The following is a 144,179-nucleotide window of genomic DNA, read 5'->3' on the forward strand; positions in this document are numbered from 1 at the left end:
TACAGATCATTAGTAATACACATACAACACACATCATACATAATACACATACAACCCATACACATCATTAGTAATACACATGCAACACACATCATACATAATACACATATAACTCATACACATCATTAGTAATACACATACAACACACATCATATGTAATACACATACAACCCATACACATCATACGTAATACACATAGAACACACATCATACATTATACACATATAACCCATACACATAATGAGTAGTACACGTACAACACACATCATACATGATACACATATAACCCATACACATAATACATACAACACACCTCATACATAATCCACATATAACCCACATTAGACACCATATACAGTACTGTACATGCAATACACACATCATAACCACATACAACACATTCATCACACATAATAAAAATACAATACAGAATGCACACATCATACTTAATAAAGACACAACACACACAATACACACATAACACATAATAAACATACAACACACAATATGCACATAATAGATAACAAGCATACAACACACACGATTCATACATAGTAAACATGCAACACATATAACCCATACACATCATACGTAATACACATACAACACACATCACACATAATACACATATAACCCATACACATCACAAATAATAAATGTACAACACACATCATACATAAACCACATACAACCCATACACATCATACATAATACATATTCAAAAACACGACATACATAATCCACATACAACCCACATTAGACACCATATACAGTACTGTACATGCAATACACACATCATAATCACATACACATACAACACATTCATCACACATAATAAAAATGCAACAGAATGCACACATCATACATAATAAAGACACAACACACACAATACACACATCACACATAATAAACATACAACACACAATATGCGCATACATAATAGATAACAAGCATACAATACATACATCATACATAGTAAACATGCAACACATATAACCCATACACATCACAAATAATACATGTACAACACACATCATACACATACAACCCATACACATCATACATAATACATATTCAACACACAACATACATAATCCACATACAACCCATATTAGACACCATATACAGTACTGTACATGCAATACACACATCATAATCACATACAACACATTCAGCACACATAATAAAAATACAATACAGAATGCACACATCATACATAATAAACATACAACACACACAATACACATGTCACACATAATAAACATACAACACACAATATGCAAATAATAGATAACAAGCATACAACACACACAATATATACATCATACATAGTAAACATGCAATACCCAATATACATATAATATATAACAAGATTATAAGACATACAATACACACATCTTACATAAACATACAACACACACACATATAACAAACATACAATACATAAACAACAAACAAATACGCATAAAAAACATTCATTATACATAACAAACAATCATACAACACATGAACAACAGAAACATCCTACAAAATAAACATACAACACACATATAACAAACATACAATACATAAACAACAAACACATTCTACCAAATATGCATACAAAACATAATTATACATAGCAAAAATACAACACATGAACAACACAAACGTCCTATAAAATACACATACAATACATTTATTATACATAACAAACATGCAATACACACACAATGCATAAGAACACAAAATACATATAAAACACACACTAACATGAGCCCATGAATTAATGAAATGAATGGTTTGTTGCATAAATAGCAATTCCCTAATAACGTCATTTCTGCAATTACTCCATTGGGAATATTCAGATCATTTCGGTCGAGGTTTAATAAGCAGCAGAATTTTTTGACGAGTTTTTTTACGCGGAAACCGCGGCAAAATACTAGTAAAAAACGGCCCTAAAATGCCTCCCATTGATTTCAATGGGAGGCGAGGGCAGTTTTCTCCCGCGAGCGCTAAGGGTATGTTCACACGTAGTCAACAAAAACGTCTGAAAATCCAGAGCTGTTTTCAAGGGAAAACAGACCCTGCTTTTCAGACGTTTTTTTACCAACTCGCATTTTTTGCGGCGTTGTTTGCGCCGTTTTCGTGGCGTTTTTTACGTCCGTTTTTGGAGCTGTTTTCATTGGAGTCTATGAGAAAACAGCTCCAAAAACGTCCAAAGAAGTGTCCTGCACTTCTTTTGACGAGGCTGTATTTTTACGCGTCGTCGTTTGACAGCTGTCAAACGACGACGCGTAAATAACAGGTCGTCTGCACAGTACGTCGGCAAACCCATTCGAATGAATGGGCAGATGTTTGCCGACGTATTGGAGCCGTATTTTCAGGCGTAAAACGAGGCATAATACGCCTCGTATACGTCTGAAATTTGGCCGTGTGAACATACCCTAAAACTGCCTCGCGGGAAAAAGAAGCGACATGCCCTATCTCCGGGCGTTTACGCCTCGGACCTCCCATTGACTTCAATGGGAGGCAGAGAAAGCGTATTTTGCGGTGTTTTATGCCCGCGGTGCTCAATGGCCGCGGGCGAAAAACGCAGCGAAAATCGGCGTGCAGGGAGAGGAAAATCTGCCTCAAACTTACAAACTGAATTTTGAGGCAGAAATTCCTCCTGCAAAAAACTCTGTGTGAACATAGCCTTACGTCTGAAATTCAGGAGTTGTTTTCTCCTGAACGCGTTTGCGTGTGAACATACCCTAAGGGAACCCTCTTATCTGCAGATCCATTCCACATGTTGCTATAAAGGGTTATTCCCATCATAAATGTGTTAGATGGGAATACCCCTTTAAGAGTAACAATACGATTAATGTTGGGTGGTGTTATGATGTCACTGTATAATCGCTCATTTTCCGTCTGAAGTAGCGCAATTTGCTAACACGCGTTTTCCATGTGAAGAGACGCCGACACAACACGTTTCACTCCTCTCTGTTTATTTTCATGTACAACAAGAACTTCTTATCAGCATTTCTCATCGGTGTTTATGAAAATGACAGCAGTCACCTGCCCAGCGGCGGATATAGACGCCGCCTGCCGCACCAGCTCCGCTCACAGTTATATCACTTTTTCACTGGGAGCCATGGAATTTTTGTTAACCCTTTAAGAGCTTCTAAGGAACTCTTGTCTAAGAAGAGGCGACTTCTACTACTAAATTAGTAAATACTTTGCTTTAAATTTTTTTGTACTGATTTATAATATAACATGATGTTTTATTCTCCATTCACATTCAAAGATAACTTTAGTATTCTGCTGGTTTTCCTGTTACCAGAGGGAAATGTAATGCGGGGGCTCCGACGTCAGTTACGTAGTTAGATCTAATCTGTATTTAACACCATGGTCTAGATAAAGCAGTTTTGGATTCAGCTTTGGATGTGAATAGAGAAGAAAATGAAAACATGGGGGGAGGAAATTATGTATACGTTAAAAGTTGAGGTATGATGTAAACTAGGTAAACATGGTCGGATTTTAGCTCGCAGAACAACAACTGAGACAAGAAAACCACGTAGAAGGAGACGGAAAATACTTCATATCACAAAAGAAGATTTTAGCATTCTGCTGGATTATCTCCATGTGGGGGACATGACCATTCAGTTTTCTTAAAGGATTTGAAGACTGGTATTGGTAAGCCATCTTCACACTTGCTAACTGGACTGCAAACTGGGTGGAGTTTATGCTAATTTGCATTAAAATGGGCGTTTCTGTGCACATTTGTGGGTGTTACCCTACTTAAAGGGGTATTCCCATTTTAGACATTTATGGGATATCCACAGAATATGTCATAAATGTCTGATAGATGCGGGTCCCAGCCTATCTCGAGAAAGGGGGTCCTGCTCAGTGGAGAGGTGGCCGGGATTACAGAAACAGCCCCTATGAACCCATCCTTGAGATAGGTGCGCGTCGCAGAACTGGGACCCCGTATTTATCAGACATGTATAGGATATCATGTGAATATGCTGTAAATGTCTAAGATAGGAATACCCCTTAAACAGGGTGGGGCTTCAAATATAATTTCCAGTCTGTGACCACCTGACCTAATATCAGTCTATACATCGGGAAGATCTTTCTCTTGTGCTCGTTATCGCCCTCTGCTGATGATCCATTTTGCTCGATCTGCCAAGAGGAGCGGGAGAAGGGAAGTGACAACTGCCCTGAAAACAGTTCTGACTACTGCAGCACTAGGTACTAGAATACTGCCACCTATGGAAAAAAATATGGATCTGGACAGATAAGAGAATTTATATATCTGACTGCAAATACTCTAGAACGGTAAATTCAAACCCGTGGCTCTCGAGCTGTTGTGGAACTATAACTCCCAGCAGGCTAGTTTCATAGCAGCTGGTTAGCTACACGTTGGAAACTAGTTCTCTATGAGGTCCTACTAAGTGCAGATAAATAAAACCAACACTATTATAATAAAATTGCTCCTTGTATTCGGGAGTAGCTCCTTGGTGGCGGGTCGGATAGGCCTCGAGCTGACCTGAGATCACTGTATTGCAGGGGACTCCCAATTTACGTCTTGCACTGCTTATAATAATAATATAATATGTCTTTTTTTTTTTTTACCTCATGTATAAGACGACGTGTGCCCTTACAAGGTAGCGGGAGGCTCACGGTCCAGACAAGTTTATGTACAGCTTGTCAGCTTCCTGTTATCAATGCCGTCTGTCCTTGGACAGCCTAGACTGAAATATGTAATTTAGCGCCATACAGTTTGTCTCTCTCCCCCCTGTATCCTTGGTATTAACTCTGCTACCCCCCTTTAATGTCCTGCCAGCCTCAGACAGCACGACTATGACAAATGGCAAAAAATACCCCCTTAAAGAACAACTTGTACCAAGGAAGAAACTGTTCACAGTAAAGCAGTGCTTCGTTTTTCCCCAATAAAAGTTTATTACAATTTTTACATTGCATTTGTTTGGATTGGTATATATGGAATAGGCAAGAATTGGGTAGATGGCAGCACTCGGTTTATACTGCGAACCACCATTGGTGCCAACCAGAGCAAAGAAATAACATAACGGAGGTAAAGAATGTAACATTAGATCAAATTTTAAAAAAAAACGATAAGAAAGGCTGCTATAGAGGAGGCTGAGAGTATTTTGGGCCTCTGGGCAATAATGGCTGTGGACCCTTTGACTTCTATAGTTATAATACACTTGAATCGGGTAAGATAAACACTCTGGGCAAAACTGATTCAATGTGTTAGGTCTAGAGTTGGGCCCAAGTGGGTGGTGCATGACACAGGTTTTCTCTCTTTGGTATTTTTTTAATACTTGTGTCATGCTCCACCCCCTCCGGCAAGACTCTAGGTATAGCAAAGTGCATCAGTGCTTGGAGTGTTCCTCTAACACATAGAATTTATCTCTTAGCATTTGACTCTGGGGTTGTAGATTCATTCTAAACATAGGCCCCAAAGTTGTAGAAATCCAATCCTTGTTGCCCAAGCCCTGTATCTAAAAATCTTGGTCAAGGCAGAGTGCCCCCTGCACAAGTAGCTGTATTTCTCGTTCCTTACAAACACTGATAAAAGAAGCTCATGAAATACCAAGGTGTGCATCACCAGTACCCAACCAACGATGCAAGGTACTGGTAGTAGTTCATGGGTGATGTAGCAGATGGAGGTAATTATTTCTCCTTTAGCAATAGATTCCTTGTCTTTGCCATTGTCTATGGAGTATACACATTAGGTAAGGGCTAAGAAATAGTAATTAAAGCAATACTCCAGGTAAAACTGATACACTGTGTAATGCTTAATGCAGGGCCTGAAGGGGCGGGGCATGACGTCTCTATTTAGTGTTTCTTCAATTCCTCAGGCCCTGCACAATGTATACCTGGAGTGTTCCTTTAATTATCGTGCAGCTAAGAAATATCTTTTGTCTATGTCTGGCCATACACATGAGATAGATATTGGCCAATACACCATAAAAATAGGCATATCTCCAGTTGAAAAACTGCCCCGCGGCAATCGCGAAGAAAACTCCAATCCTGCCGTATAACCCTTGAGATGATGCGATCAATATTGATCGTGGCATCACAAGGGAGGAGGGGTCTAATTTTTCCCCTTATCGACAGCAGGTTTAAGAGCAACCCTGGGTCTAACAAAGACCCCTAGGCTGTCCTGAGCTAATCTCTGTAAGGGAATATAGGAGGGGTGCCCTAACGGCTGCCTGTGGATTTTATATACACAGGCAGTAATATATTATTATTCCAATGCATCATAATAAATAAAAGTAAAAAAACACGATTATTATTTGTTTTAAAAACTGTTTTTATTAAATAAAAGTCATAAAAAAATATACATATTAGGTAACCCCGTAACCAATACAACCTGTAAAATAATATGAAAACATAATTTAGGGTGTTCTTAGAACACAACAAATAGTTTTTTTGCAATTCCACATAAAAAAAATACATATAAACTAAAGGCAACATATTTATGTACTAAAAAATGATCTTAAAAAAAAAGCAAGAACTCACACAGCAACTGCAGCACAAAAAAAAAACAAAACATAAAAATATGCTTCGTCATGAAGACACGAAATTAGCCGTGTACTTAAGGGGTTAATATAGGTAAGAAGTTTAGTGAATAACTTTAAATACATGACGCCAAGAAAAAATAAATTGCTGTTTATAAGAGGTGCTCATGGGGTACTGTGGATATCACCCCCCTCCCCACCACTCATCATATAAACCAGAGCCGGGACGGAGCGATCCTTTATCCGAGTCCGCCTCTCCATAATAGCGCTATATTTTCTAGTGAAAACTTTAAACACAGAAAACACAGAGCAGGTATGTTATGACATTTGCTAAAATGAATACTTCAGTAAATCCTTGTGCTCGGTCGAAGACGGAGAGAACATAAATAAGGGGATGTTAAGAAAGTTCCTCCAAATACAATGAGTCATGAAATTATCTCTAAGTGCCGGGGGCTTTATCACTTTATTTTGCATGGCGAGGCCTTTATTGACCTTTTTCGAAAAGCAGCAGTGACGCATACACATCCAGATTGAAATTCGGGTCGGATTTTGCAAAGACGTACAAAGCTCTGCTTCTATCAGACCCTCCATCGCAATTCCTGTCAATTTTGACAAGAAGAATAAATGACAGACACCATAACGGAACCTGATGGACCCCATTTAAGTCAATGGGGCCCGTTGTGTCCCATTGGTATCCATCGTACAACACAGATATGAACAGATCCTTAAAAAAAATTAAAAATGTTGTCTTATAAGGAAATTGTTAAAGTAGTTGGATATTGTTTCATTTGAATTTAGGAAGGAATTTGTTGTATTGCAAATTCTATTACTAGAATGTTCTCCAAGAGCAGTGTTACCCCCTGCGGCCCTCGTTTCCGTCATAGTAGGACTAGCAACAGGTGGTGACTGTTCAAGGTCCTGGAGTCTACACAGAATTGGAAAAGTTGCAGGGAGTTTAGCAGGACCCAAAGTGGGTGTGGTTTATTGATATTGAGGGCGTGGCTTTGTCTGGGGAGTGTTTTGGGTGTAGCGTCACTGAGTGTGGTTGGCGCGTGGCAGCATGTGTGAAGTGCATGAGCGGCACATGTTTGGCATGTGTGCATGCCCACATACACACTTCTATCACAGGGGTCCTTCGCTATTAGTGTCTGCCCCTGTTCAAGACTTGGCACATCTGCCACCTCTATTCATATGACCGAACCTCTCCTTCTGATGCAAGTTTATTGCATATAGTATATGCATTGGTTTAGACGGGGTATAGTTGAAAAGTTCTGGTTCCTTCTCAATGTGTTTAGCCCTGTTAGTTAAAATTAGTTAAAAAAATTAACAAAAAAATCCTACTGTTTTGTGTATACAGTTCATATACAGATCTATGTGTCTCCATGGTTACAGACTACAAACACTGTGTTTAGTCTGATTCTGCCGTCACGAGCCCTTTTACATGAGCCAATTATTGGGCAAACGAGCGTTCACAGAATGATCTTTCCTAATGATTGCCAGGGCAACGATCAGCCGCTGTCGCAGCACATCTCCCTTGTGAAAGGAGCAAACGAGCAAACTGTCTCATTGATCGGCGCTGGTTTACACTAAACCTGTCGGGCCGTGTAGTAGGACCTTTACTCCGCTTCCTCAGTTTCCTATTCTTACTGACCTACAAACAGTAGAAGGTTCCTTAAAGAGACTCTGTCCCCACATTATAAGTGCCCTATATCCTTCATAAGGAGATCGGCGCTATAATGTAGGTGACAGTAATGCTTTTAAATTTAGAAAAACAATCTATTTTTACCAGGTTATTAGCAATTTTAGCTTTATGCTAATTAGTTTCTTAATGCCCAAGTGGGCGTGTTTTTACTTTAGACCAAGTGGGCGTTGTACAGAGGAGTGTATGATGCTGACCAATCATTGACCAATCAGCGTCATACACTTCTCTCCATTCATTTCCTTCGCGCATAGTGACACTGCGTTGATCAGTATGTGCTGTCTTATACTAACACATTAACGTTACTGAAGTGTTTAGACAGTGAATAGACATTCCACGGGATGTCTATTCACAATCTCTGCACTTCGCTAACGTTTGTGTGGGACTTACAGCAGAGCAAGCGTAATCTCGCTGTAACCTGTCATTTACAGCGTGATCTTGCAAGATTACGCTTCCTTTGCTGTAACTAACACAGACAGAGTAACGAAGTGCAGAGATTGTGAATAGACATCCCGTCCTGGCTGGAAGGAATGTCTATTCACTGTCTAAACACTTCAGTAACGTTAATGTGTCAGTATAAGACAGCACATAGTGATCTAGCAGGATCCCTATGCGCTGCCTAAATGAATGGAGAGAAGTGCATGACGCTGATTGGTCACTGATTGGTCAGCCTCATACACTCCTCTGTACAACGCCCACTTGGTCAATAGTAAAACACGCCCACTTGGGCAATAAGAAATTCATTAGCATAAAGCTAAAATCGCTCCTAACGTGGTAAAATTAGATCGTTTTTCTAAATGAAAAGCATTACTGTCACCTACATTATAGCGCCGATCACATTATGTAGGAGATAGGACACTTATAATGTGGTGACAGAGACTCTTTAATGTGGAATCTCTTCTGTAATCGGTTTTGTTGTAAGATAGCCCAATCAGTTTATAGACTTGTCATATCTATGGAGACATTAGGCAAAAAAAATCATGTACCCAACAGTAATCTAATTAAATCGGACTAAAAGCAGTCATGCTGGTGAAAATGGTGAGAAATATGCGGTCATACATTAAACAGAACCCCTGAAAAGGCTCAATATTCCATCAGCCACCTGTTAAAATTTCCCCTAAGAACATGAACTTTTGATTTAGCTGAACTCCAGAGGCAGGGGAGACGAGCGGCAGCCAAACAACTAAGGCGCCACATTTTTTATTTTTTTTTGGGGTGGGGTTGGCTGAAGATGTAAAACAAAAACAAGTTGTCCGATCTTCCAATAATATCAAATGTCGATGGTCAATCAAGGGTCCACACAGGACCGGTATTAGGTTTGATGATGCCCGGTACAGAACCTTCCCTTGATTTAATCCACCCCCCTATATGGTGTATCATATAGTGTCCAAATAATACACTCATACAGTGCCCAAATACCATAGTCATAAGGTGTCCAAGTAATACTGCCAGACAATAAACTAGGGAATGAAGATGAAGCCTGTACAGCCACCTTTCCACAGGTTCGGGCATCAAGTGTGGGATTGAGGGTGCGAGCTTCAGGTGCCCAAATAATCAGGGTCAGTGGCTCTTCCTCCAGTAACAGGAGATGTACCCTATGTAACCACACAGGTCGCATGCCCCTAAGAGCAGCATTGGGTCCACATAAGGAGGGTTCTCTTTCTTGATCTATAGATGAAACCATCCATCCCCATGTCCCAGACATAAGGAAAACTCATGAAAAGTCACCCTCCTGCTCCTGACCATTGCCCCTTACCCCCACAGCTACATTAATACATCAATAAATTCTCCCCCAGAATTCCTGGATCCAATGCCAGGGCCACAATTTTTGGGGGCATTAATGAAAACTTAATTGAAAGGCATGGAGATCCACCGTTGTCCATTGTTGCTACGCTGATGCACCAACGCATTTGGGCGCTGCCGCATAGCAAACAATGCAGCTGAAAATTAATCGGTCTTTACATTTTGTATTCTTTATTATATTTTATACTAAAACTTAACCTGAAAATAACCCCGAGAAATGATGAAAAGCTTTCAAAAATATCATCCTTCCAATGTTGAATATCACAGACTCATTAACTTACTTAATTTACATGAAAGAATGAGAAAAACATCAAAGGTTACAGGCTGAAAAAGTTCCTGCTGCGATTTCCCTGTGACATACACAATACCTTTAAGGTATCTGATTTATTTTGTAGGACTGGAGGGCCGGGCTTGGCCGAGTCTGGCACCACGTGTGGTCATATGGTGGTTATTGTACTGGATAACACTTACTATATATATATAAAACGGCTGAGTAAGATTTCCCCGAATACGCAGAATAAATGCCAGTGTGTGCAAAACAGAAAAGGATTACCTGATATTAGAGACTATGATTACGGGGAGTTTTTAGGTTTGGCACCACATAAACCATCTGTACTAATGATGTCTAATAACCAACAATCGAAAAATAAAATGACCACTAAACCCATAATGCAAGATGATGATAAGAAAAAACATTTGATTTGTCAGACCCATTTTTGGGATAAATGGGGGTTCCAGCGGTTAAATCCTCGCCCAGATCAGACATTTATGGCATATCATATTTATATGTCTTTAGTAGGTAAATCCTTAAAGGGGTTTTTCGGGTCTTTAATGTTGATCACATATCTTAAAGATAGGTCATCAATATTAAATTGGTGGAGAACCCCTACCGATCTGATATTGTTGACCTATTTTAAGGATAGGTCATCAATATCAAAGTCATAAATAAAAACTTTAAACTTTTTTACGAGATGTGGAGGACATAGACGTAACTATAATAACCATGGCAGACTATATGGATGACCAGGGAACATAGTCATTTTAAGTCGCATTGGACTGGCTCACCAGTGGTAGCGATGCCACATTCAATAGTATCTGCGTCCTAAGGACGCAGATACTATTGAACACTGTAGCAGATCAGGGAGGTATCTTCCTGCTCTGCTATTCTACTAGGTCAGTGGTTTCGAACCGGGGTTCCGCGGCACCGTGTGGACCTTCCAGGGGTGCCGTGACACTCCTCTAAACCACGACCGTGCTTTCTGTCCTTCTCCTCACAGCGCGAAATGCATGTGAGGTGGAGGAGGAGATTTTTTTGCAGCCTCTGTAGATGGCACCTCCACCCCACCTTCCTGTACATAGCTCCACTGTGCCTGGGGATTCCGCTCCTGGATGGAGCACTTGATGTCTCTGTCCATATATAGACAGTGACATCAGAGCAACTCCTGAAGCGGAATCCCAATCCACAGTGTTGCTGGTGCGGTGATTCGGCTCCATCAGAAGCCACTGACGTCACTGTCCATAAATGGAGAGAGACGTCAGGGGCTTCTCCTGGAGTGGTATCCCCAATCACAGCATCGGCAACGCTGTGGACGTGGATTCCGCTTCAGGAGTTGCCCCTGATGTCACTGTCCATATATGGACAGAGACATCAAGCGCTCCGACCAGGAGCGGAATCCCCGGCCACAGGGGGATTCCGCTCCTTCAGGGAGCTACAGTGGCGCTATCTACAGGAAGGGGTCAGGGTGCTATCTACAAGGGTGCTGTGTGGCACTACCTACACAGGGGCTGTGTGGCACTACCTACACAGGGGCTGTGTGGCACTACCTACACGGGGGCTGTGTGGCACTACCTACAAGGAGGCTGTGTGGCACTACCTACATGAGGGGGTGTGGCACTATCTACAGGGGGGTGTGGAACTACCAACAAGGGGGATGTGTGGCACTACCTACATGGGGGGGGTGTGGCACTATCTAAAGGGAGGGTGTGGCACTACCTACAAGGGGGCTGTGTGGCACTACCTACAAGGGGCTGTCTGGCACTGCCTACAAGGGGGTGGTGGGGGATTTTGGCAATGCCTACAGGGAGGCTGTATGTACTGTGTGTGTGGCACTTAGGGGGCATAATACTGTGTGGGCACAATTAGAGGACAAAATACTATGTCCTTGAAGTGGTTATAATATATTGTTAAATATTATTATACTGTATGGGGGCGCTAAAGGGGCATTATACTGTGTGGGGGCATTATATACGGCATTATACTATTTGGGGGCATTATACTTTTTCTGGGGCATTTTTTTATGATGGGGCAGGGGTGCCGAAACCTAATTTCGCACGGGGCACCATCTATCCTAAGGCCGGCCCTGAATGCAATAATAGGCAATCATGGGCCATTATGCCCAAATAATCATGCAATGGTAAATGAAGGCGACATCTGTGAGTGTACAAAGCAGACTGGTGTGATAAGACCAGGCAGGATAAGACGATGAGACCTCCGCTCCACTTCTGAGTCATTATTTGTATGGTCCAGTAATTTCTTACATGTTTAAACATTCCCTAATCCTACATAGTGAACAGACCCCCATACTTTAACTATTAATGCCTCTGGTTTATAGACGGGGGTCTGGAAGATTTCACTGCAAAACTTCACATACTACATCGTGGTGACAAAGTCATTGCTGGCGAGGGAGCTGTCGCGCTGGTCTCTGTACAGAATGATGAGGTCACGTTAAGATATCAATAGTAATGTTTTACTGTAATGATTTACACAGAGGAACGAAACCGCAGCTCTGATCATGAACTATGCTCAGAGATATTGTCATTGCCCTTTCCCTTGTGAAAGGGGATCGTAATGGTGGCGCCGCCACCTCCAAATGGGAGATTGTTTTTGGAAGCCCAAGTGTGAAGTGATAAAAGTGCACTAGGACGCAGTCTCAAGCCCACTCCAAAATGAGAAAGGACGTCTAGTGTTTCCTAACCCACAAAGCGAGAGGATCACAGACCAAGAATCTCCACTAGCGAAGCTTAGAGAGTCCTTCTGTGACCTGGTGTCTTCCTAGGCTTCTACCCAAGGGTGCTAGAAATGATTGTTAGGGTGAGTTCACACGTGGCGTAATTGCTGCAGATTTCCGGAATGGATTTCGTTATGTAAAATCCACAGCATAATACAGTAGCAGCAAAGTGGATGAGATTTGAACAATTCCGCAGAAAAAAATCACAACTCAGAAAAAAAATATATATCTTTTCCTTACCCAGAATTTTGTGCTTTTTCATCCTAGTGGGACTCCTGGGATGATGTTTCATCCCATGTGACCGCTGCAGCCAATAACAATCTGCAGTGGTCACATGGGATAAAACGTCATCCCAGGCGGCCGGGCTGCAGTACTTCAGTGGGTATGTGCGTTTTCGAGGTTTTTTTTATGTGCAGTTTTCTACAGCACACATTCCAGCCGAAAAAACAGCACCCCAATTTGGCGCGGTTTTTCGGCAGGAATTCTCTGCGGAGCCCAGGGCGAATACGCTGTGTGCTTTTCCATAGCGTATCCACCCTGTGTGAACATAGCCTTAGGGGGGTTAAGGGTTGCAAGGGGCTGAGGGAGCTAGTAGTCACACACATATCCCCTAGCATGTTAGGAGGATGTCCCATAAGGGCACTACGCCAAGCAAACAATGTACAAAGTGAATAAACAAAAAAAAAAAAAAGAATAATCCAGCGAGTTACGGCTTGTCCGCCTGACTAGAAATATAACTATTCGTCTGATTTCTGCCTATCCAGAAGGGGGCAGTGTCCTCAGAAGGGAGAAAGCGAAGCGCGTGCAAAGAGCCATATTATAACCAGTGGGATGTCACCCCCAGCGATTTTAGGCACCTGTCGGTCACCGCTCTTAAATGACTGAGCCCTTGATCTGGTGGTGACTGGGCACATTTATGCACTGGCATTTACCAGACCCATTGGAACCATGTGCTTATACCCACTCATTAGCAATAGTCTGCCATACCACTGGTAAGAACAGATACTACACGTGATCTTAGCCGAAAGACTGAAAAGCAAATTTAGGATGGCAAAGAAGGAGCGACAGGTGGTGAGGACAAGGTGCCATAACAAGAGCACGTAATGGTCATACCCACAAGACAATGCCCTTAGTAGTGCCCACAGGGTCAGCTCCACGGTAGGGTCATACTCATAGGAATGTCTATTGTGCCTATTATTTATATTATTATGGTTTAGTGCAGGGTTGGAAGACAAAGCTGCTAAAATGCTGCGGGATGGGTTTACGTGGCAGGTCTGCCATGTTGGTCCTCCTATTAAGAAAAGGCTTAATAGGGGGACGCCAAAAGCACAACACACTGGAATCCATAAATATCGCAGTGTATTACACCAACAATTGCATGTTCAGGTCATAAGACTAAAAAAAATTTAAAAAAAAAGATTCTTAAAAACTTGATTTAATGTGTACCTTTACTTTAAAAAAACTTTGGACATGTCAGAAGTTTTGATCGGTGGGATCCGAGCACTGAGACCCCCACCGATCACTAAAACGAAGCGGCAGAAGTGCTCGGGTGAGCGCTGTGCCGTTTTGTTTTTGATCGGCTTTCCTCGGAAACCGAGCAATTGGTGTACGGGCTGATAGATTTTCTATTGAGTCCGTACACCGCTCGTTCGGCTTTCTGACATAAACCGATCAGAAATGAAGCGGCTCAGCGCTCACCCGATAGATAACATGTCAAAAGTTTTTTGAAGGTATGTAAAAAAAAATATTAAAAGTTCAAAGAACTTCCCTTCTCCCATTTTTTCCGTAAAATAATGTAAACAATAAAATAAACATAATGGGTATCGCCGCGTCTGTAACGATCTGAACGATTGTAATATCACGTTATTTACCCGCAGGGTAAAGATGCCAAGATTGGCAAATATAATGGAAGAAAAAGTGATCAAAATCTCATCTACACCCCCAAAATGGTGCGAATAAAAACTACGGCTCGCCCCGCAAAAATTATGCCCTCACACAATTAACGAAGAAATAAAAAAGTTATGACTCTCAAAATATGGCGACAACAAATTGTTTTTATGTTGTAACATAAAAAAATAAAATAAAAAAAACATTAAAAAAAAAGAGATCATTTTGGTATTATCATGTTCGTATTGACCCGCAGAATAAAGTAAAAACGATCATTTTTACTGCACGGTAAACGTAAAAAAAAATGTAGGAATTTATGTGTTTTGTTTTTTTTCATTCCACCCACATCATTTTTTTAAAGTTTTCAGTACATTACACGGTACAATAAATGGCGCCAAACAACAAAAAAATAAGCCCTCGTAGGACTATGTAGAAATGATCTCCAGCCTGTGACTCTCCAGCTGTTGCAAAACTACAACTCCCAGCATGCCCTGATGCCATTTTAGTATCTTTATTTCTTCATAACTTGCATCTCTCGCACAGTTGGGACATTTTCAAGGACTTTCATCAGACCTTGGTTTTTTGTTACACACAGCCCCTGCTTAAACCAGACGTATTTTATTCCCTGCTCATTCAGCTGCACAGAGGGGGTTAACCTGAGGCAAGGAAGGGGTTAACTCCCCGCACGAATCCCCCAGGAGTAGACACACGTTCTGTGGGATGCAGTGACGTCATTCAAAGGGGGCGTGTTTGATAGTAGAACAGAGGCGCGTTTCATATTTGCATAGAGGCGTGGTTATTCGATGTAGCCACGCCCAGCGCGCTGGAGCTGCTGTCAGAGGGGAGGAGAAGCTGAGTGGCCGGCACACTGCTCGTGTACAGCGGGAGGATAGGAGCTGTGCACCCGGAGCTGTGTGCTCCCCCGGGCTCTGAAGCTATTAGAGCAGCAGGTAGGTGCTGGATACACTGCATGGAGCTGATCACCCTGCTGGACTATAGTGTGGCCCCTGAGGACCCCTCTGCTGGACACTGCATGGTCTATATCGCTTGCAATTGAATTGTTTGCAGATCGCAGCCCGGTTGTACAGATGTGTGTAGCCACCGGGATAAGGGGTGCGATCTGCAAGATGTCATCTCTGAGGCTGAATGTGCCATTGGCAGTGGAGATACATAGTAGTCACAGGGCTACTGTGCGCTGGAGTTTGTAGCCTGGACTAGTTGTGCTGCGTGGTCAGGGGGTGCAATGCCATTGATCGCAGCCCGCCACATCATCTACTAGATGCATTGTAGCAAAGCATGGACCCTGATGTATTTGGGGGTGTCCTATGTAATGAGGACCCCTTTGTGGGGAGAGTTGCTGTGAGCTGCAGAGTTGTCCAAATTGTCACCTGCGTGGAAAAAAAGGTGAAACTGTAAATCTCGTGCAGTGAAGTTTGTAGCTTTTTCTGCTGCGGTGCAGGACTGTGCTGGCATGTGTAGCTGTCACCTCTCAGGACTGGACTCACGATCTCTCTATAGCCGTGATCTCAACTACAACCCACAACATGCTCTGTGGCTGTCAGGACAAGTTAGGAGTTGTAGTTTCGCAACAGCTGGGGACTGACAGGTCAGGGACTATTGCCCTGTGGCTCGTTTTGTGTCTTGTAATATGTAGATCTAGGGACATGGCATGCTCTGGGCACAAAGGTTATATATAGATCTAGGGGCATGGCATGCTATAGGCACACAGGTTATATATAGATCTAGGGGCATGGCATGCTATGGGCACACAGGTTATATATAGATCTAGGGTCATGGCATGCACTGGGCACACAGGTTGTTTATATCTAGGGACATGGCATGCTCTGGGCATATAGGTAATATGTATATCATGGCATGCTCTGGGCACACAGGTAATATATAGATCTAGGGGCATGGCATGCTATGGGCACACAGGTTGTATGTATATCTAGGGGCATGGTCTGGGCACACAGGTAATATATAGATCTAGGGGCATGGCATAGTCTGGGCACACAGGTAATATATAGATCTAGGGGCATGGCATAGTCTGGGCACACAGGTAATATATAGATCTAGGGGCATGGCATGGTCTGGGCACACAGGTAAAATAGATCAATCTGAATATTTGTTCTCTCAGACCCACCAGCATCCTTGCCCACTATACTTGTAATGATCTTAGTGGGCACTGATAACATTCTATTTACATGTACCCACTGGGTGTAGTGTTTTTTGGCCGCGTGGTTTGTGTAGGCGAGTGCCCCCCGGTCTAGCGGCACGTCTATACATTCATTGTGTATTTCCTGTGGTTACAATGTTTCTATGTACGAGATGTAGAAATCACTGGGCAATGAGGCATTACAGAAATGTGCTGCTCCGCAGGTCGGCTCCCTTGTCGGGTGGCACACCCCGTGAGCTTCATTAATGGAAAACCTCTGTGCGGTTTACAGGATAACCAGCCCAACTATTGACCCCTGGAGTAATGGATATGTAGACCAGGACATGGCAGAGATGGGCACCTGGTTCTATAGGATGGCCATATATACAATGGGGTCTGGCGCTATGACCTCTATACGTGCCGGGCTAACTTTTTTTTTTTCCTTTTTTTCTCTAGTTCGTTGCTTCCCTGGTCAAGGAGACCAGTGCCAGGATTACAGTGCTGTGCCCAGCGGAGCAAAGTATGCGACCGGAGGATGCCTGAGGCTGGAGGGGGCTGCAGGTTATCCCCGTGCCAAGGGATACTAGTGGGAATGATCACCGTGTGGTGCACACTCTGCTTTTTCCTGGTCACGGTGAGCGGAGTGCCAGCTGCCAGGCTTCCAGTTGCACAGCCCGAAGAGGACAAACCGGAGCGAAAACCAGCAGGTAAGGATACGGATCCACCCTTGGTTTCGCAAACATGAACATGTTTGCTCGCCCAGGATGGAGTAAACGCTTTCAGCCTTTGAATGGGCAGAGCGGGGCGGGCAGAGCGGAGTTGTCACCCATGCTGCCTATACATTCAACCGGTACCCCTTGAGCTTCTCATGAGAATTGCAGAATTTGCATGTTGTCCCTGACTTGCACTATAGAAGGTCGGCAGGGGGGACATTGTGCCAGGACCCTAATTAATCACCGGGTTAGTTGACTTGCAGATTAACTCCTTTGGTGCTGCAGGGCTATCTTGCATTCCATGTCGCGTTGTTTGTTTATTGCGAGGTGCCTAATGTGTGTACAGCGCTGTAGCAGACTGTTGCACGCTAAGGGGTTAATGGATGGAGATCTTGATGGTGTTATGGCTGTAATCAGCCAGGTATGAATGAGTTAATGGGGTCAGATTAACACCTACAGTACCTTGTCATAGGACAGGCAGGTAAGCAATTTGTAGCTAGATTTATGTCGATGTAGCAGAGCCGGATTGGTTGCATGACATTTTCGAAGCGAGAGTGCTTGTGTATTCTGATCGTTTTAAGTGAATGAGTAGAAGGCGTTCCACCAATAAGACCTGATCATAGATTTGAGTATTCAGAATGTAGAATGTTTACATGCAGTCCTATGTAAAAGCAGATATAAGACATGGTCCTAGATTTCCGAGTATACAGAATGTCGTTTCTTTACCGGCATTCCTATGCAAAACCACAAATAGGACATGATGAAACATTTCGGAGTATACAGAATGTCATAGGTTTACGTGCAGTCCTATGTAAAACTAGAAACTAGGCCTGGTCATAGATTAGAGTATATAGAATGTAGTATCTTGATGTGCAGTCCTGTGTAAAGCCAGAAATCAGACATGGTCTTAATTTTTTTTAGTATACAGAAGTTAGTAGGTTTTCTTGCAGTCCTATGTAAAACCACAGATAAGACATGGTGATAACTCTGTGCAGAAAATGTACCAGCAGTTCTATGTAAAGATAAGATATGATGATGACTCTTGGTATAAAGAAATAGCAATAGGGTGACTTGTAGTCCTATGTAAAATCACAAATAACCGTTGTTGATCTCTCGTTTTATGTAGAATTTGTTTATGCAGTTTTAAGTAGAAACCCAGATTACACTTGTGCCGATCGACAAACTCCGCTCTGCTACATCTTCATATGTTCGTGTGTATACACCTATAATGCTGCTGTCATTTGCTTGTAAAGATGTGAGACGAGATGGGGGTCTCCCTGAAAAGTTTTTGTTTATGAATTAGAGGTTGATTTTGTTGTGGTCGTTCCTGCTGTGCGTGTGTAGTGATAATGAATTTGCAATGTGTTGCTGCGCTGTCTGTATATCTTATATGTAATGTACACGTATCATGCGGTTTATTTGTATTACTTCATCATTGCTGTTACTTCATTGATGTTTCTGTTCTTGGGATGAATTCTACTTGTCAGTTTACTTTTCTTTATAAAGCAAAATCTAGATGGAAATGAGCTGAGTGACTGAGCAACGCAGGGGCCCCGTGTGGCCCTACAAAGCCGACCATTATTATTTCTTATTTTTTATTATTATTTATTATGGTCGCATTCCCCATTACTGGCAAGTCAGAGGACTGTCCCGGACTGTTGATATTGCTACTACTGATCTTTCTAGTATCAGACGTGACTATTTAATTAGCGATTTGACTCCAATCTGTTCATAATGGGTCCTCAGCACTTCATTAGCCGGACCCCAGTAGTGGTACTGCCCCTCCGCCGCCCAAAATGGGGTTTATATTGTGGTAGCATCTATATAAAGCTGTAGGATAAATAACTGACTCTGCTGCGTCTTGCCCATCTCTGCTCTGCTGCGTCTTGCCCCTCTCTGCTCTGCTGCGTCTTGCCCCTCTCTGCTCTGCGGCGTCTTGCCCCTCTCTGCTCTGCGGCGTCTTGCCCCTCTCTGCTCTGCGGCGTCTTGCCCCTCTCTGCTCTGCGGCGTCTTGCCCCTCTCTGCTCTGCGGCGTCTTGCCCCTCTCTGCTCTGCGGCATCTGACCAACGCTCGTTTGTTAAAGAGACATACACTTCAGTATTTGTGTAATGATGTGAATGTCAGATTTTAGCGTTTAATCAGTAATGACCCAGAACAAATTTGCTTTGGTCACATTGTAACCTGAACATAACGATACAAACAGGAACGCGATTATCGTTCGCCGTCCTATTTACACACATGTAAACCTTTGCTCTGCTGCGCCTGGCTCAGCTCTGCTACATCTCTATATCCACTCTTTCATGGAAATGCGCTGCTTTATTGTGACCGGGGATGGCATATGTGTCTGTCCTTCCCCCGAACACAGGACCTGCAGACTGAATCCCACCTTTGTGTGTGATACATTGTGTGGAGGGGATGACAGGCAGAGCTGTCATGGGGTAACCTAGCTCTATTGTCTGCGAGCGAAAGTAATCCTGCCGGAATCAACGTGAGAAAAGAGTAATTACTGTCGAGCGAGCTGAACGCTTAACCCAGAATATTCTACCGCCCCCCACCATTTTTAATAACCTTTATTTTTATTCCATATGATGTTTCGTGTCGCGCTGAGCTCCACCACCGTCCTCCCCTTTGTCTCCTATTGTATTTTGAGCCTCCTCTCCATGCTCAATTGCTCCAGAGAAAATCTTTTTGTCTTTTCACAATGGTTCTTACATTTTACTGAAAAGATCAGGACTGCAACTCCCAACATTCCCGTCATGTACAGATGTGTTGCGTGCTGGGAGTTTTAGTGCCACAGCTTTTTGGATTGATGCATGATCATATTTCAAGAAGTTACTTGTGATGAATAGCGCCCCCTAGGAATTAAAGTCTATGGTAGTGGTCCTTAACCTGTGTGACAAAACTACAACCCCCAGCATGCCCTGATAGACTGCAGCACTGCAACTCCAAACAACCGGTCTAGGGGTACGTGAGCAGAACTAAAAATGGCTAATTGGTAGCTTAACCCATTTACTCACCATTTTCAAGCTCTCTGCTTGATGTCAGTGAATGGAAACATGCTCATTGTATTTAATGGTGGTAAACCGTGATCCTGCAAAACTGACACAGGTGCACAGCCCATTCAGAGCAGCGATTCCGAAGCATAAATTGACATGCTGTGGATTAAAATGATGCACCGCAACGTGGCGAATTGCCGCTCGATTTTACCAGTAAAACGGTGGTATTACCGGAAGACTCATGCGACCATTCGCTACCGCATGTGGGTGTGGTTTTGGTCCCTTCCATATTCCGCTCCATGTGTTCTTTTGTAACTAGCTGGTTTAACTGTGTCAGTATGGCAAAATCATGACCGGTTTTAAACCTCAATAGTGGTTTCATTCACTGACAGCAAGCAGAGAACTTGAAGATTTTAAGGAATTGAATGTATTCGAAATCTGCAGAATTTTCCATTATACAAATATTAAGATTGTTTCCCATAAAACAGGAAAACCTCTTTAATAAATACCTATAGGAACATTTTTCCTGTTCGGAGCTGAATCCTGTCTGTGTTCTTGACCAAGCCCGGAACATTCTATAGAAATAAGAACATTCACTGATCCGGGAACACATGACATCCTTGTAAACATGCAACACACGGCCACGCTGCTAGGTGTCTGGTTAATGAGGGCGCCGCTTATCTTTCCTATACTCTCTACATCACCCGGAGCTGTAGCACCGCAGCTGGTTAATGAAGGGTTAACACACCGCCGAGCTCTACGGTAGAAATAGTGATTTAAGTGCTGCCGAATTCCAGGGAGATGGATTGCGTTCACTTTTTTTTTTCTCTTTCTTGTAATAAATTGGTGTTGCTACGTGATGTAGCAGAGCTGCGCGCTGCACAGATTGTGTTTATATCTACCCGGCGCAGGTGCTGGAGCGTTCAGTGTTTTTATACATTAGGTGGTGAAGGGTTTTATGCACTAGATGAGATTTCGCTGTGAAATTTACAGCTGCCAATTTTATCCTTTAATTTTATATCGATCGATACTCCATTATTATAGATCAGCAGGTGGATCCGCCCAATTCGCAATCAGTCCGCCATGTGCCGGTACTGGGAAAATCTATTTGGTGGGATTCTGCCGCAAATTGATTTGCCTATTATATACTCTTCACTCTCCGTTATCCTTTGCGTGTTTCCACAATTTAGAAGTATGCTATAAGGTCGCGTCTCATTAGCGCCCTACTGGTTAATTTATCCGTTATGTAAGTGCGGACTTGTCCCACACTGTGGGACATTTCAAGCCCCGCCCCCATTTTGACCGTAAACATTTTTTGCATAAACTCCATCCTTTTGGGGTCGATTTGTGCGACCGTCCTGTAAAAAAAAAAAAAACAGGGACTGTTGGCATCTATGTAAGCGCAGGTCATTTGGGTTATATGGATATCATGTCAATGGGGACCGGTGACATCACATCTCAAAGATAATTTCCAAAAAAGTTCTATCTGTTCCATGTAATTAGTCCGGTCAATGCCTTGGGCTTAAAGGAACACCCTGGTCAAACTGATACTGTTATTCTTCATGTGGGACCTGAGGGGGCGGGGCATGACACGGATTCAAAGCACACCAAGGCGAATCCCTGTATAATGCACCACCCCCTTAGGCCCGGCATTAGTTATCGACCAGAGTGTTTCTTTAAGCATTGCTCCATACATCTTAATAGTAATCTGGCCCACAACGTGGACAATAGAGGGGGGGGGGGGTCGGAAATCACTGGCGCCACTTATCTCAAACCAGTAAAAATATAACCTTGTTCGCCGTGACAAATCTCATTACATTATCCGTCGACCCCCAGTAGACGTAAAATTTTTGTCTAATTTTGTCGGGATCTTCTAGAAATCTACAGTCCATCGCTCAAAGGAACGGTTTACACGTCCGTCTATAGACCCGCTGCAGACCACACAAGCAGTGCCAGTGTTACCCACCTCTCCTACTCATTGGTGCCTATTTCCTGTCATGTTCTATGGAGAGCAGCAGAATCCTGGTATACGCAGGTGGAGTAGACCTGTAGAGCGTACAGTGAGGAGACTCTAGAAGAACTTTCCTACATAACTCCGTCTTCTCCCCCTCCCCCTTCATGTAAGTCTTACGCTATGAAAGGAAACTCTCTTAGTGAAATGGTCCGTGTGTTATTAGCTCATTAGTGGCGCTTGTTGTTCAGTAGGTTTTACGTTAACGGCCTAAGCTCTTATTTTCCATAAAAGCGGCTTGGAAGGATTTTTTTTTTTTTTCCCCCAAGTGAGCTAATTCTCCACACGGGGCGGCGAGCGAGGTAACAGCTAGTGCTTTGTGCGAGCGTCGCGCTGCATAAAACCGGCATTGAAGGGCAGGCATTCTGGAGGTATGTGCGTGTTTGCTAATATGAATGCGGCCCATTAGGCTATACAGAGGCGGCGCGCACTCATCCCCGCAGGGAAGGTGCTCCTCATGGTAAGGGGAAGGCAGATGGTGGGGTTATTATTGAATACAATGCAAGTCAAAAACACTGAGGGCCTCATCGGGACTTTTTTTTAAATTTTATTTTTCTACCTCTTTCCTCAGAACAATGTTATTTTTTGCGTTTGTTTTTTTTTTTTTTTTTTTTTTTTAAATGAATGAAATCAAAGTTGCAGGAGGGTATTTGAATGTGTAATCCGCTCATTGGCTATGACCGGTATGATTAGCGAGGTCAGAAAACTCTTTTTACTGCCTCGAGATCGTGGTCACTCTATTCAGAATGGAATAAATAGGGGAGGGAGGGGATGGCGTGGACCCCCCCCCCCCCCCCCCCCCCCGTGCCAATTTGCATTGGGAGTCACGTAACTGGACGTGAATGGAGGTTAAATGCAGGGACTTGTATTTAAGGAGTGGTTGACCAATCAGATCGCTTCTCTTAGCACGAATGAGAGCTGGATTCTGATTGGCTGCTTTGTGTGACCGTTCCACTTACTGTCCACAATTGGAGGCTAATAATATCATTGGTGCACATTATATATATATCTATCTTGTTATTTGGAACTGAAGTGAAACAAAAAAGAACACGGCGCCAAACTTGCGGTATCAATATATAATGCGCGGAGAAAAAACAATATATGCTCACCTCCAAGGTTGTGAATTACCGGCATGTAATTCGTAGTAGAGAAGCTGCTGCCAATCCCAACGCAAACTCCCAAGGGGTTGCCAAAATAGTAGAAAATACAGGAAGAAAAAACGGGATACACGGCGCTGCTTAATAAGATAGGTTTAATGACTATAATTGCTACGCGTTTCGATACCGGACCGGCATCTTCATCATGCCTGATGAAGATGCCGGTCCGGTATCGAAACGCGTAGCAATTATCGTCATTAAACCTATCTTATTAAGCAGCGCCGTGTATCCCGTTTTTTCTTCCTGTATTTTGTTATTTGGAAAGCCAGGATCGCCCCAATAGTTGGTCTAATCCGTAGCGCTGGGCCAAACTTTTTGGGCCATTTCTATTGAGATCTATAAAAGTTCATATCACTAATTTAGTCAATGTCTGCAGGATTTCGTTCTTCCTTGCGATACAGGTAAAGGCTTATTCACACGAACGTAGAATAAGTGTGAAGGGTCCGTTGAAGAATAGAACGTGTCCTGTTTTTTTCCGTTTTCACGGATCCCTCCATAGACTCTAGTCTATGGGGATCCGTGAAAACAGGACCCACACGGGTGAAACCCAAAACGTCCGAGTTTCCCCACGTTCGTGTGAATAAGCCCTAAATCTGTATGTCTGTGGTGACCGTTCCTTTACGGCCCACTAGGGGGAGCCTAGGAGCTTACTGCATATTGTTTTGTTGTTGAATTTAATGTATAGACAGTATGCAGTAAGCTTCTCGGCTCCCTCTAGTGGCGCCTGCAGGCAGCCAGAATATTATTCCTATGTCTGCTCAGGGGATTTGGAGCTCTGTAGCTCATGGCTCTCTGACCACTATAAAGCGCTATTAAGAAATAATTTAGCACAGAATTTTGGACCAAAATCCAACACTGTGTCAAAAGGTGGACAATAATTTTAAGGAAGATCGACCTTTAAACAAACAAACAAAAAGAAAAACAAAGCAAAAAGAAAATTCTGCTCCATATAGCTTAGTCTAGTAATTCACCATTTACACCACCAACGTTTCTAGAGACTTAAGGTGACAATGCCACCACAGGGCACAGGAGGCGCTCTGGTGACATCGAAACTGAAGAATCCCTACTACAATCAAGGGAAATATTAAAAACGTTTTTGGGCATTGTCCTTTAAATGGTCCTGTTTTGCTCATGCATGATAGTGTCCATCTCTGTAAACCTAGTACTGGACGATCTGATGATAAAACGAGTATGATGTCGCGCTCGTTGGCTGTTTTTTATTTTTCGATGTTTTATGGTCTTAATATTATCCCATAATCTTGTGTTCTTGGAAAGTAAATACCTAGAGAACATTTGTACGAGCTGCATCAGACCGATTCCCGTAGCGCCGGTCCCTGTGGAGTAGTTTGAATCGCTCCTTGCGTTATTGGAAAAACCCAACATATTAGAAATATATAATACATTTTTTTGTAATGGATGATGTCACCATTAGTGTATGTTCACACGCACAATTAAAAATGGCTGAAAATTACGGAGTTTTTTTCAAGGGAACTAAATGCCGTTTTCCCCATTGAAATCAATGGGGAGATATTTGGAGGCGTTCAGCTTCCGTATTTTCAGCCCTTTTATCGGGGCGTTTTACGGTCCTGAAAATAAGCCGTGTGAACATACTCACATCCTATAAGATGCCTGGTGTAAGATCGCCTAAATCGCAGGCTCAGAGCCAGTCCTAAGGAGATGTATGTGAGATAAAGTAGTCCTCATAGGGGCAGGGATTTCTCTAGGTTACCTCTCATTAAGGAGGATCTGTCACCTCTACTGACATGTCTATTTTAGTAAATACTTGTATTCTTCCTGAAATAACAATTCTGGAATGTTTTCTTACAACTTTGAGTTGTACCGTTCCTCTGTTGTTCCTCTTTAAAATGTATGAACAATTGACAACTGGTCTTTACCATTTCCGTTGTGAAAGGGCGTGTCTCTACAGTCTCACTCCGTCAGCACTGATTGGATATTGTCAGCCTGTGTAGGGACGCACCCAGTTGTCAATTTATTCATACATTTCTAGGAGGAATAACAGAGGAACGGCACATGTAGAGTTCTAAATAAAAAATCCTAAATTGTTATTTCATGGCAAATACAATTATTTATTAAAACACATTTTAGTATCGTGACGGGTCCTCTTTAAGCCCTCCCTAGCTTGGTATGGCTGATAACGGGGAACAATAGATTACATTCCACTGTACAGCTAACCAGACATTTCTACTGCAGCAGCTGTCGTTACAAAGGTTTGCATGTAAAGAGTTTAATAGTCTTTAATTCAGCCCTTGGCTTGCTGTCCTATGGTCTATTTTGCAGTAAAGGCCTCACCCAGCGGTTCACAAATGCCCGTTTTGTGTTCAATAGTCCCAAATAGGGATAGCATCGTAGTCCAGAAAATGACTGGCTAGGGATTGGGATTGTTCAGTCCCTTGTTGCTAGTAGGGTTCTCCAACAAAAACCCAAACACAGAGTGTCCTGTTGCTGGGCATCCCACTGATCATCTGTAAACAATGGGGGAAACTGGTCAAAAGTGTTTAATTTCTCTGCAGCACCCCCACAGGGAAAATAAAGTATTACGCTGTACTCCTTGAAATCAATAGGCTGTCAATGTAAGGCATGCACGTGTTGGCTCCTCCAGAACGAGACATACTCTTTGTAGCCACTCTCTGCTCTGGCTAGCCAATAAGGATCCGTAGAAGAGACCGCCCCCCCCCCCCTCCATTAACAAAGAAATTCCTAATGTATTTTAAAATGTTTTTTCTAAACTAGATAACCCCTATAAGAGAGGGTCATGACCCATGAAAATATGTTTCTCTTTTTTTATTTATGGTTTAACTCCTAACCATTAAAGATTCCAAAAATGTCAAAAACACTGGCACCAGCATACCTAGAATGAAAAGAGTCATTGAAATATACTGTTTAAAGGGGAACTGTACCCATTACTGAAAATGCCAGGGATGGGTGGAGAAAGATCAGTAAATCAACAATGTTACAATGTAGAAGCTCTGCAGCTCCCTCCTTCTCACCCTGCGGGTTGTCACTCTGTAGAGGAAAGGAGCATGACAACTTGCTACCTTTTTATGATCGGGCCACATCTAAACAATCTATTCATACTTGTGGAAAATTATTATTTTGACCCAACTCCTCTGCAAGTGCATTGTGCAGATGGTGACTTTGCAAGTGGGCATCTCCGCACCTGTCTAGTGTTTCTACCGCAGCTGGATTCCCCCCCCCCCCCCCGAAAGCCAAATAAACTTTTTACATGTTGGATCCAGCGTGCACTGTGTCGTAAATCACCAGGGCGTAATATGAAGGTTGTTCTGAGTTATTACACGTTTGTGCCGATAGTAAATATGCGGCTCGCTGACTTCAGCGTGTTCGCCCAGGGAATATGAGGAGTGCCCTCGCCTTAGTACCCGCTGCCGACCCTCCTTATGAGGATTAACCAGCCCTGTGAGATATGTCGGTGACAGTCTGTATGCCACCGTGTCTACTGCCCAGTAAGCGCTATTAATGCCAGCAAACAACCGTAAAGAGCTCTTCTGTCCGGTTGTCTGTGCTATGACTCATTTTTATGGGAAGCGGCAACGCTTTATGGGAAAAGTGTCCTGGTTTCATGGGCACCTCCTCAAAAAAATAAAAACATAAAAATCTGCTACCCTGACAACTGGTTTTTAAATTTCATATATATAGGAGGAATTGTTATAAAAGTCATAGTTGCTATCAATGGAGCCCTGTATAATTGGAATGAAGAATGCCCATCAAACCGCTCCCTGAAGTGCCAGTCAGGGGCTGGTAAAGGCACTTAGAATCTCATAGGGTGGTTTCAACTACAATATAAACCCTCTTGGCAGGGGAAAATCTGAGTGGTTAAACCGTGTCTGATGTCCTGGTAGATAAGACGTCTTATGCTCTTCATGTAGATGTTTCGACCAGGTGGTGAATCGGCCTCCGCCACCCGCACCAGGTGGTGAACCGGCCTCCGCCACCCGCACCAGGTGGTGAACTGGCCTCCGCCACCCGCCTAATATAGTATACAAACAATATAAGAAGCTCTGCCAAGGGTCAATAGTTGTGGTGGCGGTGACCAGTGTAGAACTCCCCTCTCCAAATGCATTGTTGGTAAACAGGACGGTAAAGAATTGGCGAAAGAGCGCAGAGGAGGAAACCAACATCGAGCCCTTCTGTCCTGAGGGGCAAAACCAGGCACCATAGTGATGGGCCGTTTTGATCTATGCTATGGAGCCACCTGTTTTGTTACTCGTTGGCAATATTGTATTTCAACCTTTCACCAGAGATAAGCGGCGCCAAACTTTTTTAGCAGCTACTTTTCTCTCTCCTTTTTTTTTTTTTTTTTTTTTTCATCTACTATTTTTGATGAAAATGTAAATGGACACATCATGCTTAGGAAAAATAGCTGGTAAGTTATTTCACCCCGAGGTAAGAAACTTTCAGTAAGCGTCTTGTGAAATACCTCACCAAAGTTTCTCACGGGCATGTTTAAAAAGAATTACAAAGTTTTTACTTCTTGTCCGTTTTGTTGTGATATGTCCTTGAGCGTTATCTTCTGTTTGAGCCAGTAATTGCTTCTAAGAAGATAATTGTCTTTAAAAGACTTTTCTTTCCCGGTAAAATGTATGGAAAAATCTTGTAGAGTTATCGGTGACCCCGGTGATTGGTGGGACCTTGTTGATAGCCTTCCCATTCTTCTGCCAGTGAGGGATACTTGGTTCACATGAAGGGGGGCACATAGTTTTGCAGTGCATTTTATGAAACGGCTTGCTCTTTTTTTTTTTTTTTTTTTTCTTTTTCATTTTTCTAGGTGAGGGGAGGATACAGTGTATATACAGGGGCGGATACGGTATATACAGTGTGCGAGGATTAGATCAGAGGCAGATGTGTTTAGTAGTACACAGTGCCACTTAGCACCACTTTGAGGAGTTGCAATCAAAAACCAATCGTTTTACAATTGTAACTTTTTTTAATGTGTATACATTTTGCAAATTTCTAATTTTTTGTGTATTTTTTTTTCATAGTTTTACAAATTTTAGATTTTCTTTGTATAGAATTCTACAATTTTAACTTTTTGCTTGTCATTTTTTAACCTATATAACCTATACTATAAAATAAAACTTGAAATAAATCGGGAAATTTTTTTGCCATTTTTGTAAATTTAAAAGTAACTTTTTTTTTTTAAATCTGATTTTGCATGTGAAAAGCGTGTTGTACTTGTAGGATTACGATTTATTACTTGGGGTACATAATTGTGTCTTGTATGAAATTCAATAGGGAGCATGCCCTCCCTATTTTCATAAATTTGCTCCAATTTTCACTTGGCTTGCACATGTATTTAATATCTCTATATGGAAGTTTTTTTTAAGTTATCGACTTCTGTTTATATTGTTTTGGCCTCCATGTCTCCTTTTTACATTATTTTTGTTGAAAGGGTCCCCAAAATAACCTGAGAACGGTTGCCCTTCTTTCTGGGACCACCAGAGATCAGCTGTAATCTGCAGGTAAACTTTCAGAAAGTGTTTTATTTCCTTGCAGTGCCTCCACAGGAAAAATTGAGTATTACACGCCGTCCATTAAAATCAATGATCTGACCATGTTTTGCACTGACATGTTGGGTCCTCCAGAGAGACTTTTTTATTTTTTTTTTTTATTTTTTTTCTCCCCCTCTACTCTGGCTAATAGATGGAGGACCCAAATCAGAATTCCTTAATAGGGTATTGGAAAATCGGTTTTCTAAAGCAGACAACCCCTTTACTTTATCGATTTAGGTGTCTGTGCTTTGAAGGCAACTTCTATTCTTGGCTGTAATTACAGAAAGAGCCTCTTGGCTGGTTATCGTCAAGATTAATTGGTACCGTTTTATCTGGGGGTCCTGAAGTATACCGGCTAAAAGTCGGAAAGATCATGAATTCTTGAAGTGTCCATGTGAAAGTCTAGACTTGAAGAGCACCAGGGACCCTATGTAGGTATCTCCAGCTGATAAGAACTCGAGAGACACTTCTGTCTCTGATAATCCCGCTGAAGTTGCTGGGGCAGCTAAGTGTCATGTTGTTCACACCGAAAAACAAATGTATTAGTAGAAGAGTCGGCCTGGATGTCATCACTATGGTAACAGGCGAAATCCATCAGGTAAAATGTTTTCGATCTGGTTAGAGTGACTCTTTACTTCAGGAATAGTAACACAACTGGAGTTCTATTGTGCGATAGTCATGCTTATTCCATGTATTTCACTCTTGTAGTTCCTACACCAACCACTAGGGGCACTAGTGTTCTATTGGTGATGTTTACTACCTATTAACATACATTTGGAGTTAAAGGAACACTCCAGAAAAAACTGAGGTAGATTTACCAATGTTTTTACGCTGGTTAAGTCTCTAGTTCAGATCCATGAGCAGTCTTACAGTGGTTATAAAAGCGCAGAAAGGCGATCGCATGTCGCTAGTGGTAAAGCGGTTCTGTCACATCTCCTGACATGGCTGTTTTAGTAAATACTTGTGTTTTCTGTGAAATTACAGTTCTGGAGCATCTATTCTAAGAACTCAATGTTGTGCCATTCCTCTGTTATTCCTCCTGGAAATGTATCGATGACTGGGCAACTGGGTGTTACCATTTTTCTTGTTAAAGGGGCGTGTCTCTACATAGGCTGAAACTGTGAACACTGATTGGACAGTATCAGATAGTTTAGGGACACACCTCCATCCAGTAACACCAAGTTGTCCATTTATTCAAACATTTCTAGGAGGAATAACCGAGGAACAGTACAATGCAGAATTCTAAGAAAAGATGCTCCAGGATTGTGTTAGTATGGGAAATACAAGTATTTACTAAAACAGACATGTCAGAAATGTGAACGGTTCTTTTTAAAGGAGCACTCATGGCAAAACTGATACTATGCTATACCCAGGCCAGGTCCAGAGGGGGCGGTGGGTGACACAAGGATTTAAAGAAAGAAGCCGCTTTCAGGCGTGGTTAATACTGGTGGTTAATACTTGTGTTTTACGTCCGTGTTCCGGAACTCCCGCAGCTCTGGCGGTATATCGCTCGAACTCCTGTTCTGATGAAGGGAGGACCAAGTGTTGTGTCAGTAATATGGGCGCAAAAAAAGCACCCGTATTTTGCACGTCAAATGAAAAAATAAAACCAGAACCCCCGAGTCACGCACCTTACCTCCAAACCCCGCACCAGTCCGTTACGCTATTCTGGTATTCCCATTGAATAAATGTTTACTGAATCCACGGACACAGCACACGTGAAAGAGCAGCCCCACAGACCCCCGTCTCCTGTGCGTGGCCCCTCTACATTTTTGTATCCCCCATATTTCTGCAGTTGAACTGGGGCAAATACCAAAAACAATGAAGCATTCTACACATAGAAGCTGACACTCCGTGCCGACATAACATCTGAATTGATCTTTGACACCTTTCACTCCAGGACGAGGTAATTGGAACATAATTGACGTGAAAAGCAAAATTTCCCTTCACATTCCATTTCTAAAAATAAACGTCTTAAACTGGTAAAATTTGGAGCAGATTTTGCCGTCATTCTGACTATGATTTGTGACTGCAAAGAAAAGTGTCAGTTTAAAGGCGTGTTGTCTGTACAGACTGATGGCGATATCGTCAGACTATACCATCGATGCTCCGTTGGGGGGGGGGTCTCAGTGAATGGCATACATATCTACATTGATGTGAGGTTATATTCCCCCTCCCTTTCTCCTACTACTGTCTGTGTCAGTCTTCACTGACAACTGGAATTCTATTTATGAACTAGGAAGCTCCGAATGATCAGTGTTCTATAATGGACCTGATTATCCGTAGTTACTTTCCATTAGGACCCCAGAAATCGCATCTCTCTATTTTTTTATTTTTTTTTTTCGTTTTTCCCACCTGGTCATGTATAAATCATAAATCTAGTCCGATCCTATACTCTGCCTAGTGATCTGTGCCGCAAAGTTAATTAATTTCCATTTAATTAAATGTTCACTTTGTCACGCACGATGGGCGTTCAGCTCATGAAAGTGAAAATGTTGTTCTAGATTTATAGTCGTTCTATTATGAAAGCCTGTCCTGTTCTTTGGATTGTGTTTCTGATCCGTGATCTGTGTCCTGATCGTCTATCGCGTTCACTTGTAGCTGCCACAGCGGTTTTACCTGCAGAACCGTGCGGCTATTAATAAATTTGAAAACCGCGCTGATTTACAGTAAGCTGAGCTGTGGCTGATACAAAAAATTTGCCTGACCGTAGGAAATGTTTATAAAATAACCAATACTCGCCTGTTAAATCTCCTGTCGATTCTGCGATGAGGTTTTGGTGGTCCCCGCCGGTCTTCGTTTACTTAGCTGCAGCGATGACGTGCCATACATTCACAGACCAATGAATGGCCGCAGCACTAACGTGGATTTGCGTGATGCCATCGCTGCAGGACAGGTAAACAAAGACCGCCATAGACCACCAGAGCAGCAAGGGATTTAGCAGGTGAGTAATCCTTTTATTTTATTCAACTGTCAGGCTTCGTATTTAAGCTCCCAGAAACCAGTTTAAGGGCCACTAAACATAATGGAGCAACTTATAAATGTGTAGCAGCATTATAACTGATAACAGGGAGCAATAGCCTGCGTTCAACTGTACGACGAAAATAGGTAAGATGTTTAGGTGTGGTGTTCCTTTAAGAATGACTTCGCGTCATGAGAGTTAGGCTGTGTTCACATGTTGCGGACAAAGGGAGACCGCAACTTGACCTGGTTTCAAATTGTGTGCAACTAAAAGCACTTTGGTGGTAATGAGCGCGGGATTTGCTGCGATATCACTGCCTTAACAATCTGCTTTAGTTACACTCCGTCTGAGAATCGCGGTCACAACGTGTGAACACAGCCTTAACAAATCAAATTTGAGATAGTCCACTTTTTTTTTTCTTTTTTTTTAAAGGGGAAATCTAGCTAAAAGCATCCTCAAGCATTGACCTTCTTCCAAATTTAAAGGGAAGAATTTTTGTTTAGCCGGTTTTCGTTTTTTTTTTATATTCTATTAGAAAGCAGAAAACCCTTTTTTTTTTTTTTTTTTTTTTTTTTAAAGCTCTCAGAATTTGACCACCAACTTTCAAGACTCCAGAATGGTAAAACATCCCCATGCCTCCCAGTAGTCCAGTATTTTCATGGGGACTGTCCCACAAGCCGGGATGAGAAAGGGGTAGGGCTTATTCAGATTTATGTAAAATAGTTTTTTCTGCGCCATGTTGGGTGAGGCTTAAAATTATTTGGGACGTAAATGCTGTGCGGTATGCAACCCCCACTACTATGTTGCATCCTACGGCTCCATGCACACGACTGTATTTTTCATCTATCCGTAAATACGGTTATGCAATCATTTATAGTCATCCGTAAATATCCGCATTTACGGAAGGGTGTCCGTAAATACGGTAAGTAGTGCATCTGTATTTACGGTTCCAAAAAAAAAAAAAGGGAGGAATCTTGGGTAATCCCCCTGGCATTGCAGCAACACTTACGTAATTACGGATGCACATTCGTACCCGTCCGTATTTACGGAAGCGCCCATAGACTTCTATGGAGAGTCTGTACCGTAATTACGGACAAAAAAAGGACATGTTCTAGCATTTCTACGGCTCGGACACCCATCAGTAAAAATACTGATAGGTGTCCGTAGCCCATAGAAATGAATGGGTTTGTAATTACGGATGAAAAATACGCTCGCGTGCATGGGGCCTAACTAGGCAGATCTTATAAGCGCCTAATAAATACAGATTTTATGGCATTCTATTAGCCCAGAAATCACGCCTCGCTGCAGAACACTGCGCATATTTAGCTCTAACAACATCTGGGGCCGTTGGGTAACTGTAGATTGAGTCACTGATTGACTTATCTCTGGTTCGTCAAGTAAGATGAGCCCTCGACAGTCAACCATTGCGGGATTTTGCATAATGCTCATTGAGACGTGAAAACGGAGACGACAAAACAAGTGTAGAACCTTGGCGATGGCGGCAATAAAAGCGCCCCTCCTGTGGGCACACTACTCGCTAATCCTATGACATGCAGCTCTTCAGATCTGTAATGTGCTCTATACAAAATCCATTTATGCCGAAGCTCCTTACATCACAGGAAATATTGGATGTGTCTGCGCTCACTGGCCTTTAATCTTGGGATTACCCAAAGGCTCAGAGAAGTAGTCCCATATCCCATCAATGATAGCCCCACTCCAGATGCTGCTCTTCATTCACCATTGATTTACTCTCCATATTGCGGAGAGGATGCACTTTCCTGGGAATAGATGACACTGTTAAGAATGGGGAAATTACCTTTGCATTATCTTGTCTAGAACAGATGTTCTCTGCTGCTTGTTCCACTACCATAGACCACTACCGCCAAAAAAAGATTTGGGTTAATAGTTACTGTAGTCGTCTTGATGGTTATTGTATTCCTACAGTGGGTTTACGCTATCTTCTTTATCAAAAATGTCAGTCTGATTCGCCATATTGGGTTTTCCTCCTTTCAATCACCATTTATGCAGCGATCTCATAATGATCGGATCAGACAATCCGATGATTAGATTGGATCTAATCGTAATTGGCCATTTACGCATGGAAAATCATAACGTGTGAACCGAAGCTTACTCAAGTATTCAATGGCGATACTGCAATAAAATATAATGCAGGACCACCCAAATCTTTGGACCCTCACCCATTTTCAAGAAGTTGTGAAAACCGGAATTTTTTTTAATGTTTGCCTGGAATGTTTTCACTGATGATTTTTGCCATGGTATGTTTTGGGAACCCTAAGGACATTGAATTTATGGGACAACTTTCCTGCCGGCCCTGCTCTCTCATACTTTCCCACACTGCACGTGTGATAAAAATAAATTATATAAAGGGGTTCTCCTGTTAGAAGGGTCCTTTGACAACAAGTCGGTCATCTGGACCCCAGAGATCAGCTGTAATCTGTAGGGGAAACCTGGCCGTAAGTATTCAGTTTCCCTGCAGCACCACCACAGGGAAAATTAAGCATTACACAATGCTCGTTCAGATCAATGGGTTGTCTGTGTAATGCAGGACAGGTCCTCCAGAGCGAGAGACTCCCTTTGTAACCGCTCTCCACTCTGACCTGGGGACTCCCTCAATCAACTCCAAGTTTCGAAATAGGGTATATTAAAATTGGGTTTTCTAAACTGGACAACCCCTTTAATACTCTGTCGCAGCTCTGTGGAGAATAGTGGTCATCTGTACTTGTAATATATAAGGTGGTCAACCTGGTTTTTCACAAGAGCATTTAGCTTGAGTGTGGTCATCACTGGTAAACTCATGGTGGTTCCGGATAGCGTCTAAGACAATGAAGGTAAAACCTTGAGTTATGGAGGCCTCAATGGTATGGGAATCTGGTTGGTATCTGATTTTCACTATGATTAGGGCAGGAATCTGCTATGAAAGAATGGAGGTCAGCGTTTCCAGTTGTGACACCTTCCAACATGACTAATGGCGAACGATTGTGTTTCCTTCTCTGAGTTCTTGGCACAGTAGATGTGCCCTTTTTTTTTTTTTATTGTCGTTGGTTAAGGTGGCCATATGTAACGGCCATGGCCGCGGATCATCGTTCCTACTCACCCCTTGACGGCTGCGGCCATGACTCTGTGCTGGCCGGCATCTCCTTCCTAGGAGACATCAGCACTCCCTTCTTCATTGGGTCCCATAGGGTGCGCGCGCTGCCTTAAAGGGCCAGTGCATGCACGGGAAAATAGTCTCTAATTAGCCCATAATCCCCCTGGACTATAAAAGGGGCCCTGCCCTTTCACTCATTGTCTGAGCATTGTTGTGTTTACCCATGTTAGTCTTAGCAAATGGTCCCTTTAGTGTTATCCTGTTCCCGTGCTATATTTGTTCCTGTGCCTTCGTATTGGAGTCGGGTTGTGCCACCTGTCCCACCTGCTGATATACACCAGGTCTGGTGTCTGCAAGTTCATCTATGCCAAGCATCCATTACTGTCTGGAATATTAAAGGTACTCTTGTACTAGGACTGTTGTTTGGCCAGCTGCTACTCCGCTACAGCAGTGTGGCCTAGTGGGTCCAAAAAAAACACTGATCGTGACACCATAGACGTGATGGTTGTTGACTGAATGATGATTTTGCCTGAGAGAAACTAAGGATCAGACAAAAGTTGGTCCCAGTTGGGTTGTCTCGATATGAGATTGTTGGTGGATCTAGTATATCTCAAGTATCCCCACTAAAAATCTGTTTGCCAGCTTTAGACTCAACCTGTTTTATGGTGACCCTTCGGGTTAAGGTAAATTTGGCTTTCACCTCTGCCCTTCAGTGAAAATATTCCAGTTTACATTGAGAACTGGTTTATGAGATTCCCAGTACTTGTCGTTTCAGTAGCTGAAGCCTTCTCCGTGTAGCCAAAAGCTGCTCTGGAGTCGTACAGAATCGTATCTGCCAAGGAGCTGAGCCAATGGCGATCGCCAGGAACCCATCAAAAGGGCAACAAATGAATGGAATTAAACATTCTTCTGCTGTCTGAGAAGACGTTTATTTCTTGATTCTGCTTTTTTGACAAACTGATGTTTTTTTAATTGAGAATTTAACGGACTTCATTTTTCTTGGCAATTAATGAGAAGAAAATCAGACTGTCAAAGAGTTAACGTTCGTAAGTGTACTTAATAGTATCTCGCTTGTCTATAATTCACTGTAATTAAGACAAATTGCAACCACAACGTGTGAGAAATGTTGAATGTGACCTGTGAAGTGGCCTGAGTCGCACATGTCGCTATGTGTGGAATTTCCCCCTTAGGAAAATCACCTACATTTTGACACCTATGTTGTGTATTTCAAAAATTAATAAATTCTCATCTCTTTTATTGCAATGTTCAGTGCTATGAACTTTCTTTTCTTGCATACTGAATTCTTTTCATGAGAAAATTACAGATCTTTGGCTGCAATCTGTGCCTTAATTTTTGGAACTTTTAAGTTCTATTCTTACACCCCAAACAAGGCAATTTTTGAAATTGTGGTACGTGTAGGTAGATCTGCATGAGTGGTTTACCCATCTTCTGGCCAGTGCCTGCTCCATTTTTGTAGTTCGAGGAAGGTTTTCTTGCCCCTGAAAAAAAAAAGCGCAAATTTTTGTACAATTTGCGTTTTTTGTGTTTTCTATACAACCCCCGCCTTGACGCTCATCCCTTCCTAGTACATTGTTGGTTTGCTATCTGTCCCCTGAATCCTCTCTTGTGGTCTCCTGGGTCTGGAGTCTGATTCTGTCCTGTTGCCATTTTGATTCCATTTTATGATTCTTCGACTTCGTACCTATGTACCGGCTCAATGGTTTATGAGATCCCTCTTGCCACTGATGTACCCAAGCTGGGTCCAAGTGGTACATGTACCTGCACTATGAGTCCTGTGGCCAAAGGCAAGTGTTCCCAAAGTGCTAAATAACCATATAGTCAAAAAGAAAAACTCAACAGATCATATCCAAAAATTGTTCAGCCAACTTTTTGGCACTTCACACAATTATCAGGTTCCTTGTCTATAATGCTGGAATTTATAGAATGAAATCGTTCCACCCTCCGACACCATTCTTTATTTTCACATGAAAGGGATTGGTGCTCATTGTCGAGATCCTCCAATATGGTCTCAATTTTTGGAACCTCATGTCCTCTCAGGTTTACGTGACCTAATTGTGTCTTGAAATTTTGCCCACAATAAATGATGAATCACCAGGGATTATATTCCGAAATTGCTTGTGCCTTCAAAAGTGAGCGCATATCCCGTAAATTTTGGCCATTCCCATTTTAGTCCAAGGTGTGTGGGGAATGGGAGATTTATACATTTATTGTATAGTTTATTTTTCTTCTGCTAGATAAAAAATACTAAATGGTGGTTTTTTTTGTTTTAGCTTTTTGAGTATATTTCAGGGCGCTACCAGGGAATAATTTTCAGTTTGAAACTAGGACGCTCGTAGTTGGAATGACAATTAATTCACGCTGAATATAGGCCCAGTCGGGGGTCCGGTATGAATAGATTCAGAACTCCTACACAACATTAACTGTGTAGAGGCCGCACTTCCGCTTTTAATTAGCCGCCCTGCATCATTTAGCTCATTGTGCGAGTTGTAGGCCTTTGTCCCGGGCCGATATCTGAGATTCTGCCGTTTTCTTCTGTGACAGGGCTGTTCTTTTCTTACTACTACTTTATTTAGATGTCGAGGCTTTTCCAGGATACTTGGGATTAAGCCTATTATTGTGGGGTATTTGGAGCCAGCTGCCTGCATCCAGTAAAGATTAGGTAGCGCTCCGTAAAAGTGCAAACATTCAGATGGAGCCCGGGTTTTGATTCTACATTGCCATGAATTGAAGGAGATAGAAAGGTTACAAGGCCATTTCCTGTTGTCACGTGAACAAGAACTTTTTAACAAAAAATAAAAAGTTTTGAAATGAATGCCCGCCAGCGTTTGAATTCCGAAAAACAAAAGCAGAACAAATCCCCCCCCCCCCTCTTTTTTTTTTTTCTTTTACATGAGATGGATAATCTGTCAGTAAATAGCGAGGGTCTCTACATTACATTACCTTCAATCCTGTTTTTTGTTTTTCTTTTTTAATGAACTCTTATTAAGAGGCATGGGTTTTATCTATCAAAACCAAAAAAGGCATGTTCAAAAAATAAAAAAAATTACAAGCCTAAGGGCTGAGACCCACATCGTGCTACCTGATTGACCCTGTAGGGTGGCACACAAAGCCCTTACAGGTCTGTATTTCAGGCCACCATATAGTCCATCTGTGGTATCACAAAGTCCATGAGAACAAACCTTTGTGTGCCACCCCATGTAATTAGAGGAACAATATGGGCCTATAGCAGTTCTGCGATGCCCTCATAGACCTTCAAGGGGTTGTATATACTCTTGGGACTTGTTTGGCTAATAGAGATGTACCCTCTTGCTAGAGACAGCCCTCTATTCTCTAAATGGGAATTGTCAAAAACTAGATTGGACTTGATCATGAGATTGAGTTGATTTTCCTGGCTGGTACTATGGTATCATGTGATAAGCGGCTGAGTTGTAGCCGCTCATCCCTCCTTCCCCTATTGAATTTTTTTTCAACCAATTGAAAAGGAGGATTTTGAACGGGTGGAACACCTAGTCGCATAATGTGAAGCCCCTGGGCCTCATCCAAAATGAGCAACATCACCCCCCCCCCCCCAACCTACCATGTCTCCAAGACCGTATAAGGGGGCTTTAGCTGTGTATCCGAGGTAATATAAGGGGGCTGTGTTCGTGTTTGAGACACTATAAGGGGGCCGTGGCCTTCTTTGAGTACCACGTATTTTCTGGAATTACTCTTACAGATACAAATCAGGATTTGCGCTTCATACTGTCCGCTGAGCGGCTCTGAACAGAGACAGATTTATAGTCCCGTTAAGTAACATCTGTTTTTCTATCTTCTCCTGCGATGTCCTGCTCCACACAACACATATCAGGTTTTCTAATGAAATGAAATCACTCCGACATGGGATGCTGATTGTTTAGCAGCTTTATAAGTGCCGCAATTTATGTTCACATTACAAGCTTTTATTATTGTGTCCGTAGCTGGGCCGTGTTCACACACAGCTGGTATTGTGGTGATTTTTCCACTGTTCTGTTGTACTGGAGGTTAGAGAATAGGAATTTTTTGGACTCTTTTTGAAAAAAAATATTTCACCTGCGAACAAAGGACTCCGCTTCACCATTTAATACATGGTCGCCCATTCATTTGAATGGGCACCATGTAATACCACATTTTTTCTGTAGTGGCCACTGCAGAAGAAATGTACAACTGCCTTTCCCCGGACACCAACGACTGATTGCCGGGAGTTACAACTCCCTGGAGCTGCAGCGATCATCTGGTCGTAAGCTGGTCCTCCGATGTGGTTCTCAAGAAGGCTTTTTATCTTGAGAACTACTCGAGAACTTGACAGCTATTTTTAGGGGAATGATCTTTACTCTGGTCTGTTAAAATAACAGGTCTGGATAAATATCTTGATCAAACTGGCCTGTTAGCCCGAAACTTGAAAACCTTTTTAGTTTAGCATCTGTATCTGATAAGGATTTTAAGACTGGGTCCTTAAGTCGCTTCCGTTATGAGGACCGTTCTATCCGGTTTGTCTGTCTTTGAACAGAGGCCTGCACATTTGTCTTCATTTGCTTCTTAGATCTTAGAAATCGAAGAATACATTGGGCTTATATGCAGTTCTAAATGCGGCTAGTAGTTTTTTCCACTTCAGGACCTGTAAATATATTAATTTGGATGCCACGGGGCTGTAGTGAAGAAAGGTTGTTCATGCGCTTGACTCCTTTCCTCTGTTCAGAAAAATTTGGATGGAGTCTTCCGCTTATAAAATGTTCTTTTTATCGCCTAATAAAGCCTCTTCCTTCTCAGCAATTTGGGCCTTGATAAGAAAGAATAAAATAAAAAAAATCCTATTTTGCTTCATCTCTTTTGGAATTGGGATAATGCTCGTCTCCTCTCTGCTCCTATTCTACTGGTGGCCATAGGCAGACCAATAATAGTCTGGAACTTCCATCGACGAGTGCTTGTACCAAGTCGTGATTGGCTCAGATTGATTTGCCTTCAATTTAAAATGTCAGCCATGCTTAAAAAAATTAAAATAAATTCTGTTTTACAAATTATTAAAGGCTATGGAAACCTCGTAGCAGGATTTATTTATATATTTTTTTCCCATGAAATCTATGTTTTTGGTGATTAGAGACTTGTATTAAAAATTTGTATTTTGTTTTTCCGATACAGCTTCCATGTATCCTCTATAAATAGAAGCTGTATCGTTCGCTATCAGTTGGATCTGTCAGTGAAGTGAACTGACGGCTTGGCTGAGAGCGGGTTTGTGTGTCTCCGAACACACAGGATTACAATAATCTGGATCACAAGTTGATCAATTTAGATGTGATCGATATTATTGTGATCCTGTTGATCAGCTTAGATGTGGTAGATATTATTGTGATCCTGTGTGAGACGCACAGTACCTGCTTTCAGGCGAGCCGTCCGTTCACTTCACTGATGGATTTGGCTGATGCCGAACAATACAGCTTCTATGTATAGAGGATACATAGAAGCTGTATCGGAAAAACGAAAGAGAATTTTTAATAAGTCATATGAAAAAACTGTTTTAATCACCTAAAACATAGATTGAATTTAAAAAAATGCCTAAAAATGTGTAGAGCCTCTAAGATCGGTAGAATTTAACCGTAATCTGATTCCAATTTGGGCAATGCCCCTATGTAATCTTAATTTTGACTACATTTGGAAGAATTTTGAGTTTAAAATTTGCTTCACTGTATGTATGGGACAAATATATTTCAGTACATATTGGAACATTTTGATGTGATTTCAAATAATTCATTTATTTCATAGGAATCGGATAAGAATATTTTGGCCAGAGTTTAAGCTAAGCTTTCCTTCACCCGAGCAAAGCCTCAGTTATCTGCCCTATTTCTAAATACCAAGTCCAAGGTAGATCGGCACCCCCAACTATAACCCTAGTTACGGTAGCCACTTTATAGGCATTAAAGCGGGTCTGCCATGTTGGAACACTGACTCGTGCCTGTGGACTTGACCCAACTGAAGCAAATCTCTGACGTAAGATGGACCTCTGGCGCCGAAATATCCAGACCCCTGTCTGTATATGTAAGTCTGGGACTTCCGGAGTTACTTTTTTTTTCCCCATATATGTTCTATTAGTACAGATCAATATAAAAACTTTAATTGGCCAGTTAAAAACAAATATTAATAATCAAAATTAAAATCCTTTTTAATTAGTCATTCGATGGTCAAAAAAAAAGTCCTGCAAAAGACTTGAGTAGAGAAGCAGTTATGAGACTCCTGAATCTAAGTGATACCCTATCCCTAACAGATGACGGCGACATTATATCAACTTTTCTATGAACATCCGTTAATCCAGAATATTTGATAATGGCGAAGACAAAAATTTATTTTATCAGATTAATGGAATTTTTCTGTAGATTGCTGGGTTTAGATTGTCAGTGTATGTAGCGAATGTCTTTCCGGGCAAACTTTTTGGTTTGACTGACTACGTACGTGTGCGTTTTTTCCTTTGGCGGATCGAACTCCTGATTGTCTTTATAGTTTAGGCTATTAATGATGGAATACGACATTTCTATTTCCATGCGTTGATCTCTTAGAGGGCCGTGTTCATGAATGAGCTGCCGGTGTCCTTGTAGACAGCTGTCTGTACAGCTCTTGCTGAGCCTCCTTTGTGGCAGGAGCCAATCTTCCAGTCACCCCTTCTTTGTGAAGACCGTGCCACGAGTGGTCCTTATCATCTCGGCTTAAAAAAAAAAAAAAAAAGACCATGCTCACCAAGGCATGTCTTGTTTTATCAACAACCACTTAAGCCTCTTCCCGCCTTCATGCATGCGGAGTCTGGCTCTACACCAGGGCACGGCTCACCCAGAGAATACCCGCTTGCTAATTGGCAGAAGAAAAAGCCTTCGGGGTCAGTCATCTAGAACATGTTTAACTATTTGCTAAGGCAGAGAGCTATAGGAACCATAGTGTTTTACATGGCTGTCAGTGCATTATATATATATATATATATATATATATATATATATATATATATATATGTGTGTGTTCCTAATTTAACCAAAGGCCAAATATTTAGGCCCAAACGTTCGATATGTATTTGGCCTCGTCACCAGAATGACCTGGTCTAAAAAAAATTTTTAAAACATGACAAATTTGCTGCTCAGGGTTTTTTGTTTTTTTTTGTGGTTTTTTTTTTCCCCCCCAAACTCTTGCCCAGCTGTTACTCCACCTGCCTGTGCTTGACCCTCAGTACCCAGAGGTAATAAGGAGACAGAAGGGGCCATTAGTGAAAATCCCTTCAATATCTTATAGCCTAAAGGTTTAATTCTGTATGTATGCAAAGTAAACCTAAAAGTAAAAACGATCTCCCATAAAAGGTTTGTAATAATCTCACTAGACTGAGCCTAAAATAGAGTAGTATAAATGTATTTTTCCAATTTATTTTTTTTAATATTTTTTTTTCTTAGATCTTTTCTACCCCATTATTTTGTTGTTTTTTTTTTTAAGATCATATTAGTATAATTTTTATTTGTTTTTTTTTTTTTTTGAGTGAAAAGAAAAGTGGACATTTAGCAGCAAGAAACTGTTTATCACTTGTGTAATTATTCTGACAAGACGGATCCTGAGGGGTGTTATGCTGACAGGCCTTTTGGGCAGATTTGCAGTGCAAAGAAATGTCTAAATATCATGTCCTGACAGAAGCCTTTGACAGGGAGCAGAAGCGGAGTATAAATCTAGTCGAGCATTTTACAGCTTGGTGTTTATTTTCAGCTTTCAAATTGGTTTAGAGCCCATTCTAATGGCAGGGTCAGCGATTCAACTAAAATAAGCCTCCCCTGCCAAGTGCAAAAAAACATGAAAAATTAGGTGTAATTGTTTCTTCACTTTTTTTTTATTTTTTTTTCTCTTTTGGTGACCAAGTAATTTTAAACTTTTTGTATATGTGTGGGTTGTTGTTTCTTGTAAATAGAGGCTTTTTTAAAAATTTTATTTTGCATTAGCAATAACTTGAAAGGACTTGCCCCCTCTACTAAGAAAGTTAATTAAAACTAAGCATGCGTTTTGATTGATCCCTTGAAGCCGCTTACTTGCCAATTTCTAGTTAAGCTGACAGGCATGTGGTACTCGGCCTGTAGGCATTTCAGAGTCCCAGCAACCTAATGTAAGACTTTACTAGGAATTTATGAGACTAATATTGTCATATTCCAGGGTTTCTGCACCTGTATATATTCTTGTATTATCACCTTATTAGAATGGGGCTTAGCTGCAATACCAGATACAGCCAGTAAACAAGAGTGGAGCTATTATTTTGGGGGGAGGGGGGGAATTAAACTTTTTTTTTTTTCAATTACCTACCACCCCTTTTAAAGCACTGAACATGCCATCCACAACTCGCAAATTGGTTCAATCTACATTTGTGGCCCCATTTGCCTCCTCATCCTATATGGTAGGGCTGGGCAACTATGACCTAAATCAAAATCCCAATTAATTGAACATGTAACCTTGATTCTGATTATTTAGCCAACACCCCTTGTTCATGCCACACCCGTTATTTGCATGCTACTCCATTAAATTCATATGTATCCCCGGAGCCTGCTGTATGCTACAGTATATAATATACCCCCGGACACTGCCTCCACACAGTATATTGCCCCCATAGTGCTCCCCACACAGTATAATGCTCCTATATCTGCCCTCCACACAGTATAATGCCCCTATATCTGCCCTCCACACAGTATAATGCCCCAATATTTGCCCTCCACAGATTGTAATGCCCCCATAGCTGTCCCCACAGAGTATAATGCCCCTCATAGCTGCCCTCCACACAGAATAATGCCCCCATAACTGCCCTCCACACAGTACAATGCCTCCATAGCTGCCTCTACATAGTACAATGCCCCTATAACTAACTGACTTCCAGACAGTATGATGCCCCTATAGCGTCTCTCACACATTATAATGCCCCGATAACTTCCCCATTTATGCACTCAACACCGTATAAAGTCCCCCATGCTGTATAATGCCCCCACAGCTGCCCCCAATAGTGCCAGATGAAAATAATATACATACTCCCCTAACCCCGTTTCAAAGACCAGTGAAGGAGATCCCTCTGGTCTGTGCGGCACGCTACATAGAGGCGCGATGACATCACTGCCTCGCATCCAGCAATACATAGTGAATGGTAGAGCAGGGACCTTACGGTCTCCTTCTCTGATATTTGATTGAACTGTATCTGCGTTCTGAAGATGCAGATACAGTTTAAAACGGGGAAAAATAATTGATAAAACCAATATTCGCAAAGATGACGTTGATGAATTGCGCTAAATTTCGAATTTAGATTATTTTTCAATTAATTGCCCATCCCTACTATATGGCATTAATTACTTTTCGGTTGGTAGTTGTATTTTAATGTTGCTTTTTTTTTGCTTTCAGACTACCTCACAGGAGAATTGGGCCCTCTTGATGAACTAATGTTTGGTGTTGGAGAGACCATTGAGTTGTCATGCAGCGTGGAGAGCCCTTCTATGTCTATCTTATGGCTAAAAGACGGGATTGCGATTCGGGAAAACAACCGAACACACTCAAGACAGAACCTACTGAAGATCACAAATGTCTCGTATGATGATTCGGGGATTTATAGCTGTACTTTATTGCGTTCTACTGAGATTCTACGGAACTTTACTATCAGAGTAGCTGGTAAGTTTTTGACATTTTGTATAATTAAAGAATTAAGTGTTCTGCCCGTTGTTTCAGTTGGCCATCAACTTTGAGCACAATTTATTGCTTTCCATCTAACTAATAGATCTTGCCCCAGAAAGCCATATTTTACAGTGAAGCTCCGACTCGGAGCCAATTTTGAATATAATATATATATTCGAATAGGGCTTCTGAGAAATTCTAAGGAGACTAGAGGCGCCATTCCGATTAAAAAGAAAAGACCTATAAAAATGGATAAAGAAAAAAAAACTTACTGATGTGTCCGTCCGTTTCCGAGGCATTTCCCTTTTCCTAGACCCCCAAGTGGTCAAATCGTTAACGTAAAAAGGGAAACCGGTCTTTTGCAATATCAAGGTCTTGTGATGGTCAGAAGCCCTTATCATAGGTCACAAAATCAGCCACGTAAGGCCAGAATTGTTTTATGTACGTATTTCAATGGTTCTTTAGCCCCCATTACCTAAATGCAAAAATTTTGAGCCACCACGAAGACCAAAGAGGGGCAATAAGGAATTAATTATCAACACGTAATTAGAAAGTAATTACCAGAGCATGCAATTAATTATTAAAACCAGCTGGGTCAGCTGTAGATCAACACTATCTTTGCTTTGTGGAAAGCGACTCCACAGCCTGACCAGAATTTTTAACATCTACAAGGGGTTAGGCAGCAGGACGTCTAGTTCACTAGAAGCCACCAGCTGACCTGCTGGCGTTGTCTCAGATCTAGGGGGCGTGGGGGGTCTTTAGGGTTGGAATTGCTGTCTCTGTGCAGGATTAAGAGGTAAAAGGAAAAAGAAAATTGCAGACCTCACCTTCTCTTTTTGTTTTTTTTTTTGTTTTTTTTCCTGCCACCATATACATCTGCTTTTAATCACCTATATGAAATTCCAAAAGACATTTGGAGGTCACATCAATTAAATAGTCAAAAGAGCATTTTGGACTTTTAGAGGATCCCCCTCCCTAAATCCATCACCTACTCTTCTGTATTAAAAGAGTAACAGGAGAAGAGTCCGAAGAACTCCAGAGGTCCTCAAATGTGTTTTTGTCTATAAAATTGCATTAAAATGCTTTAAAGATCAAGGGGGCAAGTTGGGGGCTGAAACTGGGCAGCTGGTGGTATTTTTGAATAGAAAACAGCTGCGTGTCCAGGGAGGTGATAAAATGTTTTGATAGTGGGGAAAGTAATAATGGAGACGTTTTAAAGGATCAAATCTCTTATTCTCTGGGCTCCAAAGTGGTATCGGGGGTAAGGGGCCAAAGGCTCAGACATAAAATGTTTGTTTTTAGTTTCTTTATCCCAAACCCAACAATTTCTTCTTTTTATTTTCAGGAATTTACACGAAATTTCTGGTTAAAACTATAAAATAAACAATTTAAATAGTTTATTTATTTGGTGCCGGCTTCTTTTAAAGGAATGTCCTACAATTTTTGCGTAATATGATTTTTTGTTTCTTTTAATAGCTCTCGGAGTGATTTGGGGTTTCGTCACATATGTCCAGAGGTCGGGCACAATTCTTTTCTGCTTTTTATATAAAAATTGGAGGGAAACTGAAGGCATAACCGATTCTATTTTCAGTGTGCGGAGTTATGCCCTTTTTTTTTTTTGGGGTTTATTTTACCCCAAAAAGAGTCCAACATAATGCCCGGATGTGTTTAATAGCAGTCGGCCCTGCCTTAAGCAACATAACCACCTTATATTCCTCCCTGGTTTTAGATTTTAGCGTGGACATACTCCAATGTTTTTTGTTAACATATTTTTGGATTTCTTTTATTAGCATTGTGACTTTGGATTTGGTTTTTGTATTTTGCATTCTTTTGCACAGCACTTTGCACTTTCATGCGTTTACTGCTTGTGTGTTTTATTCTACCGTTTCACGTATCCGTACCACCTTTTGTGTATGTGTTTGGGGGCGGTTACGGGGCCCGCCTCACCTTGGTGGACTCTTTGTGATATGATTTTTAAGTGTTTCTATGCCTGGACTGATTATTTTCAGGTTGAGTGCCCGTTTTGTTTCTGAATGTCCAATTTCTTTCTACATTTTTGTTCTGATGCATTATAGGCATCTATTTGGGTACTCCCTCATTTGAGGGTATTGCATTTAGGGGGATGCCCACTAAATCATGTAGACCTGATATCTGTCACCGAGAAATACTTTTTTTAATTGGGACTATTTTCTAATTTCGTATAATGGAGTGGTGGGGGTTGCCAGAGGATCCCTATTCACCTATCCGATACATACAGTGTGGGTTTCCTTTGAGCGCCCTAGTTGGGACTTGTAAACAGCTGTTCACTAGTGTTATGGTATTGTATTGTATTATGTTGTTGTAATTTATAGGTTAGTGCCATTAGATTCCCTGTTTTATAGAACTCCGTCTTGATAGATTCTCTTGAAGGCAAATCCGAGGACCCGGGTGTCAACGGGCCTAGAAAATTCCTGTGGGTACCTAAACTTGTTCGGTGGCAACTAAAAAAAAAAAAAAAAAACTACCTCTGAGACTACACTATTGCTTTCGGCAAAACGATGGATCCGGTGCACAAAAGAGACAAACGGAAACCACGGGCACCGGCTCCGTCACCATTGAAATCAATGGTGATGGAAACGGAAACCTCTGGTTTCCGTCGGTATCAGTTTGTCTGCTCAGGGTCCCGTTCTGACGGAAACCTCAGACGGTACGTCAGGACGGGACCCCAACGTAGATGTGAACAGAGCCTTATCTGTATAACGGATAACTGTTTCCTGTGGTTAACTGGCAGAGGAGTTTTGTAATCTTATTGTACACTTTAAATCTTTTTGGCCCTGTGTGACTAATGAATGTGTTTTTCCTTTTTTTTTTTTTTTTTTTTCTTAATAGTCAAATATATGGTCACTGCAAAGATAAAGGGATTCTCAAATAGAAAAATATGACCTGCGTTTACTTTATAGTGTCTAAAATTGTTCTCGTTTTCATGCCAGAGCTCTGCAGTACCAATTATACATTATGTAATAGGCATGAGAAGTAATTCGAAGTGGAAAAATTCACACTGTATTCCCTCCGGCAGTAAACTGGAATTGCTAACGGGCATTGTTGAGAATTCTGCCTTATTTCTTTTATAGAGATATCAGAATATTTTAGTGGGCTACATTGTGTTAACTGAGACATCCTTGTACTTTGATATTCTAACCAAGTCCCATCCGTTTTGTTTTAATAACTTTTCAAAAAATTGATTTATGTTTTTTATCTCTTTTTAAAGCGTGTCTTTGCTTATCTTTGCGGCAGGATTCTTCTTCCATCACTGTGTGCTAAGTTTTGCTCCTGTGTCAGCCAACCGTAATACTCCTGACCCCTGCTTCCTCTTGCAGTTTTGGTCCAGGAAGTAGCTAAGATATAGTAGCCATTTTTAAGAAGTATGGAGAAAACATTTAGTCACAAAGTCACCCAATCTCATAGAAATACATAGTCCCTGCTCTGGCCTCTCCCTGAATACACAAACATGATCCCAAAAGACAATAGTATAGACAAGATATACAATGGAAGGGGGTTGAAAACAATGTAGTAGTGTAAACACTCAAAACAATAGTGTTTTAATCCATTATCCTGAGAATAGTCTTTTAGAATAATGACTGTGGCTACATCTACCTTTTTTTTTTTTTTTTATAATTTTCTCAACAAACGCCCAAGTTGTTATAGATGTGGAAACACAACTTCCAAAAAGACCGCAAAAAAACAATAACCGTGCTTAAGTCGGCCGGCAGGGAGTTGCTGCTATGTTTGCACGCTGCATTATCTGGACTGGTAAATTGATGATAACCTTCAAGGAGATTGATATTTTTATAAACCCTCTCGACAACTTTTTGAGAAAAATTTCAAAACTTTTTTGCTTTCGTACTCAGAAGTCTCCTCCTAAAATGTATCTGATAAAACAAAAGCCAGCTTGAAGGCCATGTTTAAGGTGACCTATGCATGTTTTAATTCCCTTCTCTCTTTTCTCACAGACATGCCATCTTCTGGCGATGATGAAGATGATGATGATGAAGAAGAAGCGGAGGAAAGAGGTTTATATATATATATTTTTAAAAACGTTTCCCTTTTTTTTTTTTTTTTTTAGAATTCTTAATAAAAATACAAAACTTTTCAGCCGACGTGGCCTTCACAGGTGTTGTCACCCACCTTTCCCAGATTTTTGTACTGCAAGCCTACCTAGTTATGTAACATTATGAGGGTGGGGTAGGTGTGCTGTGCACCTAGCCATTTTTTTCATTAGGGCTGATTATTTTGAGGGGTAGGCTGTATGTGTATGTGTTCCTTTAAAAATTCTTGATCTGTGATATCATTTAGTGAAGATCCATATACTGAGAACCCCACCGATGTACAGAACTTTTTTGGGACAGATTATGATATATTTGGGGATAGTTTGAGAATTCCTTTATGAACTGTAAAAAAAAAAAATATATCTTTTTTTTCGGAGCATTTATTAAATGTCTGTGTGTGACTAAACTCTTACATAACGTACCTTTTGTATATGGTTTTTAACGGCACAATTCCGACTTTGAGCATGCCGAATGTCGGCTGATGCGACGACATTGGATTTTCTACCTGTATTTGCAGACTTGTGGTGGTTTGGCTGGAAATCTCATACAAATCATACGCAGATGTTGTAATGTATGCGGCTTTTAAAGCAAAATATTTCTTCTCCCAGCCCCTGAGATCCACCGGCACCGATCCATGTACAATATCATCTGTGTGTAATTTAAGTTATTCCCACAACAAGACGTAGCTCGTGGGTTCAGCAGATGAAAATTGTATTGCGGTGCTTTATGAGATGTTTCCTTGTTAAAGCAGGAAATGTATGTGGAGGTGATCACATTGTTCAATTCTATTTTATATACGGATCACGATATCAAAAACAGATTAGCGGACTTACCCTAAAAATAAAAATGTTACTGGCGGTCATTAAAGGTGAATATAGACATAAAAAATGGGTTTTAAAGTTACAGTAGCCTTTAGTCAAAGACCATATAGATCACTCCAGGAGCCAGATGTTTTTGTTTTTTTTCTTCAAAAACATCTGTTAGGACAAAATTTTAATAACCCAGTGAACCTCCATGGTCTTTGAATGGTACAGAGGAGATGAAATGCAGTCAAAATATGTAAAGGGGGTTATCCGACGATATCCACAGGATATCCAAGTGTTTGATCACTGGAGGTCCCACTGATCAAGAAAATGGGCTTCCCGAATCCCCTTAAGCCCCTTCTTTCTCGATGGGAATGCTGTAGATAGCCGAGATTAGCGCTTTGGCAGATCCATAAAGAATGACTGAAAGGCAGCGTGCATACGTGACTGCCGCTCCAGTCAAACAGGGGACTCGAGCCCCATTCTCTTGATCAGTGGGGGGCCCCCAGCGATCAAACACTTCTACCTATGCTGTACACCCTTCAGCTATCTTATAACCCCTTTTAATGCAGCTTATCTTTAAAGAAACCATGGTACTGGCTAGGAAAATATACGAAAAGGGATCAGCATTCCCATAGACATTAATGTACAGTTACTGGACCCCAACAAAAATTTCATGGGATCAATCGAAAAAAAAAATCTATTTATGGGAAGCAGAACGGTGACAAAGTGGTATCAAATAGGTAGGAAAACCACAGAACGGATAGGGTTAAGCATAAGGTTTGACTGGCAGTGATCCGTCAAGGCATTCTGCGTATTTTTTAGCAGTAAATCGGTTTATAATTGCACATTTATCTCGTAAAGCGTTTCTTACTCGATATTACTATTAAAACAAAATCAGGCACGGATCTCTGGTAGCAACTCTTATTCCAGCACGTCTCTTTCGAGGAGAGGCAGCCAGCAATTGTGGCTTGGATGGTGCCAGTCCTTGCCATCAGTGATGGCGTGTGGTTTTTGGAGAACCGATCATTTGCTAAGAACCTCCTGATCCGACACAATTGAACATTTTCTGTAGCAGTAACCAAAAGAATTCCGTGGGCTGCCTCTTACACTGGTCCCTCTTGTCTTACTCGGTGAATTTACTGACAGATTTTTTTACCTGAAATATAAAGCAGACGCTCGGTGTAAGGTGAAACATTGTTATGGGTCAGCATTTTTTAGAAATTTATATATATTTTTTTCTTTTTGGAAATATTTTAAAATAGTTGTGTTTTTGGAACATTTTGTCTAGTAAAGTCCTTGGTCAGGGCTTCTTAATGTTGTATGCTCTTCGGCAATGGAGCATTCTTGCTTTTCTGGTCACTGGCTTCTTAAATGGGTTTGCCCAACATTTTTAAACTACATTTCTAAAAATGTTATTCAGTTGTAGAAGTTTTCAAAAACATTGCTGCTTTCTTTCAGAAAACGTGCCCCATTTGTCCATAGGCTGTGTCTGGTATTGCATCTCAGCCCCTGTGAAGTAAAAGGAGCTAACCTGCAATACCACACACAGCCAATGGACAAGAGTGGCGCTGTTTCTTCAAGAATGTAGCCAAATTTCTTACATTTTATACAATCCCCTTTAAGTTGATTTTGTATAGAAGTCGTTGTCAACTGCCTAAAACTGTGGTCCTTGCCCATAGCAACAACTTAAATCGATACAAAAGTAGTTTTGTTTTTTTTTCTCTTCCATGTTGTGTACATTTAGAAACTGGCATTGGAACGTTTTTCTAGTCTTGCAGGTTACGATGAGGTGGTCTTGGAAGCCGTAGTCCTACACGGAGTCTATTTGGGTGCTGTCTGTTTTGGAATGGCACCAGTTTATATGAAAATTCCTAGGCACTTGAAGCTGGGTTTGTTCTTCGTGACGGGAAAGGGACGGTCTGCTTTTATAAGTCGAAGCTTCTGCCAGAATTGGTTACGGCCAAATGCTTGGAACGTAGGAGCAGTCTGCTGGAAGATGCTCTTGTTTTACAACCCGGGGTGATGACACAAGAAGCTTTTCTGGATACCTATCTGCTATCTGGTTTGTTCACCTCAGCTGTTTGTAGTAATTTATTGAAGAGGATTTGGTGTTCCTGAACGAGTGTAAAAAAAATTTGGAAAAAAATTCTAAAAATATATTTTTATCTGATGCTTTTATCGCATTAGTCACGATGCCCAGTTGATCTCGCGACATAATCTCCCGCTCTCACACACGAACTAGGGCCAACTAACCTACTGTATATTAATAGGAGGCCACTTCACCGAGCTGTACGTTTTTGGGTTATGAGGAAAACAAGAGTACCCATAGAAAACCCATGCGATCACTGGGAAAACATTAACACACCAAGCAGGTGGTCCTAAATTTGAGCCCTCTATACCACAATCTGGCTACTGCATCTAATCACCCCATTCCCAACATTTTTGGCCAAAGGTCATGTGGGCATTTACCCCTCATAACATCCTAAAAATAGAAGGAAAAAAAAACCCTATCTGGTGATATGGCATCTTGAGTTGTGATCTAAAATTCAGAATTTTGCTCCATTCCATGAATGTTACAAAATCCTTCAGTCATTGAGTGTTTTAATATTTAATCACAAAAATATTTTTAGTGTTTTTTGTTTTTTTTTTTAATGCTATTTTCTTTCAGTTTAAATTTTGTGTGATTACTTGTAGTAAATAACAAGTGGAGCTTTTTCCCTATTTGCGTAGAAACTATAATATGTCATTTTGCAGCCTTTTATAATAAAATTTTGTTTAACCAAACCCCCAAAAAGAAAAATAAATCTTTAATATATTCCGAAGCTGAATTGCAGAAGTAATTTTCCATTACGGAGGACTGTAGGTCAGTAGTTCGAGTGATTGATAACATGTATTTAGTGTCACAGCAGAAAAAAATATCTCCTCTCTTCCAGCAGTGTGTGAATAATATGTTTTTCTGCGGTAATATTGTCTTCTCTTAAAGGTATATTACGTCTCCGTTTATAAAAATAAAATCTATATATTGGAAACCCCTGAAGTGATTTACGGCTGATTTCACATTGAACTGGAGCCCAGAATCCTCATCGGTTACAGTTTGTCTTGATATAGACTTAACTTTTCAAAAGTTTCAGATTACAGATTAAAATTTATGCCCTTTTTCAAAAGTCTATAAAACTTTGTTTCCAGTGAGGAGACACAGAATTTAGTGGTGATTTGGTTGTTGGAAAGCAGTTTGGAGAGTCTGATCAGTCATTTTAAGTGCAGTAACTCTGCTATATGAGACAGATGTCTTGTCTCTAAATTATTTCCAGACGGACTAAATTAAAACTGATTTCCCCCCTAAAACCCGAAATAAATGTGAAAAAATTAATCCGAGTCTTCTTCTTCACTCAAGGTCTTAGAAATCCTTAGTTAACATGGCCAACCTTATTTTCTGGCAATAAAAAAAATAGTCACCTGGAGTGTACAGCTGAGCAACCCTCGAATGACGACAACCAATCTAGCCGTAGTAGCCACACATTATGCCGCACTGGTTTTCCAGACACCTGAAAGGCAAATCCATTGAGGCGTTCTGTGAGATAGTTTTTTTTTTTTTTTTACTTTTGGTATTAATTTTCTAATGGAAAGATTGGACCCTCTATACGTGCTGATGTGTATCCGTGAGACCATCGCCTGCTTAGAGATGGCCTTAGTTATAGAAAGACTTGCACCATTCATCAATTTGTGCCAAGTAAATGACCGCAACCAGTCACATTGTCCTTTTCAAGTAAAGGTCGAAGGATTATTTTTTGTTTTTCTTCCCCATTGTCTGATTGGGCAACTCTATATCGTTACATAAGTCTTTATAAGACGTTAGAAGAACATTTGCTCCCCCATCCCCAAAAAATTCCAACAAGGTTCTTGGCTTCCATGGTCCTACAAACTTTAATTTTAGTTTTTTTGTTTTTTTTTTTGTTTCGTTTCAGCCAATGAAAAGTGCTCATGTACATGTTGCCAAAAGGTGGTTTGTTTTAAAGTCCATGAACGTCTTGTCCAGCTTAATTTTTTTGCACCTAGTTGCCCATTGCGCATTATGTATGGCTTGTTTGTGCTATAATATCATTCAATAGTCAGCAGGAACAATCAAAATTGGCCCTCAGGCCTTCTTTTATACAACATCTGAGTCTTTGACCGTAGGCATTTAAGGAAAATCTAAAGGTTTGTGGAAGGCCTTTTGTTGTTCTGACACCTTTAGAACATATTGGATTGGATTGTCCATAGAAGTCCGCCATTAACTTCACAAACCTTTATTCTCCTCCGACCGAAGACCAAGAATAGTCCATAGTCACCGTAGGCCTGTAGATAAAAATACAACATGATGGTCAATTTCTTTGTAAGATATCTATTGGGGGTTGGTCTTGGGAACGGTTGTTTCTATAATCAACTTATGGTTGGCCCAAACTGCTGAAATTGTATGTTCCAGTAAGTTTTTGTAAGTTTTTCTGTTTATAGCTCCAATTAATTGTATAAAATATGTTCCACCTAGAGTCCCAAATCCAAGACACCTTATTTTACTCAAAAGCTGTGGTTTCTGTATTTTTCAGTTGGCATCGACCTCAACAGGTCTTGCATCGTACGTTTCTGGAACATATGAAAACCACCTGTTCACTGTTGACTGCACTAATAGTGGATTCTAGTCAACCAAAGCATTAAAACTGTAATTGATTCTTATTGTATCTGCCAAATTCTGATGGGCTTAACATGTAATTACATTGTGCTTCCCAAAGTCCTCGGCAAACAGCTTCTAATACCTCTAAAACAACAAAGGTTTATCTGTGCACTAGGTGGACACTTTATTTTTTGGCATTTTTTAGTCAGTTGAGTTGTATTAAACAGCATTTCCCCTAAATATTTGCTCTTCCCTGTGTTTTTCCTATATATATATAATATATATATATATATCACTTACAAATAATAATTTCACCTAATTATGCAGCAATACAGAAGCGGATTCTAGGAACGGTGGGTGACAAAGGAATATAGGCAAGTAATGGCTGAAAGGATATTTATATGGTGTGATAAGAGGTGAAAACTCAATGATTTACTGCCAATTTTATAATTTTATTTTGGCATATTTTTATTTTTTTTTTATAATTTTTTTGAGAAAATTTTTAGTTTGTTTTAAAAAGAAAAAGCTGTTTAATATTGCTTATAACAAGGTACATCTAGATTCTCGAGCCCTAACCTCTATTTGCCCACCCACCGTGCAATAGATAATGTAGCGGTGTCCAGGGGCCATAGGCTAATCCCAGACCTGCTTTCAGCGCCCTCCTCTGTGATTTTCATAGATGAAGTTAAGGAACTGGAGTCCGTGCGATTCAAGTACAAAGAAAATCATTACTGTCATTCTGCAGAGCGGTGTTTGTCTCACGTGGACAGATTTGGCAATGTTCCTTGGCGTTGACAGACAATTACTTTCTAAATGTAGCAGTGAAATTGTAAAAAGTTAGCAATGGTTCAGCAGGGACCCACTTTTGGCCTGTCGCTGCTTGTCTGGATCGCTGGGGGGAAAAAAACGGGCTGCTCTGCCAAAGCATCTGCTTATTAGCATTGGCATTATTCGGGTTTATTTTCAGATAGATGTGAGCGTAAGGTAGCCAGAAAATTGCGGATCATTTCCGCTACTGCCGTAAGCTGTCATTTTATCTGATAGTCTTTGTTGTAAACCATAGTGGTTTATTTTATTTTTTTGGGGAATGCATTTTTTCCCCCTTTCCCATGAGAAAATAATTGTGAAAAAAAATAAAGTGAATGCATATACTGTAGATAGTGTTTTTGTAATTGTATTTATTTGTTTACTAGGTATATGTAATATGTATGTGATGGGTAGAAAATGGTGACCTCTTCAGTAACTGGTGCACCTGTCCTGAACCCCCTCCGTCTCTACCCTACCGGTCTCTGTATGTACGATTTACTACTGGGTCTAAAAAGTGCCAAATTTTAGCTCCATCTTGATTTTTGCACCTCACTAGGCACTTTTTAAAAGTGTTCCTAAAAGGTGTGACCTAGCAAGAAAGGGGCGTGGCTTAACATCCACTAATGTGCGCCAAAATTGGCGCAATGTATTTAAAAATGGGACAAGAAAGAGGAAAGGCCCTTTTACACTGGCCAGTTATCGGGCAAACAAGCGTTCACAGAACAGGACAACGATGAGCCAATCGATTGCTGATCGAGCTCGTTCATCGGCTGATTGCATAGTTTTAGATGCCGAAAATATTATCGTTGTCGGCAGCACATCTCCGTGTGTAAACGGGGAGACGCGCTGCCGACATGATGGAAATGTATGGGGACGAGCGATCCGTGCAACGAGCGCTTGTCCCTATACTAGCTCATTGTGAAAGGAGCAAATGAGCGCCGATCATCGTGCTGCCTTGTTACATAGTACGGTTAAAAAAGACACATGTCCGTCAAGTCCAACCAAGGGATGGGGGAAGGGAAAAATCTTGTTCATCACTCGTTTACATCGCCCACGTCGGGCTGTGTAATATCACCTTAAGCTTGTGCCGTCGTCAGATCGCAGTAGTAAATTTGGGCCATTTTGTAGATTTTTATTTTTTTATTTTTTTTTGTCTGTGTGCGATTTGCCTGCAAAAATATTTTGCACAGCACCCATAAGTCTGCGGCAATATTGTACCTCCGAGTTTCATAGAGGCATGTAAAGGGGTTATTAGTTGGATTCACACATAGCGTGGTCCTTCGGATGCCTAATAACGAGGGTTCCAGGGTCATAAAGTGCCTACAGCTTCATAGTATTGAGCCATAGGGACTCTACAGACTCCTTGAGCCCTTACATACAACATATGACGCCACCCATGTAAATTAATATAGAGGTAAAATACTTACTACACGTGAAGCCGCTTTTCTTGGATCCATTGTGCCCTTAAATATTTAACGCGTGGTCGCTGATAGTTACTGGCTTGCAAAAATGTATGTATTTTAAACATTTTCTCTCTTGTGTTACCAAATGATGAGCAGTTTTCATACTCTCCGGGAGATGTTTTTACATTTTTTAAATTACCTCACCACAGGGGAGCGCTATTTTTTATTCTTAGGCATAAACAATGCAATTAGTCATGGGCTAAGGCTTGATGGTCATCATGCGTCTATCCAAGGATCTAATAGGACCGTAATGTACTAAAGAATTTATGCCCCCTTGAGCTTACGAGGCCCATATGTCAAGGGGTAAAATTCCTCCGGATATTTGGATTTGGAGTTTTCTGGGGTAATTTCTGCCATGGCGCTCACAACGCGCTTCTTGGTTTCCGAGCAATAGTGGACGTGGCAGCATGCCCATGCACTGGATTTGGACTAAATTTCTGTTGCTATAAACTAAACTACGCCCTCTTTAAACCATAGTCAGGTGCGTTATAACCTGTACGTGAACCATGCATAGTAGTATTGTAGTGGGTATTATGTTATTACAGATAGGGCCCATGGAAACCGTTCTTCTCCTGGATGTAAACAACTGATTTATGTACCGTGAAGTCCACAGTGGCAGATCTGCAAAATGAGATTTCCCACTCCATTATCGATATTGGTAGACTGGTCTTCTTTGGCAATCTCTTTAGCCATCACCTACATCCAAGGTCGGACTGGTCCACCATACCAGAAGATGACCTGTTTTGTACAATGACCACATAATTTAGGATGTAATTAAGTGGACATGTATCTTCTGTGTCCATTCAGGGTGGACCTCAAAATATATTTCAGCTGGTGGACCCAAAGAACCCAACTCCGACACTGCCTATGTCAGTCTCCCATGTCCTATGGTCCCGGCTTGCAGTAAGCCTGGATTCTCTATCCCCTCTTGATTGTATGCTTGGATGTACATGGATGACGGTGCCTTAGGTTTAAGTCAATATTACGCATTGTTCTTGCGAAACTCCAATATTTATCATCTTGCGTTGCTATCGATCTGAAAATTGAGCTGCCTTGTGCCAATATTGTCCTTAGGCGTTGACTTTGTCAATGCTACACTGTAAATAAAAAGGAATGATAAGCTGAATGGGTTGTGTCATTTCTGTGCTGTAGTCAAAGTGTATACATACCGTAGGTGAGGTCAATATTTGTACCATTTACATACACTCGGCTCTATTATATAAAAAAATTTTTCATTGACTTTCGTTATTTTTTTGTTCTATTCTTTTTTGCCTTGGAAGAGCGTAGCTTTTTACTCACTGCGTCACCATTTAGATGAGAGCACCTTTCTGATGCCATATCGAAGCTGATCTTATAACTCCTATTCCACCCATCAAATGGCCCCGAAGGTGCCAATTGGGGTTCAGTGGAACTTACCGATCTCTACCGCATACAAGCATAACTAGTAATTTTTCTAATGAACCGGGGTACAAGACTTGTCACTTGACTCTTCTTCGCTCTGCTGAATGTCTGAGGGTTCACAGATGGCAAGCAGCATATATGCCAAGATATGTTTCAACGCACTGAGGGTTTTTTTTAGTGGGCACCATTGCACTCACAAGTTCAGTATTATTGGGTCATCTGTAAGATAGTCCAAATTTCAAGGCACCTATCCTGTTGACTAAATTTCTTGTAGCATTTCCAAAGAAGCCCCTGACGCCTGCCAAACCAAGTGAGGCAGCCAGAGGTCACCATATCCAGGTATAGATTCAATGGACAGGTGGCTGTACTTTATCCATTCTGTAGGAGCTAAACCCCTTTTTAAAAAAGGATTGTCCAGGATTAGAAAAACATGGCTGCCTTCTTCCAGAAACAGCGCCATGCCTGTCCATGGGTTGTGTCTGGTATTGCAGTTCAGCTCCATAGAAGGGAATGGGACTGAGCTGCAATACCACAAACAACATGTGGACGGGTGTGGCACTGTTTTTGGAAGATTACAAATAAGATATCAAACCTAAAGATATACCCCCCAATAGAGAGAATATTGAAATTGTTTCCATTATTGGAGATATTAAAATCTATTTTTAAATAAAAACAACATGCATGCTATCTCTGGTAAACCTGAAATAATCCATTCATATATTCTTTAATAGAACCTCCATACTGGACACAACCGGAAAAAATGGAGAAAAAGCTTCTTGCGGTACCAGCTGCTAGCACTGTCCGATTCCGCTGTGCCGCCGCAGGCAAACCTCATCCTTCCATCTACTGGCTGAAAAATGGCAAAGAATTCAGGGGGGAACATCGAATAGGCGGAATCAAGGTAAATATATCTGTACAGATTGCTTCATTGCTGCTAACTACGTTAATTTTCTCATTTTCATGATCTGCATATAGAATAATATCATCGTTTGCAATATGCAAATACCATGTTCACGCATTGATATCCGAGTGGCGCTTGTCTCCAGGTGGCTTCCTCAATTTCTTATGGTTTTAATGGGCTATAAATATCCCATGTAGAAGTATGGTTTTCAAAATCTACTGCTATCAATGCTCCATTTTTTGATAGTTCCCACAGATATCCTTCCCTTTCAACCCACCAAAACTCTCCTTAACTTCACCTACTCGTACCAAAGTCCCACCAACGTTTTTTGTATATAGTCTCTGTCCACTTTGAGGACATTTGTAATAGTCTTCTGCCCTAACATGGTAGTAGCATCATATCACTTCCCAGCCTTTTGGCTAAGATCAAGTGTAGTACTTGCTCAAGCTGAGGTTAGTAATCATCCGTTCCGGTGGAAGATGGCCATCGTAGGGGGATGACAGGGCAGGGGACCACAACAGTCATCGCTCTGCTGTACGCATTTGGTTTAAAGGTACCATTTGTAGGTGACCAGGCGACCGCCGGATCGAGGTCAGGAGGTTGGGTAGTTTGGAAGCCCGAGTTGCTATGTGCCCCAGGGCTGGTGACAAAGGGGTGCCCTAACTCACTGGGGGTGGGATCCCACTGAGTGAAGGCACATTTGCACGCACTCACACTTCTGAGCACACACCTTTATTCTCCCGGCCTTCTGGCTGGGAGATGAGGAATTTTTATACCTGGTGGATGTCCAGGCTGTATCACAGCGCACATCCACTTATTTAATTTTGTTTTTCACTGTGTTTGTCACAGAATTTTTGGATGCGGCGCCCTTTTGGGACCATTCCAAGGTCTAGGGGGAAAATGTGTGGCCTTCTGGTTCCTTTTTCCCCGGCAACCCGGCCTCCCTTCGTAGGGGAGGTGCAACCAGATACATTCTTCAAGCTTGGATACTGGTGGAAGCTTTGGAGTGTTGTTGGGTCTCCGTAATCTTCGGCAAGGGGGGGATCGTTGATCCTCTAGGCCTATGGTTTGGAGGGTCGGGGAATGGTTATGCAGGGCCTCTCTCTTTTAAGAGAAGGGCTGCGATAGACTGCATCCTTGTGCTCTTTTTGTGTGGCACTCCTGCACTTTTTATGCATTTGAGTGAGGAAAGCACGGCTCGGGCTTATTGAAAGAAAAGAAAAGAAGGTAGTAGCATCATATACATAAAGGGTCAAGTAGTGCGTATTCCAGCACACATTTTGAATTTCCGGAGCGAAGATGACCATACCTGGCACCGGTTTTTGGCCTAATCCAATGATCGGTTGTTATTCTGGACATGTGCCTTGTAGGTAACAATTACTTGATATTACTCCGATAGTTATTCAGACACCTTGGAAGATATACCTGATCCTTCCCTTTTCTCTTAGAAGCTGTCAAATCATAGGTGGTCAGATGTCACCACCTTTACTCTAATTTGCTATTTACGTGCTCCACCTTTATTTGATACTAAGGCAATGTCTTAATTGGTAGTTTGGTCACTAGTTTTATCTGTTACATTTTAGGACTATTGAAAGAAGTATTTCCACTTGGAAACACACTTTTCCCAAAATGCACCCAGGACCTGCGATCAACTTTATTGATGCTATAAAAATAAAAGACCCAATAGCCGGGAAAAGATTTTTATTGTGGCGCTGGAAGCCCAAGCCTAAAGACGGTCCTACTGGAAGGGTCTTCTTGCCCGTATCACTTGTTGGCAGAATTCAAGGTGGCACTGTTTGGCAGCATTATGTAGGCATTGAGTGACCATATTGTGGCGCTTTATTATAGGTGTATTTTAAGCCGTTCAGTATATCACAGCACAAAGCACTTTGGGACAGATTTACTAATTCTGACTGTGTAAACTTAGACCAGGCAGTCAGAAGATACTTTTCTCTTCCTTATACCACCACTTGGTTGGCTTTGTTTTACACCAGTTTTTTTTTTTTTTGTGCCAAAAATGTGGAACATATTTTAAGCCACGCCCCCTGTGCACTAAGGCACGCCTCCTGTTCTAGAGACTTTGAAAAATGCCTAGTTAGGTTCAAACCTCTTATAGCGGTTGTCGCTTTGATAGAAGTCCACTAGACATTGTAGCTTCTAGTAGAATACAAGCCCCACTGGGGTCTATTAGCTGATTTTATATTTTTTGTAAATTAAAAATTCAGACCGTTCACCGATGCTTTTTATGTAATTTTGTTCTTTAGCACTACATTTTGGTCACACAATGTGCACATTTTATCCGGACTTAAGCTGCTATAATTTTTTTGAATGCCAAAAATCCGTTCACATGTTCCCTCTGTAGGTGACTGTAGATGGGAAAACTGGCTAACCTGGAATGTTCAGGTCAAAGTCTGGCCACATGACACACGTGATAACCAAAGTAGCTAGATTGTATCCCGAGCCAGTAGACTTCACGTAATCCCTTGTGTACACATGAAGTGCAACTGAGAAATGCGTTACAACAAAAGGAGCAAGATGGAATAAAAAAAACTAGAACATTATAATAAGCCGCACTGATAAATAATATGGGTTATCGGAATAGTTTTTGACTTTCTTCCATGGATTCATTCTCATCTTATGCTATCTGTTTATATGCAGTTGCCAGAGATGTCCACTGAAACAGCGGCACTTTGGTCCATAGGCTGTCTTTTTGGTATTGCAGCTTACCCCCAAGTGAATAAAGCTGGTCTGCAATACCGCATACAGCCTATGGATAAGAGTGGTGCTGTTTCTGGAATCCACTTAAAAAGTCTAAATTTTTTTTTTTTAAACCGTGCACTTTTAAAAAAAAAAAAAAAAATGTTTTTGTTTTATTGAATAATTTTTATTTTTTTTTCAATTTGCAATTTTACAAAATTTTGTTCCTCTCGTCTAATCCGGCTAGTCCAAAATTGACCAGTTATCTACAAACAACCTTTAGGATTTAGTTTTGCTTGCTATGAGCAGACTCTCTCTTGCTCTGTCAGAGATATGTATGGCAGCCATCATGGTCACAGAGGGTCTGACCTCGGGTTGTGACCTGTGCTCTGACCGGGGGAATAAGTGACAGTGGTTATAGAAATGTTTTCGGTTTGCGTCTTGAAAGCCAAAGGAATGTAGAAACAAAGCCCCCTGTGACAAAGCCGAGAGTGAAAGGGATCTGGAGGATAAGCAGTTCAGCCGTGTCTGTTATCTCCTGGTCACAAATCCTCAGACCGAGCATTAACTGACTTATCGGATCTCACTAATTGGTAAAATTTACCAAGTTCACAAAAATCAGCCATTTAAAGGAACACTAAACCTAAAGTCACCAGTATATAAAAGTAAAACCTGCAAATAAGTCATATTTGTATGTGAATGTCCTCCGAACTGGAGATATGGGAGATAACGTAGTGATCAAGGGGAAAGGGAATTTTTGGGATTTCCTATCGGCCATCTCTTTGAAGGACGCAACCGTTCAATCTTTCCACAGCCTGACATGGCAGATAACGGAGTAATTCATTTTATTCAACTTCACAGAAAATGTAATTCGGTTTAATGTCCTTTTAATATTTAAAGTAGTTTTGTCTTTTGGATGATCCCGTTTTGTTAGAGGTGTTCCTCACCACAAATCGGACAGCTGGGGGTCAGAACAGTAGAACACCTTTTGATCAGCTGTAATCTGTGAGGGTGCCTAGCCATAAGTATTCGGTTTCCCTGCAGCACCACCACAGGCGAAATAAAGCATTACATGGTACCCATTTAAATCAATAGGCAATCTGTTTAATGCCAGGACAAGCAGGATCTTTAGAGTTAGAGATGCTCTTGTTAGCTATTCTCTGATGGAGATCCTGAATGAGGGATCTTACCCCTCTATTAATTCAAAAAGTCCTAATAGGGTATTTCAAATGGGTTTTCTAAATCCGATTCCCTCTCTTAATACTGCGATGGGTGTCATAATCTTGACAAGTGTAACCCAAATTGAACGTGTGCGCTTAGCTACACTAGTCAATACTAACTTCATCATAAAGATCACCTCTAATCTTCAGATATTTTCCATAGGTTAGTAGAGTATAGACATAAGAAGGTGACAACCACATTTCTGAGCCACGAAAGGTGTTAAGAGCAGTTGTCCATTCCTTTCCCCCTATCTCAGCAGCTCATTAAAAATGTCTTGGTAGAGGGCGACAGTGAGCACAGGAGAAAGCTCCTCCCATTCTATAAAATACATGCTTCTTCCTGTAGCAGAATGAGTGACCTTTGGAATAATAATGGAAAAAAAAAACAACTTTTTAATGACTTAACTACTTAATTTTCGGATTTCAACTGCGTCATTCGTGTTCACGTCAATTGTCCTTTAAATACATGGAAAGTGCTACAGTAATGCATATGAGAGTACTTTTCCTGCAACATTCATCTCTACAGGGTCTTCCATATAATAGACAAATGTGTATTTTGCAGGAGAGACCACAGCCCTTTCAGCCTCTGCCCCCCACTCCAGTCTGAATTTTTGGGACGTCCGTCAAACTGCTTCACTAGCTGTATGGTGATGGGCTCCAGACGCAAGCCCCCTGCCTGATGCAATCTTTATTTTGGGGAGAAAAGTGTGAAATCTGAGCACTGGTGCCTGACCCTTTTACACACAAACACGTTGTCTCCACCAAAAGGCGGAATGTTCTCGACTAGTATGTAGTTGTATACGATATGTGTGTGTATAATACACGTCAATGCAAATTTTCCCTTGACCTCTCAGAAAAATTATATATACACATCATATTTTGATGTCGGAACTTGACGTTTATACACAGAGAAGTGGCGCTCCTCCTTGTTTGAGACTTCTTCATGTTCTTTTTAGCTGTTTCTATGTTTTCTCGGTTTAAAATATGCTGGTGACAACCACAATTGACACCGTTGTTAATAACTGCCTGCCTCTCATATACCATTAACCTGTTAGAGCCTCGTGTGTGGTGTAATTGCTCTGACTTTTCATGAACCAGGAAGATCAGGATGAACAGTGCAATAGATTTTATTTAGATGGGGTGGGGGCGTACTGCAATGCATGGAATAGCGGTTGAAGGACACAGAAAAAGTGCATTTTAATAAATGTATAGCCTTCAGCTATTCAGGTTAATAACCATGGAGTAGCCGTTTTCCCCTCGAAATGTAAAGGTTTTTATCTTGGGTTGGTCGATGTAGATGACAAATTTGGCCACAGTTGCCATGTGGTAGCCATCTCCTAGCAATGTTGCACTCCTTCGTAATGAATGGCGTCATGGTCACTGTAACCAGAATCAATTGACTGGTTGCCGCCGCCACATGACGGCATCATCACCATCATGTAAGTTTCGTGCTAGAAGTCTGGGGTAGGGGCAACAGTCAGTCAAAAAGCGTTTTTACAGTTGACCATTATTATGAATGCATTCTAATATCACATTTCCTATTCAACTTTTGCGTTTCATAATATAAAAATAAACTACAGACAAAAAAAAATTAAACCCCCCCCCCCTCCTCGAGTATGTGATCACCTCGAATAAGTATTCTCCTCAAGAATTTCATATGGCTATATCAGAGATTTTACAAAGCGCTTTAATATTTAAATCCTCATTGGAATCTCTCTATTATGGGAAGTCTGCGTACACTAAATGACCCTAAAAAAAGAAGGGGTGGATTATCTTTTACCAGAATCCTCTGTGTAGTCTTTACTCCGCCACGAATACAGATTGTGCCGAAAACTGTCTCCATGGAGAGACCCGGGGACAGAGAAAAATAAACTCTGGAGAATTCCAGCTATACACTGACTCACGGAAAAATTCTGAGTTTTGTGATGTCTGTGCTGGTTAGTAAGGGCTTGGAGATATCTCTGCTTTGGACTTTTTTCATCTCCAAACTCTTCAAAACTGCAGGGCCGGAGCAGAGTGCAATAGACTTTCTGTTGACCCAGCCGTCAATGTCGAGAGGTGGTCATAAATACTGTGATAGATTTTACAATTTTTTTTTTTTCACTGATGCTCAGATGTATGTGTGAGGTAGCTCTGCTTGATAAATTCTGGCATGAGATGTTGTTTAAAGAGCCAACCTGTTTTATTGCAGCATGGAGGCTCAGTGGTTACCACTATTGCCTAGGGGTTCTGGGTTTCCTCCCAAAAACATAGGGGATTTACATTGTGAGCTCCAATGGGGACAGCGAGTGAGGACAATCTCTGTAAAGCACTATGGGATAAAGTTTGTGACCATTTAATTACTGGCAACGTCTCACAAGAGGTCCACCAAGAGTCTGTATCTGCTAACAAGTAACCCATGTCTATGGTCCCCAACAATCTGTCCAGGACAACCAAAAACAAAGTGTTACGGTTATCCCTGGTCTTTATGTAGACCTAGTCTAAATCCCTGGATCAGTGAAGCTGCCTGTAGATGTGCAGCCATATCTTCATTCAACCAACAGCTATCCGCCTTGACTAAAACACCATGAATGTTCAATAATGTCTTTGGCCAGCTGTATCCAGGTTGACCATTACAACATCCATTGGCATAGGGCTCAATAGTTTTGCTAACCTAACCTTTGTTATTCTATTTCTCTAAAGCTCCGCCACCAGCAATGGAGCCTGGTCATGGAGAGCGTGGTCCCATCTGATAAAGGCAACTATACTTGTGTGGTTGAGAACAAATATGGAACCATTCGACAGACCTTTCAGTTGGATGTTCTTGGTAAGTGTAGAGCCTCAAGATTTCCAAAACGTTGCTGTTCTTCCTGTATTGTGTTCTCCTCAATCTGTACCATTATTCATAATGAGCCATGGACTCTTCATACATATGTATGAGTTTTACTAAGAAGTCTTTGTGTGACCCTTGTCTTGAAGAACTTCTGTATACGTGTACTGACCATACAATACCCAGTTTGTTTGTTGTGCTGTTTATGTACTTTTTGCTAAGGTTGGAGAAGGAAATTGTGTTTTTGGCAAGTATATAATAGATACCCAATAGCAGTACCAGGCCAGCAGGGCATAGCTAAGTTGTTGGCAGCAGACTTGGACCAGCACACAGGTTCTTTAGAGATGTTTGTACATGGCTTTAACAAGTCACAATGTCTCCTCTGAAGAACAGGGTTTGAAGGTCTCCAACCCTCACGTATAACAACTTTGAGAGGCTTTCATGTAGGTCCAATGAAAGGTGAAGAGACCTGCCAAAAGTATTGGCCAAACTACATTACAAATCTTGTTTTGTTGTTTTTTGTTTCTTAGTTTTTTTTATTGAGTGGGAGAACTGTGTTTTGTTGTAAATGAAGGAGGAAAATGCCGTTACTTCTTGGTGCTGTATACACTGACCATTTTAATGGTCGCTTTTTTTGTTTTTATAGAACGATCTTCTCACCGACCCATACTTCAGGCAGGGTTACCAGCCAACAAGTCGGTTGTAGTTGGGAGCGATGTGGAATTTCACTGCAAGGTTTACAGCGATGCTCAGCCTCACATTCAATGGCTAAAGCATATAGAAATTAATGGCAGCAAATATGGACAGGACGGAGATCCTTACGTCTCAATTCTGAAGGTAAGCCTTAGAACACATTGCGTTACATTGTTTTACCCTTTTGTGCCCTTTAAGTGGCTAGTCAGGGGGCATAAGATAGGAGTCCCATCCAACTCCTTAGAATTCTTTATATTAGTTAGAAGTCAAGGAAGTGTATCTTATGACCACTGTTGGTCTGCTACAAAAAAAATTGAGCGGACTCACCGGGTAAAAAGTGCATGCATGAAAATCTAGATTATATCCCCTTACTTAGCAGTGGGCAATTAGTGGTCACAGTTGTGCCCTTTTAGTCCAGCATTACTAGATCTTCTATAATCTGCCTTAATGTAATGTGACCTATACAAATATCTGGTTCCCTTAAAACCTATTCAAAGTCATATGATCTGTGTTGGTGGGCCATGCCAAATTTTTTTTTTTAATGGGATCCGCCAATAAGTCTTGACGGCTGTCACAGTATCCCAATCTCTGCAGTTGGAGAGTAGATAAATCAGACAGATTAAAGTTTATTGGCCGTTCTGAACTTAATTTCTAATCGAGTTTTTCCAACAAAAGACCTTTATGGCATGTACATAGACTTGGCTGTTTCCATAACTCCCAAAAGCGATATGAAAAGCCATCCCTCCAGTCAGTCTCCACTTTGATGTGGTGGCAGTCGGCCACCTCAACCGGGGTTCAGGAGACTTCTGTTCTTCTGGTAGGTGAAGGTCCTATCACTGGAACACCTACCTCTTAGACATGGCCACACCAAATGTCATTATATTATGATAGTGCTGTTTCTTGTTTTTGGATTTTGCTACTTATTTTAGATTGGGGTCCCTTTCACCCTTTTTTCACCCTTTTTATGGGGTGCAGTTACTATATAGGTTACGCATTGGTTATAAAATTCTAAAACGTGTACTTGATGCAGTGGATAATGTAGAACTAGAGCGAATCTACATGGTATTTACTGTTTTAATTAACTCCTTCAGTCAATTTTGCCAGGCTCGGTCAAGAGCTATTGTGGGTCTAACTGGGGTGAAAAATACATATTTCCGAAGGCTCTGCCAGATTAAATTGACTAAACAGAAAAATCATTCAAGTTTAGCTATTTCTTTCTAAAACACAACTGAGTCATTGACTGTCATGACAGTCGGGGTGGGAGGATAAACGTAGCTCTCATCTCACTCAACCATGACATTATGTTAATTCTGTGCAGTAACTTGACTGTAAAATAATGACATTTGCCTACTCTCCCACAAAAAGTTTGTCATTACTTGTCTAAATATAAGTATTTTTATCCTCTTCGTTTTACAGTTAGTTTTTTTTCTTTTTGAATTTTAAGTCCTTATTTTTCGCTTACTCGTTTTTGTGTTTTTTTATACTCTGTTCATATTGGCACTATTTGATCACACGGTATTTTAGTGCATCACATTGCGTTATGGGCATCGGATTTCCTATCTGATACGACACATATAGCAGTTGTACAATCCAATCTGCTGTGAAAAACATTGATCAAAAAGTTGCACCAAGAACAGAACAGATTGCATTTCAGTAAAACCAACTAAAACCATTATTTTGTTGTCATAGAGATGTGAATTCTACCAAAAAAAAATCAATTTTGCCCACTGGTTACTCTGTTCATTTAAAAAAAAGTTGTTAAAAAAAAAATAGCGGCAGAATCATTGGTCAGGTTAAGGAAAACCAATGGATGCCCTTATTAAAGAAATGTGTTTTTTGTTTCTTTGGGGTTGGGGGTTTCCTAGAAAAGGCGCCACTCTAGTACTGTAGTTTAGCCTTATTCATTTCCAGTCCAGACACAACCTTTGGACTGGTGTGACGCGGTTTCTGGTGGGGAGGATCAGACCTTTTTTTTGTAATCCTTAACAACCCCTTTAACTGGAGAAGACTAGCAGTTAATTGAAATTGTCCATAATTCAAGTGAAGAATATTTCCTCCCTGGGGTTCTGTTTTCCCTTCCTCTGCATCAACAAATCTGTCATAGCTAAAGAGTTATATTTTTAACTTTTCAGATCTTTGTTTTCATCCATTCCATACATGGAATCATTTTGTTGCTGAGTTTACTTTCTTTCAGTGTTGCCATAGATAACCTCTTTTACCTTCTCCAACTTCCGCATTAACATGTATAACAGACCCCTCTGGTACCAATTATTTTACTGAAAACAAGGGATCAGAAGGGCAAAAATTCATCCATCTAGTCTATATTTCCCCCTGATGGGAGACTATGGGGACCGTTGGGCTGTCCACATAGACACTAGATTGTTGCTGAATCTTGAAATCAAGGGATCCGCCAACAAAATGTAATTACCGCATCTATCCAAAGAACAGGTGATAAATGGTTGATTGGTTTGGGTCTGACCAGTGGAACCCTCACTGATTATTAGAATCGGAGACGCCAGACCCCCCCCCCCTCCCCACCAGCACTTCCATATTGAGAAGGAGTTTTTATGGAGTGGCTGGCCATTTCTGTACAGTCCGTAGAGTTCTATGGAGCACACCAACCGCCAATTCATACAAGTCCCCTTAACCACGAACATGCTGGACTGGGGTCCCCCGTTCTAGTGATTCAGCAGTCAGAACACCACCGATCTAACATTTTATCACCTATCCCATGGTTAGGTGATAAATGTTAATGGCTGATACAACCCTTTAAGCGTAGAGTTAGATGATGGCGTCTGCATGCAACTGTTGCACCCCAATACAAGTGAAAAGAATTTGATCATCGTTTCCTTTGACTTAGAACATTGCTGCCTTGGAAAGCATGCTGAGGGTTGTAGTTAAACAGCAGCTACCAAGAGTAACCAATGAGCAAAATATGGTTTGGCTAAATATGAATAGACCATTGGCTGGGTTGTAGTCCAACATTACGGCATTTCTTTCATGATGATTGATCGAGGTTTAAAGCCATATTCTAAAGTTTGAGTGTTTGCTGTTCCTGCAGACATGGATAAGCAATAATTCAGAAGCTGATGTTGTCTTAAATCTGTACAATGTGACAGAAAAAGATGAAGGAGAATATTTATGTAGAGCCAACAATTTCATCGGCATAGCCGAAGCAACATTTTGGCTCAACATTTACGAACCAAGAGCAGGTAAAACCATAGACTCTGTCCCAAGGTTTTGAATGCGCTTACAAGCGGAAAAGAAAATGTCCTGAATATTCTTGGGTCTTTGGTTACTGTTGCTGAATGATTTGGTGTTTCCACCACCATTGGTGCTTCCATTCCTTCAAAATCAAGAGATTGCAATGAAAAAGAAACCCACAACCAGCTGCCATTTAGACATGGTTAGTCACCAGATATCTGTCTATCACCATAAAGGTCCAGCCTATCAATATTACTAGAACTTCACGGAGGTTGGCTGGTCTTCATGATGTCCATGCCTAAGATACAATATTTATACCAGAGTGGACCTACTCTTAAAATTGATGTCCTCGTCCTTTTTTAAAGTATGTCCATCATCTAAATATCTGTTCCCTGAGACTATTTCATTCTCAAATCAGCAGAAGACCATGATTAACCATTACAATCCCCATGGACATGAACTCTGAGATTATACATCCAGTAGTACTAGTGAACCTCAAAAACATTTAATGTAGAAGAACCATTGCTTACGCTGTGTTGTGGGTCAACTTTTCAGATCTCATTCACTTGCATGCCACGTTAATGGGACAGATCTTAGATAGCCTGGTGAAGGGTTCTGGTCTCTTTTTCTCCTACAGGTGATAAGGTTCTTTTGGGTTACTTTCCCAATTTTCAGCGTCCTGCTGGGATTCTGGCTTCCTTGCATTTGTTTTTATTGGTGTTGTTATTGTTTTTTTTTCCTCCCGTTTCCTCTGTGTCCTGTTCTGGTTTTTAGTTTTATTTCTTCCATTCTTTTTTTAGCCTACGGGTGTATACTCCTCGGATAAGGATATTGAGGTTCTCGTTTTGCGCAATGTGTCTTTTGAGGATGCTGGGGAGTATACCTGTCTGGCTGGGAATTCTATTGGCTATTCACATCACACTGCTTGGCTGACCGTTCTACCAGGTATTCCCTCTCGCTTCTTTTCGGTGATTCTTTCCATGTTCCCAAGAAATGCCAAACAAGGTTCCAGAACTTGGATGTCTAATCGTTACTGGACCGGTTTATATAAATTACATTTTTATTAGTCTGATTTATCATTTTACCCTTGTGGGTTAATGTCGATGGGAAAAAAAATAGCTGCCTATTGCATTGAGTTTTTTGAATTTTATTACCATTGGGTGAAGATGAGTTTAATTAAAACCTAATCGTGTTACCCATGGAAACATTTTTATTTTTCCATGGACAAAAACAGTTTTTGTCTTTATATATGTCCCATTTTGTGTCTAGTTTGGCATTTCTGTACATATATCTTACCTGTTTGACCTTTGATGATGTAAGTATGTCAAATTATCTCTTATTTGTAAATCATGGTGTTGGGTACCAGTACCCTTTGTTTTTGTGTCACATATGCTACAGCATGCTTCTGCTCTCATTTCACGGATTTTGTATATTTAGAAGAATCAGTCAAGTGTTTTAAATGTTTTACTATGTGTTAAGAAATCTCTTGTGCAGTTATATAAAGTTAGAGGTATTCTTAAGGTTAAAGGAGGACCCTGAGCAAAACTGATATTGTTATGCCTAGCGCCTGGCCTGAGGGGGCAGGTGAATGACACAGGGAGTCTCCCATTGGTGATCTTTGAATCCATGTATCCTGCACCGCCCCCTCGGACCCTTCACTAGGCATAATATTTGATTTGGTGTCATATGGGGATTACTGTCCCTGTTCAATATTTATATCTAGTCAGCACAACTGATCCAGTCCCTTGTTATGACCATTGGACTTCAAACCCAATATTTTTCCTTCTTGTACAGCCTTGAGACTGCAAATGTGCATCTTGGAATATGAAGCATTGACGCCATGACTCCGCATGATTAAAAGGGTTTTGACGGACTTTAATATGGATTGTTGGGTGTACAACTACTGGCATCTCCAGCGATCATTTTAGTGAAAGGACTGCTGCGCTCAAGTTTGTGGCTGTGCCTGGTACTGCAGCTCAGTCCCATTCGAGCTCCACTCAGGTGGTCAACTGGAGTACCAGGAAAGTTGGACCCCCACTTGTTAAATATTTATGGCCTATGGTAAGGATAGGCCATCCGTAATAAAGTCCTGGAAAACCCCCATAATATATCCCAAACCGTCCTGGTTTTAAAACCTCAAAATTCTGCTATTTACAGTATGCAGACCAGGTCCAACTTAATCTGCTACCCCATCTAAGTCAAATTGAGAATTTCCCAACCCATAATTACTTTTATAAGACTCCTCTGCCCACCTTGTTTTTCTATGACTTTCTAAGGTCTAAAATATATATATTTTTTTCATCCCTATAGAACCAGTTGTTAAAGTAGAAGCAACTTCCTCCAACTCTGTCAGTGTCCTAATTGTGGTGACTGCAACCATTGTCTTCTTCTTGGTGGTCATTATCATCATTGTCACATACCGGATGAGGAACACGTCCAAGAAGGCAATGAACACACCAACTGTGCAAAAGGTCTCCAAGTTTCCACTCAAACGACAGGTAACAGAAAGTAGATACAAGATTACTAGCCATGTTCTTCCCACTATCTTCTCACCTTGCCCTGTTTAATTTTTGCCCTGGCTTCTGGCCAGTGGTGGTGTATTTTTAAATCCAGTAAACACACAGCCCCCTACCTCCAATATATAAAATGTCTATTCTAAGCATTTCCCATTTTAAATAGCAAAATAATCCTCATCACCTCCAAGAAATTAATAGTTTATATGACCTATCAATACAGTTATTAAACCATTGCGCATGTGTAGAAGTCTCTCCATGAAGGAAAGACCTACATCGTAGATGAGTGACCATGTCTCTCCAGCTATTTTAGCCATGCTAGTTACACGTGTTTTTTGTTTTTTATTTGTTTTATTTCTTACCCTATGTTGGGTTCATTATAGATATATGTTCACTAAAGGTTCTACAATCTTTTATTCTGTGCCGTGCATGACGAGAGCTCATGAGCTTGTTGGTCTACTTATATTGTTTAGATCTATGACTGGGGTACTCTAGTTTCCGTATGAATAATTTTCTATGCAAGTATCGAAAGCATGGTGTAACCTTTCTTCCCACCGTTTCCTTTACTTTTCTTTCTTTCTCCTACCTAATAATGTAGGTGTCTTTGGGGATACCGGATTTCCTACTGTCATCTGTTGCCTTCTCTGTGTCACATGTGAATCACATGATCAAAACTGATGCCTCACTAACACTGACAATTGGTGAAATTTTGTCCACTCTTGAACCCCTGTAATGGACAAAGACAATTTTTTTTTATTCATAGAAAAAATAAGTATTGCATTCAAAGAAATTTTCCAATTAGGAAAACAAGAAGTTCTGAGGCAGAATATCATATAAACCCTAAAAGAAGGCAGTGTACATATGGCTAGCTTTAAAAAAAAACGTTCCAGGAGATAATACCTTGCCAGTACAACCTTTCCCCTTCCACCACGAGCAGCAATGGGGGTAAAATTCATGATCTCCCCCATTGCAGATGACAGGGGAAAGAAGGGACAGGCATGTTGGATTACAATTCCATTCTTTTGTTTGTATGGAGATAAGCCACTGCTAGACTAGTCTGGCAACGGCTTTACTCCCTATTGAGAACGCATGCACGGTCTGCCGAGCGTGCATGTGTGTGGGGGAGTCGGGAGGAATCGCTGTCTGAATTTTAGTGCCAGCCTTTAGCATCTTTTTTTCCAAGCTGAACTAATCAAACACTTGGAATGTTGCCTCTTACTAATAAAAAGTCCAATAATTCACTCTAAGGCTTCCTTTCAAGTAATTGTACAGTTACAGCTCAATGCCAGGAGGGCTCTGTCAGTTCAATGGATAATTCTGATGCAGTGCTCTCTTCAAATTCTGGAATTTCTCTCCAAAAAATATTGTATATCCGTGTTACATTGAAGATTTGGCTTTCTATATCATATTTTCTCTTAAGTATCACATTTCCCTTGAGTGCTTCAATCATGAAGTTCTTTATATTTACTTTCATGTGGTATTTTTAACATGACTGTCTTCTTTCTCCTCTTTGCTAGTGCATGATACAGAACTCTGAACTGCATGTATTTGTAAAGGGTTTTGATCTTTTACCCGTACAGTGAATGAGATGAAAGAGCAATGTAATGTTTTATTAGCTCAGATACCCCCAGAACAGAGCTGGAGAGCATATGTTGCAATGTGTTTGTTGCCTTGCCGGTAACCTTGGAGGTGCGCAATTCCCCGAACATGCTGTGGTGCTCATTATAATGATAGTAATGACATTTAAATGTATTCCCAGCCAGAGAAAAAAAATGGTGATGAGTTTATCCAATTTACATTTTGATAGCAATGAAATGCCTGAAAAATCGACGAACTTAAACCCCTTCCTGCCCAACAGAGACCACATTAGATGTCTTCATATTTCTCCTTTTTTCTTACTTCTCCTTTTTCTTGTTAATGTTTCTTTTTCATGAGCCCAACAGTTGGCAATAATACACTTTTTTTGATTTGCTTTATTTAAGCAGGTGTCTCTGGAGTCTAATTCTTCCATGAATTCCAACACCCCGCTGGTGAGAATTACCCACTTGTCTTCCACTGACGGTACAATGTTGGCCAATGTTTCAGAGCTTGGATTGCCAGCTGACCCCAAGTGGGAATTATCAAGATCTAGGTGAGTTCTGTTTTTTTGTCGTGAATATTCAGGAGTAAGATATGACTTTATCAAATCCACTTTAAATATTTGTCTTTCTTTCTCTAGGTTGACACTAGGAAAACCATTGGGTGAAGGATGCTTTGGTCAAGTCGTCATGGCTGAAGCTATCGGTATTGATAAGGATAAACCAAACAAATCCATAAATGTAGCTGTAAAAATGTTGAAAGGTAATTGAAAGACATTTTTATGATCTCAAGTTTTGTAATCCCTCTTTTTTTTTCTTTTTGCCCCATTGCACATCACCACAGAAATGGTCAACTGTGGGATTGAACGTTCTGTAGAGGTTCTCCAGAACATTGTCGTTAATTCTTTGACAATTTCTTTATCCCAGTCCATTCTGCAGCCATGCAGATCACCAAATATCTTACGATAAATACTGTAATGTGGCCATGGCTCTTTACTCCATATTTACTCCATGTCTTCAATATAATGTGCTCTCTTGCCTGGTTTGTAGATGATGCCACTGATAAAGACCTCTCAGACCTGGTGTCTGAAATGGAAATGATGAAGATGATTGGAAAGCATAAAAATATCATCAATCTCCTGGGTGCCTGCACACAAGATGGTACGTTTCTCTAGATTACTTGGAAGAATATATGTGATAAGCATGGGTTAACTTAAAATGTTTGACTTATTTTTGTATTTTCGATTTTTGGTAAGTAAAATTATTTTCACCTTCAGATGATCTGTCGGGGGAAATTAGATATTTAGTTATCATTTTATATCATGGTAATGTCTCAAGAGAAAGCCATGACCTTTTTAGAAAGGTCGAATTGCATATTCTGTGGAGTTATCAAATCGACCCAGCCGCCAAATGACGTCACCGGCTCTAGGATATACCATCAAAAGGGTTCTCTAGAATCTAGGACCTGTAGTTAATGGATCACGGCTAACTTCTTAACATACTCTATTAAAATTCGTGAATCCAAGGGGTGAGGTTTATCTTTTGATACAAGAGGCTTACCTATGGATGGGATACATGGATATATCCCCTTTATAAAGTAGGCTTATCAACCCCTTTAACTTTACCTGATCCCAGTGACTAGAAATGCTTCTATAGCTAAATCCACTGAACCAAAAAGTTCCAAAAATCAACCATTCAGAGTTCCTTATCAATCAATAGAAAAAGCAATGAACCTTCCCGTGGCATTGGCGTCTTCCTGTACTACCAGTGTGGCTGCCTGAACTTCTTAGAAGCACTTTGCTCTGCTTTTCGATAAATGATGCGTAATAAAATACATTCTGTACTACAAAAATAACATCAGTAATAAATTACCTTATCCGAGCAGCAGCCGCTTCATGATGAGGTACAGGCTTTAGGAAAAATGTGGCAGAACATGGATTTCAGTGCCAAAGAGCAAGTAATGTTGAAGTGAGTAGACAATAGTAATGGGCAAAAAATATGTCATCACCCCCCCCCCTTCCCCCTCCTCCAGGAAACCAAATAATCAGGAACATCTCAAACGGGGTGATATCGGAGTAGATGGACTCAGTAGTAGTTTGCTTGCACATATTGTAACCAAATATGAAACCATTTGGAACAAGTGTGGCACTTAAAGAGGATCTGTCACTAGTTTATTAATTCCCTATCTCCTAACTAATCTAATAGGCGCTATGATGCTGATCACTACAGTGTGATTTTTTTTTTTTTTTTCAAAAACATTTATTATTTGCAAAGTTCTGTGCTTTTTTTTTTTTTTTATATATATGCTAATTTGGTTATACTTGCCAAATGGGAGGTGACTTTTTTTTTTATTTTTTTTTTATTTTTTTCCACCCCACTCTGGGTGGTATAATGCTGATTGGACAACGTCATACAGAAAACACCGTGTAATCCTATAGTATACAGCTTCCATTCCTGACTGTGTTTTCAGCTGGTGATCGCTCTGGTTGCTAGAACTGCGATCCTGGTGCCTTATGAAAGATTAGAATCTCCTCTTTCATATTCCACCAGAACCACTGTTCTAGGTTGTCCACAGCTGGAGATATGGCTTTTTTTAAGTGATCCCCTTTCCCTCCAGCCTCAGTCTCTCACACTGTGTGAAGCAGCTTCATGCTGATAGGACGGCGTCAGAGGCTATGAGCAGGCTCCACCCCAGGAGAATCGCTGCTGTTACCTCCCACTTGTCTAGTATAGCCTCATTTGCATATTTAGAAAAAAAGCTCATAACTTTTAAAATAATAAATGTTTTGGGACACTATTTTCACTAGCATTATCAGTGTGACAACGCCTATTAGATTAAAGGGGTTTTCTCATAAAGGACATTTATGACATATCCACAGGATGTCAAATAGATGAGAGTCCTACCTCTGGGACTCGCATCTATCTTTAGAACGGGGCCCCATAAACCCTGCTCTAGTTTTTTGTGCTCACGCTAACTCCCGGCCACTTGCTGATTACATGGTTGGGAGTTACGGAAACCGCGTAGTTCGCTGAGCTACACGGTTTCCATAACTCTCATAGAACTGAATAGTAGTTACGGAAACCGCGTAGCTCACATGCGACGCTTCTTCCGTAAGTGCCACTCACTACTATGGGGGTTACGGAAACTGCGTAGATCAGCGAACTACGTGGTTTCCGTAACTTCCGACCATGTAATCAGCAAGTGGCCGGGAGTCAGCGTGAGCACAAAAAGCTAGAGCAGGGATTAGGGTGCCCTGTTGTAGAGATAGGTGGGACCTTCATCTATCTAATATTTATGACATATCCTGTGGATATGTCCTAAATGTCCTTCATGGGAAAATCAGATTAGGCATTACTAAACTAGTGACAGATCCTCTTTTTAAAGGGGTTCTCCGCTTTGGATAATCCCTGTTTGTCTTGACAATAAAATGATCATAAAGTGTCTGCTGGATTACCAGCGATCAGCTGTAATCTGTCGGGAAACCTGGAGTAAGTGTTCAATTTCCCTGCAGAGCCACCACAGGGGAAATTATGTATTACATGGGGCCCATAGAAATCAACGGGTTGTCTGTGTAATGTAGGACCGGAAGGGTCCTCCAGAGCGCGAGAGATGCTATTTGTAACTGCTCTCTGTTTTGGCCAAGAGAGGAGGATCCTGAACAGAGAAACTCCCTCTAACTCTGAATTCCCTAATGGGGTATATAAAACTGGGTTTTCTAAATCAGACAACATATATCCATTCTCTGCTCCAAGTTTTCCTGTTGGTACGCAGATCGCACGCAACTAACTGTGTTCCTATTTGTTTACCCCTTGTTCTGATTATTTTATGTCTTGAAAACGCATCATTTCATGCTACCTATTGAAAGAGCCTAAAACAAGCCTGTGTAACCTAGAAAAGGAGTCTCTTATACAGCAGATACCATTTCCTTTGACCACTTAGTACATGTACCGAATTGATTTTGTTTTCGAGGTGCCTAGCAATCGTCTGGTTCCTGACAATGGTCTCAAATGGGTTGTCATCATGACAAGCACTTTATATGCTGAAGCCAACCCAGCTGTGTAGTACCACCTATATAGTATTGTATTATATGCCAGCCTTTCAAATACAGCACCTTTCTGCTTTTGGCTAACAGAGGGTAGTCCCAAATGGACTATGCATATTTATAAAATCCTATAGATTGGTATTTGGTTTATAGATCCTGCCGGGATTCTATAAACTTTACCGGATGGATAGGTTATTCATGAGCTGCAAGATTGGTAATGTGTTTTTTTCCTTTTTATTCTTTATTGTAGGTCCTCTCTACGTCTTGGTGGAGTATGCATCCAAAGGGAATCTAAGGGAGTATTTAAGGGCTCGTCGTCCTCCTGGGATGGACTATTCATTTGATACATGCAAGATTCCAGCTGAGCAGCTCACTTTCAAGGATTTGGTTTCCTGTGCTTACCAGGTCGCCCGCGGCATGGAATACCTAGCGTCTCAAAAAGTGAGTTTAAAATAAATATATATATATAATGTGTGTTGTAGTAGGTTGAACTGAAGTCCCATGTAAAAACATTGACACAACATCATGCCTGATGGAAACCATCAACGGAAACCGAACGCTCATGTGAACAGGCCCTTAGTTTAATATTTTTTTTTCGAAAACAAATTTTGCTCATTTTTGTTTTTTTCTTGTGTTTTTGATTTATATATTTTTTGGTTTGGTTTGTCCACCTTGAGGTAGAGGGGGGAGGGTTTGCGGATGTAGCAGTGAGGAGTGTCACCCGAGATCAGGCATGTTGTGTCAATGTTTTTACATAGGACTTCAGTGCAACCTGCTACATTATCACAATACACAAAAAAAAGTTGCAGCCCTAAAGAACTAAATAACAAACCCCTCTCTGCTACATCTGTACCTTGCACTGGCCTCTGCTTCCGTGAAATAATCCATTCTTTTCTTCATATCATTGTCTCTCTGGGGCATCTAAGTTATATTAAGCGCTTGTCATCCACACCCCTGTTAGTTAATGAAGGGATCACTCTCACTCCAGCGCTCGCCATACACAAACAATGGGCAATGTTTTGCATGTGCAGCTGAATCATTCTAATAATGAAAGCGAACGGTACGGTGGGATGTCAGCAGTTCATTCATCTCTAAAACGCTCCCCTGATGATCCTGCTGATAAACAGACCCCCCAACAATAGTCTCGTATAGTCCGCACGGTGTCCCTGGCCGGGGCTGATGCAGTATGAAGAGGGGGGGGGGGTGTTCCATTATCTTTGTCCTCCGCCGGGGTACACAGCAGGGACAGAATGAAAGCCTGGGACATCTTTCGCTTACACATTCTGTCGGTGGCTTTGTATATCAGAACTCTGCAGCACCAGATGCTTCAGGCAACGCTCATTGTGCAGGGTGTCAATACTGGATGACTTCTACCTTAACCTACATCATAGCGAACTTTAAAGACCCTGTTCACACTGAGTTTTTTGCAGGCAGAAAATTCTGCCTCAAAATTCAGTTCGGAATTATGAGGCAGATTTTGATCTGCCTTCATGCCTTTTGTCGTGTTTTTTTAGGCGTTTTTCGCTCGCGCCCATTGAGCGCCGCGGGCAAAAACGCAGCGAAATACGCTTTCTTCCTCCCAGTGATGTCAAAGGGGGGTCAGAGGCGTAAACGCCCGAAGATAGGGAAAAAAACATTTTTGGGCACGTTTTCCGACGCGGTTTCCACGTGTAAAAAAAACGTGTAAGAAAACTCAGTGTGAACTGACCCTAAAAGTAACGGGTTTCTAGATTATTATTTTTTTTTCTCTAACACTTTTGAGGGTCTTTCGGGAACAACATTTTTACTTTTGAAATGCACTGTGAGATTGTAGGGATCGGGATGTGGTTACTCAGTATTCTTATCTAAAAGAAGCACATCTACAGATGTAGCAGAGCTGAGATTTGTCATTTAACACGATTTATGGCTATCCAGTGAGGGGACAGAGTGTTGTCCGCTGTACATTAAAGGTCAAGGCCACTTACTAACCCCCTTGAGCCATAACAAATTTGGGTAACCGATAATGGAGAGTGCTCAAAGGCACCACGGGATTTGAAGGACCCTCATTCTGTGATAGGTGGGTGTCCCAGCAGTGGAATCCTCGCCCATCAGACTTCCTAAAGATTATACCATAAATGTGTAGTACACCTTTAAGGTGGGTTACAAGGGACTATGAAACTGGACCCACACCTTTTAGCAAGTGACCTTAGGGCAGTACACTTCAGGTGTGATTTATGGGTTTACATAGGACTGCAGTTAAACCTACCAAGTAATCTTAACTAGGTGAGTTCTCATAATGCACTGGCAGAGTAGAGATGAATTTGTCACTTAACATAATTTGCACTGTTTGGCTCTACACATTCTTCCATATGAATAGGGCACGTACATAAGATCCATGTGGATGTATCTAGAGTCTCTGACAAATTCACTCCACCATTACAGCAGTATAGAAGCCCTGTAATATTTCATTACTAAACTGCGCCATCTAGAGGTTAAAAAAACAAGCTTCAGCATTTTCTACTGTAGCTGTTTTTTGGATACTTAATCAATGGTTTCCAACCTGTGGCTCTCCAGTTGTTGGTGAACTACTAGTCTCAGCGTGCCATGATAGCCGCAGGTTGGGCAAGATTTGGGTTGTGTTGGGGAGAAATACTTATTATCCCATATTTTCTGACATATTCGAGTATTTCTGATTGATGACCTGATTCTTACATTCAGGCCTCCTCTTTGTTGGCGTTAATGAGACTTGAGTTTTTGTGTGGTTGATTATATATAATTAAATTGAAGGGTGTGTATACTTTTGCAACCATAATTTTTAAGTTCCCAAATGCTGCTAAAATGAAAATAATGAAGGACCCTTGAAAATAGACCTGATAAAGTATCCTACGGCTTTGTGTATACAGCTACTATGCAAATCTATGTGTCTCCATAACTACAGGCTAAAAACAAACCCTGCATAGCCTGGTCCTGCGCTCATGTCCTCCCCCCCCACTCCCACTTTACACCGGTAAGGAGGGCACTGATGTAATGGGGTAAATCATGACTGCAGGATCAGACTACACTGGGTTTGTTAGTAGTCTGTAACCATGGATACACATAGGAGCTGTATACACAAAACGGTGGGAGATCTTCAATCAAGACTATTTTCAAAGTTGCTTAATCTTTTATTTTATGTGCATTGGGAAAATAAAAACATTGGTTGCAAAGTACACATACCCCCAGATTTCAGGATGTATATGGTAACAAGATACTCCACATTTATCTAAACGGAGTTGATTATTTTAGCACAGAATTTTTTAAAATTCGTCCCTTTTTTTTTTTACATTTATTTTTTATTTTTTTTCAAACTTTGCAGTGTATTCACCGAGACCTTGCAGCCAGAAATGTTCTAGTTACCGATGATAATGTGATGAAAATTGCAGATTTTGGCTTAGCCAGAGACATTCACAACATAGACTACTACAAAAAGACCACAAATGTGAGTGACCTGCTATATTTGTTTTTGCCCTAGTGTGTCTGCATGCATGTGACCACCAGTGATCGGGAAATTAGATTGTAAGCTCTATAGGTCAGTGACCGTGGAAATGAATATACATTCTGTGTACGGAGCTGCCGATGTTGGCACTGCATAGGCAAAAAAGCTACTTTAAAGGGGTATTCCCATCTTCTAATGTTATGACCTATCACCAGGATGCGCCATAACATTATTGATCGTCGGGGGTCCGATCTCTGGGGCCGCCGATAATCCCGAGATTGAAGTTGATGATGCTTTTTTCTTGCTCCGTTAAAGTGAATGGATGGAGGGAAGCAGGAAAAAACTGTAATAATGAAGGGCCACTACTTAAGGATGGCTTGGGGCCCTGGCAGTTGAACCCCTTCCCCCACCTAGCCATATTCCATCAGTTCTAGTAGGGGGAATTTCATATTGGTTGTCACCCAGCTTTCCTAGTAGCAGATACAGTAGCATTTTTAACTCTTTGAGTGCTTATATTGGCTGGTGATTTCATATAGGGGGATAATATTGGTGGCGTTTTCGGAAAGGATGACCGGCGGCTTCACGGATAATCCCTGTACAGGATGTTGTGAGGTCTCCACTTTAGCCGGGACACAGCTGTAGTCAGCAGTCACCAGTGAAGGTTTTAAAGAGGGGATTAAGAGGGAATATAGGATGGTGCCAGAGTGGCTGCTCCAATGTGCTGATGGTAGTCTGCTTTTTTTTGTCTCTTCAATTACAGGGTCGGCTGCCTGTGAAATGGATGGCTCCAGAAGCATTGTTCGACCGCGTCTACACTCACCAGAGCGATGTGTAAGGATTAACATTCCCCCTCATGAACGCTAATGTGCTCCAGTCCATTCATATAAGCACATTGCCGAGAAAACAAAGCTGATGTCATGTTTTATTAAAGCGTAGATGCGCCATTGAGCACCTTTAACATTTACGTGCAGAAATAATCTACATTCCGGAGCTGTATTCATAATTCTGCAGGATGCGAAGTGAAAATCTTCCAGCGAAACCTGCTGCTTCAGTATCTGCACAAAGATTACTGTGATACTGATTTATATTCTGGGAGCTGCTGGGATTTCCACCAGAAACGATGCAGTATTGTGTCCATCTATATCTATAATGCAGTTGAGTGAATGCTTTATAGAGATGTATGTCAACAAGCTGTCGACAGATTCTAGTAGCAACCAGCAGAATTTGGAATATAGCTCTGGACGATTAGAAAGGCTCTAACTCCAATGATGTTCAAAGGTCACATTACACTCCAAATTAGTGTGCGGTCCCAAATGTGGACTAGTGCTTGAATTGGGGGCAAATATGTCACTGTTTTGAACCAAATAGCAATGAGATGCTATGGGGGAGAAAAGTGGATCTGTTGCCCATGACAAGCAATTGGCTCCAACCTCTCACAGATCCTTTGAAAGATGTAAGCATCGACCTGATTGATTGCTAGGGGGCAAATACTCTGACTTTCCCTTGTGCCGTTTTTGATACATGTTCCCCTATGTGTTGAAATGAATGACCATCTGCCGAGTAAACTTTTTCAAAGACCTGATTTAAATTTTTGTAAAATCCGTTTAATCCTTTAGAATCAGTCATTTTGTTGCCATAGATACCGCTAATATAGATGCGACTGCTTCTTGCTGATTGAATCAGCGGAAATAACTATGTATCCATGGCAGCCTTAATGGGATGTCTGCTGAATAGTCATAAAGAGAATAGACCATTTTATCGAAATATGAAATGTCACAATTAAAGGAATATTCCAGAAAAACTCAAACTACCAATGTTTGCCTGGTATAATGGAACTCCACTGCCCGGGAGGTCTAGTGCCGCCTATATCCTGACCCGGCGCATAGAGCACTAGTCAAGCGCTGTTCTCCAGATATGGATTAGATAGATAGATAGATAGATAGTCGATCGATAGATAGTCGATCGATAGATAGTCGATCGATAGATAGTCGATCGATAGATAGTCGATCGATAGATAGTCGATCGATAGATAGTCGATCGATAGATAGTCGATCGATAGATAGTCGATCGATAGATAGTCGATCGATAGATAGTCGATCGATAGATAGATAGTCGATAGATAGATAGTCGATAGATAGATAGTCGATAGATAGTCAGTCGATAGATAGTCAGTCGATAGATAGTCAGTCGATAGATAGTCAGTCGATAGATAGTCAGTCGATAGATAGTCAGTCGATAGATAGTCAGTCGATAGATAGTCAGTCGATAGATAGTCAGTCGATAGATAGTCAGTCGATAGATAGTCAGTCGATAGATAGACAGTCGATAGATAGACAGTCGATCGATAGACAGTCGATCGATAGACAGTCGATCGATAGACAGTCGATCGATAGACAGTCGATCGATAGACAGTCGATCGATAGACAGTCGATCGATAGACAGTCGATCGATAGACAGTCGATCGATAGACAGTCGATCGATAGACAGTCGATCGATAGACAGTCGATCGATAGACAGTCGATCGATAGACAGTCGATCGATAGACAGTCGATCGATAGACAGTCGATCGATAGACAGTCGATCGATAGACAGTCGATCGATAGACAGTCGATCGATAGACAGTCGATCGATAGACAGTCGATCGATAGACAGTCGATCGATAGACAGTCGATCGATAGACAGTCGATCGATAGACAGTCGATCGATAGACAGTCGATCGATAGACAGTCGATCGATAGACAGTCGATCGATAGACAGTCGATCGATAGACAGTCGATCGATAGACAGTCGATCGATAGACAGTCGATCGATAGACAGTCGATCGATAGACAGTCGATCGATAGACAGTCGATCGATAGACAGTCGATCGATAGACAGTCGATCGATAGACAGTCGATCGATAGACAGTCGATCGATAGACAGTCGATCGATAGACAGTCGATCGATAGACAGTCGATCGATAGACAGTCGATCGATAGACAGTCGATCGATAGACAGTCGATCGATAGACAGTCGATCGATAGACAGTCGATCGATAGACAGTCGATCGATAGACAGTCGATCGATAGACAGTCGATCGATAGACAGTCGATCGATAGACAGTCGATCGATAGACAGTCGATCGATAGACAGTCGATCGATAGACAGTCGATCGATAGACAGTCGATCGATAGACAGTCGATCGATAGACAGTCGATCGATAGACAGTCGATCGATAGACAGTCGATCGATAGACAGTCGATCGATAGACAGTCGATCGATAGACAGTCGATCGATAGACAGTCGATCGATAGACAGTCGATCGATAGACAGTCGATCGATAGACAGTCGATCGATAGACAGTCGATCGATAGACAGTCGATCGATAGACAGTCGATCGATAGACAGTCGATCGATAGACAGTCGATCGATAGACAGTCGATCGATAGACAGTCGATCGATAGACAGTCGATCGATAGACAGTCGATCGATAGACAGTCGATCGATAGACAGTCGATCGATAGACAGTCGATCGATAGACAGTCGATCGATAGACAGTCGATCGATAGACAGTCGATCGATAGACAGTCGATCGATAGACAGTCGATCGATAGACAGTCGATCGATAGACAGTCGATCGATAGACAGTCGATCGATAGACAGTCGATCGATAGACAGTCGATCGATAGACAGTCGATCGATAGACAGTCGATCGATAGACAGTCGATCGATAGACAGTCGATCGATAGACAGTCGATCGATAGACAGTCGATCGATAGGATAGGTGAAATATTGCAGAATAATAATCAGGGCTGACCCAAGGAGTGTGACCTGTGCATCATTCATGCCTTCTTTAGGGGCACCACAGATGGTCTGGCACCCAAGGCTTGTGACCACCACAAATCTTTATATTAATTGTATAGCAGTAAAATGTAGACATTGTGTAGCACTGTTATTAGATTACTTTCTGTATGGAGGGTTTGTGCACTGTATTTGATCATGGTATAGTGGTATTTGCTTAGGCATTGTGTGTCACTGATATTAGATTACTTTGTGTATGGAAATGTTATTTGGTCACTCTACGTTGGTACTTGAGCACGGTGTGGTGGTAGTTATTAAGGCATTGTGTGGCCCTATTAGATTACTTATGTATGGAGATGTTATTTGTGCACTCTGTTGGTACTTGAGCATGGTATGGCGGTATTATTTGAGCACTATGGCGGTATGTGAGCACGGTGTGGTGACACTTACTTGGCCATTGTGTGACACTATTAGATTACTTTATGTATGGAGATGTTATTTGTGCACTGTATGTTGGTATTTCAGCTCTGTATGGTGGTATTTACTACTTAGGCACTGTACAGTATATTATTTTTGCCGTTTATGGTTGTGGAGGTATTGTGTAGCATTATTTAGGCACTGTGGGCAATTATTTGGCCACCATATGGTCTGTCACTTATAATTGGGCACTGTATGGTTTATTTGTACACTCTAGGACTGTACACCAGCAATAGGTACCACACAGGGCATCATCCGATGTAAGGCCGGTCCCTATAATAATGATCGATGCCCACAACTATGAGTAAAATGTCTACTCAAAAGAGGACTGATGGTCAAGATAATGCTCAGCCCTTCTATACAGAGGGGGAAGCCATTCTATCATTGTATAGTTGCCAGCAGTCTGTATTTTCTTGTGATATATTAAATCGTCTTATCTCAAATTATTTTCTGTCCGCTCTCATACCAGTAGTTATAATCTACAGGTCGGTATCATTCATGCCCGGCAGCGCTCTATTTCAGCATGGCCTGTTTGTGCATGAATAATTTGATTTGTTCCATTCATTGGACTCTTTACAAAGGGGTTTGGGGGTAATGGATGAGCTGTCATTCCTGTGATTAAATACTCGTTTCAGGTTTAGACGTGGTGCCCGGCATATTTTTTTTTCTTTTTCTGCAAATGAGCGGGATCAGCAGAGATCTCCAACTAAACAAGTAAAATGGCCCTGGCAATTAGTTGTACTAGTGTTAGCTGTGCATGGCTGCACATGAATGCCCTACACCCTTCTCCCCAAACAATGTGTTCTGCTGCAGAATCCCTTGTGAATATTTAATTTTTTCTTTGTTTTTCTTTCCCCAGATGGTCATTCGGAGTGCTTCTCTGGGAGATCTTTACATTGGGGGGCTCTCCATACCCTGGGATCCCAGTAGAGGAACTGTTTAAGCTCTTAAAGGAAGGTCATCGGATGGATAAACCAGCCAATTGCACGCACGAGCTGTGAGTTCCCGGACTGATGTCTTCATCCACTGAATGACTTTCTTTTTAGGCAATATGTGATTCTTCAGAATGATGGAACCATTACGTACCATAGCGGCAGCCCATGCGGTTGCTACGGGGTTCATTGAGAGGGGGGACCCATTCCAAGTTAGTCTCGTCCCAATCTAATTAATAGATGTGGAATGGGAGCACCAAGACCTCCTGCCCCGGGGGATTATAAGTGTGGTGGTATCAGACAGAACTTCGATTGGGGCAAAATTGTTATCTTTGCTTTGGGGTCCCTGTCCTCTATGTACGCCATTTGATGGAACCCATGTTCGAAACAGAAGAAGTGTGTATGAGGCTGATACTGGGGTTTTCTCGGTGCCATTTAGAGATGTATCACCTGTGTATGTACCTTCCCTTGATGACAGTGGTAGCTTACATCCGTAACCGGTAGAAGCTGTCCCCACAAAGGTCTCCATTGTGTTGACTAGCCCAAGTAATGGTCCTCTCCTATTTAACTCCGAGACCCTAAACAATTATCATCCCAAGTTCTCAATTCAAGGACTAACACGTGGGACAAATGGAAGAGTAAAGATGACAATCTCACCAACAAGACATGTCTACTCTCGTTCTTTGCGTGGCTGGATTTTATATGTTGTAGTCATGACCGGCCAATGCTTTGTGGATGATCTGTGTTCTCTTGTATTCTCAGATACATGATTATGAGAGAGTGCTGGCATGCTGTCCCATCACAAAGACCAACATTCAAGCAACTTGTTGAAGACCTAGACCGTGCTCTTACTGTCACATCTACTGATGTAAGTTGTATTTTTAATTTTTCATACTACAAATATGTATATAACCCCAATCGACTACTTTATAAACCCGAATGGAGTACCACTACTATTGTTCTTTAACATTCGATTTCAATACAAAGGGTCCCCCAACAATAAACTGATCACAGATTGTCCCATAACTGTGACCCTCCGCAATCGGTTGTAAATCTGTGCAGGAACCCAACAGCAAGAGTTCTATCCTGCAGCGCCTCTACAGGAGAAAAAGAGCATAACACAGTGCCCAGTATTCTGTTTGGAGGACCCAGCACATCCATACATTATATAGAGTGTAAGACGCGTCTTGAATTGGGGAATCCCAATCTATTAACTCAAATTGAAGATTGGCTTTCTAAACCAGACATTGCTTTTAAATACAGAAACTCTTGTTTGGTTTCCTAGGATCTTAAATTGTGGCCTCATGGTCACACCAGGTTTATTCCTGACATGTCATATTAAACCTATCATGTCAAAACTGAATATATTGCTAAATTATAATACTAATAAATTATGGTGTGTTAGGCTCACCAAACCCGCCGTTTTTGCTGGGACCGGCCAACCATCTAATGTGTATGGCTTCGTACCGATTCTCGGGGAAGAGAGAGGTGGGGCATGTTGAATTACAACATACCTGATCTTTTTGCCACTATTGGGTAAGCTAGTCTGGCAGCGGCTTTCTCGCGGAGATCACGTGCACACTCTGCCTAGCCGAGCATTTATGTGAATGGGGGAGTCGGGTGGAATAGCTGTCAGCCGAACAGGCGTTCGTTCGGCCGGCGGCCATCTAAAATGTATGGCCAGCCTTCGTGAAGGGGTCTAAACGCCACCTTTAGCCCGAGTGGTCTGAGTTCAATGTTTCCTTGTCGGGAACAACACACTACTGTATAGTATATGTATCTAGCCCTGATCCTACTACTTGCATTACACTACCACAGCATTACTTGCTCTCTGTAAATAGTCTACAATCTTTATTTGTGTGGAGGTAGGCTACAGGCCCCCATCATAGAATTCCCCCAGCCTCCGTTACACAAAGACCCTCTGTGCAGTGACTGGGACACCTTGTTTCCTTACTCGTAATTGAAGCAATTTGTGCGAATGAATGACGTGACTTTGAAAACTCCTCTGTGCATTACACTGTCAGGATGATGTGCGCCATCACGGAGCTCTGAATGCTTTCTAAGAAAATCACATCACCAAAGAGGTAGTTATCTGATCTGAGGAGGAGTAGAGAAAGTTATTTAACACACAGAATTAAAAAAAATAAAAATAAAAGTTAATAAAATAATACAGAACTATAATAATAAATATATTATATTCTTTGTATTTGAGTATTTCTTATTATTTTATTTAAATTTGTATATATTACATTTTTTTTTATTATTCATTTATGTTTTTGTTAAATAGTATATGTATATTCTAAATGGCGTACGCTGTCATCGAGTGGCCAAACTAATTGAATTAGAAGAATTTTTATATATAGATATATATAATTTTGAATGCATTTTAATCCTTTTTTTTAATTTTATTTTTTTCGTTTCAGGAGTACCTCGACCTCTCTGTGCCATTTGAACAGTATTCACCAGCGTGCCAGGACAGTCACAGCACTTGTTCATCAGGAGACGACTCAGTCTTTGCACATGATATTCTTCCGGATGAGGTCTGTCTTCCTAAGCACCAGCAATATAACTGCATCATCAGAACATGACTTTAAGCCGGACACCCAGGAGGAATGTAGACTAGAGGCATATGGACTGGACTGCCCGGTCGTTACAAGGATTTTTTTTTTTTTGAGCCGCATAAATTAATTGCTGTATACGAAGTCATGAAGCACTGTTTGGCCTGAAGAAACTTACCATGTGCCAAGAAAAGAGAAATATATTAAAAATTATATATTTGAAAAGGAGAATATTAACACTAGGGATCCTTGTGCTGTGACCTCTAGTGAACCGCTGATGAGCAACCAATCTGTGCCTGCGATGCTAAAAGAGAATCAAGTACAAAAGAACACACACCAAACTAAAATTCCTGTTTTTTGTTTTTTTACATGTAATACGATGAATGTTTTTGGGGTAAACCTCAAACGCTGTTCTGCTTTTGGGTACCTGAGCTCTGATGCATCAATCATTCCACTGTCTTTCTAAACCAGTTTTGATATTTTTTACATTTTATTTTATCTATTTGCTATTTTTATTTATTTTTAGGTCACATACCCCACTTTTAGGAGCACTCTCATTGTACCACCACCATCCCTTAACAATTACCTGAGCACTTCTAGCAGACCAGAAAGCACATGTTAATGAATATGGGTAAAAGGGCTGATTTTAATTTACAAAAAAATATTTAAAAAAAAAACTAATTCAATAGAGCCCCTAATTCTAGTACAAAGTTTTGAAATCTAAAAATTTGGGGGTTTAAAATTACTATTTATTTATTTAAGTAATATTTTGCAAACTAAATTATACTGTAGCGTTCAGTGGTTGTCACATGTGGTATAAATGGGGGCATGCTTTTATTTGTACGGATGTATAAGGAAACCTTTCTCCTAGGTGAGACTCAGTACATATGGAGGCTGTATAGCTGCGTACTAAAAGAGCCATACAGTCTTCTTGCCAGTTTGCATGAGCCCTAGCTGTCTCCAATTTTATTAGAGACCGTTACAAATATTTACCATTGCTGATTTAAAAAAATTGCATATTTCTAAAAAAATAAATAAAAAATTAAATAAAAAAAAAAATGCAACCTACATAATTGACTACATTTAATTTAGAAATTACAAATTTACCCAAATTTTTTTTTTTTTACAATATTTCTAAATAAAATTTATTACCACCTGTTAATTTTTTTTCTTTACTTTTTTTTTTTAACTAAACCTCAGACACCCCAAAGCAGAACTGTCCAGTCTACTTCAAAATGGTGTGTAACAAAATATAATGTCAATTCTCATGCGTACATTATGTATATAAGAAAATAAAAATTGTATAAAAAAAAAAAACAGTGTTAAAAATCCTGGTTAATAGCATTGCAATTTAGAATGACTCTGATCTCATCAAGAATATCATTTTTATAATGTCAGTTTTGTTTTAAAAATTGTTATTTTTGTTTAACCTGTATATTTGTAAAGTTATTTATAGACTTTATTAACCTATATGAACCCTTTATGCTTACCCTAGGCCTAGCTTTACTGTAAACAACATGCCTACACAGATCTTTAACTTATTAACAGTCCAGAGAATTATATTCTGCTTTTTTATGTTTATCCCAAATTATCTGGAAAAAGAAAATGTACAAAATGTATAGTCCTTTAGCTGCATTATATGATTGTATGTATATATTTGCTGTTTGGTAGAAGAGGACAGCGCAGCAGAGAAAAATTCTTTACAATGGCTTTCAAGAAAAAAAAAAATATTCTAATTTATATTTATCTAATTTTTGCCTTCAGTTACTGTGTGAACCAAGGTCACAATTTTTTATTTTATTTTTTTGTAATTATCGAAAGGGGGAGTGATTGCTGGTCAATAGAAAGTTAGTTCTAATAAGAAGCGATTGTCACATTGCGTGGAATATTCATGTGATTTCTGGTATTGGAGTGCTCATCATTGACCTTGAGAAGAAACCGCAAGGTCATGAACATTATCTGCTTGCATCAAACTTGTTGATACAGTATTTATTTTGTTTCTTGGACTGCATTGAAAAACTTGACTATATTGCAATAAACAAATTTTATAAATTAAGTACTAAAATAATTTGTTTAAAATGTGTTCTACCTAAGGACCCCTGTCTCTCCTTTCCCACCTTGAATGTGAATGTTTTCTTATATTCTCCCTTAGAACAAGACACTTTTTTTTTTTTTTTCTTTTTACTATTAGTTTATCTTTTTTTATTTGTCTTGTTTTATTTCTTTGTTTTTGTATTATTTTTATCTTCATTTTTTCCCCACTTTTTTATTAAATCCTAAATACTATAAAATGACTTTAATGTAGCTTTATATATAATCTCTAAAGCAGTTTACTCTTTCATAGCCGGTCTATAATTCCAGGATATAATATATATATTTTTATTACTACACATAGACTTTACCAGTGTGCCAAATTAGTTTGAATGCACAGAAGAGCTATACAAATGAACTATTGCACCTTTTATAGCCTGATTTTTTATTTTTTTATTTTTTTTTTTTAGAAGAATTATACATTTTGTTGCAGGCAAATATTGTAGAAAGAGCCATGTATTTTTTTATTTTTTTTTATGATTTGTTAATTTTTTTTTTATTTTTTTTCTTCTTTTTATAAAAAAATGTTTTATATCAAACGTCTGCTGTATATACATTCCAACTACCTTACACCCCTCCCCCAGTAATGTAAGAAGAATATGCAAGGCTGTGCATGGAGTGAATTGTCACTAAGAATTATAAATATATGAATATATATATAATTTATTGAGGTTTTTATGAAATGTATTTGTTGTAGAGTTTGAATTAACAATTTTCTTATTGAACATTATATATAGTTTTATAGCAAGAACTCTCTTTGAAATCTAAGTGAAGCTGACTTTTCTTACATTTTTATACTGCTGAATTTGCATTCCACAGGTTTTTCATGGTGTAGCTGGTTTTTTGTTAGAGGAATGGTTTGGTTTTATTTGATTTCAAAATTTTGACCTGACCTGTGCTGCTGGTGTGGGAAGTTGTGGGATAGACACCAAATCAATTATCATTCTGCTTTTGTTAACTTGGCGAAAATTTTACTTTTACAACTTTTACCAAAACAATAAAGCTAAACATGACTTGTTAACGTGTGGACATTCTTACATTAAAATTAGTTCAAAAATAGATCTGCATATTTCTTTTTCAGTTTTTTGTTTTTTTAGATGCATTATTTAACGGTCATAATAACCATGGCAATTATTGTTTTAAAATTGTTTACATATAGCCATAAAAGTGTCCTACCGTTTTATGTATACAGCTCCCATGCAGAGCTATGGGTCTCCATGGTTCTAGAATACTGTATGTAGTGTGATCCTGTAATCATGTGTTAGGGCCCTTTTACATGGGCCAATGATCAGATGAACAATCGCTCTTTTGTTAACTGATCAGATCTTTTATGCGGCCATAAAAATGGGATGTGCGGCTGACCAGACGCTAATGATGGAGGACGAATTACCGTAGTAACGATCGTTCGTTCCCCTGCTTCCGGTCATTGCTCAGTTTACATGGAGATAAAGAACGACAAGTTAAGCTGTGAGGTTTTTTGTAGTCTAACTATGGAAATGCAGAGGTCTGCATAGGAGCTGTATACACAAAACTATGATATTTTTGAGTCAGATTATTTGCAAAATTGTTAAATTTATTATTAAATTGATTGCAAATGTGTCAAGGATTAGAAAAACATGTCTGATTTCTTCCAGAAACTGCACCACACCTATCCACGGGTTGTATCTGGTATTACAGCTCCATTGAAGTAAATGGTACTGACCTGCAGTACCACACACAACCTGTAGACCGGTGTGGTGTTGCTTTTAGAATAAAGCAGCCATGTTTTTCTTTTTATAAAAAATAGTCTGTATATAATTATTGGAGTCAAATGTGGGTAAATTGCACCACCCTTTTTCCATCAATATTTTGACCTAAAAATAAAAAAGGTAAAGAAAACTGGAATGTTTCCTTGGTAGCATTATATTGCGATAGTCATGGCCTGCGAGGATCTTACTGTTGTAATAGATCAGGTATCATATGCCTAATATCAAAAAGTGGAAAAAAAATGGGGCTCCATATGATCATTACCAAGATGGCTTCCTTCCATGAGTCTCCTCAACACGATTACCCCTTCTCTGAAGAAATGTGTCCATCGGCAATCTTATACATCACCGGGGGACGTTACGCTCACCACACATTGCCCATGCATTACCACAGGAGGCTTAATGGTCTGCTGCTCTTAATTGACTGCTCCCGGCCGATGGATGGGAAATCCTTTTCTATGTCTTCCATATGCCCCTAATATGACAATCTCTGTCCATATGACCTAAGAGAAGGGTCATTATGGATGATCATGCGTGGAGGTCGCCTTTATGACCGCCATATACCCGAATAGGTTGGGTTTGTGTATAGTCTTTAACCATGGACAAATTGGTCTGCATCGGAGCTGTATACACAAAACAGTAGGGGAATTTTAATGAAATCTTTTACTTTAGATGCTTTGTAGCAATAAAAATAATTAGTTGTAAATGGAAACTAAATATAATCCCAGAAATACTATAATTCAATTTTTATTTTATAAACCCTACCTCTCTGTACTTACTGATCGGTGGTTTGTAGGCTATTGCTTTTTATAGGACTCTTTCCATAATTACAGACCGTTCATTTGTACTGGCTCTGTGTCCATGGCCGTAAACCTTATAATATAATTTGTTCTGACTTCCAAAGTTGTTAAAATTCTCCCCAGGAATATAACATGGGCCAGGTTCACTCAGCAGCATTTAGATGCTGAAACGTACTGTTTGCGCTTCCAAAACTTGTGCTGCAGGCCAAAATAAAGGATGTAAAAGATTTGGAAACATATACACTGGGTATCTGTTTCATCTCGTAGAAGAAAAACTCTCCGTTCATCATGTTGCCTTTTGATTTGAGGACCTGGACAAAATTGACATCTGGTAATTTCATATTCTGGACAGTTCCTTACACTAGGTCTCCAGGAGACAGAACATCTAAAACATGTCCACGCCAGGGGGAAACTGATGGAGATTATAATCCAGTATATTGCCAAAGTATGTGGACAAACCTCCACATTATTGAGTTCAGGTATTTCAGCCACATCTATTGCAAACTGGTGTATAAAATCAAGCACACAGCCATGCAATAAAGATGTAAGGCGCAGCCTTGGTGGAGACTTAGAACTTTAGCAGCAATTTCTCATATTTTCAAGAAAATTTCAAAAGGTGATTTTTACAAGGACCAGTTCAGTTCTGAAGTGGCTTTGAGGGCCTTATATATTAGAAAGTCCCCATAAATCACCCCATTTTGAAAACTGCACCCCTCAAAGTATTCAAAACAGCATTCAGAAAGTGTATTAAACCTTTAGGCGTTTCACAAGAATTATAGCAAATAGAGGCGAAATGTACAAAATGCATTTGTAATAAAAAAAATTCTATACCACAGAAGGTTTTACCCGAGAAATGTAACTTATTATTTATTGCCCAGATTCTGCAGTTTTTAGAAATATACCGCATGTGGCCCTAGTGCGCTAATTTACTGAAATACAGGCCTCAGAAGCAAAGGAGCACCTAGTGGATTTTGGGGCCTCCTTTTTTTTTTTAGCATATATTTTAGGCACCATGTCAGGTTTGAAGAGGTCTTGTGGGGCCAAAACAATAAAGACCCCCAAAAGTGATCTCTTTTTGAAAAATACACCCCTCAGGGAATTTATCTATGGGTATAGTTAGCATTTTGAACCAACAGTTTTTTTGCTAAATTTATTTGAATTAGTTTGTGAAGATAAAAATCTACTTTTTTTCTGAAAAAACGTAGACATTTTTAATTTTTTCAAGGAATAAAAGAGAAGAACACCCCAACATATGTAAAGCAATTTCTCCTGATTATAGCAATACCCCATATGTGGTAATAAACTGCTGTTTGGACCCACAGCAGGACTCAGAAGGGATTACCATTTGGATTTTGAAATTCTGATTTTGCTGGAATAGTTTTCAGTGCCGTGTCGCACCCCCGGAAAGTGACCCCATTTTGGAAACTACACTCATCAAGGAATTTTTCTAGGGGGTAAAGTTAGCATTTTGACCCTACGGCTGTTTTGCTGAATTCATTGGAATTATTCTGTAAAGGTAAAAATCGACTTTTTTTCTGAAAAAAGGTAGCCATTTTTAATTTTTACAAGAAACAAAGGAGAAAAAGCACCCCAACATTTGTAAAACAATTTCTCCCGATTACGGAAATATGCCATATGTGGTAATAAACTGCTGTTTGGACCCACAGCAAGGCTTAGAAGGGAAGGAGCGCTATTTGGCTTTTGGAGCTCCAATTTAGCTGAAACTGATCCATTTTTTTCTTTTCCTTTTTAGTTTTTTCCTCCCCGCGTTCCAAGAGCCACAACTTTTTTATTTTTCAGTCAATAGAGCGGTATGAGGGCTTATTTATTGAGGGACGAGCGGTCGTTTTTATTGGTACCGGTTTTTGGTACATACAACTTTTTGAGCACTTTTTATTACATTTTTAGGTAGAGCCAAGGTGACCAAAAAAACAGCGATTTTGCTGTTTTAAATTCTTTATTTTTCACGTGAGACGCTCCATACATCACCCCCCACACTACGACATGCTATGTCGTGGTGCGCGAAGGGGTTAATGTGCAGCGCATGGTGCAGAGTGAAAATTACAATTTTCCACTGATATGCCATTTTAGTGCACTATATGTTATGCCCAGTTTGTGCCACTGAAGACAAATACCTCATAAAATATTAACCGGGTTCTCCCGGGTATGGCGATGCCATATCTGTGGCTGTAAATTGGTGTGTAGGCACGCTGCAGGGCTCAGAAGGAAGGGAGTGCCATTTGGCTAATGGGGCGCAGATGTAGCTTATTAGTTGTTCTGTTTGGCGTTTTGCTGGTGTTCCAGTTTATAATGTGGGGGCATATGTAATCTGTGCGGGGTACATCAGGGCATATGTAATCTGTGCGGGGTACATCAGGGCATATGTAATCTGTGCGGGGTACATCAGGGTACATGTTATCTGTGCGGAGTACATCAGGGTACATGTTATCTGTGCGGGGTACATCAGGGTATAATAAGAGGGTATAATAATGCAGTGAATAAATAATATTCCACAGATATGTGGCCGGAGTCGCACTGATAAATAGCGCCCGATCTTATCTGCTTTTCGGCACTCTGCACATTTTGCATCGCCATATTCTGGGAGCCAGAACTTTTTTCTTTTTTCACCACTGGAGCTGTGTGAGGGTTTATTCGTTGCGGGACAATCTGTAGGTTTTCATTGGTACGATTTTGGGGTACCAGAAATTTTTTGGATCACGTTTTATTCCATTTTTTGGCAACCAAGGTGACCAAAAAGCATCAATTCTGACCATGTTTTTTATGGCCTTCACCCCGGGCTATAAATTACCATTATACTTTATTCTGCGGGTCGATACGATTACAGCGATACCATATGTATATAATTTTTTTTATGTTTTGCAGCGTTTGTGCAATAAAATCACTTATTTATAAAATAATTTATTTTCTGTGTCACCATATTCTGAGAGCCATAACTTTTTTTATTTTTCAGTCTAAAAAGCAGTGTAAGGGCTTGTTTTTTGCGGGACGGGATGTAGTTTGTATTGGTACCATTTTGGCGTACATGCGACTTTTTGATCACTTTTTATTGTATATTTTGGGAGGGTTGGTAACCAAAAAAATTGTGATTCGGGCACTGTTTTTCGTTTATTTTTTTTGCGGTGTTCACCGTGTGGGAAAAATAATATTACAGTTTTATAGTTGGGGTCGTTACGAACGCGGCGATACCAAATATGTGTACTTTTTTTAATGTGTTCATTTTTTTCCTATAATAAAATACTTATTATAGGAAAAAAAGCATGTTTGTTTATGTCACTTCTAACTTTTATTTTTACACTTTTTCAAAACATTTTTATTATCTTTTTTTTACTTTTTTCACTTGTCCCACTAGGGGACATATAGACTCTGATCGCTGCTAGAATACATTACACTACCTACGTAGTGTAATGTGTTCTAACTGTCATTGTGACGTGACTGTCACACTGACAGGAAGCATCGGAGGATCGGCCGGAGGCTGATCCTCCGAGGCTTCCGTACATGGCAACCCGGAGGTCATTGTCTGGCCTCTGGTTGCCATGATAAGGATTGCCAGCCCCCGCAAATGCATGTGGGGGGCTGCCGATCCGCTGTAAACCTCTTAGATGTGGTGATCGCGACAGGCCGCTGATCGGCAACGGGGAGAGCAGGGCAGATGCCCTGCACAGTTAACGGTGTAGCGCCGCGTGGCGGTTAACTGTTAAAGCGCGGACGTAACTGCACGCCCAGGTGCGCAAAGTTACTGCTCACCTGGACGTGCATTTACGCTAAGGTGCGGGAAGGGGTTAAGCACCGCACTCAGTACGTCATTAATCTGTTAGGCCCCATGCACACGGCCGTAAAAACGCCCGAAATTACAGGCCCATAGACTTCTATTGGCCATGGGTACTTTCCCGTTTGCGTACGGGAAGGTGCCCGGGCCGTTGAAAAATATAGAACATGTCCTATTTCAGGCTGTAATTACGGCACGGCCAGGTCCATAGAAGTCTATGGGGCTTCCGTAATTCCGGGTGGCTACGTGTGTGCACCTGTAACTACGGGAGCGTTGCTAGGCAACATCAGGGGATCTCAATTTTGAATAAGGAGAAGCAGAGAAAATGGCGTCTGAGCGATCATGTGAAATTTCCAGCCCCCCTTTTTAAGGGTCCGTAAATACGGGCGGAAAACGGATGACAAAGGATCCGTATTTACGACCAATATTTGTGGGAGGGAAAAAAAATACAGTCGTGTGGCTGGGGCCTAGGCAAATGCTGCTAAAATGGCTGTCATACATCCCGGTGCCAACAGTTTAAAGACCCACAAGCCAACCACCATTTACCGTACCTGCAAATGGAACAACGTTATAGTGACGTAACATCAGCGCAATATGTACACAGTGCAGTATAATCTCCAAAAGCTGGACCTGGCCAGTGCATGATCCCCTGCTGGAGAGACCCAGTCAAATGTAAATCAAATATATAGGCTAATACTGGCCACATAAGTGCAATATAATACAGTGGCCGGACTGACCCCCTCCTCCCCTGAATAACGCCACCTAGAGGGAACAAAACAGCAGACAATGGCACATTGTTAGGCCTTGTTTACACTGTGCAGATTTGATACAGATTTTGTTTTTGTTTTTTAAGACCAAACTAGAAACGTAATGTAAATAAAAGAAATATATAAAGGAAATACAATAACATGTAAAGCAATGGGACTACTCTTTAAACTTTATTCCTAGATAGATAGATAGATAGATAGATAGATAGATAGATAGATAGATAGATAGATAGATAGATAGATAGATATGAGATAGATAGATAGATAGATAGATAGATAGATAGATAGATAGATAGATAGATAGATATGAGATAGATAGATAGATAGATAGATAGATATTAGATAGATAGATAGATAGATAGATAGATAGATGATAGATAGATAGATAGATAGATAGATAGATAGATAGATAGATAGATATGAGATAGATAGATAGATAGATAGATAGATAGATAGATATGAGATAGATAGATAGATAGATAGATTAGATTAGACAAGAAAGCTTGATCAGCACATTTCAGCAATATGAAAAAACAGTGTGTAAAGGTGCAAGTACGCCATGACAAGACGACCTCACTTATAAGGTGGGTCCCTACACTGAACATACACCCTTTTCCTGGTCTGAGCCTGCGGAATATACTTGGGGAAGGCAGGAACCAGCTTTAAACTACCGTAATTAAAATCACCCTAGGGCAGAATGGGAGAAGTGCAAGATCAAAAATGGAGGCAACGTAGTAGTAATGCATATTTATTTAGAGTGTTTTAGAGTGCTGTTGGTGGTCGCAGAGTGCTGTCACCATTGTCTTGTGTATAGATAGATAGATAAATGGCTCATTTCTATCAATCTATCTATCTAATATCTTTGGAGTCTGTTTATTTTGCAGGCTGATCTCGGGTCTGAATTTATTTTGGGGTCTGGTCTGTCGGCATACGTTGAAAACGTTCTCTCACTCTGATGTCAGGTATGATATGCAGCGGCTTGTGACATCATTGTTGGTGGTTAGGTGTTGGGCCAATAGCAAGCTACGAAAAAGTATTTCGGCCCCTGTGCCTGCAACATGGTGGGATGTAGTCCCTAAAGGAACCCCCCACTGCTTACACTGGTCCGGCCTCAATAACCCCCGGCAATCAGATGTTATTCTTGAGGGAAGCTATGGGTGGCCACTCATTTATACAGCGGCCACTGCAGGGGAAATTTAGTATTACATGGTGCCCATTCTAATAAACGTTGACTAACTATGCAATAATTTCTCGTCAAGTCCACAAGAGCTGGAGACTTTTTTTGCCAATGACTATCCTCTTTGGCTTATTGAGGGGGCTACTGAGCTCTATAATGTCCATATGCCCTAAACTCTAAATCCATAAGCTATATGTTCTGAGCTCTAAAAACTAATAGATTTGTGATGTGGTGGTCGTCGTCTTAAAAGTTTTGGTTCGGCAGTAGAAAATGGCAATTTTTGGGTGAGGGTGAAGATGTCGAATTTGAATTGCATCATGGAGCATCCACAAAACCCCCTTATGCTGAGCATCATGCCGGAACAACTGTATTTGCCATCTAGGCATCCTAGACTTGTATATAAAGTTGAACAGATAGGTCATTACGTTCATCCTCTACCTGATGTGGGGGCCAATAGCCCCTTATCCGCCTAGGAGGACACCAGTATTATAAATGGCACATGGTGGTTGGTGGACCCATAGCGGTGTCCAATGATAGAGAATGAAAAGGTCAGATGTGTAGCACAGGGATCCATTGGGACTGTGTGTGCTGACATACAGGCTCCGTGCATGAGGCCTAACTACGAGAAGGACTGTGTGATCCCTTTAATTATAAAAAGATACTAAGGATTCAGTCATCTTCTGATGGAACTTGTGCTTAAGAATCTTAAGCACATGACACGTCAAAAGTTTTTTAAAAGTTTAGTTCCCCTTTAAGACTTTTTGGAGGGGTCTTCAAATAGTCAAGATCTGGCATTGGTTAAGCGCTACATTTGACCATACACAGTATTGACTGTTCTCAATGCCTCTGATGACCTGGACATGTGCAGACAAGTCTGCTATTTCCATCTTAAAGAGGCTGCCATTATCATACTGTACATCTATAGGAAAAGGCCAATTTAGTCATGTTTTCCTTTAGAGGAAGCAAATTCACCAAAGCAAATAATTACATTCGGAAATAAAGTCTTGAGGCCAAGTACGTACAGCCATGAGACCTAATTACTAATGTGGGACCGGATTGTAGACCCTCTCCCTTTAAAGTGACGCACAAGTCTACGAGGGTCAGAACTGGCATCGAGTGCTCTTCGCTATTTGGCGACAAAAGAGTTAAACATACACCGAGAAGCATTTGTTGGTTTAATTCCTTAATTCCAGAAACTGCAGATTTTATTTGGCCGAGTGAAAGTAAACACACAAAAGAAGCTCTCGCCGGTGGATGCTAATTCTCTGCATACTGAAGTCCAAAAAGTGAAAAACGACTTGATCTCCGTGTACATCCAGACATAACAAACGCGGCATTAATACACCGGAGAGACCGCTGCGGTGGTTATTTTGTTTCATTTTTTTATGCGCTATTCAAGTAGTTCTTTGAGTAGTCATTACTCATTATCAAGTAGCTTTTGGCACATCCTTATATCTGGAAATTATGCAAAAGGAAAGACATAGCAAATTTTAACAACATTTTAAGGAACATCTCACAATATATGTAGCATTAGGTAGGGCAGGAGGGCAAGAGGGGAAAATGCCTTGCGACCCTCAAAAGCTGGCACTACACATTAGATGAAAGTTGGCCGGAATGGACGATTTTTCAAACAATTTGAAATTTTGCACAAGCAATCATTAAAAGGGTTATCCGGGGACCCCCCCCAAAAAAAGAAAAACCCCACAAATATGCATAAACAGATCTCTACACTACTACAACTACTCTACCTGCACAAAATCAAACTTCTGTGATACTCACCACTTCTGATGTAGCCGCTCTCAGGCGCGACAAGCCGTTTCAGTGCGCTCCAAAGCTACAGTTCCCTTCATGCCCTTCTTTTCCTTATAGGCCTGTATCCCAGCCCCGCTCGCTGATACATTGCACATGCGCCGGCAAATGCCAGGGCTGAGGAAGAAGGGGGCTGGCTTACTTCCTCGGCGGCGTCACAGTGCCAGCCCCCTAGGGGTCACAAGCTTTGATGACGCGCTGACAACATGGAAGAGGGAGACCGCTGTTTGTCACGTGGGTATGTGCCGGCGCGTCATCAAAGCAGAAAGAAGTACAGGACTTCCAAACACGTGACTGCGTTCCCAAACGGGACATCGGCACAACATTAGAACTAAATGTATATTAGTAAGTGTCCTTATTTTATAAATTTATAGCACTGAAATACAATTTTCTGGAGCTGGATAACCCCTTTAACAATGGCCGAAAAGGTGATCAGTCATGTAAAATTTTTGGGACGGTTTTCGGCTGATAGTATATGTGTATGGCATGATCAGGCAAATATGTCTATGATCTGCCAGTTCAGTTGGCATGTTGATAATCAGATCATTCGTCGTATGATTAATTAACTGATTTTAATGTGGATATGCCATAAATGTCTAAGATGGGTATACCCCTTTAAGGGCCGCCAGCACCTTCATCAGGATGAATCACAGCAAGGTCGCACTACCAGTTTATGATACTTGGCTTGAAAACTCAGGAACTATTGGCAATGTTGTACTATTTGGACACTGTTTGGTGGTAGTGTAGGTATTATTGTAGTGTTATTTGTGCAATTTATAGCAATTATTGAAAATTGTTATTTAGCAACTGTAACATTTTGATTTATTGCAGCTACATATTTTATTTTTCTCTCCTACTTTTCTCAACTAGTGTCCTTCCTCTCTTTCTTCCTTTCAAAGAGAGGTGGGAGCTCAAACAATGTTTTGCCCAGAGGACAAAGACCTTGATTCTGCACTGGCATTGTGGTGGGCTTGTGTTCATACACAGCAGCCAATCTGAACAAGCAGATCTGCATTATAAAGCATGGTGAGTGAAGTAGCGGCAGCCTGGACCTCTGATGAGGTGGATTTGAAGCAGGAGGTGGATTTGTTGTCGGCTTCGGATTTTCGGGTAGTATTCCGTTAACAAGAGGGCCAACGGGGTAATAGTTTTTTTAAGTAAATGTTATAATGGATGAATGGTTTCATTATATCGGTATGGGACATTGGTAAAGGATTTGGTGCAAGGATTTTCTTTTATTGGATGTAGTCCCTGTTTTTAATTATCAGTTGTCACTGTCACGATCATTATATCGCTTCACCCAATTTGCCACCAAGATCCAATCATTTTTGATACAAGAGGACTAAAAAATATTCTAGAAAAAACATTACCCATTCAAGTTCTTACTTTTCTGTATATTCATTTAAACAAATTAAGTAAATGTAATGTAATGAAAGTGATGCAGACAGTGTCCGACCCCCATGACCTAGTGGTATAATGTCAACTCCACTAAAACTCGGTAGTACTGTGACCAATCCCTTGTGACTCGGTTTTACAGTGACCACTCAATGCCAGATCAAGTGAGCACACGTTTGTGATTTAATGGTACAGCTGCAAGTCCCTGGTGACTCAGTGTGACAGTGATTAGTCCCTCATTACCCAATGGTACAGCTACCAGTCCCTTGTGACTCAGTGGTGAAGTGTCCAGTCCCTTGTGACTCAGTGGTGCAGTGTCCAGTCCCTTATGATTCAGTGGTGCAGTGTCCAGTCCCTTATGACTCATTGGTGCAGTGTCCAGTCCCTTGTGACTCAGTGGTAGAGTGACCAGTCCCTTGTGAATGAGTGGTGCAGTGTCCAGTCCCTTGTGACTCAGTGGTAGAGTGACCAGTCCCTTGTGACTCAGTGGTGCAGTGTCCAGACCTTTGTGACTCAGTGGTACAGTGACCAGTCCCTTGTGACTCAGTGGTGCAGTGTCCAGGCCTTTGTGACTCAGTGGTACAGTGACCAGTCCCTTGTGATTCCGTCGTGCAGTGTCCAGTCCCTTGTGACTCAGTGGGGCAGTGTCCAGTCCCTTATGATTCAGTGGTAGAGTGACCAGTCCCTTGTGACTCAGTGGTGCAGTGACCAGTCCCTTGTGACTCAGTGGGGCAGTGTCCAGTCCCTTATGATTCAGTGGTAGAGTGACCAGTCCCTTGTGACTCAGTGGTGCAGTGACCAGTCCCTTGTGACTCAGTGGTGCAGTGTCCAGACCTTTGTGACTCAGTGGTACAGTGACCAGTCCCTTGTGACTCAGTGGTGCAGTGTCCAGGCCTTTGTGACTCAGTGGTACAGTGACCAGTCCCTTGTGACTCAGAGGTGCAGTGTCCAGACCTTTGTGACTCAGTGGTACAGTGACCAGTCCCTTGTGACTCAGAGGTGCAGTGTCCAGACCTTTGTGACTCATTGGTGCAGTGACCAGTCCCTTGTGACTCAGTGGTGCAGTGTCCAGACCTTTGTGACTCAGTGGTACAGTGACCAGTCCCTTGTGACTCAGTGGTGCAGTGTCCAGTCCCTTGTGACTCAGTGGGGCAGTGTCCAGTCCCTTATGATTCAGTGGTAGAGTGACCAGTCCCTTGTGACTCAGTGGTGCAGTGACCAGTCCCTTGTGACTCAGTGGTGCAGTGTCCAGACCTTTGTGACTCAGTGGTACAGTGACCAGTCCCTTGTGACTCAGTGGTGCAGTGTCCAGGCCTTTGTGACTCAGTGGTACAGTGACCAGTCCCTTGTGACTCAGAGGTGCAGTGTCCAGACCTTTGTGACTCAGTGGTACAGTGACCAGTCCCTTGTGACTCAGAGGTGCAGTGTCCAGACCTTTGTGACTCATTGGTGCAGTGACCAGTCCCTTGTGACTCAGTGGTGCAGTGTCCAGACCTTTGTGACTCAGTGGTACAGTGACCAGTCCCTTGTGACTCAGTGGTGGAGTGTCCAGACCTTTGTGACTCAGTGGTACAGTGACCAGTCCCTTGTGACTCAGAGGTGCAGTGTCCAGACCTTTGTGACTCAGTGGTACAGTGACCAGTCCCTTGTGACTCAGAGGTGCAGTGTCCAGACCTTTGTGACTCATTGGTGCAGTGACCAGTCCCTTGTGACGCAGTGGTGCAGTGTCCAGACCTTTGTGACTCAGTGGTACAGTGACCAGTCCCTTGTGACTCAGTGGTGGAGTGTCCAGACCTTTGTGACTCAGTGGTACAGTGACCAGTCCCTTGTGACTCAGTGGTGCAGTGTCCAGACCTTTGTGACTCAGTGGTGTAATGACCAGTCCCTTGTGACTCAGTGGTGCAGTGACCAGTCCCTTGTGACTCAGTGGTGCAGTGTCCAGTCCCTTGTGATTCAGTGGTGCAGTGTCCAGTCCCTTGTGACTCAGTGGTAGAGTGACCAGTCCCTTGTGACTCAGTGGTGCAGTGACCAGTCCCTTGTGACTCAGTGGTGCAGTGTCCAGACCTTTGTGACTCAGTAGTACAGTGACCAGTCCCTTCTGACTCAGTGGTGCAGTGTCCAGACCTTTGTGACTCAGTGGTACAGTGACCAGTCCCTTGTGACTCAGTGGTGCAGTGTCCAGACCTTTGTGACTCAGTGGTGTAGTGACCAGTCCCTTGTGACTCAGTGGTGCAGTGACCAGTCCCTTGTGACTCAGTGGTGCAGTGTCCAGTCCCTTGTGATTCAGTGGTGCAGTGTCCAGTCCCTTGTGACTCAGTGGTAGAGTGACCAGTCCCTTGTGACTCAGTGGTGCAGTGACCAGTCCCTTGTGACTCAGTGGTGCAGTGTCCAGACCTTTGTGACTCAGTGGTACAGTGACCAGTCCCTTGTGACTCAGTGGTGCAGTGTCCAGACCTTTGTGACTCAGTGGTACAGTGACCAGTCCCTTGTGATTCAGTGGTGCAGTGGCCAGTCCCTTGTGACTCAGTGGTAGAGTGACCAGTCCCTTGTGACTCAGTGGTGCAGTGACCAGTCCCTTGTGACTCAGTGGTGTTGTGTCCAGACCTTTGTGACTCAGTGGTACAGTGACCAGTCCCTTGTGACTCAGTGGTGCAGTGTCCAGACCTTTGTGACTCAGTGGTACAGTGACCAGTCCCTTGTGACTCAGTGGTGCAGTGACCAGTCCCTTGCGACTTCTGGTTTCCCAGTTCCATAATGCACAGTCCTGGCTATTCATTGTTGTAGTGGTCATTGGCACCGACCTGTTGGCATAACGCCCAGTCCCTAGTCTCTTCAGCCTCTGTTTGTAGATGGCAGACTTGCTTGATCTGAATGTGTTTCACATCCCTGTTTTATATTTACAATCAGCGCTTTCCACATTTCATATAAAGCATCAATTTGTATGTTTGACTCAAGTTTTAATCCAGCAGTAATTTCTGTTTTCTTTTCCTAGGAAATGAGTGTTTTTTCAATGTCTTGTTCCAAATAGGTTTCTTAATTGAAACTGATTCCAGTGCATTAAGTCGAGTATAAAATAGCGGACTTCATGCGCTCGTATGGAGGGAGGCTTTGTGTGTGCCGGATTGGTAATTGGTGTGGGCTGAGAGTCATGAAGGGAAGGTTGTGCTGACACAATCCTTGGCTTGGGCGTGTGTACAATGTACATGATTCTGGCTCCAAAGCCGGGGCCATGAAGACAGAACCAACTCTGCTCATTTGTCAGAGCAGTGACACCAGCACAATGCACCAGTCTGTGGTTCAGAAGCTGGAGAGATCCTGCTCAGACTCAGCTCTAGGAAATGAATGCTGGCTCCAGCGGGGATGTGAGGGGAGTCCATAGCCCGTCCAGCTCAACAAAGTGTATTATATCTGCACAAATGAATGAATGAAAGTCCCTATTTACTGTATCTTATTCATTCATAGCAGATTTAGACCAAATATATACATAGATCCAATTAAAAATATCCTCCTTAAATGCCTTTTCATTTATTCTACAATTTAAGACAATTATACTTTGTAGCAATACACCAATTCATCCTAAGAGAGCTCCATTCCTCCTGACTACTTCCATATGAAATAATATGAGTGTCACTTATTTAGCCGCAGTACTGACATTAAAGGGGTCGTTTAAGATTAGAAAGAAAGAATCGCTTTTTCCCCCCAGAAACAGCACCACTCTTGTCTATAGGATATGACTGGTATTGCAGCTCAATCCCATTCAAAAGAATGTACTACCAGTCACAGCCACATACAAGAGTGGTTCTGTTTGTAGATAAGAAAGTAGACCCTTTTTCAAATATTACAAAACCCCCTTTAAGAAAGTGCAGCGAGGGTTAAATTCATTATCCACAATATGAACCATTTATATATGAAAGTGTAATTGTTTTTTAATTAAAAATTACAGAGTAATGAACAATTTTAAACTATATATTTTTGTAAGAAGGTATCCCCAATGATAAGCTGGTCATAGGGTGTCCTGCTGTGGGACGCTCAGAATTCTCTGGGGTAAACCTGGCAGAAAGTGTTGAATTCCCCTGTAGCGCCTCCGCAGGGGAAATTAAGCATCACATAGTTTTCATTGTAATCAATGGGCTGACTTTGTAGGTGTGATGGGTCTCCAGAGCAAGAGACACTCTTATAACCGCTCTGCACTTTGTCTAATAGATGAGGATCCCTTCAACTGTTTGGTTCTTGATGATTTTTTTTATTAGGACCTTTATTTATTTATTTATGTACATATTTACTGTTAATATCTATAGTTCACTGTTAATAACAAAATTATATTTTACATGTACTAATGTTGTGCATAGAGTATGGAGGGGCGTAACTATAGAGGTGCAGAGGTTTCAGTCGCACCTCTGCCCTATAACCTGAGGGGGCCCAACAGCCAATCTGTCACATAAGGGAATACCAGTATTTATTATTCATGTGTTGTGACATCAACATGGTCTTTAGACATTAGCTGTGACATCACAATGTTTTATTATTTATGTTCGGAAACATCATTGTACTGTGACAATACCGTATATAATATCTCCGTACTGTGACATCACTGTTTATCATCTTTATACTGTGACATCACTGCGTTTATTATCCCTGTAATATGATGATGTGTTTATTATCGATATGCAGTAACATCACAGTGGCCATATGTTGTGAGATTCCTATGTCAATATCCCTGTTCTGTGACATTATCTCTGTTCTGTGACATCACTGTGCACATTATTCCAATCCTGTGACATCACTGTGCAGATCATTCCAATACTGTGACATCACTTCCTATGACTTCATAGTGTTTATTATGCCAGCACTGACACATTACAATATTTATTATTCCTGTATTGTGACTATGCAATATCATTGTGTACATTTCCCAGGTTTTGTGATAAAAAATTATTCTTGTGCAGTGACATCACTGTGCGCATTTTCAAGGGGATAAGTATAGGAGGTGCAGAGCCTGGGAACTTGTACCCGAGGTGGCACAACAATTACTCTGCCACATAAGTGGATACCAGTACAAAACACTGTAAGTAAAATTGGGGGACCCTGTTACAGATTTTGTCTAGGGCCCAGGAACTTCAAGTTACATCTCTGAGAGTAGATTTTTTTATTCACTTCAGTCCTGGCCCTTGCAGCGCTCCAAACACACACTTATTTGAAATGAGATTTTTCTACTACTATGCTTTTCCAATTTTTGAGCCGCAAGAGTTCCCCGGTGGACTTGAAGAAACATGCAAACTATATACTATGGTCTGCACGGTGTCACGTGGTTAGCTCTATTGTTTTGTAGAACTAGGGTTCTAGGTTTGACTTCAACCAAGAGCAATATCTGCATGTAGTTTGTATGTTCTCCCCATGGTTATGGTCATTTCCTTTTACGGGCCTTTTACACGTGGCGATTATCGTGTAAAAAATCATAATATCAAGTAAACGTTCACAATCATTGCCTACTGTAAGCATCAGCGAGAAATTGCTTGTTTGTCGTTGATCGAATCTTTTCCGATGACCTAAAAAACAGTGAATCTGGAATTGTTTTTTATTTTATTTTTTTACAGTGTTCACCGTGCGGGTAAAATAGCATGATATTTTTATAGTGCGGGTCGTTACAGACGCGGCGATACCACATATGCGTACTTTTGTCTATGTTTTTTGTTTTTTTCTATAAATAAAACATTATGGGAAAAAAGGCGGTTATTGCTTTTTTGACGTGAAACTTTTATTTTTAACTTTTTTTTGTCCCTAATAGGCTTCCGTACTAGGAGGACATTGTTAGGCCTCCGGTTGCCGTAGCAACCATCGGCACCCCTGCAAATGCCGATGGTTGCCATTAGCAACCGTTGGATGCGATCTCACCACCTAGATCCAGCGATCACTTTTGATCGCTGCGTCTAAGAGGTTAATCGGCTGGATTGAGCGTAGCTCCAGTACTGGCCGTTAGAGCAGGATGTCAGCTGTAACAAACAGCTGACACCCGCGGCCATGACAACCATCAGGGGTGCCGACAGGCTAGATACCACCTAGATGCAGCGATCGCTGCATTGAAGGGGTTAATCGTGCCGTTACAGCAGGGTGTCGGCTGTAATATACAGCCGAAACCCGGCGGTGATGGCGCTGGCTCACATACACATACACATTCTCAAGGAGCTGTGATTGGTCAGTCTGCTGTGACTGACCAATCACAGCGATCGCTGGCAGGGGACCGGTGTGATTGGTCCCCTGCTGCTTTACTGTGCCAATCAACTGTCATAAACAGTTGATGGCACAGTTCTGTCACCCTGTCCTTTGACAGGGTGACAATTGTTAGCCAGGACGAACCGGTACGTCCTGGTGCCTTAAAGCACTGCAATACAGGACGTACTGGTGCATCCTGGTGCGATAAGGGGTTAAGGAACAATAAACTGATACAATGTATCCAATTATCTTTAACATTCTGTATGCACTTATTTGTTTTATGTACGGATGTAGCCGTCTTTATCTTGACTTTTAACGCATTAAATACACAGTGGCATGATCTCTTATCTTGATTTTTTTCAATGACTTTTTCCAATGGCTTTTGTTGTGTGATGTAGATAAAGATGGCTACATCCGTAACGATAAAGATGGCTACATCCGTAACGATAAAGATGGCTACATCCGTAACGATAAAGATGGCTACATCCGTAACGATAAAGATGGCTACATCCGTAACGATAAAGATGGCTACATCCGTAACGATAAAGATGGCTACATCCATAACGATAAAGATGGCTACATCCGTAACGATAAAGATGGCTACATCCGTAACGATAAAGATGGCTACATCCGTAACGATAAAGATGGCTACATCCGTAACGATAAAGATGGCTACATCCATAACGATAAAGATGGCTACATCCGTAACGATAAAGATGGCTACATCCATAACGATAAAGATGGCTACATCCGTAACGATAAAGATGGCTACATCCATAACGATAAAGATGGCTACATCCGTAACGATAAAGATGGCTACATCCGTAACGATAAAGATGGCTACATCCGTAACGATAAAGATGGCTACATCCGTAACGAGGCTACATTTCTCTATTACAACATAAATCACTTCCCAAAACAGAATTCAGTGTTGAGTATTTATGATCCTATTCCTGCTGCCATATTAATCATTGGTTAACACCAATCACTGATTATACAATAACACTGCAGGATTTTACTTCTTATGTTTCACAATCAGAAGGTATTGGAATATTCCTGAACTGGAGCGCACTAACCACAACGAACGCTGTGACGCATTTACATGGCATTTGATATCTGCTGCTATAATCACGTCTGATGCTTCTACCTTAATATTCCAAGGTTTCTGCAATTCTGTAACAAGATCTGCATTGGAAGAAAAATCCTCACTGTTTCTTTGAAGAGCCGAGAGTACAAATGAGCTTTTTCCGGGGAAAGTCGATAAATGGCCGAGTCCGCCAGAACTGGGGTCGTGCTTACAAAACACTTCCTGTTCTGACTTATAGAGCGGTGTTTCCAAGTGGGGTCCCCTATGATGTCCAAATGCCTTAATAGGGATGAGACAACCCCTTGAATGACCAATTTCCCTGAAAATAACAGAAAACTCTTTCGGTTGTAATTTTTTGTACGTTTTTGAAAATTCTGTTCATCAATTTCTTATCGCTTCCAAGATAACAGAGTGTCAACCAAGATGTCCGCTATTAAGTCGGCCATACAGATGAGATAGCTGTCAGCTGAACAGCTATTTCTTCCCCGTTTCCACAATAAACATGCATGCTCGGCTTGGCCATTCATAGGGGGAAATTTATTAAAAGCTTTAGGCCATTTTCAGGCATTAAAAAGTCGAAAATTTTGGTACACGTCATATTTGCGCTGAAATTGTGAAAAGTGGCGAGAAAAATGGTTAGAGCATAGAGACGCAGAGGCTCCGCAGACCGACAGTTTTATCACGCCTTACGCTAAAAATTGGCGTATGTTAGGGTGCAAATCTATGCCTGTGGATTTTGATTTCTGGAGAACACACAGCCAAAGAAGCACAAAATGTATTAAGAGACGTGCACCTCTTAATAAATTTGGCACAGTTCACGTAGACATAAGTTTCGTTTGAAACGCCAGTGTTGATAAATTCCCCCGTTGTTTCTGCTTATTATAAACAGCTATTCCGCCATTGTTCTTTTGCGTTTTAAATTTACGCAGCTCAATGTGAAGCATAAATAACATGTTACCTTTATTCTATGAGTCGGTACGATTACAGCAATGCCAAATATCTATAGGTTTTTTTTACGTTTCACTACTTTTGCACAATAAAAACACTTTTACACAAAAATATAATTTTTTTTTGCATTGCCGGATCCCAAGAGCGGTAACTTTTTATTTTTCCATCAATGTAGCCATATGAGAGCTTGTTTTTTGCTAGTCCAGATAGGGTACATGGGATTTATTGATTAACTTTTATTTATTTATTTGGAAAAATAAAGCAATTCCGTCATTGTTTTTTGCAGTTTTGTTTGTACAGCGTTCCCCATGCAGTTTAAATAAGGTGTTAACTTTATTTGTTTGGGTCGTTATGATCGCTGCGATACCTTACAGGTCTATTATTTTTTTCCCTTCCCTTTTCCCATCCCTTGGTTGAACTTGATGGACATGTGTCTTTTTTCAGCTGTACTAACTATGTAACTATGTAACTATGTAACTATGTAACCTTTTATGGAAAACATTTTTTTATTACATTTTTTAACTAAGCACTTTTTGTATTTTTTTGTAAACTTTATTTCATTTATTTATTTCATTTTTTTCAATCCCAGCAGGGTACTTCCCAAAGTGATCTTCTGTTTGATTGTATATTGTTTTGGTATTCTCAGTACACCAAAGCTTTACTGCCTGTCAGTGGCAATCTATTAGGCCGTTCCTCTGGCATACAGTTGTCGCATGCCTGGGGGCCATTGTTAGGCCCCGGACTGCCCTGCCAACCCATCGGAGGCTGGCAATCGCATTCGCAGGCTGCCAATGAGTGACAGGGGGGGCACTTCCCTCTGTCAAATGACTCAAATGCCGTGGTCACTATTGACTCCAGCATTTAAGGGGCTAAACAGCCGGGATCGAACTTATCTCCGATCCCAATATGTTGGCGCTATATAAGCAGCAGGAAATTAAAAGGGAAATTAGATTGCTAGTCCAATTGGGAACATTGCCTGAACTGAATGATCAGTTTGTATTCTGTAGAAGATGTTCAACAAAAAGTGGTTTTGAAAAATCCTTATTTTTTACCAGTTGTTTTGTAATGAGTCAGGTTTTATCCCCATAAAAAGTTGAGATTCGTGGTAGGCTTTGGACAATTCCATCTTCTTTGACAGACAGGTTTATGACACTTACTTGGAATGTGATATAATCTGGATTTCTTATCGATGTGAGACAAAAAAGAAAGTTTTATGTTATTTCGGCCTGGCTTTATCAGGCTTCATCATGAAAGGTCAATGGGATTATTATGTTCACAACAACCTGCATGAAGAACGTACTCTCCAATTACGAGATAAGAACCAGAAACCAAAGTGCAGAGTTTCATGTATACACATGCAGTTCTTCCTTCCTTACAGAATCGTATTATAGAAACAATACACAATTTGTAAATGTGTTTCACAATGAAGCTTTCTTAAAGGGTTTGTCAACCAAAATTGATGCTCCACTGTTGGCCAAATTTTGCCCAAATTTTTGAAAAAAATAATAATTACATTCATTCTTGGGCTTTCAGTCTTTTTATGTCTGCCCACGCATCCCCCAGGGCTCAAAAGGATCTAGGTACGGCTCCCCCAGAAGGGGGAAACGAGTAACAGTTTGGTCAGGAACCTGACGGCCATACCCCCTCTTAGACCTTCAGGAAAAATACCCTATAACGGCACTGCATCCTGAAAAATCCTTGTGACAAAACGATCATGTAAACCAGAAAACACAGTGAACAAAAATAAATGGTGCCGTGCTTAGCCGGCTTAGCCTAATGACTGCCATAATAAAAATTCCTCATATTAAAGACCAGCCGAAAGTCCTGGGCTGAAAATAAAAGTGAGTGCTTAAAAGAAGAAGTGCACCTGACTAGTAAAATTGGTTTGCCATCCCCGAATGATTTTTGGGTGCCCACTTTGTCACCACTCTGTGGGCCTTTGAACCTCAGAATTTTAAACCAACAGACCTACTGTAATAGTATCAATCAGGTGGCCCCCTGTTTCGTACAGATAGCAATAAAGCCAATCATACGTCACATAGGGGAGTAACTTATTGGAGAGACCTAGGGCAGAACCTTGGAAGAGACCATGCATGATCCATAGTGTGTGAGTATGGTACAAAAAGTTTTCCTAAACTGTGTGCAGCTATGGTCAGATACAGTGGACATTACCCAGAGGAGATAAGTACAGCAACATTTTAGAAAGCTCCAAAGTTCTCCTAACAAGTGTTGTAGACCCATTGATATGGAGAAGAATTTACTTGTGCTCCTGCCTGCTCAGGTTTTTCGGCTTGCACTAAGCCGGAATGAGCTATTACTTACAGTAATGCTCTTGGAATGTGCTACTCTAAGCAATAACTAGCGTTGTGTCACTTACAAAATATTAACAGGCATCAGATATCACACAGAAAGCAAAAAAAATTAATTTTCACTTCTGCAAGTTCGGAGGTCAATGTAACAAAAATGTGTGGGATTTCAAAAATACCCCAAAAAAAAAAGAAAAGAAAAAAAAGGAGAAAATGCATTTTTTAAATGATGTTGGATACAAAATTAAACACATACTGTAACATTCCTCAGCACTTTCACTCGAAATTCTTCTGTTTACTTTACTTTACTTTTCACCTAGAATATTATGACTTGTAGCTTTGAGGAGAACAAAAGCATTCCATGGTGCAATATCCATTTCATCCAGGATGCATTAAGCGGCATGGTTAAACTCCATGTTTCCCTAACCTGTACATGGTCTGTTTGTGCAGAGGAGTTGGATGGCACTTTCTATTAGAAAAACACTGTTACTGATGAGCTCAAAAAACGATTAGCTTTTAATTTAGTCAGAAAGGCCCTTAAATCCTGGTCGTCTATGTGAGAATCCCACACCAGGGTTTATGGAGCCGTGCTGAGAAAATCGTTTTTCCCAGTGCTATAAGTCTTTGGTGATGAGATAACATATTGCCTTTAGCAAATATTTTTCATTATTATTTTTGTTCCCAAACTTTTTGAAAATAATTTTGTAGTATAACTGGGCGGGCAGGCGCATAACTACCAGCGTAGGGGCCCAGCAGTTGGGACAATGGAAGGTATTTATAGACATTACGAAAGGAAGAAAAAGAGGCAAGGGCCCAAGAGAACGACACTCCCCTTTATATGCTTCTTAAACCACACAAAATAATTATATCCTTACTGTTTTCTAGGTTCCCTTGCCACCGGTAATGGCTGTAGCCAAGTGGGACCCCATTTCATATGTTATCATGAGGCTCCAAGATTACTTATTACATCACTGGCCCCTGGACCTCTACAATCTGCATAGCACAAGGATGGGATGGGATGTAGCGAATATTCTTCCCTAGACTATCCAAACCATGACCTTATCTGTCCAGTTTAGGCCATATCGACACAGGACCATCCTTTATAAGGAGCAGTGGCAGATTGAGCAGACCATAAGCCCTGTGCTGTTCCCCAAACTGGGGCCCCCCTATGACCACCACCACCATCCTGCCGCCAGGGTCGTATTTGGAGTTGGTGCTACCCTAGGCACTTTTAGTGCTGATACCCCCAATAATGCAGCTTTTCCTCCACAAAAATGACAACATGTGCTATTTGTTGCGGGTATCCAATTAATTCAATGGGGAAAATATGCAACAGAAAACCAGCGATCCCGCAACATAAATCGACATGCTGCGGATTAAAATAAAAATGCACCACAGGTTAATTTATAAACGTTTTTTCAGTGTTTTTTTTTTGCAGCGTGTGGATGGGATTTGTTCAAATCCCATCAACTCTGCTGCTAGTGTATTACACTGCAGACTTTTCGCATTGAAATACCTACCCTAAAATAAATGCTCAGTGCTACCCCATTAACATTCCCTCTCCTGCCCCCCACATGAAGACTGGGACCCATTTCCCCTATTATTGATTTATTAGACTGGAGCAAATTCCGCCCCACCGGTTACATCATTGCGCCGCCTGCTGTCATTCCGCTGGAGCAGGCCTGATCAGAAAAGAGCAGGCCTGCATCAACGGAAACTTTATTGCTGAGCCCTGCCGACGCTAGTAACTCCTAGCGCGGGGACTCCTTTGTATCTAAAGGAGTCCCCGTACTAGGTTTATAATGGAGCACGCACCCGAGATGCGCCAAAATTATGGTGCATCTCGGGGGATCCTGCGCCACTTACAAGGCTCAGTAAAATAAGCAGTGACAGCTCTAAGCTGTCATTGGTTAGTTTACATCACATAGTGGCCGGTTACCTGAGTTCATTGGGCTACTTTTAAAAATAGGCCAATGAAATTAGATAACCTGGGACCATGTGATGTAAACTAACCAATAACAGCTTAGAGCTGGCACTGAGTAGTTTACTGTCACAGGCCCAGGAAGGCAAGTATAAAAATGGTTTTGCTCTTTTAGTTATTAGGCCTCATGCACACAACCGTAGCCATGTGCACGGGTCGTGATTTTCGGGTCGGCCGGCAGAGGACTGTCAGCCGCGAGCCTCCCGCAAGTCGCGGGCCATTATTTTCAATGAGCCTGGACCGCAGAACACTGCCGTAATAAGGCATGCCCGTTCTTTATGCGGTCCAGGCTCCCAGGCCATGCACGGACCGTGAAAACCACGGTCATGTGCATGGCCCCATAGGAATGAATGGGGCCGCAATTCTCTCGTGGATTTTCAGGGGAATTGCGGCCGCAAAAGCACGTTCGTGTGCATGGGGCCTTAGTGCTACTAATGGGTTTTTTAAAAAGTTTTTTTAAAAGGTTCGGTCATTGGACTAAGTCGTATTCGAGAACTACTTCAATGATGACGTTTTTATTTTCAATAAAATAATTAATGAGGGTTGAGTGGGGGGGATTTATTTCTAAACTGTGTTGATGTTTTTTTTAACTTCATTACTACCGCCTGAGTAATGGCGGCTGTCTGATAGGCAGCATCCATTAGGCGGGGCTTAATGCTAGATGGTGAAAAGGCAAGCACTAACCTACCATTATTGCCCCAGTATCCTCCACCACCACCATGGGTGCTGGGAAGAGCCAGGTACAATCCAGTACCGACCATCTAAAGCGATGGCCGGGTACTAGGACTGCCGCAGGCTGGTAATATTAGGCTGGGGAAGCCCAAAAACAGTGGCTGGTTAAGAAAAATGGGGGGACCCCATGTTGTTTTTTATTATTTTTTAAAAAAAACAACCCCCATTTTTCATAACCAGCCAGATACAACATAACAGCAGCCTAGCATTACCAGGGTGGGAAGGCCCACTGTTTTTGGGCTTTCCCAGCCTAATAATACCAGCCTGCGGCTGCCCCAGTGCTTACCCGTCACTTCAGATGGTTAGCCTCTGTCATTGCCACCGCCTTAGTAATGGACGTTGTCTATCAGACATCTACCATTACTAAGGCAGTAGTAATAACGTTTAAAAAACACAACTACACGGAAAAAAATATTTTATTGAAATATAACCCCCCACACAACCCTCGTTAATCAATTTATTGAAAATAAAAAACTATATAATCGAAGTAGTCCTCGAATCCGACGTAGTCCAACGACCGAACCTGTAAAAAAACACACAAACAAATATTAGTAACACTAATAACTAAAAAAGCAAAACCATTATCATACTTATCTTCCTGGGTCTGTGACAGTAAACTACTTTTAAAAGTAGGCCAATGAACTTGTCATGGCCACGGGCCGTCAGGCTCACTCACCTCCTGACGGCAGCAGCCATCGGTCTGTGAGCGCTGGCCCCCATCTCCTCCTCAGTAGACGCCGGCGCTCACTTCCGCTTCTCTTGGCCGGGTCCTGTAGGGTGCGCGCACACGCTCATGCCCGCTCGTAAAGGGCCAGCGTGCACACCTGAGTTAAAGTGCCAAATTAGCCCAAGAGCACCCTGGACTATAAGAGGGGCTTAGCCCCTTCCTGCCTTGCCTGAGCTTTGTAGTCGTTACCCTAGTTTGTCTCCGCAAATGGTCTCCTAGTGTCTTCCAGTTCCCAGTGTTTCCCGTTCCTTCTACCTGTAACCTGTATCCCGTGCTATCCTGGTCAAGTGCCGTATTGAGTTGGAGTCGTGCTGTGCTGTGTACCGCGCCTGTCCTGTTACACCACGCCTGGTGTCCGCCTGCTGCCAAAGTCCCTTCCGAGCCTGCTTTGCTACTGTCTGAAGCTACCATAGGTACACCTATATGAACTATAGACTTTGACCTGTGTCCTGTTGGCCAGCTGCCATACCGTTAAGGCGGTACGGCCCAGTGAGTCCACGTACCCAACGTGACAGAACTTAGGTAACTAGCCGCCACGACAGCTTAGAGTTGTCACTGATTATTTTACTGAGCCTTGTAAGTGACGCAGGACCACCCGAGATGCGCCAGAATTTTGGCGGATCTCGTGTGCGTGCACCAGTATAAACCTAGTGTGGGGACTCCTTCAGATACAAAGGAGTCCCCGCACTAGGAATTACTAGTGTCAGTGAGGCTCAGCAATAAAGTTTTCGTTGATGCAGACCTGGTCTTTTCTGATCAGGCCTGCTCCAGCGGAACGACATCACACCGCCTACGCCACAAGAATGATGAGGAAGGGAACTAATGGTTTCCTTGCCTCACCAATGCTTTCAATTCTATCTGCTTCCTAAGGACGCGTATACAATTGAAGACAGTACATTATATTAGACAGAACATTTTCTTACCTGACCTGCTGCGGTTCCCTACTGTCCTGCTCTGCCATCTGTTTCCCACAGCACTTCTTAGACTATGAGTCTAAGACATGCCTGCTGTTCTCGGATTGGTCACAGCTGCTCACGTGAGCAGTTCTGGCCAATCCATTAACAGAGGGCATGTCTCACAGCCTGGACGTGCTGGTGAAGTGTACCCTACTGCCCTGTGAGTGACCTGACCGATTGGTCAGGTCACAAGTTAACTTTTTAAGAAGAAAAAAAAAAACGATCCTGCAGACGCCCCCCCACCCCTGCTGGATGCTTTGGTCACTGCACCCCCAGTGCCTAGTGGCAAATACGGCCCTGCCTGCCATGCCGTGTGCTAACATTGCTGTGTTAGCATTGAAAAATAAGTGTTACAATTCCCCTTGTCCTAGTGCTGTGTCCCTACATACTGCCAGTCTCCAACCATCGCTGACAGCATCACACTGTGTATGGACACATCGTCTTGACAGGGGGAATGATAACACCCATTTGTTTATTAGTCCTGGACTACATCTGACTTTTTGTGCAATATTAGCGAATATTAGGATTTCCTATAACGGACATGTCAGGAGATGTGACAAATTCTCTATAAATCCAGTGACTCGCAGGAGACGTTGTCTCAGATTCTAGTCATTATTTTTCTTTTTTCTTCTCCATCCAGTCCAGACCTCATGACGACTTCTCCCGGCCACAAGCCTTTTATGCAGCATTTGCCACTCCTGTCTTCTGCTCCTCACTTTTCCAACATTAACCTATAAACGAAGAAAAAACACCCATGGTGCCACACAATATGCCCCTAAATAGAATAGTATCATACACTGCGCCCCTGAATATAATAGCACCATACACACTGCCTCTGAATATAATAGTTCCATGCACTGCGCCCCTGAATATAATAGAACCATACACTGCGTCACTGAATAGAATAGTACCATACACTATGCCCCTGAATACAATTGTGTCAAACACTGTTAAGTAAAGCCCCACATACACACAGTGCCCCCTGTCAAAAGTGCCACTCACAAGTGCTCCCTGTAGATAGTACCATTCACAATGCCCACTGTAGATAGTGCCCCTCATAGCCCCCCTGTAGACAGTGCCACACACCCCCTGTAGGCAGTTCCCCACAGCCCCCTGTAGATAGTGCCACATACACCCTGTAGATAATGTCACACACAACTCTGTAGATCATGGTTCTCAAGCACGCGGCCCCTGGGGCAGTCATCTGCGGCCCGCGGGACACAGAGCCGCTAGTACAGACTCTGCTCCGGGACACTGGGGAATCCCTTGACATCGCCGTCCTCATATTGACAGCGATGCCTGGGGCTTCCCCAGAGCCTGAATCCCGTGCAGAGCGCTAGTATAGGCTCTGCCCCGGGACTCTGGGGAATCCCCTGACATCGCTATCCTCATATTGACAGCGATGTCTGGGGCTTCCCCAGAGCTGAAGTCCAGTGCAGACTGCTAGTATCGGCAGCAGACACAGTGATGTCAGGAGCACAGCTGGAGTCCCAGGAAGAGCCCACTAGTCTCTGCCCGGGACTCCAGCTCTGGGGTTGCCCCTGATATCACATTCCCGTCCAGGAGAATCCCTTGACGTCACAGTGTATGGACAGTGACGTCAGAGGCTCCAACAGCAGAGGAATCCCCAGCCAAAGCGTCGGCAACGCTCTGGCTGGGGATTCCACTCCTAGAGGGAGCGCCAATGGAGCTATCTACTTGGGGTGTGTGTGGCATTATCTGTGGAGGGCACTGTGGCAGCATCTGCGGAGGGCACTGTGGCAGAATCTGCGGAGGGCACTGTGGAGGGCACTGTGGCAGCATCTGCGGAGGGCACTGTGGCAGCATCTATGGAGGGCACTGTTGCAGCATGTACTGAGTGCACTGTGGCAGCATGTACAGAGGGCACTGTGCAGCATGTACAGAGGGCACAGTGGCAGCATGTACAGAGGGCACTGTGGCAGCACGTACAGAGGGCACTGTGGCAGCATCTGCAGAGGGCACTGTGGCAGCATCTGCAGAGGGCACTGTGGCAGCATCTACAAGTGGGTGTGTGGCAGCATCTACAAGTGGGTGTGTGGCAGTATCTGCAGAGGACACTGGCATTACCTAGGGGTGTGTTGCATTATCTACAGAGGGCAATGTAGCATTATCTACAGAGGGCACTGTTGCATTATCTACAGAGGGCACTGTGGCATTATCTACAGAGGGCACTGTGGAACTATCTACAGAGGGCACTGTGGAACTATCTAAAAAGGGGCTGCCCAATCTTGACATGTGTGTCTGCCAAACACTGCCAACTGAGCCGCCGGACTGCATTTAGCGACACTTAAACGGGAAAACTGGATTGTTGAAATAAGCATGTGGAGAAATATCTCAAATTTTTAACCTAGCTTTATTATTATAGTAATGTAGTATTATAGTAATGTAGTATTAGTATTATAGTAATATAGTGTTATAGTAGTTCAAATAACTAATTGATTAACAATAATTTTGTATCAAATTTGAAAGTAATGCGGCCCGTCAACTTTCCATTTTTTCTATATGTGGCCCACTTACCCTGTCAAGTTTGAGACCTCTGCTGTATATAGTGCCACACCCCCTGTAGATAGTGCCACACACACACACACACACACACACACACACCCCTGTAGATAGTGCCGCACACACACACACACCTCTGTAGATAGTGCAACATTCCCCCTGTAGATAGTGCCACAAACCCCGCCTCTAGATAGTGCCACACACCCCCTGTAGATAGTGACAACCCCCACCCCCCTAGATAGCGCCACACTGACCCCCTGTAGATAGCGCCACACAGCCCCTGTAGATAGCGCCACATTGCCACCCTGTAGATGCTGCACTCACCTGCCCCATTCCCGCGTGGTCCTCTTCTCCAGCGATGCAGGCCTGGTCTCCTCTGACTAGGCCTCATCCAGTGTTGATAAGGAGTACTATCCCAAACCTGGATTGCTACGTAGAAATCCAGAGGCCAACCTAAGACAAAATTAGCTTCAGGTTTCTTCATTCCAAAATGATGCCACTTTTAGGGTAGCTATTTCAACACTGAGACATCTGCCCATGCTTGAACCCTCTAGCCAGAAAATCGCATAGGTTTTTCCTTTGGAATATGCACCCTGAATACCATTCTTGCGGTGAATAAATTGTAATCAGTCACTGTCCACAATCTAATATTCCACACACTGATACCAATTTATCTATTTTGGACAGCTGCAGAAAACCCACATCAAGTAACTATACAAACTCCATTCCGATGTCCTGGTAGGATTGAAACTAAGGATCCCGGAGCTTCTAGGCAACAGTCCAAATTACTGACCACCATACTGCCTAATTATTTTGTCTCATCCAGACCATAATTCTGAATGGTGCAACACAATGCTTTGCCTCTAGGATTGTATAGATAGACATGATGACATCACAAACCCATCATGCAGCATATATTGCAAATAGCCTTAGCCCCATTCTGTTTCAAATTGGAACATGTTTAAAACAAGGAAAGATTTAAAAAAATATATATATTTAAAGGGGTTGTCTGGTTTAGAAAACGCAGTTTCAAATACACTATTAGGAATTTTTGGAGTTAATAGAGTGGGTCCCTCATCTATCAACAAATGTGAAAAGCAACTACAAAGAGCAACCCTCCCTCTGGAGGACCCAGAATGTCCATGTATAACATGGAAAGCCCACTGATTTTAATGGGAACTAGGTAATACTTAATACTTGCTGGCAGGTTCTCACATAGAAACTTGGAGATCTAAGCACCAGGAAACTTTGTAATCAGCTTATTTTGGAATGTCCCATCTACCTAAAGATATTGACCGAAGTAAATAACCCCTTTAAGATTATGTCAAAATTCCATAAACTGTATGCAGGGGCGGACCCAGAAATTTAATTTGGGTGGGGGTCCTTGAGCTGCCTGCTGCTGCCACCCTCCTTCAATACCCGGTAGTTTTTGGGGCAGCTGAGGCATCAAACCGCAGATCAGATCTCCGAATGACTTCAGACATCAGACCACACCCGTAAATACATTCAGCATTAAAAGGGGTCGTCCGAGAGTTTAAGAAACTACAGTAGCTGCAGGAAATGCTATAAAATAGAATAAAAAACATTACTCACCTGCAGCTCCAGCGCCAATGCTCCGATGATCCCCGACGTTCTTTGCTTAATTTCCTGATGTTCCATACATCCACATGATCTCTGCAGCTAATCACTGGCAACAGCTGGGATGCTAGCATGTACAGCATGTGACCACTGAGGCCAGTGATTGGCTACAGTGGTCACGTGGATGTACGGCACGTCATCGCTCCAGGAAGCTAAACAAAGAAAGTCAGGCCCCACAAGAGCATCAATGCAGGAGTGGTCGTGGATTTATAAGGTGAGTATTGTTTTTTAAAAATGTAGAACATTTTCTGCATCTACTGTAATTTATTAGACTCTCAGACAACCCCTTTAATTCATATCTTAGATCAGACTCCAAAATGAATTTAGACATCAGACCAAACCCCTAAACTAATATAAACCCCAGACAAGACCCAAAAATTTATTTAGACCTCAAACCAGACCCCAAATACATCAGGCCCCAGATCAGAGCCCCTAAATAAATCAAACCTTAAACCAGACCCCATAAACAAAAAAGACCCCAGACCAGACCCCCTAAATTAACCCGACCAGACCCCTATATAAATCAGACCCCAGACCAGAGGAAGAAAAAAAAATTCAGTCCCCAACCGGAGCATAGCATTTGCTCCCGGGTCTTTTTTACTCCAGATATCACCGCAGCACAAAGTTCTTACGCTGGGCCATGTCAGGATGTTGTGTGCGCTAACGCATACTACATCCTGTCGCTGTTTGGCGACAGGACCCATTGCAGCTGTGGCGGCACCTGGAAGAGAAAGGGCCTGGGAAATGTAGATGAGAATTGCCAATGCAAATCAAAGCCAATAAATAAGAGCCTATAAAAAAAATCCTCATGGACGTCTAGGGACATCGAGACCCGTCAGACCACCCCATGTGTGCGCCACTGACTGCATCTTTATGGAATCCTTATGAATGCATACTTATATCTGCTTAGAGTAATTGAACCCTACATTCTTTATATTTTACAGTAGACAATATATCATACATACATACTGTATATCTACACATAGTTATGGACACCATGGCTAACTCATGCCATTCCTAACCGTGTAACTATGTATAGGTATGAACGCGGCCCACATGATTATGACTCATGATAGTGAGCACTACATTGTAATTCACTTAACAAGATTTAGTATCCATAAGATAAACTTCTGCAGCAAGATTTAGATTGACTGCTTTATGAATGACTTCCTAGCAGAGAGAATGAAGTCAGCCTTGTACGCGGAGAGTGACCATCTGTTATTTTTAATTATAAACCGGAGGGAAATAGCAATAATTCACAATGCTTCTCGAGATGCCATTATGTAGTGAAATTTTAACCTTGACTTGGGCCAGTGTAAGGTAATAATAAGGCGGCTTGTCTCCTCTTATCCCTCCAGTGTGGGAACAATGGTCTCTTCTAATATTAATTTTATCTATTTCTATACAATGTTAAAATTTTTTGGTTTTCCCCGTTTTTAAATATTCTATATATCTCAACCTTCAAGGCCTATTTTAAAATACCTGTGTAATACTTCATTCACCCTGTGGTGGCGCTGCAGGGAAATTGAACACTTACTGCTGGGTTCCTCCTCAGATTACAGCTGATCGCTGAAGGTCCAAGCAGTTGATCGGCTTATCATCATGGGAACCTTCCAACAAAAAGAGATGGACAACCCCTTTGAAGTGAACTTCCATTTAACAGTAATAAGATGCGGAAAACATTCCTAACTACAATAGAAAATGGTATAAAATAGGTTTAGCTAAATACTGTCTTTTGTTCTGAATTTTCCGTCCCATCATACCTCACGATGGAGCACAGATTTTACATTCTGCATGTCTGGGAAATGCTTCTTTCTATGCTCAACATCGCCCCCTGCTGAGTAATGTACTTTTTATGAGGTTCCAAGAGTGGAGAATGAGACAACTGACAGTGACAACTGCCCTGAGCACATTTTTGTTTTCTCATAAATTAGGTTGTCACTTTTTAGGACCATTCTGCCAATGTCTTTAATTATTATGCCCTTGTATCTAATTAATCAGAGGATCAATAAATATGTTTGATCAGTGGCGGTCTGATCCTGGTACCACCATCATCAGAACAAAGGCCTCTTTAATCTCTACCCGACAAAACAGCTTGTCTGTAAGTGCGGCTAGGCCTGGTACTGCCGCTCTGCCCCATTCAAGTGAATAACTGCAGTACCTGGCACAGCCACAACTGTAGGTACGGCTCTGTGCCTGGGTAAACCATGAGCTTAAGTGCCACGGTCCCCTTATTTAGTTGATCAGTGTGGGTGCTTGGAAGTCAGAACCTCACTGAATAAATATTAATGGCCTATCCTAAGGATAGGCTATCTATTTTAAAGTACAGGAAAAAACCCTTTAATGTCACAAGACGTAGACAAATAATCTATTCTCCATTGGTTCTCTGCTCTAAAGGAAACTTGCTATATACCTGACAGATTCCCCTACAACCTGTCATAGACACACTCGTGTTTTTCACCACCCTCGTAAGGGCCAGACTTGTGTGGTATCTCTGTTCCAGGAATGTTTACACACTTGCCATGGGTTTGACATATTGATGACATTTTTAAAAAAAAATTGTGCTCTCCTTTATAAGATGACATCAGTCTGCATTGTGCAAAACATGAATCATTTGTAATGACAGATGGACCATGTGTCGCAGTGTAATAATGGAAATAATCAATGAAAAAGCAACTCACTGCAAACTATGAGCACTCAGCTGAACTAGAATATTAATGGTGCATACTGTGTATCACAATAACAAGATCAGCTGTGGGATGGACACTTTTATATAATTATTGTATTGTCCACATTGTAGCTGTAAATGCACCGTCCCGGGTCAGTCTGTTACCTTTGTTGAGATCAGGGGCATTGCTAAGATTTTAAAAGCCCCAAGGCATATGTTTTCTCCTACCCAAAAATACATGTACCTGGTATCTGTGTTCATAGATGCATCAGCCCTCCAAAATAATTTAAACACATCATAAACACATTTGTATATATGATAGTATACCTGCGAACAACCTGGTCATACACTTACCAAATAATACACAGTCGAGTCCCATTATTATGACCACCTCCTACTTTCGATGTTGGCAGCGCGTAGCCCATGATAGGAAGTGATGTGACGTGGGCTGGCTTGGTGGGTATATAAGGTGGGCGATGGGCTGTCTGAACAAATATCACTGGTTGTTGCCATGGATAAAAGGGGCGATTTATCAGTTGTAAAAAGGGATGATTATTGGCTTTCGGACCCAGGTTGGCAGTATTTCTCAAACAGCGCAGTTTGTGAACTGTTCGCATGCTGCTGTGCTGAAAGTGTATTGTGAGTGTATTGATGTTAGAGGTGAACGTCGGCTACGAAAGTGTGCGATTGATGAATGACACGCTACAGTGGAGAAGCTCACCGTGAAAATCAACCTGGGGGCTATCAGACGTGTGTCTAAAACAACAGTTCACCGAGCCCTACTGAGCCCTACTGAGTATGGGGCACCGAAGCCAGGGGCGTAGCTAGGATGGTCGTCACTGAAACCAGTCGCCGCCACCTCAAATAGCTATATATGAGGCACTATCTACAGGGGTGGGCTATATACAGGGGTGGGATATATGTGGAGCACCATCTACAGTGGTGGGCTATGTGGAGCACTATCTACAGGGGGAGCTATATGTGAGGCACTATATACAGGGGGAGCTATATGTGGGGCCCTATATACAGGGGTGGGCTATATGTGGGGCACTATCTACAGGGGGCTACATGTGGGGCACTATCTACAGGGGGGCTATATGTGGGGTACTATCTACAAGGAGGGGCTATATGTGGGGCACTATCTACAGGGGGCTAAATGTGGGGCAGTATCTACAGGGGGCTATATGTGGGGCATTATTTTCAGAGGGGGCTATATGTGGGTCACTATATACAGGGGGGTATATGTAGGGTACTATCTACACGGGGGCTATATGTGGGCACTATCTACAGGGGGCATGGTGTGTGTGGGACACAGTGTATGGTGCTATTATAATTAGAGGTGCAGTGTATGGCGCTATTATATTTAGGGGCACAGTGTCTGGCACCATGAGAACTTTATCTTCATTTACAGGTGCAGAAATGTTTGAAAAGTGAGAAGCTTAAGACATCTGAGCGGAAAACGGCAGAAATGGGCTGTGGCCAGGAGAAGTAGTCATAGAGGTCTGGACCGGATGGAGAAGAAAAGAGAAAAAGAACAACTAGAATCTGACGTCACCTGTGAGTCACTCAATGTAAATGTTTATTCTGCCTCTAATCTGTACTGTAGTCACTGTATGATCTGCAGCGAGGTGATGTGTGGTATGATTTTTTTTGTGAAACAGCATCTCCCAGCATATCCTTACCATTGTTTGCGCCATGCTGGGAGCTGTATACAATTTAGTGCAAATCTATACGGCAGGTGTTGTACTAAATTGAGCTGTATTTGTGCTGGTGTTGTATTTATGTACTGAGCTTGGTTCTGGTGTTGTATATATCTAGTGAGCTTTGTTCTGGTACTGTATACATGTATTGAACGTTCTTCTGGTGCTGCATATATGTATCGAGCTTGGTTCTGGTGCTGTATTTATGTACTGAGCATTGTTCTGGTACTGTTTATATGTACTGAGCTTGCTTCTGTTGTTGCATATAGAAGTATATTGATTGTAAAATGTATAAATGGTTTTATGCTCGAGTTACATTAAAAAAAATGTGGAAAAATAATGACACATCATTGATTGGTAGAGAAAATAAACATGGCGAGGGAGAAAGAGATGTCGGGAAAGAGGTTGGGGGTGCCAAACTGAATCTTTACCCCGGGTGCTGGAGAACTTAGCTATGCCTCTGCCGAAGCAGACGGATGGTCACTTCTCCTATGCTAACAAAGGTGCATCGGAAAAAAAAAAAGGCTTCAATTTGCACGGCAGTATCGGATTTGGACCACCGATGATTGGCAATGGGTTGCCTTCTCCGATGAGTCATGTTTTCTGCTTCATCGAGCGGATGGACGTTGGTGTGTCAGGCGAGAAACAGAGAACAAACACCATGCAACCATTGCTGGAAGAACACAAGCTGGTGGTGGGAGCGTTATGGCCTGGGGAATATTTTCTTGGCATTCTCTGGGCCCACACATCCATGTGGAAGGCACTCTGAACCGATTTTGGTATGAATCCATCATTGCAGATCACGTCCACCCATACATGCTGTTTGTTTTCCCTGGGGCAGATGGAATCTTCCAGCAAGACAATGCGACATGTCACACGGCCAGAAATGTCCGACAGTGGCTTGAAGAGCATGACCAAGACTTCTAAGTACTTCCCTAGCCCCCTAATATTCCAGACTGGAACCCAATTGAGCATCTGTGGGACCACCTCGATCGTCTTGTTCGCTCTATGGATGCTCCCCCACACACCCTCCAGAAAATGTGGGATGCACTGCAGTCAGCATGGCTCCAGATACCTGAGACAACCTACCAGCACATTATTGAGTCACTCCCAGCCCGTCTAGCTGCTGGCCGTGCTGCACACGGCGGTTACTCTGGATATGAGCTGGTGGTCATAATAATGTGACTCGACTGTGTATTACTATACAAGTACCAAAAATAGCTCTACACCATGACTACATACACTACCATTCAAAAGTTTAGGGTCACTTAGAAATTTCCTTATTTTTGAAAGAAAAGCACAGTTTTTTTCAATGAAGATAACATTAAATTAATCAAAAATACACTCTATACATTGTTAATGTGCTAAATGACTATTCTAGCTCCAAACGTCTGGTTTTTAATGCAATATCTACATAGGTGTATAGAGGCCCATTTCCAGCAACCATCACTCCAGTGTTCTAATGGTACATTGTGTTTGCTAACTGTGTTAGAAGGCTAATGGATGATTAGAAAACACTTGAAAACCCTTGTGCAATTATGTTAGCACTGCTGTAAACAGTTTTGCTGTTTAGAGGAGCTATAAAACTGACCTTCCTTTGAGCTAGTTGAGAATCTGGAGCATTACATTTGTGTGTTCGATTAAACTCTCAAAATGGCTAGAAAAAGAGAGCTTTCATGTGAAACTCAACAGTCTATTCTTGTTCTTAGAAATGAAGGCTATTCCATGCGAGAAATTGCCAAGAAACTGAAAATTTTCTACAACGGTGTGTACTACTCCCTTCAGAGGACAGCACAAACAGGCTCTAACCAGAGTAGAAAGACAAGTGGGAGGCCCCGCTGCACAACTGAGCAACAAGACAAGTACATTAGAGTCTTTAGTTTGAGAAATAGACGCCTCACATGTCCTCAACTGGCAGCTTCATTAAATAGTACCCGCAAAACGCCAGTGCCAACGTCTACAGTGAAGAGGCGACTCCGGGATGCTGGCCTTCAGGGCAGAGCGGCAAAGAAAAAGCCATATCTGAGACTGGCTAATAAAAGGAAAAGATTAATATGGGCAAAAGCACACAGACATTGGACAGAGGAAGATTGGAAAAAAGTGGTATAGACAGACGAATCGAAGTTTGAGGTGTTTGGATCACACAGAACATTTGTGAGAAGCAGAACAACTGAAAAGATGCTGGAAGAATGCCTGACGCCATCTGTCAAGCATGGTGGAGGTAATGTGATGGTCTGGGGTTGCTTTGGTGCTGGTAAAGTGGGAGATTTGTACAAGGTAAAAGGGATTTTGAATAAGGAAGGCTATCACTCCATTTTGCAACGCCATGCCATACCCTGTGGACAGCGCTTGATTGGAGCCAATTTCATCCTACAACAGGACAATGACCCAAAGCACACCTCCAAATTATGCAAGAACTATTTAGGGAAGAAGCAGGCAGCTGGTATTCTATCTGTAATGGAGTGGCCAGCGCAGTCACCAGATCTCAACCCCATAGAGCTGTTGTGGGAGCAGCTTGACCGTATGGTATGCAAGAAGTGCTCATCAAGCCAATCCAACTTGTGGGGGGGGGGGGCTTCTGGAAGCATGGGGTGAAATTTCTCCCGATTACCTCAGCAAATTAACAGCTAGAATGCCAAAGGTCTGCAATGCTGGAATTGCTGCAAATGGAGCATTCTTTGACGAAAGCAAAGTTTGAAGGAGAAAATTATTATTTCAAATAAAAATCATTATTTCTAACGTTGTCAATGTCTTGACTATATTTTCTAGTCATTTTGCAACTCATTTGATAAATATAAGTGTGAGTTTTCATGGAAAACACAAAATTGTCTGGGTGACCCCAAACTTTTGAACGGGAGTGTATATCCATCAAAAATACCAATATAACCAATAATATCACCATACAGTGACCAAATCAGATGCCAGTACTACACAGGCGCTCTGCGGAGTATACTCCAGTGACTCACAGATGAGGTATTCTCCAATTCTATTTCTTCTCCATCCATCCCAAACCACCGTGTTCTATTCTCCAGACCATGACATAACTCTGCAGTTTGCTGCCTAGACATCTTTGGATTATCACTTTTCCAGCACATCCCCACCCTCTACACTAACTTACTATCCTGCTGCCCACTTTAACTGGGTCCTACTACTACATAGAGCCTAAAAACAATAGTGGCAAACAGATAGTAATAGTACCCCATTTAGTGCTTCCCTAAGTGCCCCACATGATCAGAGGCCAAAATACCATATGTGCAGTCTCTGCACCTGCACAGGGATCCAGAAGGTTAGGGGGTCCTCTACCACCTTAAAAGCAGCTAGCAGAATCCTACTGTCTATTAGACTGTATGTAAGGTACTGAGCTATTGCATTTCTTAGGTCACAATTATTGGTGGATTTGTAGAAAGATAAAGGGGGGTGTTCTATGATAAGGGTATGCTCTATGACTGGAGAGCAAGGGGCCCATATACTGTTCTTGCACAGGGCCTTCTTTTGTCTATGTTCATCTCTGCACATGGTAATAGTGCACCCTTAGATATTAGTGCCCCTCAAAGTAATAGTGTCCCCCTTTAGTGCCCTATACAGCATTAGTGCCCCCCACAAAGTAATGGTGTCTCTTTAATCCTCCCTAAGTGCCCCCAACACTGTATTACCATCCTACACAGTAAGAGTGCCCCAACTAATGGTGCCCCCTAAGTTCCCCCTAACAATAATAAAATCAATATACTCACCTAGCCCTGTTCCCACAATGAAAAGCAGCTTATGGTCTGTGCTGTCTGCAGCTTGGCCCAGAGTGATGCAACTATGCCACTGCATTGCAATTGCTTGTGCTGGTGTCCTGCCTAATCATCTCGTTGGCTACAGGTCAATTTAGGCATTCTGCTTAAGAGATGCCGGAATGGGGCTACAGAAGTGGCGGGAGAAATGCAATGACGAGTTTGCACCCACCCACGCTGAGCCGCTTAGGGCACAGACCATACTGTAAATGGTGTGACAGTGAGCTGATAGCTCCCTACTCCACAACAGTATTTAACTGTTTTCACATCCTATGGACTCAAATATATGTGAAAATGAAATTCACCCAGGGGTCAGGAGAACTGAGCCAAAAATCCGGTGCTTTTACCCCTAATTCTCCATGCTATATTGAGGAGCGCTCTACTTCTCAAGCAGAGGGACTAACTAAATATTAAATGAAGAGGTATAATATGATCTTTATGCAGCTACTAAGGCCCATACCATATATTTAGAGGGTCCATGGGGGAGGGACAATGGAATACTAATAAGGTCGACACATGATTGCCATCAAAAAAAGGATGTTTCGTTTTATAAAGAAAACTTCATAGCTCCCAGGCAGTGACTGGTGGGTAGTGGGTGGATGGCAGCCACATGTGAGTTTGGGCCATTTATTTTGCTTAGGTCCCTGACAGTAGTACCACTTATACTGCCCTGATGGCGGCCATGTTTGGACCAGCTTATGTGTTTGTTGGGTCAGTCTTGAGCGTGAACTGCAAATACATTTACAAAACTGACCAAGTGGATTGCACGTACATATGTAATTGCTTTCAATAATATATGTATAGCATATTGAGTATGTTTTACAGATGTATGTAGTAACTATGGGGTTAGTTGTGTCTAGTCCATTTGAAGAGGATTTGTAGAAATATGTGTAGACTATTGGGTGACTTTTGGACTATATCTGTAGTATATGAATGACTTTGACCTTTCCTGTCATTAAAAACTTATGAGAATACAAACAAAAAAATGAAAATTTACTGAAAATCAAGTATATTCTTCCAGCAAATGTCGGAAAACTGAAGCTTTCTCCTGTGTTGGGAATACCTAGTTTATCAGCACAAAAGTGCAGAGATGGAAAAGTTAAAAACAAAAAGGAAGAAGACGACTAGTAGCTGTTACAAGTCGTTACTCCAATGGTTCGTCCACATTATTATCATGTCGGCAGCGCATCTCCCTGTTTACACAGAGAGATGTGCTGCCGACAACGATAATATTTTACTTTATTAAAACGATACGATCAGTAGATGATCGAGAATTTGCTCGTTCATCCACTGATCGCTCCCCTGTTCAAACAGGGCAATTATCCACAACGAGCGTTCAATGAAAGCTCGTCTGCCCTATAGTCGCCCAGTGTAAAACCCCCTTAAGGAATTTACCCATTCTTCACCCTAGATGCCCCAGGGTGAATGGTATGGACTTTACCGGTCGTATTACTAGGACGCAATCCACAGAGTAGTCACCAATGGGCAGCGAGTGCACTGTATAAATTGCTGAAGCATAGTCAGGAACGAAGTCCAAAGTACATAATGAAGGAGCAGTAGAAGGTGCGAAAAAACAGAAGATAAGACATGGATGTAACCAAGATACGGACTAGGGGTCGATACAAAGAGATCGAACAAGAAGAACTAGGCGAAATATCAGAAGAAGCAAGACAGGAAAAATCCAGAGGCAAAGCTAAGGTCAGGGTCAGGATAAATGCAAGTAACTAGCAATAAAGAAAGTATTTTTATAAGGCAAGGAGACTACGACAGAACTTTTGTTTTAAACCTGCAGCTTGCGTGACATCATCGATGCAGGCCGGTCGAGTGAGTGGCGTTGGATTGGGATGAGGTAAGTAACAGTTAGAAGATGGATGAGATGCTTCTGATTCTACAGATATTCAGTGAAAAATCTATCCTATCCCCTTTTCCCATAGACTTTGTTTAGGGTCGATTGTACTATTGAGAAACTATATACAGGAGTATGTGACAAAAAATAGTATTATAAGTGACAGCCAGCACGGTTTTACTAAGGACAGAAGTTGTCAAACTAACCTGATTTGTTTTTATGAAGAGGTGAGCAGAAGCCTAGACAGAGGGGCCGCTGTGGATATAGTGTTTTTGGACTCTGCAAAGGCTTTTGACACTGTCCCTCATAGACGTCTAATGGGTAAATTAAGGACTATAGGTTTAGAAAGTATCGTTTGTAATTGGATTGAGAATTGGCTCAAGGACCGTATCCAGAGAGTTGTGGTCAATGATTCCTACTCTGAATGGTCCCCGGTTATAAGTGGTGACCCCAGGGTTCCGTGCTGGGACCACTATTATTCAACATATTTATTAATGATATAGAGGATGGGATTAATAGCACTATTTCTATTTTTGCAGATGACACCAAGCTATGTAATATAGTTCAGTCTATGGAAGATGTTCGTGAATTGCAAGCGGATTTAAACAAACTAAGTGTTTGGCCTTCCACTTGGCAAATGAAGTTTAATGTAGATAAATGTAAAGTTAAGCACCTGGGTACAAACAACCTGCATGCATCATATGTCCTAGGGGGTGCTACATTGAGGGAGTCACTTGTTGAGAAGGATCTGGGTGTACTTGTAAATCATAAATTAAATAACAGCATGCAATGTCAATCAGCTGCTTCAAAGGCCAGCAAGATATTGTCGTGTATTAAAAGAGGCATGGACTCGCGGGACAGGGATATAATATTACCATTTTACAAAGCATTAGTGCGGCCTCATCTAGAATATGCAGTACTGTTCTGGGCTCTGTAACATCCACGGCAGCGGACCACTCACCCCCCGACGGCCGCAGCCATGGACTTGTGAGCGCTGGTCCACATCTCCTCCCCAGGAGACACCAGGGCTCAATTCCGCTCCACTCTGCTGTGTCCCATAGGGGGCACGCACACGCTCGCGCCTGGCCTTAAAGGGCCAGTGCGCACACATGTTATACATCACTAAGTAGCCCATGATCACCCTGGACTTAAGTAGGGCCCTGCCTGCCCTTTTGCTCATTGCTTGAGCTTTGTTTGTATTCCTCTGTTAGTTTTGAAAATGGTCCCATAACTGTCTGGACTATTACAGGTACCCTTGTGCTGGACTTTGTATATACTTGGTACACTGTTGTTTGGCCAGCTGCTACCCCGCTACGGTGGTGTGGCCTAGTGGGTCCACATACCCACAGATCATGACAGGCTCCAGTTCATAGAAATTATGCCCTGGAGTTGGAAAAAATAAAAAGAAGAGCAGCGAAGCTAATAAGGGGCATGGAGAATCTAAGTTATGAGGAAAGATTAAAAGAACTAAACCTATTTAGCCTTGAAAAGAGACGACTAAGGGGGGACATGATTAACTTATATAAATATATGAATGGCACATACAAAAAATATGGTGAAATCCTGTTCTATGTAAAACCCCCTCAAAGAACAAGGGGGCGCTCCCTCCGTCTGGAGAAAAAAAGGTTCAACCTGCAGAGACGACAAGCCTTCTTTACTGTGAGAAATGTGAATCTATGGAATAGTCACCGCAGGAGCCGTCACAGCAGGGACAGTAGATGGTTTTAAAAAAGGCTTAATTTCCTAGAACAAAAAAATATCAGCTCCTATGTGTAGAAATGTTTCCCTTCCCTTTCCCATCACTTGGTTGAACATGATGGACATGTGTCTTTTTTCAACCGTACTAAGTATGTAACTATGTAACTATGTACTCTGGAGGTTCCAGGTCCCTGGAGATCACAGGCTAGGTGGTTCTCCCCAGGCTTATGCCTACATAACATTTGTGAATTGGACCAAAAAAGAAAATTTCTTATCAGGGCAAATGATATCCTGTAGCAATGGAAAGTTGTCAGGCTGGATAATCAGTGGAGTGGTCAAAAATAGTATAAAATTAGGGATCAGTATCAGAGTCAGGGACAGGCAATCTCAGGCATTGAGGTAATAAGTCAGGTAGAAAATAAGAAGCTCCGGACACCAAGATATGAGACAGGAGGGGTTTAACAATCTGGACCAGAATTTGGACATTTGTGAGGTCAAAGTCAAGCAACATAGACAAAGGGCTGGCTTAGTAACCACATACTATCTCTGGTACCATCTTGGTGACAGAGGTCCCTTTAAATCATAGAACCAATAATCTGATTGGCCAAGTGGGTAGTGTACACTGAACGATTTGATAACTCGTGAACTAGCAACATAAAGAAGTTTCTAAGTACTTGGAAAAAAAGGGAAAAGCACTTCATAGGGTAGGACGTTTTATCTTATGTTAGAGGGAGATGGGTGCAGAAAGATGGGTGTTGACCTTTTTGAGCTGTGCTGAGAGCACAACACCTCTGCTTGCTTTTTAACCATAGGCTGCAGTTGTTCTGCCATACCAGGATCCACTGTGTGGGCCGTTTGTCTTTAGGAAGAAACATTAAAAAAAAATAGGTAGGCGGTGGCTCTGCCCGTCTGATTTGGAAAAGAACTTGTCAACAAAGAGATAGGTTTCAAACTATTAATTTAACAGGTATAAATAAAATCGCCAAGTTTTGGGACTGGACCGATCCATTTCTCAATATAGAAAACACTTGAGTCATAAAGCAGTTAACTCAAAAAAATGTTGCTCGAAATCAGAGAATGGGGCCATAATCGCCATAGTCTAGCCATGAAGAATGCCCTGATGGACCTTTTCATTCTACGAGGATGGTTTTGCACTGATAACGAATACAATAAGAACCCACACCCCATATGATCTGCACCTACAAATACTTCTAAGTACATTAAACCCTGCCAATAACCTTGTGTCATTATTACCCAGGAGGCAATGAGTAAATCGTAAGGTGATGAGCGGTGTCATAAGCAGGGAAGGATAACTCTGGATCCCCGTTTTATTAATGATACTCTGGTTCCTATCGGTAATAAATCCTCAGCAGTTCCTGTACATCGCTCCTCACAGCTATCCACATGCGACCAGCAGAAGGAAAAGTCTGTGTGAATAAATTCATGCAAATTCCCAGGATTATCATGATTTTGCAGATCATCTTACATAATGGCCAGAACTCAGTCATTCTCAATCTCTTTTCTATCTAGGACAGCTGTGGACTGTCAAAATTCCTAAACATCTAAGATTCCTAGGAAAAGTGAAAGAACATGACGTCCTGTATAGAGCTAAATTCCATTCGTGCCAGTTATAGAATTTCTGTTCAATGCTCAAGATACATATGAGAGGTCAGTGCTCCGACTAGTGTGTGTATTATAGTAACACAATATTATACACATAAGTACGATCCACATAGTTACATAGGTTGAATAAAGACACACGCCCGTCACATTGAAACTTTCCCAGATCAAGAATACATCATTCAATGCTAAATTATTTATAACTCTTAAAGCGGTTGTTCCACCCAGTGTTTGATCACTGGGGGTCCTGTGCTGTACTTGACTATTTCCGGCAGTCCAATAGAGAATGCATGGAGCAGTAGTACGCATGCGTTACCGCCGTTTCGTTAGTTCAGGGGACTCGTGGCCACCGTTCACTTGATCGGTGGGGATACCCCAGCGATCAAACACTTATCACTTATCCTGAATATGAATTCATGTTGGTTATCAGTTATTAGATTATTTACTGCCATATATTTTTGCAGTTCATCTCTGAGAATAGATTTAAATATTTTACATACCATAGATGTCAGACTTACTGGACAGTAGTTACCTGGTTCCAAATTTTTACCCTTCTATCCTGTTACAGGAGAGTCTAAGAAAATGAGATACAATGGTCTGTCCATTACGAAGCTCAATTCTGTTAATACCCGGGAATGCCGTCTAGATCTGGGGCTTTATACATTTTTTATTTGCTCAGACACAGCTGTACTTTCTTTTAAGGGTAAATAGGTAATGTTGAGTTGAGAACCTTCATTACTATCCCGCTGAATATCTGGCACTGGCAGCTCATCAGTAACCACAGATGAAATGTATTTGTTTAATATCTCAGCCTTTGTGTTCTACAATTATATTCCAATCGTCATTATTAAGAGGGCCAATATTATCAGATTATTATTTTTTTGGGCATTTTTAATGTCATTAGTGATTGGTTTTTCTGTGGATAACTTTGTTAACTTGATTTCATTTTTACATTTTCTATTGAGATCTTTTTAAGCCTGGAATGCTTTTCTGAAACCCTCAGTCTTCAATGTTTTAAATGCTTTTTGTTTTTGTCTTATTATATTCAGTAATTCCCGATTCAGCCATATTGGTCTCCTTTTATTCCTAGACATTTGGTTACCAGAGGGTATAATCTTACTACCTGATTCATGTAATATGTTTTTAAAAATTCCCCATTTAGCTTCAGTATTCCTATTTACCTCAGTCGATTGAATTCTGCTTTCCTAAAATTCAAGGTTTTTGTTGCTCCCCTGCCTCCATAATTTTTGAATGTTATATTAAGGCTGGGTTCACATGAGCATGTTACGTCCGTAATGGACGGAACGTATTTCGGCCGCAAATCCCAGACCGAACACACTGCAGGGAGCCGGGCTCCTAGCATCATAGTTATGTACGACGCTAGGAGTCCCTGCCTCGCTGCAGGACAACTGTCCCGTACTGTAATCATGTTTTCAGTACTGGACAGTAGTTCCACGGAGAGGCAGGGACTCCTAGCGTCGTACATAACTATGATGCTAGGAGCCCGGCTCCCTGCAGTGTGTTCGGTCCGGGACTTGCGGCCGAAATACGTTCCGTCCATTAGGGACGTAACATGCTCGTGTGAACCCAGCCTAAAATTTACCATATTGTGGTCACTGTTGCCCAAGTGCTCCCGGACCTCCACATCTGATATTGTGTCTGGTCTATTAGATAAGATCAGATACAGCACATTATCTGCTCTTGTTGGTTTATCAACCAACTGAGCGAAATAAATGTCTTGAATTGTGTATAAAAACTTACAACTTTTAGCACATTCGGCAGCCTCTATGTCCCAAATTAATGTCAGGATAGTTAAAATCCCCCATAATAAGGACCCGATAATTATTTGCTGCCATTTGTTGCACCAATTCATTATCAGTCCATTCCGCTAGGGTCGGTGGCTTATAACAAACTCCAATCAGTTTTGCGTGTTTGCCCGCTCCATGAATATTACCAATTATGACTCCACACTGTCACAGTCTCCCCCAATGTTTTCATTCAACACTGGTCTTAGGCTGAATTTTACAAACAGGCAAAACCCCTCCACCTTTTTTTTTATCTTTTTTGTCTCTTCTAAATACGGGGTAGCCCACCACATTTGTTACCCAGTCATGGCTCTCACCTAGCCAGGTTTCTGTTATGCCCACTACATCATAATCCATGTCGGTCATTAGAATCTCCAACTTGTCCATTTTATTTGCAAGACTTCTTGCATTCCCAGCTTACATTTGATACTCCCAACATTTTTATATTTTCTAGGTCCACATGTTTTCCTCGTTCTCTTGGCTTGATAACTCCTCTCCCCACTAAATCCCTAATCATTGCTGTATCCCCCTCCCCATCTATTCTATCTAATCCAATTCTGGTATCACCACCCTCTCTACCTACAGATCCAAGTTTAAAAACTCCTCCAGTTGTCTAACCATTCTTTCCCCAGTACCGCTGCCCTCTCCCAAATATGAAGCCTGTCCTGTAGCCGAAAGAGAAGTCAGCCCAATTCTCCAGGAATCCAAACTCTTCATTCCTGCAACAATTTCTAAGTCACTTATTTAAGTCCCTAAGCTCCTGCCGTCTATCTAGTGACACTAGTGGCTCTGGTATTATTTCTGAAAACAATACCTTGGAGGTCGTCTAGTTTTCTGGAAACAGGCGGGCCATAGAAACCCATTTCATGAATCTCCGGACGCACAGTTTTTGGTTCTGATGTCACTTCTAGAGGCGGTGTGGATCTCTGTAGTGAGTGATATCTCAGAGGATAGGAAATTATTGCACACCACACACTTTAGAAGTTGGTGCCCCCTCTCTGAGTTTGCATGGCCTGAGCTGTTCTTACTCCTCCCCAATAATAACACTTACAGGTGACCGGGGCAGAACTAGCAGATAATAATAGCACTTACAGGTGACCAGGGCAAATCTAGCACATAATAATAACACTTACAGGTGACCGGGGAAGATCTAGCAGATAATAATAACACTTATAGGTGATCGGGGCAGATCTAGCACATAATAATAACACTTACAGGTGACCGGGGCAGATCTAGCAGATAATAATAGCACTTACATGTGCTCGGGCAGATCTAGCACATAATAATAACACTTACAGGTGACCGGGTAGATCTAGCAGATAATAGTAGCACTTACTGGTGACCGGAGCAGATCTAGCAGATTACAATAACACTTACAGGTGATTGGAGCAGATCTAGCAGATAATAACACTCACAGGTGACCGGGGAAGAACAAGCAGGTCAGAAATTCATGAACTGGCATAGGGCAAAGTTGGCATCCTATGACAGTGCCAAATTGAAAGTCACTGAGCTCTTCAGTATGATACTACCACCAATCTACCATCTATGGAGATTACATGGCTGTGTGGTTGATTTTATGCACCTGTTTGCAATGAATGTGGCTGAAACATGTGAACGCAATTAATGGGGTGTCCTAAGTTACCCACACAACACCACCTGCAAGGAATAAAGATAGTTTATGACTACGGCATAGCAGAATTTGTGCAATTTTGTGCAGATAAACTAACTAGGTCCTTAGTATATTTTTAGCACAATAATTGATGAAGTACAAGAAGTCAAAGTTTTGGATTTACTGACTTCAATACCATATCTAAAATCAATTTAAAAAAATGCATAAATGTAACAAAAAAATTTATTACTCTATCCACTTTCCTTGTACAAACACAATATTTTATAATTTACGTCCAACAATTTTTGGAAAGTTCCTATACCTACATAGCACTCCTTCCTACATAGGCCTCATATGCTACAAACGTACGACTTATCCTACAAACCAGGATATCCTAACTCTAGACATGTTTTTCTAGCCCTGACTGTTAATTCACATTATTCTGACTGCTCCACGTGTAACGGGATAATGTAGATATGGCTTAACACGGTTTCCCTTTCCTTGGAAGTGATGCAGACGTATCATAGCCACTGTGAGGGGAAAATATATTGAATGATTTCCAACACATTGCAAGTTCATTTCTACAGAAGGTCAAACGATGAAGTATCCGATATATCCTCCTTAACAGGTGTCGGAAGTTTGTAAAGCTGTGCTCCTGCGGGGGATGGGGGACTGGTGCTTGACAGGGGCCAGATGTGGTAATTATTTGCAGCTGGGGGTTCCAGTAGATTCCAAAACACTTGAGTTTTGCTTGAGGAAGCTGGCGGTATGAGAAGGACAAAGGTCCCTCCTTCTTACTCAGGTCTTGTATTCAATCCGGAAATAATAGCTGGATACATTCAATAGTTGGGTCATTTTAATTGTGAAGCAGTTGTCAGCAGACATTTACAAGGCCAAGTAATAGGAGGCAGAGAGGGAGAGCTGAGAGACGAGAACTCAGAGGAAGCGAGGGAGATGCTGAGCAGCGACTTTCCTCCGAGATATGAGAGTGATTAATGATCCTCTATAATAACTGTAGAAATGATTTCACCTACTTCCAGGGCCATGATCCTCTAGGCTTTCCGAGTGAACATTCATCAATTTGCAACTTTACAACCTACGTGGCCGAAAGCGTTTTTTAAAGAAGGTACAAAATACATTTTGTAATCACAAAATGAAACTACAAGTCTCTGCCTATTTTGTGGGCACCCATTCAAAATTATTGAGTTCAGGTGTTTTAACCACACCCATTGCTTACAGGTACAAAAAAATCAAGCACACAGCCATGCAATCTCCATAGATAAGCATTGGTAGTTGTATGGGTCGTACTGAAGAGCTCAGTGACTTTACACGTGGCTCTATAACAGGATGCCACCTTTACCACAAGTCAGTTTGTGGAGTTTCTGATCTGTTAGATCTGCCCTGGTCACCTGTAAGGGCTATACATAATAATGTGCTAGATCTGACCTGATAACCTGTAGGTGTTGTTATTATTATCTGATAGATCTGTTCCAGTCACCTGTAAGTGTTATTCTTATCTGCTAGATCTGCCCCAGTCACCTGTAAGTTTTATTATTATCTGCTGGATCTGACCCGATCTCCTGTAAGTGTTATTCTTATCTGCTAGATCTGCCCCAGTCACCTGTAAGTTTTATTATTATCTGCTAGATCTGACCCGGTCTCCTGTAAGTGTTATTCTTATCTGCTAGATCTGCCCGGGTCACCTGTGTTATTATTATCTGCTAGACCTGCTCCGATCACCTGTAAGTGCTATTATTATCTGCTAGATCTGCTCCGGTCACCTGTAAGTGTTATTATTATGTGCTAGATCTGCCCCGGTCACCTGTAAGTGTTATTATTATGTGCTAGATCTGCCCCGGTCACCTGTAAGTGTTATTATTATCTGCTAGATCTGCCCCGGTTACCTGTAAGTGTTGTTATTATTATCTGCTAGATCTGCCACGGTCACCTGTAAGTGTTATTATTATGTGCTAGATCTTCCCCGGTCACCTGTAAGTGTTATTATTATCTGCTAGATCTGCCCCGGTTACCTGTAAGTGTTGTTATTATTATCTGCTAGATCTGCCACGGTCACCTGTAAGTGTTATTATTATGTGCTAGATCTGCCCCGGTTACCTGTAAGTGTTATTATTATCTGCTAGATCTGCCACGGTCACCTGTAAGTGTTATTATTATCTGCTAGATCTGCCCCGGTTACCTGTAAGTGTTATTATTATCTGCTAGATCTGCCACGGTCACCTGTAAGTGTTATTATTATCTGCTAGATCTGCCCCGGTCACCTGTAAGTGTTATTATTATCTGCTAGATCTGCCCCGGTCACCTGTAAGTGTTATTATTATCTGCTAGATCTGCCCGGTCACCTGTAAGAGTTATTATTCTCTGCTAGATCTGCCCCGGTCACCTGTAAGTGTTATTATTATCTGCTAGATCTGCTCCGGTCACCTGTAAGTGTAATTATTATCTGCTAGATCTGCCCCGGTCACCTGTAAGTGTTATTATTATCTGCTGGATCTGACCCGGTCATTTGTAAGTGTTATTATTATCTGCTAGATCTGCCCTGGTCACCTTTAACCCCTTAAGGATGCAGCCTTGTTTTGGCCTTAAGGCTCAGAGCCCATTTTTTAAATCTGACATATTTCACTTTATATGGTAATAACTTCAGAATGTTTAAACCTATGAAAGCGATTCTGAGATTGTTTTCTCATGAGACATTGGGCTTTATGATAGTGGTAAAATGTGGTCGATATATTCAGTGTTTATTTGTGAAAAATTGCAAAAATTAGGGAAAATTTTGAAAAAATAGAATTTTTCAGAATTTAAATGCATGTGCTTGTAAAACAGATGGTTATAACACTCAAAATAGTTACTACTCCACATTTCCCATATGTCTACTTTAGATTGGCATCATTTTTTGAACATTCTTTTATTTTTCTTGGACGTTACAAGGCTTAGAACATAAACAGCAATTTCTCATATTTTTAATAAAATTTCAAAAGCCTTTTTTTTAAGATACCTGTTCAGTTCTGAAGTGGCATTGAGGGGCCTATGTATTAGAAACCCCCATAAAACACCGCATTTTAAAACCTAGACCCCTCAAAGTATTCAAAACAGCATTTAGAAAGTTTATTTAACCCTTCAGGCATTTCACAGGAATTAAAGCAAAGCGGAGGTGAAATTTGCAAATTTAATTTTTCTTGCTGAATTTCAATTTTATTCCATTTTTTTTTCTGTAACACAGAAGGTTTTACCAGAGAAATACTACTAAATATGTATTGTCCAGATTCTGCAGTTTTTAGAAATGTCCCACATGTGGCTCTAGTGCGCTCGTGGACTAAAACACAAGCCCTAGAAGCAAAGAAGCACCTAGTGCATTTTGAGGCCTCTTTTTTATTAGAATATATTTTAGGCAGCATGCCAGGTTTGAAGAGGTGTTGAGGTGCCAAAACAGTAGGAATCCCCCAAATGTGACCCCATATTTGAAATTACACCCCTCAAGGAATTCATGTAAGGTTGTTGTTACCATTTTGAACGAACAGTTTTTTCACAGCACCTATTTGAATTGGGCTTTGAAATTGAAAAAATTACATTTTTTTCTAATAAGATGTCATTTTTTATCAAAATTTCTTCTTTTCACACAAAATAAAATACCCCATCTTGTTGCCCAATTTTCCCTGAGTGCGGCAATACCCTATTTGTGTTGATAAACTGCCGTTTGGTCCCAAGTGAGGCCTCAGAAGGAAAGGAGCGCTGTGTGTTCTTTGGAGTCCAGATTTTGCTGGATTGGTTTTCGGGGGCCATGTCGCATTTGCAGAGCCCCAGAGGCATCAAAGCAATGGAAACCCACCAGAAGTGACCCCATTTTAGAAACTATAGCCCTCAAGGAATTCATCTCGATGTGTAGTGAGCATTTTTGATCCCACAGGTACTGTCTAAAAGATAATGCGCTGCAGATGGTGCAGTGTGAGATTTGCAATTTTCTATATATCTATGCCATTTCAGTGTCCAATATATTGTGCCCAGCATGCGCCACCAGAGATATACACCCCATAAACTGTAATGTGGGTTCTCCTGGGTACAGCAATACCCTACATGTGGCTGTTATCAGCTGCCTGTGCACACAGCAAGGCTCAGAAGGGAAAGATGGGGGGCGATAAACTGTGCGGAGTGCATCAGGGTAGATTAAAAATCTAAGGGATCTATGATAAATTTTAAAACACACTTTCATGCAGAGCCCTGGTTTTTCGGGACACGTGTCACATTGATATATTGTGTCCTCCCTTATCCCCATCTTATAGCAGACTTTGCACCCCTTTTGACTTTTTCCCTTCTTGCCAGTTTGGGGAACTTCTCCTGGAAAGTGTTGCCCTGGTACGATGCGTGTGGCCTCGCTTCCAGAAGTACTGGGTGCCCCCTTCTTGGTCCCTAAAGATTAGGTTCTTGATAACCACCTCCTGAAATTCCAGGAAAGTTCCCCTCTGGCCTGCACATCGACGTAGCACGTACACATTGTACAATGCCATCAGTATGATGTGCCTGGCCAACTTCTTATACCACAACGCATGGCGCTGTAGGGCTTCAGGACTTGATCTGACAAGTCCACCCCTCCCATGTACCTATTGTAGTCCAGGATGCAATATGGTTTTGGGGTCTCTGTACTGGTACCTCGTACATGGGTACCGGTGTGGCCATGTATTGTTGTCAATGCAAGGACATCTCTCTTGTCCTTGTACTTGACACACAATATGTTGCCGCTGGATTGTGCCCTGCTCTCACCCCTTCTGAGTATTTGCCCAAGCAGAGTCTTAGGGAGGCCTCTCAGATTTCTTCTAGCAGTGCCGCATGCCGCAGGACTTCTGGAAGCGAGGCACTTGAAGAGCGGGACGCTGGTATAAAAATTATCCAGGTAGAGGTGGTAACCCAGGTCCAGCAGTGGGTGCACCAAATCCCACACAATTTTTGCATTAACTCCCAGTAAGGGGGGGCATTCTGGGGGCTGAATACTGGTGTCCTTCCCTTCATATATCCTAAATTTGTAGGTATACCCTGATGCACTCTCACACAGCTTATACATCTTCACACCATCAGGGCCGCCATCAGGGGGGTACTGGGGGTACTGCAGTGAGGGGCCCGGGCATAAATTTTAAAAAAAGGGGACCGCACTCTGCCGCTGGAACTAATATACTCACGGCAGTGTGGCTCTTACGATTTAATTTCGATGAAAGGAACAGGTCCCATCACGAAGTAGGGGCCCGTTCATTACATCAGAATAAAACCGTAAGGGCCCGCTGGAGAGTGAGATGTGCCCCCCCCTCCTCCTCCACAACAGCGTGACAGCGTGTGGGGTGGAGACATCACAGCAGCGTGAGTTATGAGCTCAGCCTCGGAGGATACATCCAGCAGCAGCAGTCGTCGCCTTCAGTGAGTACTAACTTATGTCTGTGTCCGGCTGCTGCTGCCCGGAGCCTCCTGAGAAAATCTC

At 41.6% G+C, this 144,179-nt stretch overlaps 1 protein-coding gene across 2 annotated transcripts; it reads left to right on the top strand.

The window, feature by feature from the left end:
• Positions 1–15,775: 15,775 nt before the first annotated feature.
• Positions 15,776–92,403, top strand: FGFR3 (fibroblast growth factor receptor 3). 2 transcript variants are annotated; one of them, XM_075856959.1, is made up of 18 exons: positions 15,776–15,859; positions 17,521–17,771; positions 44,965–45,228; positions 49,221–49,280; positions 59,173–59,342; positions 65,942–66,065; positions 66,715–66,905; positions 70,766–70,910; positions 72,276–72,463; positions 74,461–74,609; positions 74,697–74,818; positions 75,106–75,216; positions 78,349–78,539; positions 81,433–81,555; positions 82,313–82,383; positions 86,669–86,806; positions 87,504–87,609; positions 89,165–92,403. In XM_075856959.1, exons 2-18 carry the CDS (start codon positions 17,600–17,602, stop codon positions 89,327–89,329), a joined length of 2,490 nt encoding a protein of 829 aa, XP_075713074.1. In that variant the 5' UTR covers positions 15,776–15,859; positions 17,521–17,599; the 3' UTR covers positions 89,330–92,403. The 2 variants fall into 2 exon arrangements, with proteins under 2 accessions (XP_075713074.1, XP_075713081.1); XM_075856966.1 differs by having other exon boundaries at positions 74,464–74,609.
• Positions 92,404–144,179: the final 51,776 nt, after the last annotated feature.

This window comes from Rhinoderma darwinii, chromosome 1 (genome assembly GCF_050947455.1).
Source record: "Rhinoderma darwinii isolate aRhiDar2 chromosome 1, aRhiDar2.hap1, whole genome shotgun sequence".
Lineage (NCBI taxonomy): Eukaryota > Metazoa > Chordata > Amphibia > Anura > Rhinodermatidae > Rhinoderma > Rhinoderma darwinii.

Coding starts and splice junctions, on each gene's coding strand:
- FGFR3 (XM_075856959.1), top strand. CDS start 17,600: ATGCCTGAGGCTGGAGGGGGCTGCAGGTTATCCCCGTGCCAAGGGATA. Junction 49,281..59,172: donor AGAAGAAGCGGAGGAAAGAG/GTTTATATATAT, acceptor ATTCTTTAATAG/AACCTCCATACTGGACACAA. Junction 81,556..82,312: donor ACTACAAAAAGACCACAAAT/GTGAGTGACCTG, acceptor CTTCAATTACAG/GGTCGGCTGCCTGTGAAATG.